Source organism: Zootermopsis nevadensis, unplaced genomic scaffold (genome assembly GCF_977971745.1).
Source record: "Zootermopsis nevadensis isolate Lab colony 2312 unplaced genomic scaffold, Znev_1.0 Znev_ptg000031l, whole genome shotgun sequence".
NCBI lineage: Eukaryota > Metazoa > Arthropoda > Insecta > Blattodea > Termopsidae > Zootermopsis > Zootermopsis nevadensis.
In genome coordinates, this window is record NW_028259163.1 from 1,614,425 (window position 1) to 1,737,731 (window position 123,307).

A 123,307-nucleotide genomic window follows, 5' to 3' on the forward strand; every position below is an offset into this window, starting at 1 on the left:
TTCTGGTTTCCGGATTTTCGTAGTTTAAGCAAATAATCAGAACTTAATTAAATATCACTTGCTGTGATTCGTCAGTGGAATTTTCCCCGTACTACGAAACACAGGAACGCAAAGAGAACTTTTCTGGAGTGAAATCAGAGGCACGAGCAATTCAATCTCTTTGAGTGCAATTCCACTCCATTCAGCCACTCGTGACGATTGGTTTAACAACGCTTGAACAACTGCTTACGTTTTATTCCTTCGAATGATACGTGGCTCTTGAAACGACGTGGTTTCGGTGGATAACATTATTACTGTGACTGTACCGGCCGGAAGATCTGGGTTCGATTCCAAATTAGCTCTTCGAAATCCCTCTACGCCTTCACATGGTAATTAGTCGCAGTTGTTAGAGTTCATTATCTTTTTATCTTTGATAATGAACATGTAAAGTTTACGAGAAATTGACGATTGACAGTCTGTGGGCTGAGTAGCCACGTGTACACAATTTGTCTCACGAAACCAGATATTTTGTAGCAAATCAATAACTCAGATTCATTTATATTACTTTCGCAGGCGAATTTAATAGCACGCTTGGGTTTTACGTAGGGTACTTGACAAAATTTGGTTAAATACGGTCGAACCTTTTCCTTCAATTCATTTTGGTTTAATTAATTTTAATTTTTAATTTGTTTCTGAATGTCCTGGGAAGAAAAAACTTTTGTGGAACTCTTTCTTAAAACACGTGTGGCGAGCAGACGCACACACAAAACCAGTGATATTGCGTCAAGGCGACCTACGAACGGCCTTCTGTTCGTGGCAGGGACACTTTTTGTCTCGTTATGGCGATTTCTTTTTGTTGATAGTCTACGAAATTGTGAACCTTACCTTGAATTTACAGGCTGTGTGAGACTGGGAACTATCTCACAGCGTCTAGACGAACGCGTAAGTTCAATTTTTGATTTTGGAGGAGAAATAATTGATATTTTTGTGAGGCTTAAAATTAAAGAATTTGTCTTAATGTTTTATGTAAGTGTACCTGTAACAAATGGGGTACGCACTGATAAATTACACCTTGCTAGTTGCTCTTCTGTTGAAAACTGCGTTCACAAATTCCCGCTTTTCCGAGAACTGTACGGGCTGAATTCTTAAATGTTATTTTATAAGCTTCAAAGGGTAAACCAGTTGATCTTTGTAATGGTGAAGTGTGGTGTTTTCTTCGCGGTACGGGCTGAATTCTTAAAATATTATTTTCGATCTTTGTAACGGTGAAGTGTGGTGTTTTCTTCGCGGTACGGGCTGAATCCTTAAATATTATTTTCGATCTTTGTAACGGTGAAGTGTGGTGTTTTCTTCGCGGTACGGGCTGAATCCTTAAATATTATTTTCGATCTTTGTAACGGTGAAGTGTGGTGTTCTCTTCGCGGTACGGTCTGGATTCTTAAGTATTATTTAAGCGATTTTCGTGCTTCAAGTGGTAAAGAGAAGCTCAGGTGGGAAAGGTGATATTTTCGCTAGGCTTTGTGCTGTTGATTTAGCAAGTGAATCTGTGAGCTCTGACTCAGTGATGCGTTTGTTTCCAGTCGTCGCAGTGCATTTTATTGTTCGTAGAAACTTTTGATGGTGTGTCGACCCCATCGAATCAATGTCTTGGCCCTCAAAGTGTGTCAACTTTTGGTCAAGGTAATTAATTTACGCTGTGTTCGAAAGTAACTCGTCGTCCCCCAAGAACTTGGCGATCGTTTGCTTTCGGAATTAGGACATTCGCGACTTCGACACAGCCTGTACTTTGCCACGTGTGAGTGACGTCTGGTTCCAAGGATTTCGTCCACAACACAATGGACGCGACCTTCGATTATGACGCTTTCTGTAATAGTCCTTAGTCATGGTTTTAAACACGAAAACACTTAAACGTCTGGATCTATATTCTTTGTAATTATACAAATGTTACAATTATATATCTGGCTGAGAATTTGGCCTCTCTCATTATTAAACTGTGTCTGTAAAAATTGTGTCTTTGTGGTGCGAGCTGTTGAAATTTTATTACAAGTTTTTTTTTTTTCAGCCGGTTACCATAGAAACAAGAAAGAGATATAAAAACTTTCGTGGCAAGGGTTAACAATGATTTGCTGTTAATTATAATTACTAGTTTGTACACTAGACTACTGATCTTTGGTCTCCTTGTATCTTTTGCGTGCTCATTGACTCATCGTCACTTATGTCCTTTTCAAACTGAGTGCATTAATTAGTTTCCTTGCATCGTATGTGATTTATGTGAACAATTGATGGTTTCTTTCAGATTTTATTCGTGGTTTATTTAGCGACGTCATCTGAGAATTTATATCGTCCAGTGGTGAAATTATTAATGACTGTTTTTGTTGCGTGATTCACATGGCGTCTGCCCGGAAGGACTGAGGAAAATTACGACATACATGTCAGAGTAGACGGTTTTTTGTTGGAAATATGTAATCTGGATTTCCTTAATAGCAAATAGAATTGACGTTTGGTATTGGCTGTTGATTCTAACGTGAAAGGGGGTAAAGCGTCTAGTAAGTTTATCAGTTCTGGCCTTTAATATTATCCCAGAGTAAGTTCCAAGTAGGCACGTCAAATGTGCGTGGTGAACGAGCCGTGGAAAATTTCCCAACTTCCGCCGATTTTGAGTCAGGTCTCAGAAAACTCTGAGCAGTGGTTAATGCACGTTTTTGGGGGGGGGGGGGGGAGATTGGTTAGAATTTAATTCAGTTCAGAATTTTTAAGTCAGATACTTGGCTGAAGTGAAACACAAATCTTTCGTCAGCGTAGGAAGTAATTGCGAGATCAAGGATCGGTTTGATATTACATCGCCGTATCCAAGAGTCGTGTAGCGTTCAAAGTCTGTACTGAATCAACTTCAAAACATCCAGCTGAGTTATGTTCGGCCTCACACAGTGAGAATTCAAACACAAATCAGGCGTAGAGTAAATACTTTTATTATCGTTGCTATGGAAACGTCTTAGAACATTCTTTGTCGTAAAGGCAGCCAGACAATTTCTGTGCCATCGTCGTTAAATAATCAATCAATACATGCACGCGTTTTTTGTTTTGGTACTGAATAGAGGGCGATAGGCAGGTTCACGCCCGAAACCTAACCTCGAAGAAATTACCCCCGTGTCCATCGGAAAGAAGGTTTTTAAAGCCAATCAGCTGATTTATGTGCAAATTATCTTTCATTCTGTTAATGACTTGCAATGACTGTGAATAGGAACCTGATAGTAGTTCGACCGGAGTTCGTATCCTGGTACCGAACGGCGCTGTAAAAGGTGTTACCACTGCTTTGTATGTGGGAGGTCCTGGGTTCAAATGTTTTCCTTGATAACTGAAATTCCTACCAACTCGTTATTATAACCTTATCGTATTGATATCAAATCTAAAAGTTCTTGACGATGGTGAAGAGTCAATTGAATAAAAAATTTCTTGGATATTATCCATCGTCTAGTAAATATAAAACGTAAAAAACGACGTTTCGGAGATGGGACTCTATCTCCGTCTTCAGGTTCTTACACAGTTGGGCCCACTAGATAGAGCTAATCCCTATCTCCGAAACGTCGTTTTACGTTTTATATTTACTAGACGATGGATAATATCCAAGAAAATTTTTATTCAATTATCGTATTGATGCTGTATAATCTGAGATAATGACAGCGTCTTTAAATGAACCAATAGCACGCAAATATAAGGTGAAACACTTGTTTTGTAGCCTAATATAAATCACTGGTAAGTATATATACCATGTGTGCTCACGTTTGTATTGTCGTTGAATTCTTTGTTTCTCTGACAAAAATACCAGCCTATATCCAAGATTATGTAAAGGTTTAGGAGAGGGTTAGCTCAGGCAGTTAGGGGCCAGAGGAAAACCTAGACCACCCCATCGGGGCCTCTCGCGCGCGCCTGCTAGTCTAACTACCCGCATAGGAATGCCTGTAGAATTATTTCTATTCTGGTATGCAGCAGCGCGCTACGCAGTTAGCGTCAAAGTACCGAAACTTTGGCCCCCCCCCCGTCGTGACTTCGTCGCTGAAAACATTTTCAGTGCATTAGGAGTTCTTTGGTGTCTGAAAGAAAACTGCCCACTCGATTGGACGCACAACTCGGACTTTCCCCGTATGTTAAGCTCCGTAAAGTGCAGTGGTAACTATATATACCACCTGCTGTAACATTCGGGAACCCTCTAAATTTTGTCCACTCAGTATATATATGGGTTTAGTATGATTCTCAGAATAAACAGCTGTTCCGTAAACAGCAGTAATCGAGTGTTGTCGTGGAAACACTGTGTTTTCTTTGAGGTACGAACTGAAAAAGAAAAGTGTTTTTTTAGGGTTTTAGAGGGTTGGTAATATTGCTGTGGATAAACGTTATTATGGTTTGACTTTAACGACGTTTCAGAGAAGCTGCCGTCATCGCCGGGGCGAAGTTTTCATTCTTAAATTAAGTCATGGCAGCCATATCGAGCACTTATACGAATTGTAAACTGTGAATAAACAAAATTGAAGTCTGTTTCAGTATGATTTGATTCATATCATATCAGCAGCTTCGTTAGTGTCATTGTTATGTTGTATATATCTCTCGGGACCCAATTATGACTCACCCTGTATACGATTGGCCGGCGGGATATTTCTGGTTGTGTTTATGGGGGGGGGGGGGGAGAGTAATTTTGCTTAATTCATGCCCCAAGCTATGAAGTCACGCTACTTCGGACACGTTCCTGGAACTGCCTCACTGTTCTCACGGGTACTAGAAGAGTATTTTTGGGCAAGTGAAAACAAAATTATTATTTTTGGAGTAGGAACGTCTTCGTGTGTTGTCTGCTGAAAGATTACTGGCTAATTATTTCTCAGAAAGGATTTTAATGTCTAAGTAAGCTTAGTTGTTTTTTGTATGTCATAATCGGTAGCTGAAGTTGGTAGTGGTCTTATCCCCCACAGGCGGGTTTTGTCTTACAAGTAATTTAATATATTTTGAGTGTTCAGCTGTCGGTCTGTTGAACGTAAGTGTTAATAACGTGCCAGCAGGGTTTCGAAGTATTCGACATATCTTATAATGGGGTACGAGGGATGTTATGGGCTGTGAAGCCGTCGATAGTCCGACGTTTCGGATAAACAACGTAGATTAGTGTTTGCAGTCGGTGTGCCGCAAAGTTTAATAAGGAATTCTAGGTTATGAAAAAGGCAATTACTTCTTTCCTAAGAAGAATTCGTGATGTCGAAACGTCGCTGTCGGCTGACACAGCGTTCGTGTTTCGTTTCAGCGGGCTCTCGAGTAAACTCGCAGCCTCGAAGAACGGCTGTTCCGAGCGTATTTTGTTGTTTTCCTCAGTCACTTCTTCAGATTAATGCCAGGGAAATATTAAAATTGGGTAAAGTCATTTCCCTTCCACATTATATGGATCCTTGATTCGTATTCTGTGTTCGTGCGTAAGTAGGGTACAGGAGTTGGTTGTTTCACGGTTGGTTCATCTGTCCTGATGGGAGTTACCCGTGTTCCAGGTACGCAGGAAGTTAATCTTTGTGACGAAGTTGACGTTAAAGTACCGAGAATTGACAAGAGCTTGCACACAATTGTCTCAGGTGAATTGGCGTTCATATTTTCCTTACGGATTCTTTCTCAGAATGCGCCGGAACATTTTCCACGTCGTTCACTGGAATCCTCTGTGCTAGGTAAAGTTGGATCTGATAACCGTTTCCTGCTGTGTTGACCTTGAAATTCTTCTGTCGGGACCTCACGATAAGACAGTGGTGGGTTATGGGTCGGCCGGCTGGGATTCTATTCCCGACAAGGAATAAAACTTGTTGCCATCACATTTTGAAGGACGCGGCGTGTCACCAGCGAAAATTTATTCATTGTCAGTGTCGAAAAGACAAAATGAAACATACCTACACCGCAAAAATAAAACAAATTTATGTATATTATTCCTGCAAATGGGGACATAGGAGTCACACTTAATTTTCCTGGAATTTTAGGCTAATATTTTTGAGGTTTTCGGAACTTTTTTTTTAATTTCTCGCGCTGTTATCACGTTGAATTGAAGTTCCAAAGTGTGTTCCAGGGGGGGGGGGCACTGAACATGTGCTCAATCTGTGCATTTGGACTCCTCCGAGGCCACACAGCTCGATATCTGAATGCACAGAGTTCAAGAGCTGCCTGCTATTGTAAAGTCTTGATTGCGTGGACCGTGGACCCTTGTCTCCACGACCGCCATACATCATGTTGGTGTATGTGGACACTAGCATTATATCAGACCCCACCTTCATGTCAAGCGATGAACGCTGCCGCTGATATAACCTCGTAAATTTGATGTTCAGAGGAATTCTTTGGGTTGTGTGATTTGATATCGATTGTTCTGTATCCCTCGGGATCTGAACACTTCTGGAGATGGAGGGGGAAGGGGCAGGTTGGAATGAGTAGATGGTTGTTGTTTTTTCTTGTACTGGGGATGGTTTGGTTAACCCCTCTAGGAAATACATTTCCTGTTTCCGCTCAACGTTGCCTTCCTGCCGTCTGGTTTTTCCTCGTCTGGATTGCACACATGTTAATGGAGGAGCTCTAGTATAAATGAATGACTTTTAAAAAAAAGAAAATCGAGTCCCTGACGTGGGCGTCTGACGTAAGACATCGATTGTGTTATCACCTGCGTATTGACGTGATTTACTCTTTCACAAAGAGTCCGTCGTTAATGAATTGGAAACGTTAACGCTGGTTTCGTAAGTAAAAAAGACTGATCTTTCGCTCGAAGACACGAAATTGATTTCAGAAATTGCCTGTTGCTATGGGAACAGATAGTTCACCTGCCAGCTACTGCTGGGTTGAAATCGTTCTAGAAATTCCTTGTTGCCATGCGGACCGAAAGTTAAACCTGTTTATGACTTATATTTTAACCAAGACATTACTTTAGAGCAGTGGTATTCAACCTTTTTTGTTCGCGTACCCCCAGATATAATTTCTCTTCAACTTTGTACCCCCAAAGTTGTTGGTGTATAATTCAAGTTATACATAGTATATAATCTACATCTAAAATAAATTAAACAAATTACATTACTGATTATTCAGTGTTTGTCATAAAATAATATATATTTTTTTTAAATTTCACGTACCCCCTAAGATGTATCCGCGTACCCCAGGTTCAATACCACTGCTTTAGAAGATTCCTGTTGCTGTGGAACCAAAACATGTATCTGAAGATGGCTGTCTTCTGGGTTGTAGTCTGTTAGAAGTTTACCGACGTTTCAGAGGTCCTTGCTGCCTCCTGGTGATGGTAAACTTCTTTCAGACTACAACCCAGAAGACAACCATCTTCAGATTCACCGCCGAGAAACCTTTAATCCTACAAAAAATATATATATCAATTTTCTTACCCGGGTGGCGAGCAGAAAATTATTCAAGAAATCTTTCCGAACACAATCACAAGTTAGTTCTTTGGTTTATATAATGAACCAAGCTGACAGACATTAAGTTATCTCGTCTTTGTAAACTTGAGGTTCGACTTAACTTCACCATCGCCTGTGATTTGTGATTCATCTGTGACAACGCGTACAGCTGAAGCTTGAATAAATAACTCATGAATCGGATTTCTTAAACCGTTGTCGTGTTTGGTTATGCAAATTAAAGAGTATAATAAGATGATAATGTGATGGTCGTACGTCTCATTTACAGAGCATCATTAATAATGCACAAGAGTGGCAAAGATAATTTCTAAGACTGTAATTGGCACGCGGTTTGGTTAATTCATTCTCGGCATAACTTAGATCAAGCGTAATTTGCGTTGACTTTTAATGCGACTGTAAACTTTCGAAAGAAGCAGCTAGCGACCAAAATGCATTATCCTGTATAACGCGGGTTTCGTGGGACAGCTTCAGTACCCGCGTTATATCGAGGTTCCGCTGTATATTGAGAAAGGTGTTGAAATTGTGACGCGGTAAAAACTACATGATATTTCACTTATGTGGAAACCGAGCGCACCAGCGGGTGAACTTACGGTAAACGAGTTATTCTCAACGCAGAACACAGCTGTCGCACGATAGTAGTTTTTTTTTAGTTACGTGGGACATTCTGTACTTTTAAACACCCTGTACTTTAAAAAACCAGAAGATTTTTCTAATGGAAATATTGCTCTTTTGCCGGGTTTATACTCATTTTTCGAGAACGGTGAAAGGAAGATGGGTCCTTTTTTCACTGGGGAGTGAAGCGACTGAACTGACCGAGTGCCAAGTCGGTCACGTGATCTTGGCGTAGTGTGCCGCGGGTTCATTATCCGAACGAGGTGGTGATGAGTGAGCTACCTGGCTGAGGACTCTGACCTGTGGCCGGCCGGGTCATTGCAGTAATCGATTGTCAATGACCCAGTTCACGATGGGCATGCCTGTTCAGGGGTGGCCCAAATATGATATTTTAACCTGAAAGGGAGATTAGAAACTTAATGGGTGATGATGGGCGGGAATGTAGCACGAATGTGATGGATGATAAAAGCCGTGGATAGTTTTGCTCGGGAAACCTGAAGGAAAGAGACCACATAGAAGAATTGGGTGTAAATGGAAGGATAATATTAAAATGTATATATTTAGAGAAATGAATTGTGAAGATGCTAGCTGGATTCATCTGGTACAGGTAATGGGATGTAATGCGAGGATTTTTGTTATGTTAAAAATGAAAAAAGTGCGAGTTAATGTCAGACCGATTTACAAGCGAACTGCAATTCGCCTTGATACTTCAAGGGCGAAGTTACACGGAAGTGTCGGTCAGGACGCAGGATGTACAATCGACTTTCGTCACCGCGGTTTTTCGCTGTGGCTTCCTTGAGACACTGTCTTGTTGGAAATATCTTATCACAAGCCGAACCTCAGAGGCAGATAGGCCCATGTTCTAGAAATGTTTGTACTTCCTGCAGTTGGAGACGGCGGATCATTGATCTTTGACCTTGTAGTTTCATCCCTTCGTTACATATAAGACGTTTCGGCAGCCTGTTATATGTTACCATTATTTACAAATTATAAATTGATTCTGAAACTTTTCAGGCTAAGATCTAAATTTGGTCCGTACCACAAAGAAAACACGTCCCTTCACCATTACAAAGATCAACTGGTTAACGCTGTTTATAACGAGACACGCGCTGCGTACATAATATTTAAACATCTAGTCCGTACCGCGAAGAAAACACATATCTTCACCATTACGAAGATCAAATCGTTAACGCTGTTTAAGGAAATAATCGCTGTTTATAATGAAACACGCGCTACGTACGTAATATTTAAACAGTGAGTCCGTACCGCGAAGAAAACACAACTCTTCACCATTACAAAGATCAACTGGCTAACGCTGTTTAAGGAAATAATCGCTGTTTATAATGAGACACGCATTGCGTACATAATATTTAAACATCTAGTCCGTACCGCGAAGAAAACACATATCTTCACCATTACAAAGATCAACTGGTTAACGCTGTTTAAGGAAATAATCGATGTTTGTACTGAGAAGCGTACGAAATCTACAGATACGCTGTGCAGGTAAAGTACCCAGTTACGTAGTGTTTAAGGAAGTGGTACGTATAGTTACCACTGAGCTTCAGATGAATAGTGGCTTCTTAAAACAAATGTAGTATGCGATGGAGGGACTAATGCACCAAATATCCAAACCGAACCTGCTTTAGGTGTGTTACCGGCAAGAATTCGGAGGTGCCAACTTTACTTATCACTCGACAAACCTTGGTTCTCGAAAGATTGGCCAGACGACTACAGTTTTCTGATTGGTCTACCCGGCGGGGGTCGCCTGCTAAAACGGTCCATCCCTCAGGAGCCAGCCGAAAACAGAGACTACAGAAACTTTTTTATGTACCCAGATTGTGACAAAATTGTCTCATTCTGTACTCATTACATTTTTTTTTTAATTTTGTGACGTGTAGTGGACAACTTTACCGTTTATGAGCATCAGAATCTTTTATTTTAATTTAAGGCGTAGGAATTTTTCAGTGTGGTCTTGTTTCCGTGTGTGGAACTCCTTAATACGCGCAATTAAAATTTTTGGGTTGGACGTTTTTTAAGTGGACAGTTACAAAGTGCGTCTCAAATGCAAGTTCCGATGGGTGATTGCTACAAACATTTTCCGGCCAGAATTTGGCAACCACGCTGCCTTTTTCTGCTTACATTTCCTCGTACAAATATAAACTCTCCGCTCAGTCGCAATTTCAAGGTCAAATAGAACAGCTGTTGTTTACTGACATTTTGATATGAATTTTTCTCGCTCGTTTTACTTCTGGCTTTGATATTCTCTAGGAGGGACCTGTCTGTCACAGATCAGGAAATGACACCGTAAATCACAGGTTGTTCAACTTCGCCCGAAAGAGGTTTCTTTTTTTGAAAATTAGTCAAGTACAGGGTGTTCCACTAAACACGGACGCCGGAACGATAACATGACGGAGCAGCGGGCGAACACCGGTACCGCGTCGCATACTGATAGGTGGGTTCCGAGTTATGTGGGACACTCTGTATAACACGAGGCTTAAAGCGGACAACGTTGTGCGTAGTTTTCATTAAAATAATTCTTAGTAATGAAACGAAGCTTCCCTTTTTTAAATACCTTCCAATGTTTTAGCCTAAAATTTGTCTGGAGTGATTATCACAGCACGGTTAAATGCGTTTGGTTTTCTCATACCCTAAACATTGCTACTGATTGGTTATGAGTAATCTCTCATCAAACAATCATATGTTGTTATGTGCTCTGAATTTGTCTCGTAGCAGTGAATTATAGTTCAAATATTTGGCAATTTGTAAGCGGATGTTTACAGTTTAAAGCAATTCTGGCGTGTGACTCAGTGTATTCAACGTCTTTCTTTCCTTTGGGCGTGTTCGATATCCAGCAGGAAGCTGTCTTAATGTTCACATAACTAAGTCCATGGAACAATGTCCTTGTTTAGAAGCTTATAGTCGCTCAGTCAAATTCCGCAACTGTTATCGAACTCGAAGGTTCATTACGATGTCCACAAGGACCCGGCTTCATTGAGTCTCGTATCACAGTGGGCGCTACCTTACGCTCGGCCCCTCGATTTGCGAACTGAAGAAATTGCTTTGCTCTGGACCGGTTTTTACCTTTCAGTGTTCATATGTGCCAAGCGTCTGTTAAAAGCTGGTATTCAAGAGATCGGTTCGAGACAGTGTTATTGCGCGTGATAGCTGCGATGTATTTCCAGATAGTTTCTTAGACTTACCTTGCGACCTGACATTACGCAGTGCTGTCCTTATGTGCAATTGAAATAGTTGCCAAATACGTAAATAGGTCAGAACTTTTCCCCGGGCCAGAGGTATTGACACTTGTCTACAGGGCTAGTCCATAATGCAGACCTAATGTGTCATCTACTTTCGGATTATTTTGTCCCTTGGTTAATTAAAGGTATTCCGTCTTCGTTCACATGTTAATTTACGTTTTCAAAATTTTTTTTAGTAATTTGTCCCCACATCTCTGAAAAATGTTACGTGCAGGATTGTGTCTTACTAAATAGTTGCTGACGAAAAGTCGAAGTAGGGGCTTCAGTATGTGAAATGTATGTATCATTCGTGAGCTTATCAGCGGACGAAGGAATGCGGATGAAAGATCAGTTACCTCAACATCAAGCTACTCGGGTTCGGCCAAAGGACACGTAACGATCCGAGTTATGTTTCCAGCGATAAAGTTCATTCGTTTTAAACGTGTCGATGTTCGTAGAAGTCGACCCTGAATATCGGAACAATAAATTTATCCTAAATGTTAATGTCTACCTCCCCAGATATAATTTCTCTTCAACTTTGTACCCCCAAAGTTGTTGGTGTATAATTCAAGTTATACGTAGTATATAATCTACATCTGAAATAAATTAAATAAATTACATTACTGATTATTCAGTGTTTATCATAAAATAATATTTTTTTTTTAAATTTCAAGTACCCCCTAAGATGTCTTCGCGTACCCCCGGTTGAATACCACTGGTCTAGAATACCAACACCAACATCTTTGGCGCCTTGAGAACTTTTGTGCAGTACAAATATTGTTTTTGTCCGATTATAGCGTGTGAATTAACTTATGACGTTTTCAGTGAAAATGTTTTTGTCGAAAGCGTGAAAGTACTTGGGGGTACCATTAATATACGTGCAGTGGAGGTATCTCACCCTCAAAACAAATTATTTCCACTGCTAAATGTTCTGGGCTGTATCCGCTTGTGGACTCGTAGGTACACACCGACGTTTCGGAGGAACATACTGTCTCCATCTTCAGGGCTTTGAAACTCAGAAGACGAACTTCGAAATTTTATAATTTAAAACACTAATTAGTGTTGTTTGACACGAGAAATCGTCTCTCGTGTATTCGAACATGTTTTCCCCTTACCGACATGGACCCTGTCACGTGTTGTTCGATATCCGTGGTAGCACATTTACCGTGCAGTGATCTCGCCTTTCCAGTTTGCGTGATTCATTTGTTCTTACGTCATGTTAATTTCTAGTTGGCCAGGCGCGTATAAGGAGATCTGATTCGAGACGAACCAGTAGTTTCAGATCGTTAGTGACGCAAGTAACCACGTGGGTTGTACCGATAGTGCAGCTACCTGCATTACCCAAAGTAAGTTCATCATCATTATTGGCCGGATGTTACTACACTTTTGACCGTGGAAATATGCACATGAAAAATGAAGGACCATCCGGTAAAAAAAAAATGGCTTCTCGTTTGATGTCATTTGTTTTGTTTTTTTGGGGGTGGGGGGTTATAGTAACTATGGAAACTGAAATTGTGTTACCTGCATATGATTTCATAACATGTTGAACGTAATTGACAGTGATAAAATTAGAACCATAATTGGTTCCATAAAAGACGGAGAATTTGATGACTGGCCGAGGGTTGGCTCTTAGCTTCTGAAGAAGTTGCGTTCTCATCCTCAGGAAGCCGTTTTAAGTGTCCTGGTTTTAGTTGAATTTGTATTACATCATTCCACTGCGTTGTTTGTTGAATAGCGATTTGAAAGTCAAGCCATTCAGGGTATAATCTATTATAACAAAGTTTAATAATCGTTCCGTCGTCGTTATAAAAACGATACCTTGGTTTCGACGCTCCGGCGTGATTGATGGAGCAAATGGTGATAAAGCATATCAGTTGAACAGGACTTACGTAAATGAATCGATACTCTTGTGCAACTCTTTTAACGAGGATGTTAAATGTTCTAAGTAACTGATGGTTATTTTGTGATGTCATATTTTCGTGATCGGATGTGATGGGTGATGCCCAGTGTTTGTAGAAATAACCACCTTAAAAGTAGGTGCTCGAATTCAAAATTTCATACTAGAACATTATTAAAATCGGCATTCAGAAGATGTTATTTCAAGTTTTTGAATACGAAAGAAGTAGTTCACACTTTGAGAGGTTTAGAGATGTAACTAGATTGAGCATAGGCTTCGATATCTCATTCCAAATTCTCTGTCATGAACCACATAGGCGAAGGAAATCTTCAGGGGAGACGCTACAAGACCATAATAGGTCAGAGGGTCTCAGATGTAGAGGGATTATGGTTTGAAGTTGGATGACGACGATCTCATGAGCTTTGACGCCGTGTAGACTCATCAATAGAGACGTTGTCATCTAGAGAGGAGTCTACACGGTGACAGAACCCACAAGATCATAGCCATCAGATTCACTCTTTTTACGAAACGAAAGAAGGCGTGTTCTTTGGTACAAAACTGAACACAAACTCATGTTCTGTAAGCGTTCAACATCTGATTCATATATTTCTGTTCGAGTAAGCGGCGAACAATTATTGTGTTCTGAATTTACGCATGGAATATGGGTAAAATTGCAGTTCAGATACCGTGTTACGGGGTCAAAGATGTCGGGGCGCGATGCTAACAAGTCCACCCGGTGACGAGGGTAAGAACGCACGGAGCTATGCGTCATTTTTCCATACGTCTGCGTGGCTGCTGTGGTAATTTTCGAAATAAAATATTATGCTCAAACCTTCGAGGTAAAAATCTCTTATCAATAATATTTAATAATTCAGTCCGTACATTTAAGAGAAACAACGCGTCTCCATGACAACGTTCTGTTGGTTAATGCCTTGAGGGGAAATAATCGGTATTTATTCTGAGAATCATACGAAAACTCACATGCACTGTGGTAAAATGCAGAGTTAGTGATTATTACGTTTGGTTTCTAAAGGGTTCGAGTTTAATCTTGTTATTAATGACTGATAAATGGATTAAATTAATATGCATAATATTTGAAAGGCCTATGCTTATATGTGATAATAATATTAAAATTAGTCTTATAAGAAAAATTTGTATGAGGTGGACTGGATAGGGTCACGTGTCAGGCTTTTGTGTAAATGCACACGAACCTTAGTCTTCGTTAAAAGTAGAGGAATTTCGTGAGCATCTGATTGAGCGTTTAGGTTCTAAATGACGAGTGCTTAATGCAATTATCCTCCACAGCTGCTGTATAATTATTTGTTCCAACTCATTTCTCAGAAGTAGAAAATCATCTCTCACCCTACCTTCGTCGACTGTTTTATTTCGATCTATCGATTGTTTCCAAGATCGACCGGTTGGTTCTGTGCTCGACACTTGACTTTAACCGTGGTGACTGGGTCTTTTATTCAAGGTCAGGCAGGAATTTTTTTCGTTTACCCAGATAATTGGTGATGTAGAAAAGACATTGTCCCCCGAAATATGTGCCCACTTTGGGATTATCTTGTTTACTAAACACTGCATCAGCTTCGCTTTGGACACAGCTCAAAGCGAGACCTGTTATGAGAGAAAAATGCAGTATTTCAGGGTGGTCCAACGTTTTTCTATCCTCGGACCAGGAATTCTTTTCTCCGTTGGACTCAGGGGACAATCGACGTCTTCTTTGATAGTATTTAAATCAGAAATGACTAATTACCATACGACGTGCTCAAATATAAATGTTCCCGAGATGTACTAAAATTACTATATTTACGTATTATTTTAAATTTACTCTTGTGACAGATTCTGTCTGAAGATTTCTGTCTTCAGGGTTGTTGCGCCGTGTAGTCTCGTAGAAGTTAATCTGACATTTCCGAGGTCCTTGCTGCCTCCATCTTCAGGGCGATGATGGATCTTTTGAAGTTGTAAGGCCACGTTTCTGACTTTCCTAGCCCAAAGTTTGTTATACGTCACTTTGTAGTACAAGTCAGCTGCTTAGAAGCTCTCTGCCAGCCAATGCAAATGTTCCAACATCGCAGAGACATTTGTCGTACTTAATGTATGTAGATTACATTCCGCATTCTCGTCATAGACGAGATAAGGCGGTATGAGAAGTATTAACGATCAGACTGATGTGTGAATCATGAGCTGTTGAATGTACATCACGTGGTTCTGAGTGTCTGATGACGTAACGGCTTTCGGTCAAACGGATATCTGGATAATGTGTTTCGAAAGTTTGTGCCACAGAAGGAGAAAACTTGCCTACTGAGCAGTTTTCTTCTCTAAATCTGTGTAGATGTGAGACATTGATCTGTTACGTTGATTTTCCGAAACAGCTGTCTGAAGTCGAATTGTGGCTAAGATTCTGGAATATTCTTGCTATCCGGGAGTAATTTCAGTCTGAAGAAAGGAACTTGCCTCACGGATGTCGCGTGGTGTTGCTCGGTGCCTTTCGAGACGTATTAAATGCGCTGCAGTGTTTGTCAAGGTTTGCACAAGTCCGGATGAACAACCTCTGTCAGGAACGTGGAGCCAAGTATGTGGGTTGGCTGGCACGCCGAGAACAGCGTTGTTTCCTCCACGTACAGGCTCCCGTGTCGTGGTACTTTGATCTGTGATTGCGAACAACGTTTGGATGCGACCCCTAGATAGTCGCAATTTGAGTATCTTTTCTTCGAGTATTCTGATAATCTTTTGATATTTCTGAAACAAAGAATTCTTATTGAAATTACACACCTTACAAGGTCCAACATACATCCTTACTGCCAAGGTGAAATATTTTCTTCTGAGCAACTGATATCTCAGAAGATGGGCTGCCTTCTGGGTTGTAGCGTGATGACTTCGCCCTGATGATGGAGGCAGCAAGGACATCTGAAACGTCTGTAAAATTCTATCAGACTAAACGACGCTACAACCCAAAAGACAGTCATCTTCAAACTCACTCGCCCAAGGGAATTTGAAAAATACGCTGAATGAGTTACAATTACGCTCCCATTTTAAGAAATTGTAACTTTGAGGGTTCCCCCCCCCCCCCCCCCCCCCGGTTCTAGCCCTCGAGTTGTAACCGTCCTGGGAACGCGATGTTCCTCGTGTCGCACCGTTTGTCAAACAAACGTTAGAAAGAAATTTTGCGGATAACCTGCTGTTTCGTCGACAGGAAGTCGTGTGTTCGCAGGGACTGACACCCCCCCCCCCCCCCCGAATAAGTGCTGATATTCGCACGCAGGAAATGACGGCGGTCATTTTGAACGGGCGGTTTGTCTGTGTGGGGCGGAGCGCATTCCCAAGCGACTAACACCCTCACCCCTTCGTAGCATGTCGGTTATACCTTCTTAAAATTAAGTTAAAACTCGTGCTGTTTTATTCGCATGGCGATTTCAACGGCTTCCCCGCATCCGGTCACTTGCAGAGGGTCTCTGAAAAATTTTCGCAGGAAGAACGTGGGCTGGCCGTCGAGGATTTGAACGCGGCGATGATGAGTCTTTCTCCTTTGCACGGTCTAGACTGGGCATATCACAGAGGCGAGTGGCAGAATTGAAGATTTCTGTCTTCTGGGTCGTTGGCGCCGTGTAGTATGGTAGAAGTTTACCGACGTTTCGGAGGTCACTGCTGCCTCCGCCATCAGAGCTATTACTTATTGACTCATCGCACTGATGTTGGAGGCGGTATGACCTCTGAAACGTTAGTTAACATCGACCAGACTACACAGCGCAACAACCCAGAAAACTGCCATCTTCGGACTCATCGCCCTGATGATGGAGGCAGTATGACCTCCGAAACGTTGGTTAACATCGACCAGACTACACGGCGCAACAACCCAGAAGACAGAAATCTTCAGACTCATCGCTGTGAGAACCTCAAATCCTACGAGGTACATGATTCGAGTCCGGGTGAGAGCCTACTCTTTTCGTCGAGGAAATTGCGACGTTCTGAACTTCATTTGCCAAAACATTGTGGGAAAATTCCGTGAGAGTCAAACGTGTTAGTGACGTAGGCGGTTTGGTAGGCAAATTATGTGCACATGCCCCCCCTATTCCTGAACCAAAAACATTGGTCTTTAGTACAAAGATACTTCTCACACTCGTTTCCTTTCGTATTATCTTATAGTTCTTGCGGAATAAAGTATTTTACACATGAAGTGCACGTCGAATTGGAACAAGCTCGATGTTTTTCGGTCTGCTAGTAAAGCAACATGTGACATCCGAGGCAGCGTACGTCACGGGAACTTAATTAACTCTCACGGACTGTGTAAGCAGACGTCTTAAGCTGCATCGGCCCTCATCTGTGAAGCCAAAATAATTCGTGTGGGAGATTCGTATTTGGAAATAACGTCTCTTTACAAATTCAGTGGTTTTTGTTAAATAAACGAAAACGTGTCTTGATACAATAATTTTTAACGCTTTTAAGGTCAGAGACTTGTCCGTCCAGAAGCCGGAACAAAATCTTTTTGCAGTTTTCATAGTAGGAGGGCGGATGGTCCGTATAAATAGAACCTAGTCAGGCGGTGCTGTCTAACTTTCAGGGGTTTTGCTTACTTCAGAATCACGTGGACGTTGTGTTGGCGGCGGAGGGGGGGGGGGGGGTGATGGTAGGAGTTAATGAAGACAAATCAAAATATTTACAAGGCCGCCATGTTAGTTTGCAGTTTCTCGAAACGATTATTAAAAACATTTGCCGTCAGTACAGTTTATGGCTCTGAAATAATGATTATATGATATAAATCAGCGGTGATTTGCTAACTGGAATTAACATTAAAGAAGGAAGTAGGTAGGATCTTGCTAGCAGTGTGTCGTCCACAGTTTTATTTGTGACGTCATCATTATTATTTAGTGTTCTGTCTGACGACAGGTCCATATGAACAGGATCCTTCGATCCTTTTCTCGGACTGGGACCTGTTCATATACGTTCTTGGCAGATGATCCAGAAGTGGTTTGCCATTGCCTTCTTCTGTGTGTGAATGGAGTAATTGTTGGGATGCCACGGAGGAAAACTCCGTGTTGCCTAGACCACGGCCTTGCCCAACACAAGTTATAAATTCGAACCCGAGACCCCAGGATTACAAGGCCAGCGTTCTAACCGCTAGACCACCTCATCTTATTATTTAGTGTTCTGTCTGACGACAGGTCCATATGAACAGGATCCTTCCATCCTCTTCTCGGACTGGGACCTGTTCATATACGTTCTTGGCAGATGATCCACAAGTGGTTTGCCATTGCCTTCTTCTCTGTGTGAATGGAGTAATTGTTGGGATGCCACGGAGGAAAACTCCGTGTTGCCTAGACCACGTCCTTGCCCAATACAAGTTATAAATTCGGGCACCGCCGGTAATCGAACCCGAGACCCCAGGATTACAAGGCCAGCGTTCTAATGTGATAAATACGCTTCTCTCAGCAGGTTTAAAAAACCTTTCACCATTTCGGAGACGTGGACTTAAGTTGCAGCAGTCACGAAACCTCTACCGAGTACCAGGGCAGCACGGTTAGAACCCTCCCAAACAGCTACTGGGACAGACACGTGTAGTAGATACGAATTTGTTAAATAACCTACGACTGGCGTTCTCCTTTCGAGGACGGACGGAAGGTGGAGGGGTGGTGTTAGAAACTTCGATGTCGCAGGGGACATAATGATACGTAGTAAATATTAGCTCGTACCTCACAGAGAACTGGACCATTTACGCTTAAGAGTTTCGGCGTATAATGAATAGAAATGTAGTGGAATTTTTTCTGTAAAGAAAACAAAATTTTACAGACTTTAAAGACTTAACTTCCTCGAACCGTGAGTTAACTGAGCGTTAAGTCATATGACACGTGTAGTTTTGGTCTGTTGAAAGGACTGGAGAATTTGTTTTTCAACGACAAGTATTTTACCCGGTAATTAATGCACTCGAGAATTGAATTAACATTTTAATTATAAATTAAACCAAGGTTCAACCTTGTTCGTCTCGTTTTCAGCTGGATAATTTTTTTTTTCCCTCGAAGCATCCACCAGACAGATCAAGGATAACCGAATGCATTATTAAGAAGCCTGATTTTGTTATGCTGTTTAATTCTGAATTGAAACCTCGTCACGAAGTCCGGAGAGAATGGAGAAAAAAAATCATCTTAACGCGTTTTGGGCCAGAAGTTCGTTCGTTGCTTTAGTAAACCACGTCCGTTTAACCCCTAATCGTGAACGGTAAATTTATAGACAGTATTAACCAATTGATCGTCCTAGGATGTGAGGTTTTTATACGTCGGTAATCGTTATGAGGACGTTGTGTTTTCTTTGCGGTACGGACTGAATTTTTCACGTTTGGCTGTTACGATGTCTTGAGAGTACCATAAACATTTATGATTAAGCCGACCGGAGCGTGAGTCACCTTACCTTCGCGTACCAGATTTCAAAATAATTCGCTAATTGATTTTTTTACGTATTCTCCCTTCGGTGACTGCAATACCTATTAGTACTCTTAGCATGTCAGTAAACCTGTTGCATTTCATGGTACCTGAATGTTCAGTACCGTGTTCACAAGAGCCCTCCACCGGTCCCTAACCGTTGCCAGATAAATCCAATCCACAGCTTTGCAACCTGTAATTTTTCTAATATACACTTTAATATTGTCTTTCCTTCTACGACAAGGTCTTGCCAGTGGTCTATTATGTTCAGGCTTTTCAAACAAAAATTACTTTCACATTTCTTATATCCGCCATGCGCGTTACATTCCCTCGTACGTCGTCATGATAATAATAATTGATGAACATTGCAAATAAGGAAGCCTTGGACATACATTCCCTTAATTTAATGTGAGGTTTATACTGTCCACAGAAAGCACCTAATCGCTTTTTGCTGACTTGTCTTGCAACAATTCTGCAGTTTGTCTTATGGGAGAGACGTAATACCTGCTCGAGGAATGTTGCTGGAGGACTTTTTCGGACGGTTTTATAAAACTCTTGGGCACTGTGATGCATAAATCGTGTTTTGGGGAAACTGTCAAGGCAATCCAGTGGGGGGGAGGGGGTTTGAGGCTACCGCTTTTCCTTGTTCAACGCCTTAGAGGACAACTCGTCTGAGTAATATATTTAAACAGTCTCCTTCCTAACAAAACCCGTCTCCATGACGGCGGTCAAATGGTTAACGCTGTTTATTATCGAAATACAGAAATTCGCAGAGTTACTGGTCTTTGTGAGCAGGCGGGACACAGTCACTGCCGTGGTTTAAAGGTTTTGTTCAACATCCCCGTTTTCCGTCTTTCAAGCTGTAGGGAATAATGCTGTGTGTACATTTCCTAACTTGTTTTTTTTTTATTGACGAAATAATTCTTGTCAGTACTGTATTAAGTCCGATCTACTCTCTCACTCACTCTTGACTTTTTACCCTGAAGATGGAGTTAGCAGGATACATCAAAATACTGGGAATCATACGAAGATTTTCACTGTATAAATCACTTTGAAGTCATCAGATTTTCATGATACTTTTGTATTTTAATGCTAGTATTTTAGAAGTTGGTGGCTAATTTGAATGCAGATCCGTGGCCTGTCGAATTTACATTATTACGTATTTTAACCATTAACATTTGAAACGCCTGCCAGCATTTTACGCTACTGACGAACATAAAAAATATCTTGTGTTAATTCGTATTTATTGTATCGGAGTGTAATGGTTTATTTATATTTTGCCATTTCATGAATTTAAATGAATGAGTGAATGTGGCGTTTGAAATTACGACCCACAGCTGTGTTGAAGTCCCATTGACACGTGCTATTGTATAAAAATGGCTATTTTTCAGTGAGTGTTCGGTTCTTGATGGTGGTATAATGGCGTGATAAGCTCTGTGCTTAACGTCATTAACTTAACGTATGCTTAATATGTTGATTTTTGTTACGTAATCGTACAGAAAGTCGACTTCTAAGATTGCGCGTTATATTTTTTTAAATTTATTTATAACATTTTTACCTTAGAAATAAACGCTGTCTGTGGTAACCATACAAGGATGTCGATTTTCACGACTTTATTGTAGAGGCAATTGAAATGTTTGCTTGTGAATCAGATTTTGTTGACCCAAGGGTGTACAAACCTTGTTCCTTTCAAAGAGCCGCGCGTTGTCTCTGTGTCGCATTAATCAAACCCCTTTTCTATTATTTTACATCGTCATATCAACAGCTAAAGTTATTCAATTTAAACTCAGATTGAATTCGTTTACAAATACAATGCTATTGCGAGTGAAATCACATTTTATTAACACCTCGTCTCGACGGATGGCACGATATTAAAATGGGGGTCTTGAAAGGGTGTGGATTGGATTTGGCTGGCTCGGTATAAGTTGCAAACTCGGGGGCTTTTGTGAGCACGGCAATGTTTTGTGCCGTGTGGTCTGGTAGCAATCGGCCGACGTTTCAGAGTAACTTTCTGCCTCATCTGTACGGCGTTGTTTGAAGCAAGCGCCTCTGAAACGTCTGTCCATTGCTACCAGACTACTCGGCGCTTTATACCAGAAGAGACATTTTATACTCGTCGCTGTGAAAATATTAAATGTCGCAGATGTGGTTCAATTTGAAACGGTTTGTGTAGCTTAATCGCGTTTTGCCGTACCAGGGTGAGGGGGGCTGGAATCCCAGGAATGCGGCGACGGACGCATTTAAACTTAACTTCTGAGCCTGGTGACAAGTTCATGTAACGGGGGGGGGAGGTGGGGGTTGGCATTCTTTACATTCTTACAGCTTAAGTTTCCTTCAACCTCGGTCACGTTACGTCATCACAGGTGTGAAAGGCATCTTGGTTCAGTTCTCGTGTGTTGAAAACGTCGGCCGATAATGCAGGTTGCTTACCTTCTTCAGCGTCGGGTTTCCTCTGTCGATTTGCAATGTTTGAAACGAGGAAGTTGTGTTTCCAAACCGATGCCCGTTACTGTTTTAACGATGAGGGGGACAAATTTTGATTTGCAGTTACGAAGGTCTCGAGGCAGTGCCCACTCGTATTTCTGGTAGAGATAGGTTTAGTAAAGGTGAGTCATTTGAGTCTAAATAACATTTAAAGTTTCAGTTCTTTCCTCAAAGAAAACGTAACAACATGACAATGAGTTAGTTATTCATAAATCATAGCTCATGGTATATATAGTTACCACTATGCTGTAAAAGTTGAACAGGATATAATGGCGGGTTAGTCTGTTGAATAAATACGAGTTGACAGGGACCAAGCAGAACTCTTCTGTGGAGAACGAACGGCTTGGAATCCATCCGTCTCATGTAACTAGTGTCAGTACATGCCAATGAACCTCAGACTACAGGAATGCTGCTTATACATGAACTGACGAAGGTCCAGTCTCAGCTGGATTCGATTTTCTGTGTACATGGTACGACACACAGGTTACCTTGACTTGTTTGTGAGATGTGAGGATTATCTGGGGGTTTTGGCGTCGTGTAGACTCGGTGGATGTTAGCAGCCAGGAAGACGTCAAACAAGCGTCCCAAATATGAATTTGCAAATCTTGACCGTCAATGATTTAAAAGAGAGGCATGAAGTCAGAGTAATTATACTCCCTAAATAAAAAGATACTGAGCAGGACATGTAAATTTAATGGTGTCTTTCATCTGGGGACTTTTTTTAAGTTTTCAGTGTGTTTAAAATAAAGTTTTGTATTTTATACCACACCATCCACCCTCTTCGTCAGTGGGTACCGGGGATAATTCAGCCGGAACGTAAAGCTGACTGTTAACATCAATCTATTTGAGACATTAAGAATTTGTGGAGTTCCTTAGACGTCTTCATGATGGCGTGACTGTTGATGAGCACGGAGAAGACTTTAAAGTGCGTACTGGAACATTGAAACCTGTAAGAACAAATTCATCTCCTATCTCCCAAAATGTCTTGGAGGGTGGAAGGTGTGTTATTGTTCTCGTAATCTACTGAGACGTTCTTCATTTCATAAACTGGATATAGGCCAAACACGGTGCACTTGATGGAGGTGTGTGGCAAGTCCTCAAAATGGCGACCAAAAGACTTCCGTGAGCTTCAAAGAATACCGAGCGGAGAAATATCCGGAAGCCGCCTCTCAGGCCACTCGAGCTGGATGCTTCGTGTTTGATTCCCGGGAGGTTCTGCACAATCCGATGGGACGGGAGCTGCTGGCTGTTGTGTTCCTGACCGCACGCACGTGCTGCATCAGGTGCTAGTGACTGTGAGTTTATTGTCAGTCAGGTACCTGAAGTAGCGCGCGGAGCGGCCCAGGCATTGCATCGCGTCGCCTCGCGTCCAAGACCTCAGTGGAACGAAAGCATAGAAGTGCCCCATGTTCATTGTACTTCATCAGGTGCTCTGGTAGGTTCCGTATCCCGGCACCTGTTGGAGTGCAATCGATAGGATGGCACCAGGACGCTCTCTGCATGTCAGCGACGTCGCGGACTTAATTTCCCTCTTATCATTAAGTTTCCTCGGCCGTAGTTAAATGTGCAATTTGAGTTTCCAGCGTTTGTTAAAATCGTCCCCGGAAAACGAAGTTGTTAGTTCATACGAGAAGACTAAGTGGACCGTCTGTTTGCAGACTATAACCTATAAGGTGAGTGTAGAAGGCATAATCTATCAGGTAAAAACTCTAAAATGGTGGAGGATCGACTTCGTATCTTCCAAAAAGGCAGATTTAAGCCCATCTGACTTTCTACATGAAGGGAGCGGTATATTGCAGAAAACCAGAAACACTTCAATGACTCAGCCGCCCTTCGTGTAGACACTATATTTGAAGTTGAACTTTTTCCTACATTTTTTTATTTTTCGAAGATATTGAGAAAATTTAGAAATTCCTTTCAAAATTCTCCCCACCCTAACCGGAGTCTGTATGACACGGTCTCTGCCGCACCCTTTCTGCGAGGGACCAGGTGTCTTCCGGACTCGGACAATGGACGAATCGTTCTCTCAGTGATGCGATCTCTGGCACGCCGTCTCTGCATAGAGCAAGTTCGATCGAGACCGTGTGATGCAAGGACGGTCTCTGACGTGCCGTATCCGCAAAGCGCGTGTGCGACAGACGCCACGTAAGGCAGAGACCTAGGACGGCAGAGACACGGTCAACAGAGACCTTCCTGTAGAGCCCGAATAAGGCAGACACCAAGCCAGAAAGCAACCGCGTCCGACAGTGCCATTCACCGAGTTCGGCAGTCATCGCTTTGGATGAGTTTTGAAAAAAATATTCAAATTTTTCAGAATTTTCTAAAAATAAAAAAATGCTGAAAATGGTCCAAAAACACACAAAACAAAGAATTTTTGAAGAATTCAACCTTCAAATTTTTTTTCAAAATTTTCAAAAATATTTGGTTTTTTGCGCTTTTCAGACAATTTCCAGCATTTTTTGATTCTTCGAAAATTTTGAAAAAATTTCAAAACTCTCCCCAAGAGATGCATGCGAGCCTCGGTGAATGCCGGAGTCGGCCTCTCTCTCACCCGGTTGCCGTCTGCCTCAGTGTCTGCAGCAACGGGCCTATGAAGGACTCGGTTTGTGAACAACCGTGTCTCTGCACGTCTGCAGCCATTTTCATTTTTTTAAAATTTCGTCAATTTTTGAAAATCTTCAAAGGGGTACCCCTTTGAGAAATTTCAATTTTTTCGAAAATTTTCGAAAAATAAAAAAACGTGGGAAATCGTCCAAAAAGCGCACAAAACTAAGAATTTTTGAAAATTTTCAACTTTTAATTTTCTTTCGAATTTTCCGAAAATTTTCGGTTTTGTGCGCATTTCAGAGCGTTTGCAGCGTTTTTTGATTTTTCGAAAAATTTGAAATTTTTTTCTTCTAAATTTGACCTTGCCTATCCCTATCAGGACTAGACTCCGCCGGGCTGTCTATTTCACACAGTCTCAGCCATACTCAGTCTGCTGTACACGGTGTGATTCACCAGGTCTGTGCTTGACTCCGTCTCTGATTAACAAGGTCTCTGCGTCACTCGTCCTGTGCCTCACTGGTCTCTGCTTCATGCGGTGTGTGCATCAGCCTGTACATGCTTGACTCGGTCTCTGCCTCACCCGATCTCTGCTTCCCATTTTCTGTGACACACCACGTCTTCGCCTCACTCTCTCTGTCTCCCATTTCTCTGCTTGCTTCGGGCTGTGCCTCACCCGGCCTCTGCTGAACCAGGTCTTTGCACAGACGGCCTGGCATATGTCGGGTGACACAGAGAACGTATCATGCAGAGAGCGAGTCCGTTAGACACCGCGTCCGACAGAGAAAGGGTACGGCAGTGACCGGGTTGTACAAAGACCGGTCCTGGCCTGGATATTGTGGAGAAACTTTTGAAAAAAATATAAAAAATTTCTAAATTTTTCGAAAAATCGAAAAACGTAGGACATCTTCCAAAAGGCGCACAAAACCGAAAATTTTTGAAAAATTCTGAATTCAAAATTTTTGTCGAAAATTTCGAAAATTTTCAGTTTTCTTCGCGTTTCACGCCATTTGCAGCCATTTTCAATTTTTTTAAAATTTCGTCAATTTTTGAAAATCTTCAAAGGGGTACCCCTTTGAGAAATTTCAATTTTATCGAAAATTTTTGAAAAATCAAAAAACGTGGGAAATCGTCCAAAAAGCGCACAAAACTAAGAATTTTTGAAAATTTTCAACTTTTAATTTTCTTTCGAATTTTCCGAAAATTTTCGGTTTTGTGCGCATTTCAGAGCGTTTGCAGCGTTTTTTGATTTTTCGAAAAATTTGAAATTTTTTTCTTCTAAATTTGACCTTGCCTATCCCTATCAGGACTAGACTCCGCCGGGCTGTCTATTTCACACAGTCTCAGCCATACTCAGTCTGCTGTACACGGTGTGATTCACCAGGTCTGTGCTTGACTCCGTCTCTGATTAACAAGGTCTCTGCGTCACTCGTCCTGTGCCTCACTGGTCTCTGCTTCATGCGGTGTGTGCATCAGCCTGTACATGCTTGACTCGGTCTCTGCCTCACCCGATCTCTGCTTCCCATTTTCTGTGACACACCACGTCTTCGCCTCACTCTCTCTGTCTCCCATTTCTCTGCTTGCTTCGGGCTGTGCCTCACCCGGCCTCTGCTGAACCAGGTCTTTGCACAGACGGCCTGGCATATGTCGGGTGACACAGAGAACGTATCATGCAGAGAGCGAGTCCGTTAGACACCGCGTCCGACAGAGAAAGGGTACGGCAGTGACCGGGTTGTACAAAGACCGGTCCTGGCCTGGATATTGTGGAGAAACTTTTGAAAAAAATATAAAAAATTTCTAAATTTTTCGAAAAATCGAAAAACGTAGGACATCTTCCAAAAGGCGCACAAAACCGAAAATTTTTGAAAAATTCTGAATTCAAAATTTTTGTCGAAAATTTCGAAAATTTTCAGTTTTCTTCGCGTTTCACGCCATTTGCAGCCATTTTCAATTTTTTTAAAATTTCGTCAATTTTTGAAAATCTTCAAAGGGGTACCCCTTTGAGAAATTTCAATTTTATCGAAAATTTTCGAAAAATCAAAAAACGTGGGAAATCGTCCAAAAAGCGCACAAAACTAAGAATTTTTGAAAATTTTCAACTTTTAATTTTCTTTCGAATTTTCCGAAAATTTTCGGTTTTGTGCGCATTTCAGAGCGTTTGCAGCGTTTTTTGATTTTTCGAAAAATTTGAAATTTTTTTCTTCTAAATTTGACCTTGCCTATCCCTATCAGGACTAGACTCCGCCGGGCTGTCTATTTCACACAGTCTCAGCCGTACTCAGTGTGAGGCAACCGGTATCTGCTGTACACGGTGTGTGATTCACCAGGTCTGTGCTTGACTCCGTCTCTGATTAACAAGGTCTCTGCGTCACTCGTCCTGTGCCTCACCGGTCTCTGCTTCATGCGGTGTGTGCATCAGCCTGTACATGCTTGACTCGGTCTCTGCCTCACCCGATCTCTGCTTCCCATTTTCTGTGACACACCACGTCTTCGCCTCACTCTCTCTGTCTCCCATTTCTCTGCTTGCTTCGGGCTGTGCCTCACCCGGTCTCTGCTGAACCAGGTCTTTGCACAGACGGCCTGGCATATGTCGGGTGACACAGAGAACGTATCATGCAGAGAGCGAGTCCGTTAGACACCGCGTCCGACAGAGAAAGGGTACGGCAGTGACCGGGTTGTACAAAGACCGGTCCTGGCCTGGATATTGTGGAGAAACTTTTGAAAAAAATATAAAAATTTTCTAAATTTTTCGAAAAATCGAAAAACGTAGGACATCTTCCAAAAGGCGCACAAAACCGAAAATTTTTGAAAAATTCTGAATTCAAAATTTTTGTCGAAAATTTCGAAAATTTTCAGTTTTCTTCGCGTTTCACGCCATTTGCAGCCATTTTCAATTTTTTTAAAATTTCGTCAATTTTTGAAAATCTTCAAAGGGGTACCCCTTTGAGAAATTTCAATTTTTTCGAAAATTTTCGAAAAATCAAAAAACGTGGGAAATCGTCCAAAAAGCGCACAAAACTAAGAATTTTTGAAAATTTTCAACTTTTAATTTTCTTTCGAATTTTCCGAAAATTTTCGGTTTTGTGCGCATTTCAGAGCGTTTGCAGCGTTTTTTGATTTTTCGAAAAATTTGAAATTTTTTTCTTCTAAATTTGACCTTGCCTATCCCTATCAGGACTAGACTCCGCCGGGCTGTCTATTTCACACAGTCTCAGCCATACTCAGTCTGCTGTACACGGTGTGTGATTCACCAGGTCTGTGCTTGACTCCGTCTCTGATTAACAAGGTCTCTGCGTCACTCGTCCTGTGCCTCACCGGTCTCTGCTTCATGCGGTGTGTGCATCAGCCTGTACATGCTTGACTCGGTCTCTGCCTCACCCGATCTCTGCTTCCCATTTTCTGTGACACACCACGTCTTCGCCTCACTCTCTCTGTCTCCCATTTCTCTGCTTGCTTCGGGCTGTGCCTCACCCGGTCTCTGCTGAACCAGGTCTTTGCACAGACGGCCTGGCATATGTCGGGTGACACAGAGAACGTATCATGCAGAGAGCGAGTCCGTTAGACACCGCGTCCGACAGAGAAAGGGTACGGCAGTGACCGGGTTGTACAAAGACCGGTCCTGGCCTGGATATTGTGGAGAAACTTTTGAAAAAAATATAAAAATTTTCTAAATTTTTTGAAAAATCGAAAAACGTAGGACATCTTCCAAAAGGCGCACAAAACCGAAAATTTTTGAAAAATTCTGAATTCAAAATTTTTGTCGAAAATTTCGAAAATTTTCAGTTTTCTTCGCGTTTCACGCCATTTGCAGCCATTTTCAATTTTTTTAAAATTTCGTCAATTTTTGAAAATCTTCAAAGGGGTACCCCTTTGAGAAATTTCAATTTTTTCGAAAATTTTCGAAAAATCAAAAAACGTGGGAAATCGTCCAAAAAGCGCACAAAACTAAGAATTTTTGAAAATTTTCAACTTTTAATTTTCTTTCGAATTTTCCGAAAATTTTCGGTTTTGTGCGCATTTCAGAGCGTTTGCAGCGTATTTGATTTTTCGAAAAATTTGAAATTTTTTTCTTCTAAATTTGACCTTGCCTATCCCTATCAGGACTAGACTCCGCCGGGCTGTCTATTTCACACAGTCTCAGCCATACTCAGTCTGTGAGGCAACCGGTATCTGCTGTACACGGTGTGTGATTCACCAGGTCTGTGCTTGACTCCGTCTCTGATTAACAAGGTCTCTGCGTCACTCGTCCTGTGCCTCACCGGTCTCTGCTTCATGCGGTGTGTGCATCAGCCTGTACATGCTTGACTCGGTCTCTGCCTCACCCGATCTCTGCTTCCCATTTTCTGTGACACACCACGTCTTCGCCTCACTCTCTCTGTCTCCCATTTCTCTGCTTGCTTCGGGCTGTGCCTCACCCGGTCTCTGCTGAACCAGGTCTTTGCACAGACGGCCTGGCATATGTCGGGTGACACAGAGAACGTATCATGCAGAGAGCGAGTCCGTTAGACACCGCGTCCGACAGAGAAAGGGTACGGCAGTGACCGGGTTGTACAAAGACCGGTCCTGGCCTGGATATTGTGGAGAAACTTTTGAAAAAAATATAAAAATTTTCTAAATTTTTCGAAAAATCGAAAAACGTAGGACATCTTCCAAAAGGCGCACAAAACCGAAAATTTTTGAAAAATTCTGAATTCAAAATTTTTGTCGAAAATTTCGAAAATTTTTAGTTTTCTTCGCGTTTCACGCCATTTGCAGCCATTTTCAATTTTTTTAAAATTTCGTCAATTTTTGAAAATCTTCAAAGGGGTACCCCTTTGAGAAATTTCAATTTTTTCGAAAATTTTCGAAAAATCAAAAAACGTGGGAAATCGTCCAAAAAGCGCACAAAACTAAGAATTTTTGAAAATTTTCAACTTTTAATTTTCTTTCGAATTTTCCGAAAATTTTCGGTTTTGTGCGCATTTCAGAGCGTTTGCAGCGTTTTTTGATTTTTCGAAAAATTTGAAATTTTTTTCTTCTAAATTTGACCTTGCCTATCCCTATCAGGACTAGACTCCGCCGGGCTGTCTATTTCACAGTCTCAGCCATACTCAGTCTGTGAGGCAACCGGTATCTGCTGTACACGGTGTGTGATTCACCAGGTCTGTGCTTGACTCCGTCTCTGATTAACAAGGTCTCTGCGTCACTCGTCCTGTGCCTCACCGGTCTCTGCTTCATGCGGTGTGTGCATCAGCCTGTACATGCTTGACTCGGTCTCTGCCTCACCCGATCTCTGCTTCCCATTTTCTGTGACTCACCACGTCTTCGCCTCACTCTCTCTGTCTCCCATTTCTCTGCTTGCTTCGGGCTGTGCCTCACCCGGTCTCTGCTGAACCAGGTCTTTGCACAGACGGCCTGGCATATGTCGGGTGACACAGAGAACGTATCATGCAGAGAGCGAGTCCGTTAGACACCGCGTCCGACAGAGAAAGGGTACGGCAGTGACCGGGTTGTACAAAGACCGGTCCTGGCCTGGATATTGTGGAGAAACTTTTGAAAAAAATATAAAAATTTTCTAAATTTTTCGAAAAATCGGAAAACGTAGGACATCTTCCAAAAGGCGCACAAAACCGAAAATTTTTGAAAAATTCTGAATTCAAAATTTTTGTCGAAAATTTCGAAAATTTTCAGTTTTCTTCGCGTTTCACGCCATTTGCAGCCATTTTCAATTTTTTTAAAATTTCGTCAATTTTTGAAAATCTTCAAAGGGGTACCCCTTTGAGAAATTTCAATTTTTTCGAAAATTTTCGAAAAATCAAAAAACGTGGGAAATCGTCCAAAAAGCGCACAAAACTAAGAATTTTTGAAAATTTTCAACTTTTAATTTTCTTTCGAATTTTCCGAAAATTCTCGGTTTTGTGCGCATTTCAGAGCGTTTGCAGCGTTTTTTGATTTTTCGAAAAATTTGAAATTTTTTTCTTCTAAATTTGACCTTGCCTATCCCTATCAGGACTAGACTCCGCCGGGCTGTCTATTTCACACAGTCTCAGCCATACTCAGTCTGCTGTACACGGTGTGATTCACCAGGTCTGTGCTTGACTCCGTCTCTGATTAACAAGGTCTCTGCGTCACTCGTCCTGTGCCTCACCGGTCTCTGCTTCATGCGGTGTGTGCATCAGCCTGTACATGCTTGACTCGGTCTCTGCCTCACCCGATCTCTGCTTCCCATTTTCTGTGACTCACCACGTCTTCGCCTCACTCTCTCTGTCTCCCATTTCTCTGCTTGCTTCGGGCTGTGCCTCACCCGGTCTCTGCTGAACCAGGTCTTTGCACAGACGGCCTGGCATATGTCGGGTGACACAGAGAACGTATCATGCAGAGAGCGAGTCCGTTAGACACCGCGTCCGACAGAGAAAGGGTACGGCAGTGACCGGGTTGTACAAAGACCGGTCCTGGCCTGGATATTGTGGAGAAACTTTTGAAAAAAATATAAAAATATTCTAAATTTTTCGAAAAATCGAAAAACGTAGGACATCTTCCAAAAGGCGCACAAAACCGAAAATTTTTGAAAAATTCTGAATTCAAAATTTTTGTCGAAAATTTCGAAAATTTTTAGTTTTCTTCGCGTTTCACGCCATTTGCAGCCATTTTCAATTTTTTTAAAATTTCGTCAATTTTTGAAAATCTTCAAAGGGGTACCCCTTTGAGAAATTTCAATTTTTTCGAAAATTTTCGAAAAATCAAAAAACGTGGGAAATCGTCCAAAAAGCGCACAAAACTAAGAATTTTTGAAAATTTTCAACTTTTAATTTTCTTTCGAATTTTCCGAAAATTCTCGGTTTTGTGCGCATTTCAGAGCGTTTGCAGCGTTTTTTGATTTTTCGAAAAATTTGAAATTTTTTTCTTCTAAATTTGACCTTGCCTATCCCTATCAGGACTAGACTCCGCCGGGCTGTCTATTTCACACAGTCTCAGCCATACTCAGTCTGCTGTACACGGTGTGATTCACCAGGTCTGTGCTTGACTCCGTCTCTGATTAACAAGGTCTCTGCGTCACTCGTCCTGTGCCTCACCGGTCTCTGCTTCATGCGGTGTGTGCATCAGCCTGTACATGCTTGACTCGGTCTCTGCCTCACCCGATCTCTGCTTCCCATTTTCTGTGACTCACCACGTCTTCGCCTCACTCTCTCTGTCTCCCATTTCTCTGCTTGCTTCGGGCTGTGCCTCACCCGGTCTCTGCTGAACCAGGTCTTTGCACAGACGGCCTGGCATATGTCGGGTGACACAGAGAACGTATCATGCAGAGAGCGAGTCCGTTAGACACCGCGTCCGACAGAGAAAGGGTACGGCAGTGACCGGGTTGTACAAAGACCGGTCCTGGCCTGGATATTGTGGAGAAACTTTTGAAAAAAATATAAAAATATTCTAAATTTTTCGAAAAATCGAAAAACGTAGGACATCTTCCAAAAGGCGCACAAAACCGAAAATTTTTGAAAAATTCTGAATTCAAAATTTTTGTCGAAAATTTCGAAAATTTTTAGTTTTCTTCGCGTTTCACGCCATTTGCAGCCATTTTCAATTTTTTTAAAATTTCGTCAATTTTTGAAAATCTTCAAAGGGGTACCCCTTTGAGAAATTTCAATTTTTTCGAAAATTTTCGAAAAATCAAAAAACGTGGGAAATCGTCCAAAAAGCGCACAAAACTAAGAATTTTTGAAAATTTTCAACTTTTAATTTTCTTTCGAATTTTCCGAAAATTTTCGGTTTTGTGCGCATTTCAGAGCGTTTGCAGCGTTTTTTGATTTTTCGAAAAATTTGAAATTTTTTTCTTCTAAATTTGACCTTGCCTATCCCTATCAGGACTAGACTCCGCCGGGCTGTCTATTTCACACAGTCTCAGCCATACTCAGTCTGTGAGGCAACCGGTATCTGCTGTACACGGTGTGTGATTCACCAGGTCTGTGCTTGACTCCGTCTCTGATTAACAAGGTCTCTGCGTCACTCGTCCTGTGCCTCACCGGTCTCTGCTTCATGCGGTGTGTGCATCAGCCTGTACATGCTTGACTCGGTCTCTGCCTCACCCGATCTCTGCTTCCCATTTTCTGTGACACACCACGTCTTCGCCTCACTCTCTCTGTCTCCCATTTCTCTGCTTGCTTCGGGCTGTGCCTCACCCGGTCTCTGCTGAACCAGGTCTTTGCACAGACGGCCTGGCATATGTCGGGTGACAGAGAACGTATCATGCAGAGAGCGAGTCCGTTAGACACCGCGTCCGACAGAGAAAGGGTACGGCAGTGACCGGGTTGTACAAAGACCGGTCCTGGCCTGGATATTGTGGAGAAACTTTTGAAAAAAATATAAAAATTTTCTAAATTTTTCGAAAAATCGAAAAACGTAGGACATCTTCCAAAAGGCGCACAAAACCGAAAATTTTTGAAAAATTCTGAATTCAAAATTTTTGTCGAAAATTTCGAAAATTTTTAGTTTTCTTCGCGTTTCACGCCATTTGCAGCCATTTTCAATTATTTTAAAATTTCGTCAATTTTTGAAAATCTTCAAAGGGGTACCCCTTTGAGAAATTTCAATTTTTTCGAAAATTTTCGAAAAATCAAAAAACGTGGGAAATCGTCCAAAAAGCGCACAAAACTAAGAATTTTTGAAAATTTTCAACTTTTAATTTTCTTTCGAATTTTCCGAAAATTTTCGGTTTTGTGCGCATTTCAGAGCGTTTGCAGCGTTTTTTGATTTTTCGAAAAATTTGAAATTTTTTTCTTCTAAATTTGACCTTGCCTATCCCTATCAGGACTAGACTCCGCCGGGCTGTCTATTTCACACAGTCTCAGCCATACTCAGTCTGTGAGGCAACCGGTATCTGCTGTACACGGTGTGTGATTCACCAGGTCTGTGCTTGACTCCGTCTCTGATTAACAAGGTCTCTGCGTCACTCGTCCTGTGCCTCACCGGTCTCTGCTTCATGCGGTGTGTGCATCAGCCTGTACATGCTTGACTCGGTCTCTGCCTCACCCGATCTCTGCTTCCCATTTTCTGTGACACACCACGTCTTCGCCTCACTCTCTCTGTCTCCCATTTCTCTGCTTGCTTCGGGCTGTGTTTCACCCGGTCTCTGCTGAACCAGGTCTTTGCACAGACGGCCTGGCATATGTCGGGTGACACAGAGAACGTATCATGCAGAGAGCGAGTCCGTTAGACACCGCGTCCGACAGAGAAAGGGTACGGCAGTGACCGGGTTGTACAAAGACCGGTCCTGGCCTGGATATTGTGGAGAAACTTTTGAAAAAAATATAAAAATTTTCTAAATTTTTCGAAAAATCGAAAAACGTAGGACATCTTCCAAAAGGCGCACAAAACCGAAAATTTTTGAAAAATTCTGAATTCAAAATTTTTGTCGAAAATTTTCAGTTTTCTTCGCGTTTCACGCCATTTGCAGCCATTTTCAATTTTTTTAAAATTTCGTCAATTTTTGAAAATCTTCAAAGGGGTACCCCTTTGAGAAATTTCAATTTTTTCGAAAATTTTCGAAAAATCAAAAAACGTGGGAAATCGTCCAAAAAGCGCACAAAACTAAGAATTTTTGAAAATTTTCAACTTTTAATTTTCTTTCGAATTTTCCGAAAATTTTCGGTTTTGTGCGCATTTCAGAGCGTTTGCAGCGTTTTTTGATTTTTCGAAAAATTTGAAATTTTTTTCTTCTAAATTTGACCTTGCCTATCCCTATCAGGACTAGACTCCGCCGGGCTGTCTATTTCACACAGTCTCAGCCATACTCAGTCTGTGAGGCAACCGGTATCTGCTGTACACGGTGTGTGATTCACCAGGTCTGTGCTTGACTCCGTCTCTGATTAACAAGGTCTCTGCGTCACTCGTCCTGTGCCTCACCGGTCTCTGCTTCATGCGGTGTGTGCATCAGCCTGTACATGCTTGACTCGGTCTCTGCCTCACCCGATCTCTGCTTCCCATTTTCTGTGACACACCACGTCTTCGCCTCACTCTCTCTGTCTCCCATTTCTCTGCTTGCTTCGGGCTGTGCCTCACCCGGTCTCTGCTGATCCAGGTCTTTGCACAGACGGCCTGGCATATGTCGGGTGACACAGAGAACGTATCATGCAGAGAGCGAGTCCGTTAGACACCGCGTCCGACAGAGAAAGGGTACGGCAGTGACCGGGTTGTACAAAGACCGGTCCTGGCCTGGATATTGTGGAGAAACTTTTGAAAAAAATATAAAAATTTTCTAAATTTTTCGAAAAATCGAAAAACGTAGGACATCTTCCAAAAGGCGCACAAAACCGAAAATTTTTGAAAAATTCTGAATTCAAAATTTTTGTCGAAAATTTCGAAAATTTTCAGTTTTCTTCGCGTTTCACGCCATTTGCAGCCATTTTCAATTTTTTTAAAATTTCGTCAATTTTTGAAAATCTTCAAAGGGGTACCCCTTTGAGAAATTTCAATTTTTTCGAAAATTTTCGAAAAATCAAAAAACGTGGGAAATCGTCCAAAAAGCGCACAAAACTAAGAATTTTTGAAAATTTTCAACTTTTAATTTTCTTTCGAATTTTCCGAAAATTTTCGGTTTTGTGCGCATTTCAGAGCGTTTGCAGCGTTTTTTGATTTTTCGAAAAATTTGAAATTTTTTTCTTCTAAATTTGACCTTGCCTATCCCTATCAGGACTAGACTCCGCCGGGCTGTCTATTTCACACAGTCTCAGCCATACTCAGTCTGCTGTACACGGTGTGTGATTCACCAGGTCTGTGCTTGACTCCGTCTCTGATTAACAAGGTCTCTGCGTCACTCGTCCTGTGCCTCACCGGTCTCTGCTTCATGCGGTGTGTGCATCAGCCTGTACATGCTTGACTCGGTCTCTGCCTCACCCGATCTCTGCTTCCCATTTTCTGTGACACACCACGTCTTCGCCTCACTCTCTCTGTCTCCCATTTCTCTGCTTGCTTCGGGCTGTGCCTCACCCGGTCTCTGCTGAACCAGGTCTTTGCACAGACGGCCTGGCATATGTCGGGTGACACAGAGAACGTATCATGCAGAGAGCGAGTCCGTTAGACACCGCGTCCGACAGAGAAAGGGTACGGCAGTGACCGGGTTGTACAAAGACCGGTCCTGGCCTGGATATTGTGGAGAAACGTTTGAAAAAAATATAAAAATTTTCTAAATTTTTCGAAAAATCGAAAAACGTAGGACATCTTCCAAAAGGCGCACAAAACCGAAAATTTTTGAAAAATTCTGAATTCAAAATTTTTGTCGAAAATTTCGAAAATTTTCAGTTTTCTTCGCGTTTCACGCCATTTGCAGCCATTTTCAATTTTTTTAAAATTTCGTCAATTTTTGAAAATCTTCAAAGGGGTACCCCTTTGAGAAATTTCAATTTTTTCGAAAATTTTCGAAAAATCAAAAAACGTGGGAAATCGTCCAAAAAGCGCACAAAACTAAGAATTTTTGAAAATTTTCAACTTTTAATTTTCTTTCGAATTTTCCGAAAATTTTCGGTTTTGTGCGCATTTCAGAGCGTTTGCAGCGTTTTTTGATTTTTCGAAAAATTTGAAATTTTTTTCTTCTAAATTTGACCTTGCCTAACCCTATCAGGACTAGACTCCGCCGGGCTGTCTATTTCACACAGTCTCAGCCATACTCAGTCTGCTGTACACGGTGTGTGATTCACCAGGTCTGTGCTTGACTCCGTCTCTGATTAACAAGGTCTCTGCGTCACTCGTCCTGTGCCTCACCGGTCTCTGCTTCATGCGGTGTGTGCATCAGCCTGTACATGCTTGACTCGGTCTCTGCCTCACCCGATCTCTGCTTCCCATTTTCTGTGACACACCACGTCTTCGCCTCACTCTCTCTGTCTCCCATTTCTCTGCTTGCTTCGGGCAGTGCCTCACCCGGTCTCTGCTGAACCAGGTCTTTGCACAGACGGCCTGGCATATGTCGGGTGACACAGAGAACGTATCATGCAGAGAGCGAGTCCGTTAGACACCGCGTCCGACAGAGAAAGGGTACGGCAGTGACCGGGTTGTACAAAGACCGGTCCTGGCCTGGATATTGTGGAGAAACTTTTGAAAAAAATATAAAAATTTTCTAAATTTTTCGAAAAATCGAAAAACGTAGGACATCTTCCAAAAGGCGCACAAAACCGAAAATTTTTGAAAAATTCTGAATTCAAAATTTTTGTCGAAAATTTCGAAAATTTTCAGTTTTCTTCGCGTTTCACGCCATTTGCAGCCATTTTCAATTTTTTTAAAATTTCGTCAATTTTTGAAAATCTTCAAAGGGGTACCCCTTTGAGAAATTTCAATTTTTTCGAAAATTTTCGAAAAATCAAAAAACGTGGGAAATCGTCCAAAAAGCGCACAAAACTAAGAATTTTTGAAAATTTTCAACTTTTAATTTTCTTTCGAATTTTCCGAAAATTTTCGGTTTTGTGCGCATTTCAGAGCGTTTGCAGCGTTTTTTGATTTTTCGAAAAATTTGAAATTTTTTTCTTCTAAATTTGACCTTGCCTATCCCTATCAGGACTAGACTCCGCCGGGCTGTCTATTTCACACAGTCTCAGCCATACTCAGTCTGTGAGGCAACCGGTATCTGCTGTACACGGTGTGTGATTCACCAGGTCTGTGCTTGACTCCGTCTCTGATTAACAAGGTCTCTGCGTCACTCGTCCTGTGCCTCACCGGTCTCTGCTTCATGCGGTGTGTGCATCAGCCTGTACATGCTTGACTCGGTCTCTGCCTCACCCGATCTCTGCTTCCCATTTTCTGTGACACACCACGTCTTCGCCTCACTCTCTCTGTCTCCCATTTCTCTGCTTGCTTCGGGCTGTGCCTCACCCGGTCTCTGCTGAACCAGGTCTTTGCACAGACGGCCTGGCATATGTCGGGTGACACAGAGAACGTATCATGCAGAGAGCGAGTCCGTTAGACACCGCGTCCGACAGAGAAAGGGTACGGCAGTGACCGGGTTGTACAAAGACCGGTCCTGGCCTGGATATTGTGGAGAAACTTTTGAAAAAAATATAAAAAATTTCTAAATTTTTCGAAAAATCGAAAAACATAGGACATCTTCCAAAAGGCGCACAAAACCGAAAATTTTTGAAAAATTCTGAATTCAAAATTTTTGTCGAAAATTTCGAAAATTTTCAGTTTTCTTCGCGTTTCACGCCATTTGCAGCCATTTTCAATTTTTTTAAAATTTCGTCAATTTTTGAAAATCTTCAAAGGGGTACCCCTTTGAGAAATTTCAATTTTTTCGAAAATTTTCGAAAAATCAAAAAACGTGGGAAATCGTCCAAAAAGCGCACAAAACTAAGAATTTTTGAAAATTTTCAACTTTTAATTTTCTTTCGAATTTTCCGAAAATTTTCGGTTTTGTGCGCATTTCAGAGCGTTTGCAGCGTTTTTTGATTTTTCGAAAAATTTGAAATTTTTTTCTTCTAAATTTGACCTTGCCTATCCCTATCAGGACTAGACTCCGCCGGGCTGTCTATTTCACACAGTCTCAGCCATACTCAGTCTGCTGTACACGGTGTGTGATTCACCAGGTCTGTGCTTGACTCCGTCTCTGATTAACAAGGTCTCTGCGTCACTCGTCCTGTGCCTCACCGGTCTCTGCTTCATGCGGTGTGTGCATCAGCCTGTACATGCTTGACTCGGTCTCTGCCTCACCCGATCTCTGCTTCCCATTTTCTGTGACACACCACGTCTTCGCCTCACTCTCTCTGTCTCCCATTTCTCTGCTTGCTTCGGGCTGTGCCTCACCCGGTCTCTGCTGATCCAGGTCTTTGCACAGACGGCCTGGCATATGTCGGGTGACACAGAGAACGTATCATGCAGAGAGCGAGTCCGTTAGACACCGCGTCCGACAGAGAAAGGGTACGGCAGTGACCGGGTTGTACAAAGACCGGTCCTGGCCTGGATATTGTGGAGAAACTTTTGAAAAAAATATAAAAAATTTCTAAATTTTTCGAAAAATCGAAAAACGTAGGACATCTTCCAAAAGGCGCACAAAACCGAAAATTTTTGAAAAATTCTGAATTCAAAATTTTTGTCGAAAATTTCGAAAATTTTCAGTTTTCTTCGCGTTTCACGCCATTTGCAGCCATTTTCAATTTTTTTAAAATTTCGTCAATTTTTGAAAATCTTCAAAGGGGTACCCCTTTGAGAAATTTCAATTTTTTCGAAAATTTTCGAAAAATCAAAAAACGTGGGAAATCGTCCAAAAAGCGCACAAAACTAAGAATTTTTGAAAATTTTCAACTTTTAATTTTCTTTCGAATTTTCCGAAAATTTTCGGTTTTGTGCGCATTTCAGAGCGTTTGCAGCGTTTTTTGATTTTTCGAAAAATTTGAAATTTTTTTCTTCTAAATTTGACCTTGCCTATCCCTATCAGGACTAGACTCCGCCGGGCTGTCTATTTCACACAGTCTCAGCCATACTCAGTCTGTGAGGCAACCGGTATCTGCTGTACACGGTGTGTGATTCACCAGGTCTGTGCTTGACTCCGTCTCTGATTAACAAGGTCTCTGCGTCACTCGTCCTGTGCCTCACCGGTCTCTGCTTCATGCGGTGTGTGCATCAGCCTGTACATGCTTGACTCGGTCTCTGCCTCACCCGATCTCTGCTTCCCATTTTCTGTGACACACCACGTCTTCGCCTCACTCTCTCTGTCTCCCATTTCTCTGCTTGCTTCGGGCTGTGCCTCACCCGGTCTCTGCTGAACCAGGTCTTTGCACAGACGGCCTGGCATATGTCGGGTGACACAGAGAACGTATCATGCAGAGAGCGAGTCCGTTAGACACCGCGTCCGACAGAGAAAGGGTACGGCAGTGACCGGGTTGTACAAAGACCGGTCCTGGCCTGGATATTGTGGAGAAACTTTTGAAAAAAATATAAAAATTTTCTAAATTTTTCGAAAAATCGAAAAACGTAGGACATCTTCCAAAAGGCGCACAAAACCGAAAATTTTTGAAAAATTCTGAATTCAAAATTTTTGTCGAAAATTTCGAAAATTTTCAGTTTTCTTCGCGTTTCACGCCATTTGCAGCCATTTTCAATTTTTTTAAAATTTCGTCAATTTTTGAAAATCTTCAAAGGGGTACCCCTTTGAGAAATTTCAATTTTTTCGAAAATTTTCGAAAAATCAAAAAACGTGGGAAATCGTCCAAAAAGCGCACAAAACTAAGAATTTTTGAAAATTTTCAACTTTTAATTTTCTTTCGAATTTTCCGAAAATTTTCGGTTTTGTGCGCATTTCAGAGCGTTTGCAGCGTTTTTTGATTTTTCGAAAAATTTGAAATTTTTTTCTTCTAAATTTGACCTTGCCTATCCCTATCAGGACTAGACTCCGCCGGGCTGTCTATTTCACACAGTCTCAGCCATACTCAGTCTGCTGTACACGGTGTGATTCACCAGGTCTGTGCTTGACTCCGTCTCTGATTAACAAGGTCTCTGCGTCACTCGTCCTGTGCCTCACCGGTCTCTGCTTCATGCGGTGTGTGCATCAGCCTGTACATGCTTGACTCGGTCTCTGCCTCACCCGATCTCTGCTTCCCATTTTCTGTGACTCACCACGTCTTCGCCTCACTCTCTCTGTCTCCCATTTCTCTGCTTGCTTCGGGCTGTGCCTCACCCGGTCTCTGCTGAACCAGGTCTTTGCACAGACGGCCTGGCATATGTCGGGTGACACAGAGAACGTATCATGCAGAGAGCGAGTCCGTTAGACACCGCGTCCGACAGAGAAAGGGTACGGCAGTGACCGGGTTGTACAAAGACCGGTCCTGGCCTGGATATTGTGGAGAAACTTTTGAAAAAAATATAAAAAATTTCTAAATTTTCAACTTTTAATTTTCTTTCGAATTTTTCAAAGTTTTCAAAAAAATTTTCCCACGAGAAGCATGTGAGCCTCGGTGAATGCCTCACACCGTCTCTGCCGGAGTGGACGTGGACGATATAAGGAAGTCAACTGGAAATTAATATACATTCTGTTTTTCTCAACAGCCTGAAGATACATTGCAGAGTTTGAAGTGACACTGATCCACTCTCCCCTTTTCAACAACAGTCGAAAGGGGGAGGTTTTCAGTTCTATAGGTCGTTGGTTCACTTGGCAAACGTCCCTGAAATAGGGTGTAACACCATCTTACAAAAAAAAACAGCAATGTACAATTAGAAACAAAAACATTTACTTCCTTAAGACAAATTGTATTACATATACGTTACACGGCGTCATTGATTATCGTACTATTCACATTTATTCGATCAAATCCTCTAAATCATGGCTGAACAACGGAGAGAGGATATGGAATTTAAAAAATCTCTAAAGCTTTGCATGAAATGTAGAGCCTAGTCACCTCAAGGTCAATTTCACTGCATAAATATGAAAAATTTCTCCGAGATTGGACCAGCCATTCTCCACTTACATGTTACTAATATTTCCATACAAAAACACAATTATATTTCACTTTGCATACAGATTTTGGAAATGGAATTTAAGAATTTTTGGGGGCGCGTGTAAAAACTTCGTACCATTCTACGCAATCGGTTACGCTGTATTAGACACAGATTACAAGACCGCGGAGAAGGTAATGTAAATTCTGAGTTCCCGGGACAACAGAGTAGCTGTGCCGGAAAAAAAAAAATTGTCTTGGCCATCACGTTCACCGGACTTCACACCATTTGGCTCACTGTTACGGGAATTTATCGAAGAATAAATTTTTACAGTAACCGTATTCAACAAATCTAATGAGCTACGTAAAATGTGCGATTGATTACACTGCCTACATTACAACTCATTAGAGAAGCAAAATATTTTCACACGCTTTTGAATTCGTAAAAATACAAATCTCTCTCTCTGTATTAACGAACTCGACATAGTTACTGCTCTACTTCAAGTTTCAAACACGAGGCAAAATTATACAGGGTGTCCCAAAAATATTTATAAACAGCAGTAACTTTAGTGGTTATTTAACATCTACAGCGTATTAGCTAATTCACTAAGTTTCAATGCTAACGTATTTAATGGTTTAATTTATTAAACTGTCTCTAATTAATTCACTAAATGCGTATACACGTCTTTCGGAGACCTGTATATATACAAGTTTAATCTGAACCTAACATCGGCACAACTTTCCAAACACATCAATACAAATATTATTTCTAAACACAATCAAATATAAAACTTGTTTACGAAGATGGCTTCTTCTGGATTGTTGCACCGTGTAGTCTGGTAGATACTGATGACGTTTCTACTTCATCAGGGCGATATCCTCTGAAACGTCGATCAGTATCCACGGTGCAACAACCCAGAAGACAGCCATCTTCATATTCGTCGCCAGTGAAAACCTGAAATCTCACAAAACTTATATACGTTTGCCTTTGTTATGGTGAGCAAATTGATACCTGAGTGAAATTCTCTCTTAATGTCTCGCCTTGTTACAATGTACAAACTGTAGCAACGTGCAGAGTGTCCCACTTAACGTGGAACCCACCACGACAGCAAGCCACGTCAGTAGCGACTGAAATACCGAGAAATGAGTGAGTCATAACGCAGAACACATTCGTCGCGTGCTGGTAGATGGGTTCCGAGTAACGTGGGACACTCTGTATATAATGTCATAACAAACGTTTTATCGAAACACCATTATATCTAAACACTTTTCCGTACGATACTCGGGTTACGGAGTGTATGAGTCTCTTCGTCGATGAGTGATTTGACAACAGCTGATCGACCACGAGGTACTTTATGGAATAAGTCCTCACACTTCATTCCTCGTGGAATCCTTTCACTGTTGAGCAGACTTCGCACGGCACATGAAAATGACCAACCCCTACATCGGCCGATTACAAGTATAATAAATCGTGCAAAGAACGATGTTGTTTTGGGTTAGGCCATGTGCACGTGCCGCTAGATACACTGAGGGTGGAGACAATATATTTATCTGAAACGTCGAACACTATCTACGAGCCTCCACGCCACAACCCAGAAGAAGGAAAAAAACATTCTCACCGCCATGAAAACTACAGATTTGACTGAAATTTGTTCTTAAATTAATTTCTGAAGATGAAAATGACGACTAATACAATTATTATTTTCAAAGTTAAAAATCAAAAAGTAAAAGGATATTTCACAAGAGAGAAAACTAAAAACCAGTTAATGTGTTATGCGAGGTCAGAGGCTGACCTATCCAGACCTCGGCTTGTACGTAACAACACATTTTCACACGTAGTCACACTGAACATCACGACACAAACACTCTTAAATTCTTCTCAGAGTTATATTAACATATTCTGTAACACTTCAAAACGAAATCTGACATAATCCTTCCTTATCTTTACAGTCTAAATTTAATTACATTATTATTATTATTATTAAACATATTGGCACTTACAACATTATGTATACATTTCCCCAGAAGATATTCGATTTTCTTTTATATATAAACGTATTTAATACAATTACATATACACAGACCCTGTAATTTCACAGTGACCTTGAAAATGGTCGACGATTTATAAGTTTTCGTATCGGGGAACGAAGTCACAGAGACTTCACGACCGCCTGACCTTTACCTTCTTCTCGGGACACATCTACAGCGTTCTCCGAGTATCAGGTGGGCCCCGTAGCAGCTGGTGCAACGAAGGGGGTCCACTTCAAGTAGGCGGGGTCAATCGCTTTATACAAGGACCCCCTCTTTTTCATGCGCTCTACATATTCATCGATAACATCCTGAAAGATAAAGCCAAAATGACTGACTGACTGTGACCAATGTTGCTTTATAGTCAATCATCTCAGACGAGTGTCCATGGACAAAGTGGGGTCATTGCATATGCAACCCGTGAGACGTAAAGCAAGGCCACGTTCCCCTATTCTAAATCTAAAGCTGTATACACACATAATCAAAAATATTACTCTGTAAGGCCCAAAATCACATAATAACCATTCTGCATTCTATTGAAAACTCAGAGACGTGCAACTCTTAAGACTATTTCTTCCTGCGTTTTTATTTTTGGTTATTGAAAAATTGTCAGTGGAACGACGGTTCCGGAGAATTTGACGTAAATACGTCTATACGGAAAGGAAGTTTATATATTGGCTTTATTGTAAATATTTCCTTTATACATGCTTTACATTTGAGATAAGTTTGATTAAGACTTTGCTTATTTAACTTGAATTAGTTACGCTTAAGATGGGTCTGTGGTAGCTGAATGTAATGTAATGTAATGTTTTATAGGTAACAACAATTCCGAGTAAACACGACGTTCCCTAGGTAACCAGGTTACACTTTCTTGCCGAATGACCCTTCCTTATAGACGTATTTACGTCCAAAAAAGCTAAAAAATTGTCTGTTGTGTTATAACTTTTTTAATTCCAATTTGGACTCCATTCTCTGACTGATGGCTAAACTTTACACGGCACACCAAACGTTACACTTATAATTTTGGCAGAAGGAACAGGTATTTTAACCATTACTCCTTCTTTCGTACTATTTCCCCATTGTTTCTACCCAATTTCCACTTTTTACTTCAGTGAATAGAGACAATTATCCTCCCGCTCCTCTGCACGCATCCATAAAATCTTTAACATCGCTGACCTACGATAAAATTCAGTGAAACGTAAAATAGCAATACAAAAATTACGATATTCACTGCCGTGTGCTAATGTGGCTCTGTGTCGGGTAATGGAAACGTTAGATTCATAAACTACTGTTATTATTTAGTTTCCCAAATACAGGGTGTTCATAAACGAATTGAAGAAAAAAAAAACCCGCCAACAGCTGCCCTTGTGTGATGGCATACTAAAATAAAATTCAACAGATCACAGAACACCAAACGACGTATTATCTTGCCTAAATGTTCATGTGTGTACGTCTAATTTTTTTTTATTAGAATCTAAAGTTTTGACGGTGGCGAAAAAACTTCCACCGTGATCACGTGCGCTGTGATTACACGTGATCCTGTAGGTGGTTGTTGAAGTTACAGATTAATTTCACCCTGAAGACTCCAGCGGTAAATCCCTCCGAAACTTCGATAACCACCTACAAGTCCACACGCTGACACAACTAAAAATATCAGGATAAACAAGTTAAAATTATTTTTCAACTTTTATATACCCTGATGAGACTGAGGAAAACCAAGAAAGAACCGAACCGGTTGCTTTTTTCGGCACTTCGCATCTCCAGTGATCTCAATGCCATTAAGAACACGTGCGAGGAACTTAAGAATGGACCGACAGAAAACTTAGAAACAAAGGAAGTAAGATACAAAAACTCACGAAGAAATCAATTTATTCGCATTGCAAAACCACGTGAAGGGAAGCAAGTTCCTTACCTGTTTCTTTAGTATGATGTGTTTCCCCTTCCAGTATTTCATCATGCCCAGTGCCTGCAGAGTGCTCACAATGTCGTAAGAGTTGATTGCCATCTCCTGACTGATATCTGCCAAGCACACACCAACAAAAAAAAAAACACTCCATATTACTCTCCGTTCAATATTTCCAGAAACTTTCGTCTGTTGACAACATTTAACAGCGCAGAAATCTGAGGAGGCGAAGAGACGAAGTCGATCACACGTTACGACGAGAGATAAAGCTAATTTAATGTCCCTTATGAAGAGTCAAGAACTCTAGGAAACAGTGAACAGAAAGAATTAACATTTCAAGGTCACACTCGTAGAGATGTAACTGGGGAAAAAAAACCAGAAAGTTTCGGGTTCAGATCTGGCGTGTGCACGAAAACACTGCCTAATTTAAATACAAGCAGTCACGTGAAGAATTTATTACGGGGCCAGCCACTGGACACGATCATGAACCAGTTACATCCTGTTCTAATCGACCAACTTCCAAAAAAAGTAATCTCAATCAAAAATTCTGTATTCATTTCTAATTTCCCACTCCGAGCTACATTCTTATCTATCGCAAGACTGTTAATTTAAGTGCCTTAAGAATATCAGGTGATGTATAAGAATCAAAAAGTCACCGCCACCGATCCGACGCTCCTACGTTGTCTTAAAGTTTATTTCATTTACAGTCAAAAATCACAACAAAAATGTTCTTCCTCTGTTTAAGAAAATATACCCGCAATTCGTTTACAATTCCCGGGCCAAACAAACTGAGAAATGAACAAAAACATCACGAAAACAAACGTGATCCATACATGACCGCAGATGACAGGAAAAATATTGAAATCGATGTTTGAGGGTCACGGTTTGGAAGGGCGGATTCGATTAAGCGGTCTTTGCGAACCCCGTGACATCGAACGTCGCGGTCGGAATGTTAACATTCCAGTGTCATCTATACGGAAAGCGCCAAGCTCAAATCACGATGTGGTAGACTCCGGGTCTTCAGCTCTCAAGATGGAGACAGTATGTTCTTCCGAAACGTTGGTATCTATCCATGAGTCTACACTGTGCTACAACCCAGAACATCAAATCTCATATTTTCGTTAATCATCCGCGTCTGTATGCAATGCACATCCATCGCTACAAAGATTATCTCTGCTCCTATCATCAGAGATAATTCGTCGGAACAATGACACGATGATTCCTGGGGTGTATAACGCATAGATTTTTATCTATGCCCCGTCTATACTCATTCACAAAAAAGGTGCAAAAGCTTAAAGTGACAATTTATAGACATCTAATCCATTTTTCATTAACCGACTTTTAATCGAAACACCCTGTAGAATGTAAATAAGCTAAGTTTCCTATCTTACCTTTGACAGAGAGCTCCTTGCCGCCAAAGTTGCAGAGGTACTCCAAGAGGACATCCTTCCAGTAACTTCGATACGATATGAGCCCCAGGTCAGAGAGGGGTTTCTCCGGTGATCCAACTTTACCTTCGACCCGCGTTAAGAGGTAACCTGCCGGCAAACGATTAACAGGCTAACAGAACAAGCTGTTAATTCTGCGGAGACAAGGAACAGATATGAAGCCACACTGACCAAGACTGAGTGCCTGGAGAGAATTTATGGAATTAGGGACTGAGGTTCGATGCCTGGCAGAGACGCGGATTCTTCTACTCGCCAAACTGGACAACAGATTCCATTACTGACCAAACTGACGAAGATGTTAAGAGACAAAAGAATTACGTGTTCCAGAGTAAACTGACGTAAGTCCAAACATTACAACCGAAATAATACATGGACGCCGTCGCCAAGTGAGTATCATTTCTGATTCGTAATCGGGAGGTTAGCCACGGTGATCTAGCGGTTAGAACGCTGGCCTTGTAATCCTGGGGTCTCGGGTTCGAATTTATAACTTGTGTTGGGCAAGGCCGTGGTCTAGGCAACACGGAGTTTTCCTCCGTGGCATCCCAACAATTACTCCATTCACACACAGAAGAAGGCAATGGCAAACCACTTCTGGATCATCTGCCAAGAACGTATATGAACAGGTCCCAGTCCGAGAAAAAGATGGAAGGATCCTGTTCATATGGACCTGTCGTCAGACAGAACACTAAATAATAATAAGATGAGGTGGTCTAGCGGTTAGAACGCTGGCCTTGTAATCCTGGGGTCTCGGGTTCGATTTCCGGCGGTGCCCGAATTTATAACTTGTGTTGGGCAAGGCCGTGGTCTAGGCAACACGGAGTTTTCCGCCGTGGCATCCCAACAATTACTCCATTCACACACAGAAGAAGGCAATGGCAAACCACTTCTGGATCATCTGCCAAGAACGTATATGAACAGGTCCCAGTCCGAGAAGAGAAAAGGATGGAAGGATCCTGTTCATATGGACCTGTCGTCAGACAGAACACTAAATAAATAAAATAATAAAATCGGGAGGTCCCGAGTTAAAAATCTCGGCCTGAAAACAGAATCGCCTATTTCGTGGTCTTCCTCAGTCCCCAGACCCCTACCACAGCCTTTTTGAATTCGTTGTTCACGAAACATCCGACGTGTTTACCTGAGCAGCTGACAGCGTCGTTGAATAAACAATCCAATGTTCACGGGGAGTTACTTTACCCGAGACCGAGGGACCGAGGGATCTGACGAAGTGTGAAGTTGATCTGTCAGGTAGCAGCTTCCCTTTTCTTCCTTCGAGGTAGACGCCATTGGGGAGGAGCTGTAAGTCGCGGGACGGAATAGAATACGGCGTGACGTAACAAGAGGATGACTGTCAACTGTCAGAGAAGCCAGCGCCAATGCGATATGACGTCAGTCAGGGAAAGCGGAAATGACGCAAAGATTAAGAACAACGGAGATCTAGGAGGAGAAATGCACTTGGGCACGGAAGAATCACACGAAATACAAATAAAATGTAATTTGCTTGTGGTTTATTTAAAGACAGTTACAGTACCCGAGGTAATGTTAAGATGGTTAATAATGAACGTGGAAGGAAGTGGGCGTGACCAACTTTAAGATGCTACCACGTCAGTTTTATATAGGGACTGAGGAAAACCACGAAATAGTACGGGAAGTTGGGGTCAGGGCCGAGACGTGAGCCCGGGAACTCCCGATTACGAGGCAGGTTTTTTTTTCTAACCGCTCAGTGACGACGTTCAGTGGAAAGCGCCCATTAATTTTGGGGAAAAAAAAATGAGTAGAAGAGAGAATGAAATAAAGAGAAAGGAATAAGGAAACAGGAAGGGGGCCTTGCCCCTGTATCGCCACCACCTGATCTACCTGCGTGTCTCGACGGGTAATCGACCTGCCTCGGTATTCTCATCTTCCGCTATTGGTTTCGCTTATGCACGGCTTTGTCCACGTGTCACGGACGGACGGACGGACGGACGGACATCTGCGTCCGGCTTTAAGATTTGTCACTGCCAGGTTTCCCCACTTTATCATGTCAAAGTAGGAATCCTGCATTTGTTTAAACTTCTTCGAGATCTGATAGTGGACAGATGAATTCTTGCATTTCACAGCAGCATTTAAAACGACCTCAGTCCTTAGGCGTGCAACACACAAGTGTGTACTACCATCCCTTAATAGTGAAGATTAATATATTTCTACCCTGAAGATGGAAGCATCATATTACTCCGAAACATCAGCAACCACCTACAAGACTACACGGGTTCACAGCCTAGAAGGCCGTAACGCGAACTCTTAGTGCATTAAAAACCTCAAGTTTCCCGCATATAAAATATACGCCAACAGGACTTAGGAACAGTTAATGAAACCTAACAGTGCACCGTCTCGAACACCAGACTCTGAGGTGAATGGTCACTTTGACGCTCTTTGATCTCTCTGTATAATTTTGAAGAGGGGTCTGGCTGGGCCCCAGTTTCGCCCTGGACGCAGTTGCGAGGACAAAAATTCCATCCCCTATACGAAATCGAATCCAGGTGAGGTCATTCAGCCCCCAACATCTCAAAATCTCATCACGGAAACGGAGTTCTTTTTGGATGTTCCACTGCGTAGCCAGGTAGAAATCAGAGGTATTTTCTGTCATCAACATCACGGCGATGAGTCCTGATGATGGAGGCAGCAGGGACCTCCGATACGATGTTCAGTCTCTACCATACTACACGACGCAAAACCCAGAAGGCATTCATCGTATAAGTCGTCGTCACAAATCTCCCGCGGTTGAAGACAATTCGTCAAAGATGCATCAGGGCAATCCGGCTGGTACTGCAGAAGACGAAAGTGATACGTAGTGAAAAGTCTTTGCGATCTGGCGACCTTGGTGATTAAGGTCGGTACCTGCAGCGACACTGGAGGCAACGACCAGCCTCAAAATGCTTGCACCACTAAAGCCAAGCCTGGCGCAATCACCTCATGACATGCTGACGACGTAGCTCTGTCCTGACGTCGTGTATACCCGGCGACATTACCCAGAAGAACATCATCTTCAACCGCATCATAAATGTGACGATGATTCCTCTAAAACGTCGGTCAATATCTACCAAACTAGGTAGTAACAGTGATATTCAACCATTAAAAGTCATAGTTCATAAATTATAATTTTAAAATTTAAAAAAAAATCATTATTTAAACTATTTTATGGACACTGGACTGCGGCAAATTCGCAAAACTTTTTTCGGAGAAGTGAGGTACTTCTTAGGAAATTCCACATCGTCTATGGACATCAGAACCCGTACACGAAAGCCCCACCATTTGGAGGTTGCCCTTCGTCGCGTAACATAGACCGTCACAAGTCATACCATCAGCCATCAAAAAACAATGATCAAAACCACGTCTTCACCTGAACACATCGCGAAAGTCGTCTATTGCCCTTTCCGGTGGTGGATTGCGCAATGTTACGCCACGCCATGACGCATGTGACGTCACGACCAACGATGCTTGAGTAAATTTATCAAGTTTCCTTTAAAGATATCGATTTTATTTTCAAAACAGTACACAAAACCTTTGCAAAGGATTTAATTCATCTGTTAGACGGGTAAAAAACATTTTGATCATTGCCAAGTTGGGATAATAAATAAAACAAGTTGTGAAATGCACGCATAGAGTTACAATTCGAATTCGCCTGAAAGTAAAGTTTGATTTTTAACCCAACCCAACCTAACCTAATCTAACCTAACCCAACCTATTCTAACCCAATCTAACCAAACCTAACCTAACCTAACCCAATCTAACCAAACCTAACATAACCTAACCCAATCTAACCCAACCTAACCTAACCCAATCTAACCCAACCTAACCTAATCTAACCTAACCCAACCTAACCTAATCTAACCTAACCTAATCTAACCCAACCTAATCTAACCCAACCTAACCTAACCTAACGCAATCTAACCAAACCTAACCTAACCTAACCCAATCTAACCCAACCTAACCTAACTTAATCTAACCTAACCCAACCTAACCTAATCTAACCTAACCCAACCTAACAAAGATACACAGATTACCATCGGACCGCTAAAAATTACGTCTGCCTTCATGTAAAATAATAGTTATTACTGTCTGATTTCAATCAAAATTTGTATATGCACACAAAACTTACTAAAAACTTCTGAATATCAGAGTTAATGAATATGTGTTCGTCCGTTCTAGAGTTATTTAGAAGTACTGAGACAAACAGGGCTATATTTTAATAGCGAAACAAATCAAAGAATGAAACCAAATACAATTTATAAATCCCTACCAAATGCAGTTAGACCTTGCTCAATTTCCTATGTGTGCGAAGCTGAAGGCCTTAGAGCGATTCACTTATATCAACTGACTGTGTTCATTAGAAAAACACGGACGCGTCTGGCAACAGCACGCACCTTGAACCGAGAGGCCACGCCAACTAACTTAAAGCTCTGAGCCACTCCAATTCACCTGGTGTGACATGCTGTAGAAGGCGTGTGTTGAACTCATTTGAATATCAAAGCCGCATGACAGCGAGCCAATATGAGCAACTTCACGGTTTCCTCGGACACCACGTCACCTCTACCGACTGCAGACCACTCGAATCGACAAAAAACATCAAGCTGACCAGTGACCCCACAGTTCCGAGGTCACGAATACGCTCCTGTAGCATGCATTCATGGTAGGTGTTCAAAACGCTATGAATCTCCTGTAAATGTTCCCAAAATACAACGTTCGACGCCTTCAGGTCATAAAATCACAGTTCAGTAATATACACACTACATTAACTTTATTTCGTGAAAAATTCAAAGGCTATATACAGGGTGTGTCTATTACAGCGCCCAAGAAGTGTACTTAACTGGGCCAGTGAAGTCGAGTGCGGCGAATATGCGGAAGAGGATCCGACACTGGAGAGGGGATGTGCAGAGTATTGATCCCCGCTCTCTCTCTCTCTCTCACTCCACACTGGGCCAAGCCGTCGGCGCGCATTTACGTCGCGACTGTTGTAAGAGAACTGGCAGTGAACAGCCCCGGAGACATGCTCACACTCGCCCTAAGCGATTTATGGTTAAAAATCACCGAATTTCTACATAATTAGGCGAGGTTTCAGGTTCTCATGGCTGTATAACGATCGTCTGTCTCATCGCCCACATATGGAGGAGGGACCCACAAGACTACTTCTCCATTAACACTTACTAATGCCGCGAGAATTCAGGCGATGGAAACAATACTTGGAGGCCACCACAAAAACATTAGCCGTGAAGATGGCAACAACGTTTGCCGAAACGTTGGAATAATTCAACATTTTACACAGCTTATCTAGGAAAGTCGAGTCCAAGAGACTTCCAAATTACTGACCTGTTTTTTGGTTCCAGGAAAGGAAGATCGGTCATGGCTGTGATGGCGGACCAGTGCCAAATTAAACGTACCATAAACGCATTCAACGAAACATCAGACATTCAAAACCTGTTCCTCTCACATACATTTCCAATATCACAGTCCCAGAGATTCCAAAGAATTTAAAATGTCGTTTTTCGTAGATTTTTTCCAATCAAACTGACGTACGGTGAAACTCCGCAATTACGTAATCAGAACCAAACGATTAGCCACACCATTCCTGGCCACAAAAATATAATATTTTAAAATTAACAACTCCACAATTCAGGCTATTTAGAAATGCCTCATTTGAAAGTGAAGGAGTAGGTGAAGGGAGAGTGCCCCACTTTTTCCCCGCAATGCGCAATTCAACGGCCACCATTAAAAAATCAGACTGTAGGTACACCAACGATCTCGGGGCTGGATGACAGAAATACAATATCCGACTACGAGTTCAATCTATTTACCACAGTGTCCATAACAAGTAATCCACAGCGGGTTTAATGGATATTAAGAAGACGTGGAACCTAACCTCCATTATCCCACTGCAAAGTGACTTAACGCAGCTGTCGACTGGATCTACAGCCAATGGTGCATCTCCCCTTCACACGTGTCTAAAACCCTCAACGCCGCTCTCTGGAATCTTATTTTAAAGGCCATTAGTGATGTTGTGCTTCGCAAATTCTACCATCACCTCCAAAGGCAACCCCCCCCCCCCAAAAGTTAACAGAAAGTAACACATCGTACTGAAGGGGTGGTGTTTTTCTTAAATCCGTCAGCAAAGATCACAACTCCAGATGCTGAATTTGTCATCACCAGAAGCTACGGAGGTATAATCGCCCATAGTTATTCAGCTGTTCGAGAAATTTCCTTTCAACGTAGTCTCATCCTCGAAAGAAACTTGGAGACGACTCAATTTCATACTATCCTAAGTACTGAAAAACGCCTTCCACATGCGTGCCACACTTACAACCAATCACTTTTCGTGATTCAATCACTTAAGAATAAATGCTGTGAATTTTCATCATGAATTTTTTTAAAAAAATGGTTGGTTTTCTGGCTTGTAACGCTGTGTGGACTAAGGAACATACCGCCTCTATCTTCCGAGCTGAAGTCCATACAATGTTACAACCTACACACCGCCGAAAGACCCTTAAATGAAACGAATATAATGTCACGTTAAATAATACACTCAATGTTAAAAACTGCTGGTACATATAGTTACCACTGTTTTAAAGAGTTAACTAAGCATCACGTCATACAGACGGGGTGGAGTGGAGGTGTAACTCAACGTTTTCTAAATCTCGGTAATACCTTGAAGAGAATGGCTAGTTTCACATCCGGTGGGCCCCAAAACAGGTCAGAACGTTGTGCCGGGGATCGAACTTCGATCGTCCAGTGTGTAGCCTGTACTGTACTGTTTGACACTGGAATTAATGTGAAACTTATGACTCAAATACCTAATTCTACAGCGAACATTACTCCTTCACCTTAATAGGACTTACATCACTGAAAATCAGTCCCCTAATCTCCGGGATCACTCTGCAGGTAGGGTAGAGCTCGTACCATGGAACCAGCACATAAAACGCTACCTAGCTGAAGTTATTAGCCTAATTAAAGCTCTTATTATTTATTATAAAGTAATTAAAATTTGTTTCCGCGTTTATAATTGAGTACCAACCAAGATACAAATTAGAAAAGAAAAGTTTTAAACGTGATGGTAATTATACAGCCATCAGAACGTGGAACACAAACACACGTGCACAAACAAATGTCATTATTCTTATCTGTATAATTATTAGCTTAACATATTCTAAGTATAATTGTATAAAAATATTTATAAAAAAATTCAGGGTGACCCCCCTGAAGAAAAAAAACTAAACGTAATAACATTTAAGAATTCAGTTCGTACCGCAAAGAAAACACAACTCTTTACTATTACGAAGATAAATGTTTAACGCTGTTTACAGTGAGAATTTAAGAAACTTTAAAATACTGCAGGCATAAATGAAGGGTTATTAAATGCCAGAAGATGATATGGTTGCGTCATATTGTGAAATTTAATTAATTATTCGGTTTAATCACAATTCATATTTAAAATTTACAATTAAGATAATTAAAATATCATTTTATGTTCCTCATCGAACAATCGATTTACAATTGGAACATCTTTTTTACAACATGTTTCGGTTTCTATATAAACCATCTTCAGGCGTAAAAGTTAAAATTATAAACTTATATATGATATTTTAATTATCTTAATTGTAAATTTTAAATATGAATTCTGATTAGACGGACAAACAACAGAATAATTAAATGCCAGAAGTAAGCGACCTCACATATTTACAACTCTTTTCCGAAGGGTTAAAAATTGGAGACAAAATTTCACAGTCATAAAATCACACTTTTTTTTTTTTTGTTTTTTGAATTTTAATCTTCGATTCTTAAGATGCGACACGAAATACATTTTTTAACCATAACTTCACGCTTTAAAATCCGCGACGTACGTGACCACGACTTGACCGATCCAGACTTAAAAGAATCCAATCAGCGGGGAGACCTAGACGACGGAGATCAAACTGGGACAATTTTTTGAGGTCAGGGCGTTGTCCCAGCTACACCTATGCATGTTCAACCGCGGAGTACAAGAGGAGAAGATGACGGGACGGAGGCTGGGGTAGGGGGTGGAAGGAAGACGCAGTTCGGGATCGATGCGGCGAGACCTTAGTGGCGCATTGAACCCCCGAGCACGAGAAACGCACGGACGACGGCTGCTTCAATGAGTATGACGTCACGCCACGCCCTATACTGCAGTGGATAGGGTGACTACGCAGTAACAAAGGGCGGGGGGGGGGGGGGGTCGGACAACGAAACTTAATTTCAAACTTCTACCCCCCTCCGCCAAAACATTTCCAAGTTTTCCATATTGTCAATGTTGACGGCGACATTATGTACGATGCTACACGCAGACAGGGTGAGTTCCAGAGGATTTTACGCAACCTTTGGTAACGATCAATACGCGGCAATGGAGGTTCTCATACCACCAAGCCACCAGAAAAACACTGCAGTCTTCTGACGACGATGGAGGCAGCACGCACCTCTCAAATACCGGTCAATATCTACCAGAGTACAAGGTGTTACATCCCAGAAGCCTGACATCTTCAGGTAACACGATAACCTAACTGGTTTCCCTCAGGTCTTCAACCAAAAATGTTTATACAGAATCGATATTTTTCGGTAACAGATGGACGTAGCTTTCACGTTTCGGCTGTTTTATTCTCCTGGAAAAGTGCACCCACCCTCTACGAAGCTTCGTCGTTCCCGTGGCCTATTACATTTGTGGTGAAGACGTCACGCAGACATCAACGTTTCAGAGGAATATACCGGATCCATATACTTCAATCCACTTCAACCTTGAAGACCAACATCTACAAGTTACTTCGTGATAATATTAAAATGAGATCCCAGGTTCTCGTGGCCGGGTCTTAGAGCCATGTCAGTCTGGTGGCAGCAATGACCTCTAATTACGCTTGGGTAATCTTTAGCAAACTCAAAGTGTTTTCGCGGTACCCGGAACAACGAATCAACCGAACAGAGCCGAGTTTACAAAATATTCCTTCCGCCCAGCGACAGACACAATCCTGTCAGCGTGTATGCATATAGTAGTCATGACAACGCACTTATCGATGTGACGTAGAACGCACGCAGATACTCATTTGTTCCGTCATGATTATTCGATCGCGCCACGTGTGTGTAACTTCCCGAGGCAAAGCTTTTTAACCTTCGAAGCCTCAAGCCCATCTAAATAATACTTAAGAATTCAGTCCGTACCGCCAAGAAAACACAACGCTTAACCATTACAAAAACACAAAAGTACTTAATGCTTAAGAAATAACCATAAACACCACGTGTGGACAACATTCACAGTTACTGAGTGTTGAAACAGGTGGTATATATAGTTACCACTGGTATTTGAAGTGAAAATAAAGGCATATTAAAAGTCGGACGTGATACTAATGTTGAAAGGTTAGCTTAGGGGTAAAACGTCTGATTCTCGACCAGACCGTGGAACTGGAGATCTGCTATGCCTGAGGAACTTGCAGTTTTCTTCAGTCACTCCCGACATTTATGGACTGATCGACTGCGTCTTCGTACTCCACCATAAACTCTTAATTTCTAATTACAGTCGGCTTGACTTCGATTCCCGCCGTGTAGCCTGGTAGAAGTTTACCGACGTTTCAGAGGTCATTGCTGCCTCCTGACGATGGTAAACTTCTACAAGACTATACGGCGATACAACCCAGAAGACATGAGATTTTCGGACTCAAAAATCCTACAACATTCAATTTAATGTTCTCCAAAAATAAATTCAAAGAATGTGTAAACTCAAAACGTACATAATTTTGTTTAGATAAAAGGTTATCGATAGTTAGATACAAGTTCGTTTCTTAATAAAACAGCCAATAACAGCGTTAAAGAGTAGCCGAAATGCAGGTACTACTGAGAAACGAAAAAAAAAATTAATCAAACAGATATAAAATTATATTTTCCTTCTCAGAACCAAACCTCTACGAATTCGGGTTTCCTCTACTCAACCTGACGGAACAAGGGAGCGAATCAAAAGCACGCGAGCCCAAACCTGCACGCATAAAAAATCATCTAGCATGCAACAGAATTACGTAAAAAACATAATTAACGAGTTGGTATACTACTCATGCAAAGGAAGACACATCCAGCATCACATTTCAGGTAAAAAATTCAAACTGACATCTGGTCCATGACGTTGAGTAGCCTTGTAAATCACTACTACTAACGTTTCGCCTTCAACTTCAATGCAAATGATATCTACTGATTCTACTCAGCGATTACCAAAGTTCGCGCATGTTTATGCAGAGAAATTCAACAAATGCTTATATCTCTTACCAATCTCCAATGCCCAAAAGTTTATCATAGGTCTGACTATTCGATAAGTATCGATAAGTATCGATAAAAATCCACAAAACACAACCTTAGCCAAGACACGAACCCAGGGCAGGTTTTCGTGTTTTGACGATGGAGATGGTTTTCTGGGTTATTGCGTCGTGTAGTCTGGTAGAAGTTTACCGACGTTTCAGAGGTACTTTCTGCCTCCATCAGATTACACGGCGCAACAACCGAGAAAACAGCAATCATCAGACTCACCGCCGTGAAAAAGTCAAATCAAATTTCGGAATATCTTCCTAGTCTCAAGGGGTAAGCGATTATACACAAACCCACAATTTTAATTGTATATATAAAATATATCCACGGAGGTCTAGCGGTTAGAACGCTGGCCTTGTAATCCTGGGGTTTCGGGTTCGATTCCCGGCGGTGCCCGAATTTATAACTTGTGTTGGGCAAGGCCGTGGTCTAGGCAACACGGAGTTTTCCTCCGTGGCATCCCAACAATTACTCCATTCACACACAGAAGAAGGCAATGGCAAACCACTTCTGCATCATCTGCCAAGAACGTATATGAACAGGTCCCAGTCCGAGAAAAGGATGGAAGGATCCTGTTCATATGGACCTGTCGTCAGACAGAACACTAAATAATAATAAGATGAGGTGGTCTAGCGGTTAGAACGCTGGCCTTGTAATCCTGGGGTCTCGGGTTCAATTCCCGGTGGTGCTCAGATTTATAACTTGTGTTGGGCAAGGCCGTGGTCCAGGCAACACGGAGTTTTCCTCCGTGGCATCCCAACACTTACTCCATTCACACACAGAAGAAGGCAATGGCAAACCACTTCTGCATCATCTGCCAAGAACGTATATGAACAGGTCCCAGTCCGAGAAGAGAAAAGGATGGAAGGATCCTGTTCATATGGACCTGTCGTCAGACAGAACACTAAATAATAATAAGATGAGGTGGTCTAGCGGTTAGAACGCTGGCCTTGTAATCCTGGGGTCTCGGGTTCAATTCCCGGTGGTGCTCAGATTTATAACTTGTGTTGGGCAAGGCCGTGGTCCAGGCAACACGGAGTTTTCCTCCGTGGCATCCCAACACTTACTCCATTCACACACAGAAGAAGGCAATGGCAAACCACTTCTGCATCATCTGCCAAGAACGTATATGAACAGGTCCCAGTCCGAGAAAAGGATGGAAGTATCCTGTTCATATGGACCTGTCGTCAGACAGAACACTAAATAATAATAATATAAAATATATGCACCAATGAGTTTTTTTAAAAATACGGTCCATAACACGAAAGATATTAAGAGAAGGAAAGCTTCGGTCTGTATAAAAATAACACATCCAAAAGACCTTTCACAAACTTCCAGAAGATCTGTAACAGAGAACTTCAAGAAATTATATATAAAAAATTGTTTGACCAAAAGAGATTTTAATAAAGATATAGTATTCTCTTCAAGATAATAATTTAGCGTATTCTGTCAAAAATAATGAGAATAAAACACGAAAACAGACTTAAGGGTCGGTTCTGGCATTGAACAGACAAACAAATGACATCATTTGATCGTAATAATCAGATAATACGAACCTCATTAACGACTTGATAAATGACACAGATATTTAATTACGTTGCATTAGTCTTGCAAGTGCGGATGCACCTGCCATTAAAATTTACTGAACTGTCACGTGACATGATAAAGTCAGCAGGAAGGAGACGGATAATGTTCGTGTAGGAAGAACAAAAGTACACCGGAGCTGAGACCGGAACAGACAAGTTACAAGTCTGTGACACGATTTCGATATATTTTATAACGATATAGCCATTCATTGGTGTTGTTATTGTCTGTTCAACGCGTATAATAACTACAAAATTTTCCATCGAAAACACAAGCCTTGTTCAAAATCTCACGGTCGCTCAGCTAGTCAACAAATACCTGGTCTTCACGACGGGGGAATTTTCAGACGCAGAGGAAACTTCCAACATTTAAAGATGAAACATCCCATAAAATACATTTTCTCTTTATGAACACGCTCTGCTGAGACCATAAAAATTACTCGTCACGCACAAAAACCCCGGACTCGGGGCAATAAAAATATGGATTACAAGTTTCAGATGTGTAATTAGTTCAGAGCAACGTTCCGGAACCGGTGTACAACCACAAGATTTCTGGCGCGCCGCGAATATTTGTAAAAAAAATAATCTACGTTCCTACGTTGCAGTGAGATAGAAAAGCGAAATATTTCCTTTCGCAATTAAAATCCTGGGGTCTCGGGTTCGATTCCCGGCGGTGCCCGAATTTATAACTTGTGTTGGGCAAGACCGTGGTCTAGGCAACACGGAGTTTTCCTCCGTGGCATCCCAACAATTACTCCATTCACACACAGAAGAAGGCAATGGCAAACCACTTCTGGATCATCTGCCTAGAACGTATATGAACAGGTCCCAGTCCGAGAAGAGAAAAGGATGGAAGGATCCTGTTCATATGGACCTGTCGTCAGACAGAACACTAAATAAATAATAAGATGAGGTGGTCTAGCGGTTAGAACGCTGGCCTTGTAATCCTGGGGTCTTGGGTTCGATTCCCGGCGGTGCCCGAATTTATAACTTGTGTTGGGCAAGGCCGTGGTCTAGGCAACACGGAGTTTTCCTCCGTGGCATCCCAACAATTACTCCATTCACACACAGAAGAAGGCAATGGCAAACCACTTCTGGATCATCTGCCAAGAACGTATATGAACAGGTCCCAGTCCGAGAAAAGGATGGAAGGATCCTGTTCATATGGACCTGTCCTCAGACAGAACACTAAATAATAATAATAATAATAATTAAAACTCGTAATACACTTTAGAGTGCAAAGACAAATTGGGGCTAGACTCATCTCACTCTGTCGACGCCGATATAATTTTGAGATTCGATTCCAATACAAGACGAAATTATGTTGCGAGGCCTTCGAACCAGCATTTACTGAACAGACTTTCGTTTGTAATCGCCTCTCTCTTCCTGTCTGCCTGGATCCGCGACCTTCCTCAACTGCAGTACTTAACGTACATAAATACATACGACGAGCAGTAAATTCCTTCTGTAGAACAGCAACTTAAAAATAGCGTCGCTACTCTCCACAGTAGACTGTGTTCAGTCAGAGTTATTAAAAGCAAGCTTCATCATCTCATTTGCTTTCAATGGCGTCTCTCCAAAGGATAAAGGAGAAAACAAGCTTTCAACATTCTGCTTTATATCACCGATTTTAATTCCACAGGCTGACGAAACGAGAGATGCCACCAACCAATCTCCTAAATTAACTCGGAACACACGTGTCTTCCAAACGCAATGTCATCCGTGCAAATAAAACCTTACCGGATGATCACTGGTCTTGAGAATTGCCTCCACCACTGATGATGGAGCCAAATACAGTCTCCGAAACACTAGAATCTCAGGCTGAGGGCCTAAGGAAACTTAATTGTCATTTGAATAAAAATTTTCTTGGATATTAACCATCGTCTAGTAAATAAAACGTAAAACGACGTTTCGGAGATGAGGCTCTATCTCCGTCTTCAGGTTCCAACGTCGTTTTACGTTTTATATTTTATTTACTAGACGATGGTTAATATCCAAGAAAATATTTATTCAAATGACTCATCACCGTCAAGAACTTTTAGATTTGATAAACTTAATTGTATTCAGTCGACGTAAAAGATTTAAAACGCATATCCTAATGGACTTGATGATTCATGAATATTATTGCAACTGATAAAATATTTTTCGAAAATACACTGAAATACACAGCAGGAGTAGTTAGATCTAACATTTCATGAGAAACACTCTGTCGTGTGACGCCCAGCTGAAACTGCTTCGGTGTACTTCAAACAGACAATGAGGGCTACTGGAGCAGATAAGACGAAAACGAGAGAGAACCTAAGAGCCTGACTGAATATCATATAATTTATACAGTGGGCATGTTCTTATGAAATATTTACGTCGAACATCCACACGCACGCACAATGACACATAATTAAAGGAATTGGAAGACTCACGCAACTTGCAGACCGAACAGATAACCCGGTTTCCACGAAAGAGAGAGAGAGAGAGAGAGAGAAATTCACTAACCAGATGCTGCTCGTTGCTTACCTGAAAATAAAAACGACGAAAATGCAGGGTGTACCAAAAAGATGTATATACAGTGCTAACGTATGCAATGGGTATACATTTTTTTGGACACCCTGTAAAGACGATTTCATTTCTTCAGGTTCTCACAGTGACGAGTATAAAAATGGGCGTCTTGAAGGATTTTGAGCCGTGTAGTCTGGTAGACGTTTACCGAGCTTTCAGAGGTGTTTACTGCTTCCATCATCAGGGCGTAATAACAAGTAACTTCCAAAATTGTGCTTTATGCGGTATAAATGGAATGAAAGTGGCATGGATCCATCGATAATCAGCTGTGAGTACGGACAGAGCTACTTGCCAGACTGAAGCACATACAAGTGGATCGAAGTGTTTAAAAGCGTAAGGACGCCCGTCCACATCCACAAACGAACAGAACATGGAGCGTGCTCAACTCTCGCGGAAATTGCCGAAACACTGGGCATTAATGTTGTTCTCCCTTCGTGCAAACCTCAAACGCTAAACTCAGCGCAACTGAACCACACTCGCAGCAAGCCACGGCCTGACCTTGAGATATAGACTGACTAGGCCTAGCAGTGTTGCCAATCGCACAACGAAAACTGTTCCAATATTCCCCCTTAGTTTTTACACTCCCTCGTATTATTCTGACGACACGTTTCGCTGATTAATTCTTGGAGTCTCAGCGGTAAATATATGTACCACCTGCTTTAAGAAATCAGAAACTGCATTTTTCCTCAGACAGTGTGTTTATGAGTGTCGTATGACTAAGAAAATCAGAATGTTTTCCCCTTAAACAGTGTTAACCAGTTGATCTTCGTAATGGTGAAGAGTTGTGTTTTCTTCGCGGTACGGACTCTCTGTTTAAATATTATGTACGTAGCGCGTGTCTCATTATAAACAGCGATTAGTTTCTTAAACAGCGTTAACGATTTGATCTTTGTAATAGTGAAGTTCTGTGTTTTATTTGAGGCAAGGAATTGTAACGGTGTTTCGATAATCGATATCGATCCGAAGGGTTTGGGAAAACCGCCTGCTGATGCGGTCGGTTTAAAGGAAGTAAGAAAACTCTCATGTCCTCGTCCATCGCCTTTTTAAATATTATATGGAGCCCCACCGTTCTGACAGAATCACTTTTGGTTTTAACTCTACATCGAACTAAGCAAGTAATTAGCAGAGTAACGAATCGATAACCTAAACAGCTAAATTTTTTAAACATTATTTAGACGAGCTTTGGCTTAAAAGGGTTCTTAGAACCGGAGTAAACTTTACAGGGGCAAAGTATGTAAGAAAAAGCCCACCAAAGTCTAGAACACGTGTTTACCTCCAATGTTACAAAAACCACGTGCGTCAGGAACAGAACTTATCGAACGTTATGAGAAGCAGATCATTGCGGGTAGTGTGCCTGCAGGCTGAGGTAGGCCCAGTACTGTTACTCGAGAAATGACTTACGAAAGACAGTTGTGGTATATCTGAAACCTTGTTCCAGCAATATTTCCTATCTGTTATTCAATAGTTTCTTTTCAACGAAGTAATTGTATATACACCCTGTATTTACAGCGTAATCACAAAACATGAATTATGCATAAGTTTCCCTTGTCCATAAATAATTTCTGAATTCTTGGAATTAAAAAAAAATGTAGACATTATATAAAGAAAAGGCACCATGTGTTGTTCGCGGCTACAAGAGGCGCCACCTGCCAACATATAACTGCTACAGGGTGATAAAAAACACTTAAACTCACTAATTAAAGAGTAGATGAGAAATGCGTACAAAACTTTAGTTACAAAACACGAAGGGAGATGGGAGGATAATATTAAAAAGGATATCAAGGAAAATAGATGTGGAGTGGCTGAGGAAAAGCAACAGTGCTGAACTCTTGTGAACAAGGAAATTACATTTTATGTTTCGCAGAATGTGGGAGATATGACCAGCTGAGCGACAGTCAGTTTCTAAGGACGGACTCTGCTCTGTGGAGTCAGTACAGACAAAAATTGAAGACGAAAATCAGTAGCAAGTACCTTAATCATTTAGTTTGTTCAGACAGACTGAAAATGACGCTCACATCGCAAGATATCGATAAGAGTCGAGACTTGTCTCCTGTTGATAAAGCCACGTGTACCGGAAGTTGCATATTTGAACAGCGGAAAAGCAGGGAGACCAACCTTTATACGGCCTGGGACCTTCATCGTCCAACTTTTGACATGTGAATACATGAGAAACGCCTCCATGTTGAAGGACGCTCCTTGAAAAACTCTGACAAGCTATCAGTCGCTTAGCTAGTCAAGAAATTCCTCGTCCTCTATGGGAACAAAAAGGTTCATCACCGCGTTCACAAAAGCCTGTCACGGTTCCCGATCTTAAACCAGATACATCCGGTCCATCCCAGTCCTCTGAGATTCATTTTAATATCATCCTCCAGTGATTGCCATAGTTTTTCACGTGGTTTCCTTTCATTACGTCATCCGACTAAAACTTTCCACGTGTATCTGTCTCAACGCCTCTATGACCGCTATAAGGCGTTTCACCTTAAACGTCTCAGTATGCAAATGTCTCTTATTTCTTGCAAACATTGTATTGTATGCATTCTACATGTCCGGCCGACCTTTAACTTCCTACATTTAACAATTCTAAAAATACCAGCAAACTGCCCGTCAAAAATGACGGGGAAATATTTTAAATAGTAAACGCAACATTCATAAATATCCCAAAAGTCTCGTAATCCGTTACCATCAAATGTCTACGCACCAACCGTGAGCGGTAGAAACACGTAGCAAAACAACTGTCCGAAAACCTCAACAGAAACAGTCCCCTTGGTAGACCTAGGCGTAGATGGAAGGATAATATTAAAATTAATCTAAGACGAGACGAGTGTGACGGGGGCAGGATGGAATGAACAGCTCAGGACGAGCTTTCGTGAACACGGCGATGAAACCTGTTTTTCACAAAAACGGGAACTCTTTTTTGGCCACCAGAGTAACTGTGAGTTTTTGAAAATAAAATTTTCCAATTTTGGGTCTGTAAAGGAGCGAGGCACATGGCAGGTAATCGCATGTCACTACACCATTGACAGCTGACTTTTTTTTTATACATCGGACTGAATTCTTCAAAATACGACGAAACCCGAAGAACTGGTCTTTTCTCTTCTAGAAATTACTGGGGGAGGGGGGGGGGGGCCTTGCTACTTGTAGCACATTCCAGAGAAGAAATGGCTGTTACTACTGTTCGTACAAATGCGTTGAATTAAAGAATTGAAGGTGATACAAAGATGGATTTTGGAAACAGATGATTATTATTATTATTATTATTATTACCGCCATCATATCCAGTATTGTCGCTGTTAATAATGTTCAAGAATGCTCAAAAATATAACCTTCTTCCGAAAAGAAATTACAAATAATCTGAAGATGGCTGTCTTCTGGGTGGTAGCTCCGTGTAGTCTGGTACAAGTTTACTGACATTCTAATCACGGAGGCAGCAAGGACCTCTGAAACGTCGGTAAACTTCTACCAGACTACACGGAGCTACCACCCAGAAGACAGCCATCTTCAGACTCACCTCCGTGAAAACCCCAAATCCTATAAATAAATTATATTCAAAATTAAGTCCATTCCAAGTCCTCTATAATCCTAACCTCTCGTCGTAAGAATCTCAATGATTACAAGATCTTCTTTTAATCACACTAACATTTGTTAAAGTATAAAAATTATGAATCTACTCACGAAACAATTGTCCCCAGCATCCTCTTTCATCCCTTATGGGTCCAAAAAACAACTGTTTCATGACGAAATACCACCTCCTTTAATAGTAAATAACTTTACGTTCTGCCCGCAGAGTGCATTTATGTTTCGTATGATTCAAAAAGCGATTATTTCCTTAATCAGAGTTAAAAAGTTGATCTTTGTAATGGTTAAGAGTTGTTTTCTTCGCGGTACGGACTCTCTGTTTAAATATTATGTACGTAGCGCGTGTCTCATTATAAACAGCGATTATTTCCTTAAATAGCGTTAACCAGTTGATCTTTGTAATGGTTAAGAGTTGTGTTTTCTTCGCGGTACGGACTCTCTGTTTAAATATTATGTACGCAATGCGTGTCTCATTATAAACAGCGATTATTTCCTTAAACAGCGTTAACCAGTTGATCTTTGTAATGGTTAAGAGTTGTTTTCTTCGCGGTACGGACTCTCTGTTTAAATATAATGCACGCAATGCGTGTCTCATTATAAACAACGATTATTTCCTTAAACAGGGTTAACCAATTGATCTTTGTAATGGTTAAGAGTTGTGTTTTCTTCGCGGTACGGACTCTCTGTTTAAATATTAGGTACGTAGCGCGTGTCTCATTATAAACAGCGATTATTTCCTTAAACAGCGTTAACCAGTTGATCTTTGTAATGGTTAAGAGTTGTGTTTTCTTCGCGGTACGGACTCTCTGTTTAAATATTAGGTACGTAGCGCGTGTCTCATTATAAACAGCGATTATTTCCTTAAACAGCGTTAACCAGTTGATCTTTGTAATGGTGAAGAGTGGTGTTTACTTCGCGGTACGGACTGAATTCTTAATTTATAAGAGCTTCGGGGCGGGATTCACTTCTGCCCGCGTAACGAGCAGAAAAGGAACGTGTTAATTGTACTGATGGAAATCGGGTTAGCAACCACTGGTTTCAGCGCCGAAGTGCCTGTCGTTCAATTGGTCATTGCGGTAGTTCTCGTTATTATTGTGGCTAACCGGCTGTTACGATGACGTGGTATGGGCGGAGCTAACACAAATTGCGAACAATGGCGGACTTATTATCCCAGTCCGTGACACTCCGCCATATTTCCATGTCTGCTAATTACACTACACAAATTGCAGGTGCGAAATTTCCCTTTCAAAACCACTTTTTTTTTCTTTTCAAGAATGGTATTGATGCAGATGAAGTTGGCATCTTGCAAAGTGTAGTCTGGTAGAAACTGACCGACGTTTCTCAGGTGTTTGCTGCCAACATCATCAGGGTCTACTAGACCAGTGGTATTCAACCTGGGGGTACGCGAAAATATCTTAGGGGGTACGTGAAATTTTAAAAAAATATATATTATTTTATGATAAACACTGAATAATCAGTAATGTAATTTATTTAATTTATTTTAGATGTAGATTACTTTGTATAACTTGAATTATACACCAACAACTTTGGGGGTACAAAGTTCAAGGGAAATTATATCTGGGGGTACGCGAACAAAAAAGGTTTAATACCACTGTACTAACGTTCTAATGAAATTTTTACTTCGACCAAAAAAAACATTAAAAATAGTTCGAAGCTTTAATGCATTTCATAGTAAATACGAAGCTTAAAGCGTGATCTCTTAATCTTTATATTCACTATACACAAATCTACTGCACGAAACGCTGAGATCCGAATTCGGACTTAGTTTTCGAGAGGTCCCGTGTTCTGATCTCAGTCCACATATGAACAGTCCTTCATAAGGTACTCGGTTCGTAGCGTAAATTCTAGGGCAGGTCCTCGAATACCTCAAGAGTTTCGCAACTGCTGAGTTGGGATTATCAGTTAAGGCAGGTCCGTTACGAACCCTTGGTAAGCAAGATGGCGAACTCATTCACCTTTATGCAAGACAGCACATATAACGCCTGACTGCGGCTGTAATGCCAACATAACGGCACCAACCTAACCATCTGGTGATATTTCTTGGAATTTCAAAGGGAAATACATGACACGCACGTACGAGTTTATCCGTGCGATATACGTTCCTCTTTGTACTAACACGATCAACAGTTTCTTGGACATTCGGCTTACAGACTGCATACGAATCAGCTGACACTTTAGCATTTTTACGTTGGTGCGGATGGGTGAAATATTTATTTTCATTCTACATGTTAGAAAGGTTTTTTTTTTCCAGGTTATCCACTGAAAAATTTGCAAGCATTTCTCATATCTGCCATCCGTGATACATGTTTTTCAACTCTCACATATTCCCTAATGCTCACACTTAACGTGTTTGGGGAACAGTACATATTGTGAAGCTCCAAATCTAGTTATTAAACATTTTTAAAAAAAATCTTTAAATTTTTATCACAGCGATAAAATTTTTCGACTAAACACAAGGGAATCTTCTGGATCCTCCAAATGTAATTTCCATGACGTTTCACCACATATCTATTTTTATTCTTTCAATCCAGTGCATATTAAACCAATACAAAACCAATAAATTCTTAGTTTCCTTATCAGATAAAACGTAACACACGTGTGATTACGTCAATAAAAGAATATCTAGACGTATTATGTTCGAATTTCCCGGAAGCAAAGTTATAACCCAACTTGGATCGTCATTTTCCCAGGAAAACGATCAACGGATGTGTAGGAAGCCACATTTTCTAAGTATATTGGACACACGAGAACTTAGTTTCAGCTGTCAAGGGTAGCAACAGGATGGCAAAGTACCCAGTGATGGACAGACAACGGGATGGATCTAATGGGTTCTTAGAAAATGTGCAACCAAGTCTGGATAATTGCCTTCATATTACAAGGTGTGACATTTAAATAACCGGACTGGATATTAATATATACGAGGTGTCCCATAAGCACTTTGCATTATGGGCTGTAAAAATGAACACTACGTTGTCACGGATAAATACGCATTTTAAGAATAACCAAGGCAAACCACAACACCAAACAATTCTCCAGAAATATTAACGGGTTTTAATTTTCGAAGAAGGAAAATTTAATAGTGACATTTTATTCCGTCGCGTGGAACCTAAAGTACCTCAGTATTAATTATTATATAAGAAGTGTTTCAAACATTTAGACATACATAATTTTAACTCTTAAATTAAAGAATTTGGGACAATCTGCCAGCAGTTCAGAGAGTTGCGGAGATAAATGAGGACCTTTACGTCTGAAACATCGTGATAAATCAAATATAAAGACACGAGGTCTTATAGCTATGTAAAGACGGCCAATAGTAACATACAAAGAAGGTTAATTCCCGTGAACTTTGACGGGTTTGTACTCACTGAAGTCAATCAGGAGTCGACCGTAACCCTGGCGCTGATACGGGGGTAGTGTGAGGATACAAGAGACGTTGTAGTTTAGAAAGGAGTTCTTTTCCTGGAACAAAAACAGAAGAAAGTCAATATATTTCTGTATGTGAAAAGGATGAGATAAACGTGTCAGCGCACATGGGGAGATGAGAAATATGCACAAAATTTTGGGTGGGAAACCTGAAATGAGAAGTCCACTAGAAGGACCTAGGCAGAGATGGGAGGATAATATTAAATGGATCTCAAACACGGCTGGAGGCTGTATACACAGTAGTGAACCTTATGATTTCCTTACCATACGAAACTGGCCTTAAGCATTTCAACTTTCACATCGAAGGAGACACCGCCAATGGCTAAGCTACCGCTGGACTATCATCAGACAGACACGCAGGGGAGACAAGGACCACATCCGAAAGACGTCAACCACGTGAAAGGTTAATATGGTATTATAACCGGTTCAGTACAGCTCATATGGACGAATATAGGGGTGTCCGGTGACTAACTCAGAACTTAGGTAATTGATGTCATACCATGTCAGATACGTCATACGAACACGAGTCAGATACGGCTTCAGGGCGATGAATATTTGAACATTACGTAGAGTATATGGGTCATTCACGAGTCTTGTAGAGTCGAAAATTCGATTATACAGTTCCTCATGAAATGTGACCATTGTCTCATCACTTATATCGCCCGGATGTGCATTCAGATCTCTCATTACAATCTGACATCCTATCAGTTACAAATTCTAGCCTCATGACTGATAGATTCTCTTGTGTACAAAAACGCCTATCCCAAAGGCATGTACTAAAAATTATGTATACACATTACAATATTATTTATATTATTTATTTAGTGTTCTGTCTGACGACAGGTCCATATGAACAGGATCCTTCCATCCTTTTCTCTTCTCGGACTGGGACCTGTTCATATACGTTCTTGGCAGATGATCCAGAAGTGGTTTGCCATTGCCTTCTTCTGTGTGTGAATGGAGTAATTGTTGGGATGCCACGGAGGAAAACTCCGTGTTGCCTAGACCACGGCCTTGCCCAACACAAGTTATAAATCCGGGCACCGCCGGGAATCGAACCCGAGACCCCAGGATTACAAGGCCAGCGTTCTAACCGCTAGACGCTTATGGGTAGAACCTAGTCTACACTTAACAGATGACACCGCAGTACCTTTCCCCATGATTCATATAAGCAAAATGGCGAAAGGTCGATTGTGCCATTCAAGGAAAGTATATAAATCTTTTTTTAGGACACCCTGTATACGTTCCATTTACAATGCAACCCTAACCACAAAATAACTTATAAGCTTTGATGACATTAATATAACAAGCTAAATAATTTTTTTTGGTTTATGTTTGTTAAAAGAACTTACACAACAGGTTCAGAGCAGATCTCGAAGACAAGCAATGCTGGACATTAAACAAACGACCCGGAGCGGCCTAGCAACGAGAGTGACGTTGACTAGAGTAGATGGTCTGGGAGAGTATATTTTAAAGGTGTGAACCTGCTTCTGATTTCAAAATTTGTGCTGTTGTACGTGATTTTTGGATTTCGTTTTAAATCGAACACACTGTATAATAGTCAGCTGGTTCAGTGCCAGGCTTGTCATATATGGCTCCCCGTTCTCCAACGAATTATAATTCACACTGTTTATAATCTTCTTAGTATTTTCAATAACTGTAAACTGTAGAGACACTGACATTTCCAAATGTCATGTCCATTTTCCAGGGCTTGGAACATCTCACACACGACCGAAGCCCCACGAAGCATTTAATATATTCTTACCCTTTAGATCAAGTAGCATTCGAACGAGTAAACAATCCACTGTTTGCTAAAATGTCCACCCTCGAGAGATTTTGTTCACATAAAGCGAATAGCGGAAATGCTCCATCAAACAATGGCAGGACCGTCTCAGTAACAGATGGCACATATTTCTGAATCCTTCAAATTCTCATACAAATTACAATTTCCCTGTTCTGAATGTTCACGAGCAGTAATAACATCCGCTTTACAATTTATTATAAACCGTGAGGGTAGATTACGTCACAAAGTGGAATTTCCTGTAGACATAACCTCGCACTTCGCGTGACTTCTCCTGTCCTGAGAGTCCAAGAGACCAGAAACCAAAGTTACGGATATCGAGCTGCGAAAATAACCTCCGTGGGCCCGAAAATTTTTTGAGAATTTTTTGATTACTTAGCTGACAAGACAATTCCCCACTTCAATGCAACCAGAACGTTCGATTTGATCTTGTAGGATTTGATGTGTTCACGATAGTGAACCTGAAGATGACAGTCTTCTGGGTTTTTTTTTTGCGTCGTGTAGTCTGGTAAAAGTTTACCGACGTTTCAGAGGTCCTTACTACCTCCTTCATCAGGGCGATCGCCATCTTCGGTTTGATCTTCACGAAATACCGCCAATGGATCATATCACGAGCCAGTTAAATCCAGTTCAAACGTCTATACTCTATTTCTGGATAATTTTCAATATTATCCTACCATCCACGAGTGGTTATTACCTTGGGGGGCTTTCAGAGCAAAATGTTGTTTTTTTCCAGATATGGCCAGCTAATAAAAATATGTTGAACGAGCTGTAAGACAGCTGAAAAGAGGTGGACATTCCTCACTGTCAGGACGTAGTTATGCAGGAACGAGAAAAAAACAAGAAATGTTCTGAGAAAACTAAACTCGAAAGTTTAAAAAAAAAAAAAAACCCTCTTAAATCGCAGTAATACTAATTTATTACGTTGGCCCATTCTGACATGAAATAAATTCGATTTAACAGGACAACTCTTTATCTGTAACGGTCATATTGCTTTACGAAAGCTACGAACGTCGGATGGTTCCGATCCACGCCCAATTATTATTCCACCTGCGTACGAAGTGTACAAAAAGAAGACGTAATGTGGAGGTCAAGTCTTTTCGAGCGCCAAACATAAAAATAATTCATCCTACGAACATGGGAATGAATTTATGTTTTTCATAAATAGTATGAAATTTCCTGACCAGCTGAGCGAGAAGCAGCTTCTGAAATACATTATGTGGGATATTTTCGTTTTCACTGTAGTAAAGTTTGGATTTTGACTCATACACTTAAGAGGTTCTGGAGACCGTCTCAGAGGACCACACAGCCTCCGTCCAATCTGGGCTCTTTCCTTGGAACAGAACGACCTTGGATTGAAACTGACCACTCACATTTATCTAGAACCGAGGTTATAAACGTGTGGAGCTATACCTCCACTCCTCCAGACGTCTTCACAGATGGCGCGTTCATACAGGGTGCCAAAGGAAATATATCGAACTGGATCAGGATATGGATAAATAGTTGTAACAAAATCTTCGTGTTACATATAAGTAGAAAATTTCTTCAACACCCGAGAATAACATCACAGGAACATTAATTTCACATTAGAACATTACGAGTAAGCTTATTGGACTGTGGACACGTCTCTGTGAGACACGTGGTCCTGACGGACAAGCTAACAGCTGTGTACACAATATGGAGGAAATATTTGGTAAGTGCATACCCACCTACAAAAGTTGTTGAACAAATTTAAGGATTTTTGGAATAGCACGATCACACTGCTACAGGGGAATACAAGCCCGTTTACGTACTAAATACACAGGCACAGGACACACAAGAATAATTACAAATAATACAGATAATACGAAAGATGCTTCATTAAATAAGGAATGTACTTATGGAATACGAGGAAATACAAAGGACAAATCAGATATTAGTGCAAGAAAAGGAAATAGTATTAAAATAAAAGAGAATTATTTCGTCTAGAATTTACAAAAGACTGGGTACAGTCGAAGCAGGACAAAAGAACGATGACTTTACGAAACAGCGGAATGTACAGGCTTATGGTATCACTAATCGGACAAAAAACAATCGAATAAAGGAACGCCACTGTTATATTTTTTAGACCGAACTAGTTTGAACACGATATCGATACGCAAATACGGAAGTACAAGGCATTCAAAAAATAAACAAAATATTATTAGTTACGAGATATGACTCACAGAAAGGTGAGGACAATTATAAAAGACGATAATATTCAAAAGCGCGTTTTTACAACAGTTTCCGTCATAATGCTGCTACAGATTTTGGGCTCTGTGGTATAATATTTATGAATATTTGTTTACTACTTTAGATTTGTAAGATTTGAGGTTTTCACAGCGATGAGTATGAAGATTTCTGTCTTCTGGGTTGTTGCGCCGTGTAGTCTGGTCGATGTTTACCAATCGCCCTGATGACGGACGCAGTATGACCTCCGAAACGTTGGCTAACATCGACCAGACTACACGGCGCAACAACCCAGAAGACGGAAATTTTCATACTCATCGCCCTGATGATGGAGGCAGTATGACCTCTGAAACGTTGGTTAACATCGACCAGACTACACAGCGCAACAACCCAGAAGACGGAAATCTTCATACTCACCGCCCTGATGACGGAGGCAGTATGACCTCTGAAACGTTGGTTAACATCGACCAGACTACACAGCGCAACAACCCAGAAGACAGAAATCTTCATACTTTAGATTTTCCCGTCATTCTGGACGGGCTATTCGGTAGTATATCGTTATGTATCATATGTGGGATATAAATTTATTTCTTAATGAACCCATGAAAACTGCGATTACAAACTGAAGACACGGGCCTTTTAGTTTTAATTCTCATTAGATTAAATTTTATAAAATGGTACGTCAAGATTCATCTATGTTGCAGATTCGCGCATGCGCCCTTGTTAACATTTATGATGACACAAAAGTTCATCATAAATGACAAGGTAAAGCCATCTAACGACACACATTAACTTATTTTTGCAAAAGTAATCCAGCTGGTTCAACTATTATTGGCAGAGAGCATGCACTGACACACACAATGGCCTAATGGCCTACGGCAAGCGTATTTCCTTTAAAGACTGCTGTAAGTACGCTAAAGAGTAAAGTAGGTAATTTATTCATAGCAACTTTAATGACACGGGAATTAATATTCTGTAGATAAAAAAATCGAAACTTTAAACTATTTCAGACTCAATACTTATAATTTCCAGACAACTCTTGTCTCTAAATGACGAAACTTTTAAGCGTACTTAAGAAATACGTTAAATTTAAACCGTATATATATATATAGTGTCGCATTTAACATTCCCCAAAACATATCTGTAAATCATTTAAACCACAGACGTCACATAACGAGTTATTTTGAAATATTAAGGTACCTGGAACACACCGCAGGGGAATTACCGATATACACATTTTCACAGACATGTGACTGTCACAATAACCATAACTTGTTCTACATATAGATATTATATAACTTCATCCAGTAATTATACAAATTTCCACAAATTAAGGGCGAAATTACTGAACTATCGGAAATCGAGCTGATACAGTAATTGCATATTCTCAAGCGAGAACAGAAAATTAAACTTAGAATAGCCTATTTAATCACGAACTAAAAGTGAAAAATATAATTAAGTTTACCAATACTACGCTATAATATTGTAAATTTGTACAGAACTCTTCTCTTCCTAAGTAGGATTTGTGTTTCTGCACTGGATTGTAACGCCGTGTATTTATTATTTTTATTTAGTGTTCTGTCTGAGGACAGGTCCATATGAACAGGATCCTTCCATCCTTTTCTCTTCTCGGACTGGGACCTGTTCATATACGTTCTTGGCAGATGATCCAGAAGTGGTTTGCCATTGCCTTCTTCTGTGTGTGAATGGAGTAATTGTTGGGATGCCACGGAGGAAAACTCCGTGTTGCCTAGACCACGGCCTTGCCCAACACAAGTTATAAATTCGGGCACCGCCGGGAATCGAACCCGAGACCCCCAGGATTACAAGGCCAGCGTTCTAACCGCTAGACCACACCGTGTAGTTTGTCATAAATTAACCGACGTTTTCAGAGGTCCTTGCTACCTTAATTATCAGGGTGATGAGTCCTCTGAAACGTCGGTAAGCGTCCACCAGACTAAACGTCGATACAACCCAGAAGACAGTCATCTTCGGAATGACAACCGTGAGAACCTCAAATCTTGCTCTAAATTTCTAGATGAGAACGGGATATTATGTTTTCATAACTCTACAGTTAAATAATAGCATTCCGTCAAACCATCGACATGTGCCCTTTTCACTCCCACGTTCTCATTTATATATATTTTGCATGTCTTGTATGTAAATTTGCATATCCAGCCAGGGTAGAACACGTGGCACTGGACGTCTGTTTCAAAATGGAGATGTGTCCTGACCAATACTATTCAGCATACGCCAAGCCGCTGATACTTAACTGAAGTCGACAATTCGACAAATTACACGATCATGACGCACAATACGGACCTCACACTCTATTAAAACACGAAGTTCTGTTCATGACAGAGACGTAACCGGTTACTGGTCACCTCCAGTGACAGGACGATGTACGTTTTCAGTCCCAGGTTACTTTCTTTAATTACGATTTGAGGTTTTCGCGTCGGCGAATTCGTATAAGGATTGTCTTCTGGGTTGTAACGCCTTGTAGTCTAGGAAAATTTTGCTCATCGTCAAGATGGAGGCAGCAGGGACCTGTGAAACGTTGGTAAACTTCTACTAGACTACACGGCACTACAATCCATAAGACAGTCATCTTATTATTTTTTTAATGTATTATAACAACAACCAGGTCGATCAACGAGGGGGGAAAATAGGACGATCGAAGCTTTCAACATTGAAGAGAGTTCAAAAACAGAAATACGCATCCTTATCCTAAGTCACTGAAGGAAAGTGACGTCACAGCGCGAGAAAGCTGGAGAGATGCATCAGACATCGGCGTGCATGGACCGGATTTGCCTCTGGTCATTTCTTAGAATATGCCTTCCGTAAAACATTTTCTCCAAAACAAAGATTCGCATTAAAAATACCGAACTAATTCACATGAACGCAACTAAACTTTAAACTTAAGTACATCTGGACGTATTTCGAATAAACATTGTATCCCCTGAGGGCACGTTCTCAACAAGGGAAAAGATCTAGATAGGTTGTCTTGATAGATGATCTAGCTTGGTCATCTGTTTTTTGTATTTCTCTAACGTTTTACAATTATATTAGTGTTCCCTAGTTGGTTTATTTGTTTTTATTTATATTTATTAATTTATTTTTTGTGTTTAATATTGTTATATTTAATACTGTACATGTATAAGTTTAAGTAATATCTTTTTGTAGTATTTTTCTTTATTAAATTATTATTTTATATACATACATATTATCAGTACAGAAGAAGGCAATGGCAAACCACTTCTGGATCATCTGCCAAGAACGTATATGAACAGGTCCCAGTCCGAGAAAAGGATGGAAGGATCCTGTTCATATGGACCTGTCGTCAGACAGAACACTAAATAATAATAAGATGAGGTGGTCCAGCGGTTAGAACGCTGGCCTTGTAATCCTGGGGGTCTCGGGTTCGATTCCCGGCGGTGCCCGAATTTATAACTTGTGTTGGGCAAGGCCGTGGTCTAGGCAACTGGGAGTTTTCCTCCGGGGGCTTCCCCGGTTTCTCCGTGGCATCCCAACAATTACTCCATTCACACACAGAAGAAGGCAATGGCAAACCACTTCTGGATCATCTGCCAAGAACGTATATGAACAGGTCCCAGTCCGAGAAAAGGATGGAAGGATCCTGTTCATATGGACCTGTCGTCAGACAGAACACTAAATAATAATAATAATATTATCAGTGTTTGCCTGTTATTGGCTTCTTACTGTTGACGAACACGTAAATAAATTAATTGAACTGAATTATATTTCAAAGGATTACAGATTTACATGGGCCCAGAGGTTAAGTTAATTAACGAGTATTTGAAAAGGGGTGTTTGAGAATGAAGTTCTGAAGACAACACTCTGCAATCTGCCACGGTGAAATTAACCTTACGTAGCCGTTCAGATACCTGAAATGTCCACTGACTTGGTGGCGCAGATATGAAGGACAATCACAGTGGCACCTTTACAAAGTCCTGTGATATTCTGGGACTTGGTTTGTGCACACAATACGTTTGAAGGATGTCTTCAGTTCTTGAGCTAGAAATAGACTGATTACGTGGAAAATGCTTTACTTATGTACCCTCCATGTTTGTTTCGTTTCCCTACCCCTCGCTCCTCAGTCAACAATCTCGCAGACAGCGACAGATTTGCGACGAGTAAGAAGAAAAATGTTTTGAGAGCAAAAAGGACACGAGGAACTTCGTCCTCGGTTAAATGTTTTTGGGATTGTAATTAGGAGAAAGCGGGCTCTAGCGAACAAAGCAATGAATCTTGGGGGGGGGGGTTTTTCCATAAAATACGCGGAATTTGTTGAATAGATACGCGATTACTGACTTCTCATTAAGGACTTGGTTTCTGATACTGGTTTCTGGCTTTATATATATATATATATTTGGCCATAGAACTTAAAAATTCTCATACCGGTTTCTCTGTGATCTGCGACAAGCTAAGACTCGAACTGAATTCCATGCGTGTCTCATAGTGACGTACTTTTTTTTCCCTCGAAGTGAATATAACCAGCTGCCTACTGGAAGTTACATGGGGGACAAGTTGGAAATTTTATCAATACTGTACAACGTTATACAGGGGGGGGGGGGGGGGGGGGAGGGGGGGGGGGGGAAAGTCGATATTCCATTCAGGGAGCAGTGTTTCAAGTTTTCACTCACAAAGTCCTTCGCTATCCTTAATAATTAATACATTTCCTGTTTTCCTTTTTTTTTGTGATGAAAGTATATTTGCCGGCAAAGCTGTAACTTATACGACGAAATAATACTCATTCCAGTTTCGGGGAATCGCAACTTATTCCACTTATTCACTTAACTCTTCCATATACTTTTATTATTCATTAAACCACTCGGTATCAACTGCTACCGTTTTTATCGTCTAAAAATAAATTACAGCAAACCTCGAATATTACGAGAAACCATCTTCAAAAAACAACGTAAATTGGTGGGCAAAGACCTTTTGGGAAATTTGGGGGAGGGGGTACCAAAGCCAAGGTAAATACAAAATTTTAGTATGAGGGGAAAATATCACTTCAGAGTCGAGCGTGGCTTCTCAGGTTGATAATAGTTATTCGTGTTTTATTTAACGAGACATTAAATTTGATGTACTATGTACCAAGGCTGGGATTCGAACCGGGGACGTCCCTGATACGATGAAAGAGAACTACCATCTATACAGCGACATTTAACTCACGAAAATTATTCCACAGAAAAGTAAGCGATTAGCGATATTAATACCAACGCTTGTATAGCTTTCGCATAAAAATATTTAAGCCTTCTGTAGGGAGTTCTTATTTACATAGTTTCTTGTTTTTATACGAGGCGCGTCCACAAAGTAAGTTTCCCACTCGTCCCACAGCTAGCAAACCTTATATTGCGCGAAGCGACTGTGCGTACGTGATAGAGCAATGACGTAGCATGGCGCATGCACTAACGGCACTTCCCGCGTTCTCACAGTAGCATCGTTGCAGCTGTTGAAGATTGAGGTTCTTACTCCAGCTCCCGCCGACTGTGAAGTGCGGTCAGTGATAACGCTAGGCCGCACACGGCTCGACGGACAGCAAGTCTCCTGCAGGAGTTCAGCTGGGAGGTGTTTAATCATTCACCCTACAGCCCGGACCTCGCTCCCAGTGATTTCCATCTTTTCCTACACCTCAAGAAATTCCTGTCCGGTCAGCGTCAGCGTTTTGAGAATGACAGAGAGGCGGAGATGGTTGTCACACAGTGGTTCCAATCCCAGGCGGCAGACTTCTACGACACAGGTATTCAAAAGTTGGTCCCACGGTATGACCAATGTCTCAATTCCGGTGGCGAATATGTTGAAAAATAGCTGGATACTTGCTGTATCTGTTGCAATAAATATTTCCATGAAATTGTGTTTTGTTTCTGTAAACGGCCCCAGGGAAACTTACTTTGTGGACGAGCCTCGTATATATATATATATCTTCCCCTAAACTCTTAGTGAAATATATTATTATCAACAAATTTTCCTGTGAAAAATACTGGAAAATATACATTAGTGAATACGCAGTCATAAATATTATCACATATAGACCAAAGTCCCACATCAGCGAATGGTCGCCAACCAACCAACATTTGTTTATCATAGACACACATATGAGGGCTCTCGTTTCAGACGTCTGATGTGAAACATCACTTAGGATCAGACATGCCTTTTGACAAACACGTGGCATTACGCAGCTGCCACACCAGGGCAGAAAATGATTGGTTAAATATCATGTCACGTGTTTAAAACAAAAGAATTCACCACTTGCAGAACCGTGAACCTCCGTTGCGACGCGTACATAATAAATTTCTCAAGGACGAACAATGAAAATTATAATATACGTAAGGCCCGCAGACCAACTTTGGCACTTCACTCTGGTTCTCAACGTCGCTGTCAGCTCACCTGGCGTCTGTACCCCAAAGCACTAATTTTAGCTCAGTTCAAAGTGCATAACGACGAGCTTAAAAATCTGTGCTCCTCCCCCGGTATTGTCAGGGTGATTAAGTCGAGAAGAATGAGATGGGCTGGGCATGTAGCGCGCATGGATGGGACAAGAGCTGTGCACCGGGTATTGGTTGGGAAGCCTGAGGGGAAGAGACCTCTGGGGAGACCTAGACGTAGATGGGAGGATAATCTCAGGCGGGATCTATGGGAGATAGGAGTTGAAGGAGACTGGATTTTGTTGGCCCAGGACAGAGCTTTGGTTAATTCGGTGATGAACCTTCGGGTTCCGTAAGCCATCTAGTTGGTTGGGTCCACTATTTGGGAAGCCTGAGGGGAAGAGACCACTGGGGAGACCTAGACGTAGATGGGAGGATAATCTCAGGCGGGATCTATGGGAGATAGGAGTTGAAGGAGACTGGATTTTGTTGGTCCAGGTGGAGGGCTTTGGTTAGTTCGGTGATGAACCTTCGAATTCCACAAGCCAGCTAGTTAGTTAAGGCTTGGTCAGTTATTCAAAACGGTGGTCAACACGATATCCGATCGAACCACGGGAAGGTTCAGGGGCACGCAGTTAAGAGTCAGTAACTTCTGTTTACAAATCCGGTTCTGGCTAGACAAATGACTACACAATGTTTATTGTTCATATGATTCTGGCTTCTGAACTTTCAGAAAAGAACTTCCTTTGAAATGATACGTCTGGTCTGCGCGTAAGTCTCTCCGCCACAATTGTATAAGACACTGTTTCTAACTGTTCCGGTATAAAAGCTTTTGTGTAGTACAGAAGCCTTCTCTAAAGAAAATATTCTAAACTATACGTCTCCTGTGGAGACATCTGGCTTAAATCGTGTTCCGTTATAGAGATGACAGCCAGAAAAACGGAGGCTGTAAACATTTTATTCAATTGCGTCCCTCGACTGCGGTCTCCTGGGTTACGGAGACTTGTACGATGGTTCGTAGCTTGACAACGTTTTAAAAGAACGCGTCGCCTATGAGAACAGGTAGGATTTGGACTCAGGCGGATGTAATCTTTTGCTGTGCATCGGCTGGGATTTGAATAAATCACAAATTATCGCTGCCAAAGGCTACAGAGACGGAGTCAGGTCCACGCGATGGAATAACACATTTAACTGATGACGAGGGCGAAACCAGCTTACGAAACGTTAAAACAAAAGATGGATCAAACCGGTGCTGCTCGGCTCGCAAGACAGTAACAGCCGGCGAAGCACCACCGTCCCTGGACGAGGCAGGGCAGTTTTTCGCAGAAACGGTGACGCAGAAGAGAGTTGGTTGCCGGCTGGCATTTCCGGAACCTACCCGACACGGCCAATGTCGGAAATGGCTCGCATTCTCCGGCAAGAAGTCAGTCAGTCGCCTGTCTGGCGTAAAAAAAACACTCAGCCGGCACTACCCGCTGAGTCACAATTCGCTTCCCTACCAGAAGCCGACCTCCATCTCCTTATAAGTACACGTCCTTAAAATGCGTCATAAAATATTATAATATTTAAGAATTCAGTCCGTACCGCGAAGAAAACACAACGCTTCACCATTAAATAGATCAACTGGTTAACGCTGTTTAAGGAAATAATCGCTGTTTATAATGAGACACGCGCTACGTACATAATATTTAAGAAATTAGTCCGTACCGCGAAGAAAACACTACACTTCACCATTACAAAGATCGACTGGTTAACGCTGTTTAAGGAAATAATCGCTGTTTATAATGAGACACGCATTGCGTACATAATATTTAAGAAATTAGTCCGTACCGCGAAGAAAACACCACACTTCACCATTACAAAGATCAACTGGTTAACGCTGTTTAAGGAAATAATCGCTGTTTACACCGATAATTATAGAAACATAATACATAATGCAGTCTTGTTCAGTGTCAAGCAATTGGTACACGTAGTTAAAGAGTTAACAAGTCGTACTGTTACGTATTTATAGGATGTGGAAAGACGACAAGAAATTGAATGAGACTTGAGATTCTCCCGGAAGGTGGAAAAACGTCCCCACCTTATTTACTATTTTAATATCACGACATATTGCGACAAACTCAAAAAATACATCTTTTATTACTGTTGAGGTGTTCTAAAATAAACTGGGTATAATATTAAAAAAGTAATCCAATATCAAACGCACCTCAAGTCACTCGAGTGGGGTCGTGTCTGAGGAATTAAGTTCTTATGCACATTGTAGGCGGTCTTCCGGGTCCCTTGGTACTGCAGCTGGCTGGCGGGGGAGAGAATGAAACTTCAGAGTACCAACACAAAAGCGTCAAATTTCTCACCTATTTTTTTTTCCAGTCTCCCGATACCGCAAATTTGTACCACCGGTCGTTGTGTCACTACCAGGTGGCTGTCAAATTCACCTGTACCAACATCTTTTTTTTTTTTGGGGGGGGGGGACACAACACGTACGGTACAGGACAGATCAGTAATCAGGGGACACCAACGAGAAAAGGTGTTAGAAAATGAACAGCTCACGCGACGTACGTACCCAAGTTTTACTAACGTTTTATTTAACGACGCTGACTGTAACTCTGATTACTTAGCGTCGAATTGGAAAGGACACGGAAACAAGCTGACATGGCTTTATTACTCTATACCCCAAAATCTGTCTTGAAAGAAAAATTAAAATACAAAAAGAAATCTGAATCAGAATAGCCGGTCTCCGGGCCAAAATACAAACCCGGGACCTCCTGAATACGAAACAGGAGAGTCAACCACTGAGATTACAGTCGCCTTTCCATAAAGATTGAAAAGAAGTACTCTGTCAAGTACACTAAGATTCAAAACGTGCCCTTCACCCAAAAATTTTTAGGTTACTTTTTCACTAACGTGACCCCAGCCGTTTAACAGCCACTTATTTTAATAACTATTAATTCATTTTGCCCAAATAGTAAATTTACGGGATACGTATCCTTCTCAGAATAAACAGCGATTATTTCCTTAAACAGCGTCAACCAGTTGATCTTTGTAATGGTGAAGTGTGGTGTTTTCTTCGCGGTACGGCCTGGATTCGTAAATATTATGTACGCAATGCGTGTTTCATTATAAACAGCGATTATTTCCTTAAACAGCGTTAACCATTTTATCTTCGTAATGGTGAAGAGTTGTGTTTTCTTCGCGGTACAGACTGAATTCTTAAATATAATTTAGACGAGATTCAGCTTCAAAGGGTTAAAGTAACCAGACCTCATAAATAGATCGGATATAAAAGATCATAACACACCACGTGCAGTCAATGAACGTTCCGTTTGCTTCCGAGGACATCATTACACTCAATAACGCTACAGGACTCAATAATCAGGGCGCAGAGGAAGAACGGATCAACTCTTCTGCAGTCGAGACGGTCCAAGAACTGCCTCCGAAACGTCGATAAACATCGTACTACACGGCGCAACAACCCAGAAGACAGAAATCTTCATAATCACCAGAAAAGAGGGCGTGCGTGTATGGTATAATAATATTAAAATCGATATTAAATGGGGGTTGGGGGTGGGGACTACGTTCATATCAATCGATACCCGCTGATCGGGGACAGGATATTGTGAGGACGGTGATAAAAGGTCGGGTTTCGTAACAGGAAATTCCTTAACTATGGGAGAAAGCTGAATGTTTTAGCTTCTCTATCACCTCTGTGAAGACGATGGAGAAAAAGTGTACGGAAATCCCTGATGCGGGTGTAGTGTCAAAACGTAGTTCAAACATGCTTAAGAGGCTTATCAGGCTGTAAGGAACCTCTGAGAGCAGTAGAGACAATAACAGTCTTCTCTGGCTTGTCTACATTGACGTATAAGCGATTACATTGACGTGGATAGAGGTCAAACGTTCTTCTTGGAAAGTCGTTATTCCAAAACCTTTAAAAATTCTCTATCACCCTCGAACAGCGTATGGGCATCTGAAACGTGTTCAGTCATTACAAGACGTCTCTGTAAACGAACAAGAATTTTTAGACGAAGTTTCGTTCTGACGAACAGGACAATTCCATTGCTAGTACAGTTTCCACATCATATACGTATTTGAGGGAGACAAATACCAGAGAAAAGTCTGTTTAAGGACAGAACACCAACACTAGCAACCCCCTCTCCCCTCCAACCACTCACTTCATTTATCAGTAAGTACAGTATACGACATTAAAGTCCAAATTCCAGAGTTCAAGGACCCGTCCGCATACCAAACTCCTTGATATTCCTACTTACACGTCCGAGGCGTCAGAAATACTGAATATCCTGCGTCTTTACTGAGCTAAGACAAAGCCGGAATACAATGACGCTTTTCGTTTCTATATTTGAACTATAAACCTCACGTAAATAATATTTAAGAAACTTGTTAAAAGATCAAGTAATCATATTACATAACTCGACATTATCCTTCCATATCGGACCATTCCCCCTTAAGATCTTCGTAATAAAATTGTAAATGAACACAACGTCCATCTAAGCGTGCTACATGTCCCGCCAATCCTCCTCGATTTGATCATATTAATAAGATTAATGGTTACAGATTATCACAATGCAACTTTCGCCAGTCCCTGTAACCCCCTACCTCTTGGGTCTAAAGACCAATAAACCTGAAAATACTCCGACAGATGGACCCCCCCCCCCCCCGGAACAGCCGGCCAGCAGAATCAGTCACCAAGTTTTATCTCTGCCCTGTGGTCCTGTTGATTTTGTCTACCCTTCTTGTCTAATTTACATATAAGATAAACTTTCATCTACCCCAAGTAAACAGTGCATTTTCCACTTCGGTGGTCTCCGATTCTCAATTCAGACTTGCAGTGCAGCTGGAACAGTGGCGAACGAGCAAGATTAAAAATCACACACACGAACGAATAAGTGTTTTTGACTGATTTTCCTTCTTTACACTTTTCTTCCTCATCTTTATCACTTCCTTTTCTGTTTCTTCACCCTCTGCATATATGCCCTTAATATAATTTTTAATGCTTTTTATATAATTCTAATGCTTCATATAATTTTCATGCCCTTAATATAATTTTTAATGCTTTTTATATAATTCTAATGCTTCATATAATTTTCATGCCTTTGTATAATCTTTAATGCTTTTATATAATTCTAATGCTTCATATAATTTTCATGCCCTTAATATAATTTTTAATGCTTTCTATATAATTCTAATGCTTCATATAATTTTCATGCCCTTATTATAATTTTTAATGCTTTTTATATAATTCTAATGCTTCATATAATTTTCATGCCCTTTGTATAATTTTTAATGCTTTTTATATAATTCTAATGCTTCATATAATTTTCATGCCCTTCGTATAATTTTTAATGCTTTTTATATAATTCTAATGCTTCATATAATTTTCATGCCCTTTGTATAATTTTAATGCTTTTATATAATTCTAATGCTTCATATAATTTTCATGCCCTTAATATAATTTTTAATGCTTTTTATATAATTCTAATGCTTCATATAATTTTCATGCCCTTTGTATAATTTTTAATGCTTTTATATAATTCTAATGCTTCTTCATATAATTTTCATATACTTTTCATGTTCTCATATAATTTGTACTTTTTCATATACTTTTCCACGTTTTATCATAATTTTAGTGCTTCTTCGCATAATTTTTATGCTATTCATCAACTTGTGCGATAAGTGCCCTCAACCGAAACTGGACAGACAGCCTACAGACCGACAGAGTGACAAGTACTTTGCGTCGAGAGTGCTAAGAATATAAATGCGTACAGCTTTGCACCCACTCACTCACTCCTTTTGACGCCACCGCCGAGTGGCGTCTCATAACAAGGATCACTTCAATTTTTAACAAGGCTGTCTTATGCCAGATAATGGTGGCAGCAAGCATTCCTGAAACGTCGGCCAATTTCTACCAGACTATACAGCGGAACACTACACAAATGTTGGCATAGTTTTGGACACTGACTTCATCCTGCGATGTTATCCGTTCCCCACAGCAAGAATACAAAAGGCGTCGTTCAATAACCATGCTTGTCTGTGTCCCCGACAATTTCAGATTGATCCATAGTCAAAACGCGGTCAGACTGTCACCACGGGAACTCTTGAGTCATGTAATTAGCATTTACCTCGTACTTACGACACAGTGAGTACAGTCACACAGTCGTCTACTATCTTAGTGCAAAAATATCTGGTTTAACAAACGAGACTTTGACTACCGAGCCATGGTGGCGTGACAATTACATATAATGTTAACTACAACCAGTAAGTGGAAATGTCACCACCTAATTCCTGAAGACAGCTGTCACAGCGGTAAATCATATCAACTGTTGTCGATGAAATGTTACTGGCTGTCGGAAACGAAGCTCGTCTAAATAACATTTAAGAATTCAGTCCGTACCGCGAAGAAAACACTTCACTTCACCATTACAAAGATCAAATGTTTAACGCTGTTTAAGAAAATAATCGCTGTTTATAATGAGACACGCGCTGCGTACATAATATTTAAACAGAGAGTCCGTACCGCGAAGAAAACACAACACTTCACCATTACAAAGATTAACTGGTTAACGATGTTTAAGGAAATAATCTCTGTTTATAATGAGACACGTATTGCGTGCATAATATTTTAAGAATTCAGTCCGTACCGCGAAGAAAACACAACACTTCACCATTACAAAGATTAACTGGTTAACGCTGTTTAAGGAAATAATCGCTGTTTATAATGAGACACGCACTGCGTGCATAATATTTTAAGAATTCAGTCCGTACCGCGAAGAAAACACCACACTTCACCATTACAAAGATATCTGAAAGAGTCCTACTGATAATTTCAAATTAACAACTGTCCCATCATAACAAACACATTAGTGCAATCTGTACCGCGGGCTGCATTTAGAGCCGCTATCATTTCAGAACAAGTACGACGAACTTTCGCTTATCTAAAGGCCTTACACACAGTTCAGGTCTCTTAGGAGTCACGCTCTTAAAAAAAACGAATATCTGTAAACAGGAAACACGTTATAATTGGGCGTGGCAGAGCCTATGCGAGGGGCCGCGCCCCACACATTGTATACCACTCAATTCAGTACAAAAAGCTTAAGGAAACTTAGGACCATAACTTGAATGTTCACTTACTTACATCCACCAGTCCTTTGCTGATACAAACCCTGACATCTACCAATTCCTTTGTCCGCACTACGCAGGAATACACCAGTGGTTGCCACACGCATCTTAGTCACTGTCTCTTAGTGTTTAAGTTTAGAACACGGAAACCTGTAATATTACCCGTGGTTTTCTACAGGATGCTCGGTGACGTTACGTCAATATCTCCTGAGGTCATTCTCAGTCATAAATATCATATTAACACAGGTCAGATTATTAAAAATTCAATGAAGCAGTTCATTTATTATGTAATTCACTTTTATACACTATTTTTAACGCAATCCAATACACAGACATTAAGAGGGATGAAGTTCGGTGACCTCAACGGCCAATCCATGGACCAAGGAACTGTACATACATGTACCCCGTCACGTATCGAATAAACTTTGGGTTAGACCGCGTCTGTAATCGTGTTTCTTTAATGTATATCCATGGAAAATAAACAGTTGATAATAAAACTCGAGCATAGGTACAAAATTTGGACTGATGGGTTTTTGAAAAAAGTTCTGAGAAAAGAAGAAATTTGAGAGACGTAGTAATGAAAATCGAGAAAAAAAGCACGAGCTTCAAAATTCGTATTAACACAGTCTACGATTATAAAGACTAAAGTAAGAATCATTAATTGGTCGAGAGTTGAAGATCGTTTATTCACGTAAATAATAAGCAAAACATTACAAAATCATTACAGCCAAATCACAAGCGACGAGACCATTAGCGAGGAATTTGGAAATGCTTAGAGGAACTGAGGGAAATCACGAAACACACAACTACAAATATTAGACAGCTCGGACGGTAGAAAATATACGTAAGTAGGAAGCATGACATCTTTGACAACTTGCTCGGTTGACAAAAAAACAGTTTAAGATTTATTACACGCTGGAATGGTAACGGAATGGCATAATGTCAGGAAAAGTGGGTCACGTAGAACACTGACGTCCATAACTTAACGAGAAACAAAGAATGAGACACAGGAGTATTGGGGAATGGAGGTATGATTCATTCCATCGAGACCCGTATCCAGTGAGCTCCAAGAATGCTAGAAAAACACAAAGTTTCTTTGGAACCATCTAAATTCGTTGATATTTTACATGAACAAATCGACAATACGTGGCCAGCGAAATATACGAAGTCTGTACATCCCTGGGAGGCCATTGAACTCAGACGATGACTCAACTGTTCGGACTTTCCCTGTTTCGTCATTTTGAAGACGACGACAATCATGTACTCGAGGGCCATTATTCAACTCCCAATCGCAATGAAAGGTTCATAACCGTGTTCGCAAATGACACCTGTTTTACATAAGCCAGTTCAACCCAACCACCATGAGAACCGAATTCGGTGTACGCCTGAAACGTCGTCTAAATTGAAATCTTTTCTCTGCCAACATATCACTTCCATTTTCCTAGGTTCAAATAATCATTTTAACCTTTCAAAGATCGAAACTCGTGTAAATAAGACTTAGGAACATCATCTGGGTGCCACTGGCTTTGAAATTGTTTTACCAATGAGTGAAAATTTTTCTGGGTCTCAATAATCACAACGAAAACCGAAATTCGACGCCGCGGAAACCACTAAACTAGATCGAGTACAGAATCCTGTCTGCGAGGGGCAGAGCAAAGGCCCGCCTCTCCCGGGCAAAGGCCTCCAGACATTAAATCCCCAATTCTGAGGCAGACACCACGACCCTAGGACCAGAAGCGAAGCGCTGGAACTTCATTAGTGCCACTATCTTCATTAAAATAATCGATAATTAAGTTTAACTACCTTTCGTGCAATGATCGAGGCAAAAGAGAGAGATCAGGATCACCGGAGCACAGAGGAACACGTCACAAAGGCAGCGTGTGTGAACAGAGAAATGGGAGCAAACCCGACCTTGGTTGCTTGGCAGGGGTGGACAAACTGGGCTTGTACAGGTAGCTGACATAAAACAAGAGTCGTCCCTCTGTAGACCTCCAGCGTCTTCGTTTTCTTGCTGAGATCTGAGGTTCTAACGGCTAAGAGTACGAAGATTACTCTCCTCTGGGTTGTTGCGTAGAAGTTTGCAGATATTTCATGTATTTGCTGCCTCCATCATCAGGGCCTTCAACTCACTTAACTTTAAATGTCTTCTTGTCGACGTGGTCCTTCCCGACAAGTTCTTACCCCTAACATTTCAATTTCGTGTCATGCCCATGCATTACGTATTTCACGTCACGCAAAATGTCGCCAAAGTTTTCTAATCTTAACCACTTACACCCGAATCTCACTTAAATATTTAAGAATCCAGTCCGTACCGCGAAGAAAACACAACTCTTCACCGTTACAAAAGATCGATTGGTTAACGCTGTTTAAGGAAATAATCGCTGTTTATAATGAGACACGCACTGCGTGCAAAATATTTAAGAATCCAGTCCGTACCGCGAAGAAAACACAACTCTTCACCGTTACAAAAAGATCGATTGGTTAACGCTGTTTAAAGAAATAATCGCTGTTTATAATGAGACACGCATTGCGTACGTAATATTTACACATTCAGTCCGTACCGCGAAGAAAACACAACGCCTCACCATTACAAAAGATCGATTGGTTAACGCTGTTTAAGGAAATAATCGCTGTTTATAACGAGACACGCGCTACGTACATAATATTTACACATTCAGTCCGTACCGCGAAGAAAACACAACTCTTCACCATAAAAAAGATCAACTGGTCAACGCTGTTTAAGAAAATAATCGCTGTTTATTTTAGAGTCATACGAAACACATAAAAACACCGTGTGGGGAGATTACGAGTCAGCTGAATGTTAAAGGTGGTATATAACACCATAATTACCACCGAATTTTAAAGGACATTTAACAGTCTCGACTGTCAAGTGATTGACACAGTTGCTTTTCATATTCAGAAGGTTCGCGGCTCAAATCTCGGACAGGTGACGTTTTTTGGTTTAAAAAAATCCAACTAGTAAGAGCCCGGTGCCAATTTTGGTGTCACAATTTGTAAACCCCTGGATTCAGAAGCAGCTTGACTGCGCAGAATGAAGGAAAATCTCAGTCAGAATAACCGACAAAAATTGCACAACGAGGGCAGACACCTCCGTAATCAGGAATGTAAACCAAGGACTCTAGGGCATTAGCACCGCGAGGGGAGAGACGGGCGTATCGGTAATGCAGGACTCTGCTGTACCGAGCTTTAGGAATACGAAACAGACGATGGTTGAGCGCGCACTACTGCCAACTTAAAAAGAAATTCACTTGTGGAGAGCCCAGGACAGGGACAGGAGGATGGCTTTCGTTAGTTCGGTGATGAACCTTCGGGTTCCGTAAGCCACCTATTTAGTTAGTTATTTATCTGATGGTCTCGGGTTCGATTCCCGGCGGTGCCCGAATTTATAACTTGTGTTGGGCAAGGCCGTGGTCTAGGCAACACGGAGTTTTCCTCCGTGGCATCCCAACAATTACTCCATTCACACACAGAAGAAGGCAATGGCAAACCACTTCTGGATCATCTGCCAAGAACGTATATGAACAGGTCCCAGTCCGAGAAGAGAAAAGGATGGAAGGATCCTGTTCATATGGACCTGTCGTCAGACAGAACACTAAATAATAATAAGATGAGGTGGTCTAGCGGTTAGAACGCTGGCCTTGTAATCCTGGGGTCTCGGGTTCGATTCCCGGCGGTGCCCGAATTTATAACTTGTGTTGGGCAAGGCCGCGGTCTAGGCAACACGGAGTTTTCCTCCGTGGCATCCCAACAATTACTCCATTCACACACAGAAGAAGGCAATGGCAAACCACTTCTGGATCATCTGCCAAGAACGTATATGAACAGGTCCCAGTCGGAGAAAAGGATGGAAGGATCCTGTTCATATGGACCTGTCGTCAGACAGAACACTAAATAATAATAATAAACATTACAGACATGGTTTCTGGTTTGTGACACCTGATGATCTATCGCCTCAGTTTCTACTCTGAAAACGGAGGTAACAGGTTATGCTGGAAAGTATGTATCCGCCTATAAGACTACAAGCTCCTACGAACAAGAAACCTGACATGATATGACACATATTTCGTTAAATATTCAAGGTGCCAAAAATATTTAAGATAAAATCTGTACGTCTGATTGATAATATTTAAATGAATAAACACTTTGCTCGTAAATCACTGACACCACCATCACCACTCGTGGCAGAATAAAAAGGCATCTGAATTATCGTAGAAAATTAACTTTCGATCGGTCAGTGCTGTCTGGTGGGCTTATAATTTCCCTCACGTTTAACAAAAATTAATTCTGACGGCTGAAATATCGAGCGTGTTCGATACTGGATAGACAGAGAAATCAAAATGCTATTTTAGCCTCTGACAAGCAATTTCTTTTTTAAAAAAAAGCAACACTGAAATAAAAATATTGGAAAATACAAATCACAGAGATGGAAGTTTTCTCAGAAAATTTAGTCATATTAATACGCTTAGAGCGGTTTTAAGTCAACGAATTCAAAAGCGTTTATACAATTCAACAGTATCTTTACTTTACGAGTAATGAGAAATTTCTGCCAAACTACAGAGCGTAACAACTCATAAGACAGAAATCTTCATATTCATCAGGCTTACAGAATTTGTAGGTTCGATGAAGATCCATTTGTATTCACTATTGTAATCTGGGATATAACGAAAGAGTACACATTAAAAGGCTTTCATCTGACACTACAGAATTCAAATTAGATAAAATCCTGCCTCAGATCCATTGCAGATATCATTACGGCTTTCGACATCATACAACTTCCTTTACGTAATCAAAATCCATGACTCTGTTCCGGAAAATGTCACACGGATATTTTTTTTTTTTTGGGGGGGGGGGGGGAGGACAGACGATACATAATATAGATTCATGAAAAGCTGTCATCACGCATACTTTGAGAATGTTGGTGGGGGGGGGGGGCAAAAGCCAACTGCAAAGTTCCTTCCCCCAATAGACTGCCAGACCCCAGTGTCTGAGTTGAAACAAAAACAGACTATGGTATAATATTGATCCTGTTCCTTAAAAAATGTACAAGAATTTTGAAAATCTCCCAGTCTCCGCTTTGGCTTAGAACACACGTGTTAAGACTTTACGCGATCTGGGTAAGCGAATTTCCGCCATGTTTAATTTAATTTTGTTACAAAACTTAGTTAATTCTTATTTCAGGACTGAGTTAAATTCGATTAAATAGCCTAAGCATGGTGTTTAACACAATAATTTTTATCTTTATCTGATAAGTAACATAACGCAGAAAAACAATTCTAACTTGTCCAACGGGCGACCGTTACGAGCGGCTCGTAACTCCGCGAAATTCTTCGACACGTCTCTCTGAAAAACATTTTTTAAGGGGTATAAAAGTTCCATACAGAATTTCAAGTACCACGGTCAAATGCAGAATCGATATAAATGTTATAGGATTGTGACGTCACGCGCACGCCACGTGTTTGTCGATAATTGTGGCCAAGTGAAGCCAGTCGAGGTATTTAGCTAAGAGACAACCTCTCTCTCTCTCTCTCTCTTTTATTTATTTAGTGTTCTGTGTGACGACAGGTCCATATGAACAGGATCCTTCCATCCTTTTCTCGGACTGGGACCTGTTCATATACGTTCTTGGGAGATGATCCAGAAGTGGTTTGCCATTGCCTTCTTCTGTGTGTGAATGGAGTAATTGTTGGGATGCCACGGAGGAAAACTCCGTGTTGCCTAGACCACGGCCTTGCCCAACACAAGTTATAAATTCGGGCACCGCCGGGAATCGAACCCGAGACCCCAGGATTACAAGGCCAGCGTTCTAACCGCTAGGACACCTCATCTTATTATTATTTAGTGTTCTGTCTGACGACAGGTCCATATGAACAGGATCCTTCCATCCTTTTCTCGGACTGGGACCTGTTCATATACGTTCTTGGCAGATGATCCAGAAGTGGTTTGCCATTGCCTTCTTCTGTGTGTGAAATAGCACGAGGGAAAAATCTTAAGACACGCTTTGTTGAAAAGATTAATCTTAGGTTTCAGTTCTTGACAGCAGCTCTAGTCGATCGGTCGAGTCCACAGCGTGAGTTCTGCTTACGTTTTAAGATTTCTTTTCAGTGACAGTCCATAACATTTTTATCAAAGTGATTCACTAAGGTCAAATGCGTTTTGAATGACTCGTAGAATGGCTACGAATTTCGTAGAATTGTGACGTCATCCACATACCAAGATGATAGCACATATCTCAAATTTATGAGCTGAATACTTCACGGGAAGACAAAACTAAGTAACAAGACAAACGAATTAAGAAAAGAAATTACAGGCTTAAGCACGTGTGACAAGCATCCGAAGTACAGTCAGCAAGATTTCCTGCTCTCTGATTGGTGTGAATGCACAGTCTCTCTCGTAAGTGGAAACAAACTTGTTTGTATGAAAGTGAGTCACCACGTCTTGGTGTCTCGATTAAGAAGTGACGACTCCCGGTGACACGCGCTCTACCGTCGCGTCACGACAACCGAACTACGTGACGATGGGACTCATTTCGACATCCACATCCTCCATTTCAGGGTCCCGAAGCACAACGCCACAAAGACGTAAATAAAGAGCCAAATAGTTTATTATGTACCTGCCGAAACGTCTGATAAGAGAAGGCGAAGAAGGGCTTTTTGGTTGTCGCTGTCAACCGCGAATCAAAAACTCATTAAGATTCACGCAAAGTTGGACACGCGCACAAGAACACGCTCATGTGATCATAACCTTCCACGACTTCCTCGTCACTTTCCTAACCGGAGGACGACACGTGTCAGTCCTTTGCTTATACAAGGTCGCTCATTCAACTACACAACTTACTGAAACATGTGTAGAAACACTGAAGGAAAAGACGGAAGGAAAAAGAAATACGGAAGGAAATACATAAAAATAAACAATTAGACGTAAGAAGGACGAATATAGAACAAAACAGAGGTCGAATCAAAGGAAAGACGAATACACCGACCTGGAAATGGATAAACACACGGACAAACGGAACAGACAACGCTAAATTGATACGAAGAGAGAGATCTCGAGGTGTAAAGTCAGACAGACAGACAGACACAAGGCTGGCGCATGCTCCAAGGCAAGGCTCTGACCGCTGACGTGTACACCAGTTTCCGGTATCTCGAGTTCAAACACACAGCAAAACTATTTACACAAACAGACTGTAACTCCAGGATCCGAATTTCATCTTATTTCCATGCTACTAACGAGATTTATCGTTCATGTTACCAGAACACTTCAAGTTATGAATACATTTGGCGCACAAAACTGGGATTTCTTTTTAAGAATCCAGTCCGTACCGCAAAGAAAACAACTCTTCATCATTACAAAGATCAAATGGTTTACCCATTGAAGACGAAGCTCGTGTAAATAATTTCAGTCCGTACCGCGAAGAAAACACAACACTTCACTATTGAAAAGATCAAATGGTTAACGCTGTTTAAGGAAATAATCGCTGTTTATAATGAGACACGCGCTGCGTACGTAATATTAAAACATTCAGTCCGTACCGCGAAGAAAACACAACACTTCACCATTAAAAAGATCAAATGGTTAACGCTGTTTAAGGAAATAATCGCTGTTTATAATGAGACACGCGCTGCGTACGTAATATTAAAACATTCAGTCCGTACCGCGAAGAAAACACAACACTTCACCATTAAAAAGATCAAATGGTTAACGCTGTTTAAGGAAATAATCGCTGTTTACAGAGAAAATAATAACGAAACACAAGCAGACTTGATAACTGTTAAAGCAGGTGGTACACATACTTACCACTAGGCTTTAGGAGTCGTGCTAACACATTTGTATAATTTAAATGGATGTCTTCTGAGTTGTTCTGTCGTGTACTCTGGGTAGGTTCTGGTAAACTTCTACCAGGCTACAGGGGCTGCAACACCGCAGAAGACGACCATCTTCATGCTCGCAGCCGTGAGAACCTCAAATCTCACCTCGTTACTTTTACCACGTACTTTTCTCAGTGGTCTCATGGTCTAAAGAGAAGGGGCATTGACCGCCCGAGCACGGGGATACTGGTTTCGAATCCCACTCAAAACACAGAACTGTGTCAGATTTCTTCTTTGTTGTGTTGTCTGGTGTAGGCAGAGGAATTCTACGAAACGCCTAACAGGACTTGAGAGAGAAGCGCGTATTTCTCCGGCAGACCGGAGTTCCTAAGACCTCGCCAAAGAATACGTAGAATAAATTTGTCATTTGGAGAAATGGTGGAATCCGACTACGGTACTCGAGAAGATTTCATTGTTTTAAGAACTCAATGGATCACGAAATTCACCTAAATAATATTCGCTCATTCAGTCCGTACCTCGAAGAAAACACCACACTTCACCATTACGAAGATCAAATGGTTTACCCTTTGAAGCCGAAGCTCGCGTAAATAATATTTAGGAATTTAGTCCGTACCGCGAAGAAAACACATCTCTTCACCATTACAAAAGATCGATTGGTTAACGCTGTTTAAGGAAATAATCACTGTTTATAATGAGACACGCGCTACGTACATAATATTTAAACATCTAGTCCGTACCGCGAAGAAAACAATACACTTCACCATTACAAAGATCGACTGGTTAACACTGTTTAAGGAAATAATCGCTGTTTATAATGAGACACGCACTGCGTACATAATATTTAAACAGAGAGTCCGTACCGCGAAGAAAACACAACGCTTCACCATTACAAAGATCAAATGGTTAACGCTGTTTAAGGAAGTAATCGCTGTTTATAACGAGACACGCATTGCGTGCATAATATTTAAGAATTCAGTCCGTACCGCGAAGAAAATACAACTCTTCACCGTTACAAAGATCGATTGGTTAACGCTGTTTAAGGAAATAATCGCTGTTTAGCGTGAGAATTATACGAAGCCAAAATGCAGAAATAGTGAATCTTACAGCAGGTGTCGTCGTACACGAAGTGAACAAGGTCTCTCTCACTGACCTGCATTCACTGGCAAAAGGAGTAGGCAAAGAACATGACAGAACTGATGAAATGTGAGGTAAGGTGCACACAGACGATGTGGGCGCACCCCCAAGGCAAATGCATGCACCAGGCTGCTATATGACACAGCATCGCGCGGTCTGCCGACGGAGACAATCCTCAGCAGAGCAGACGACCGACAATTTTTTTATTCATGAGGGCTGTGGGTTATACCTTTAACTACATTATGAAGGCCCTTATTACCTTACGTCAACCATATGTAATTTCATTTTGTAAGCTCGTTCCGAAATTAAAGCCCCCCCCCCCCCAAGAAAAATCATGCCTATTAACCTGGAATTAACTGTCCTCTTCTCAGAATAAATAAATAAATAAAAAATAAAAAAAAAAAGAAGAAAGAAAGAAAGAAAGAAAAGAAAAGAAATTTCATATTTTCAGGTCTAAATAAAATTTGTTGATTTTCGAATTCTGGTCAAAACGACGGGCTTCACATATGTTCCTGCGAGCGGACGCGACTGGGTGGGGGGAATCCTCCGGCGATAGTGGCGCTCGAGACCTCTCGTTCACACGAACGCCACTGACAGCCCACAGAGAACCCTCGACCCCGCCACTGAAGCCAACTGCAACAGCGGTTGAGATCAGGCGGCTTTCTGATCCCTACCTGTATAAATACTGAATGAGACGCTAGTACCACTGGCGTGCAGATAGAACGTCGACGCCCGACATCATCCGGTCAGGCGCAACTCACAACGCGGAAACAAATGAAGTACTCCGTACGTAAATTGATAACAACGCGTACTTTCAGACAGAAAACAGCATTTTATCGTTTACCGGCGTAAAAAAAGCTGCTGTTATTCAACGGGGAACGATTTCATTCGTGTCTCTGTTACGTCCCATCCTCCATTTCTTTGTCAATTCGTCAACATATCAATTTCCGTGGTCGCCATTTCGTGGCTCATCGCCTCCATTTTGATTTCCACATCCAATCGCAATGCGACATCGGCCGATTACCTAAATACGTCACATTTTCTTATAAATATCTTCAAAAACTCGTAATAAACAGAAAATATATCCATATCACGAGCCTGACGTCAACTAACAAACTAATTTAATCCATAGATCATCTTAAGAATCTGATAATACACTAAACTAGTGGAAAAAAAATCCCTGCCTTTTACGGTACACGAAGGTTCGTTACCGTGTCCACAAAATCCCGTAATCGTCCCCTATCCTGAACAACACGAATCCAATCCACACCACACATCATCCATTTTAATATCATCCTTCCATCTACATCTAGGTCTACGTCTGTCCCCTCTAGGCTTTGAACTAAAATTTTATAAGCATCTTATACTTCTGCATTCGTGATACGTGTATCAGACATCACACCGTCCTCAATTTCATCAGAGGATAAATTATGAAGTTCCTCGTTACGAAATTTTCATCTCTCTTCGGTCCAGATATCCTCAGCGCTGTTCTCAAACACACAGCAAAATGTTTCTTTACAAAATAAGAAAATGCATGCTAGGAATTACTATTCTAAAATTTCGAAGTAACATTCTAACGAGACAGTTGGTAATCCGTCGTCTCGACGGACAGAATAATTATAATAATAAAAAAGCAATTAGACGTCTGTAAAGTGAACAGCTGTACAGAAAAGCAAACATTGCAGAACCAGATGGACGTTTTGGAGTGGAAACTGTTTGGTGAATTACTTGCGAATCTGATATATATCTTATTTACAATTCCCTGTCTGCAACTCATCTCTTTGTTCCAAATTAATCGTTGGGGCAGTCGATTCTAAGGGAAATCCCCTAACATGCTTGACGTTTCCATGACAACAAACCATCTACAAACGCTTAAAAACAAACAAATATGACTGTGAGATGGCGGGGGACATTCTTTAACTCGTATCTCGTTCATGTCTGTTCCCCTAAAATACGATCCACACCTTAAAACACCATTTCACAAAGACCCATTTTAATAATATCCTTCCAACCAAAATTTTGTATGTACTTCTGTCTATAGGAACTGAAAAACAAATCCTCACAAACGTCGGCTAACACGTCATCACGATATTAGGTACTGATTTTACGACGATACATTAAAGTTACGAAATATTTTGAAAAGTTTGTTACGAAAAGAGCTGTCCTTTATAAAACGAAGGGGGGGATAACATTTCATACTGCAGGGTAGTGGCGGCTACCAGAGGGCGAGCCTGTCTCACTGGTGGTTGGTTATTCGAAACAAAGCGATTAACTACGTTAAGCAAACACCAGTGAGCTTTAATGACGTCACTTACACAATCTGAGTTACCTTCACAGTATTTCCTTGTCCTAAGTTTGGATACTGAGGACAAAACCGAGTTCTGAAACCACTGCATGGTTAACTCCGGGTCACGAGACGTCTGGGTCATCGCTCTAGACGCCGCCATAGACACACGGGGGTAAAAATCTGGGTACAGATGGGGGGGGGGGGACACGAAGTTGGAGAACACATTCTGTTTTCCGTATCCCACCGAAAAATGTTTCGATTAATACTAACACAGGTTAACACGTTATTTTGTATGGGTATGGAACATGGTCTCTGACATTACGAAGTGTCTGAGATAAAGATTCCAAAAAGGAATATTTCGGATGCCAGATAGATGAAGTTACGTGAGAATGTAGAAAAAAAAAATGAGGATATTTGGAACATCGACAAATGAAATGACTGGAGACGGGACAAATTCGGAAGTTTTCCTATGACAAAAAACTTTTTTTAAAGAAACCTCGCATATTTAAACCCTAACTTTGACATGAAAACCGCGCAGTTCGTGAAATTTGTTTTGTTTCTAAGACGGTTGGTACGGCTGCTTCGTGAAATGATGGCAGCGGTGGGTTTGCGGAATCGATACGTAAGAGGCCAACCGAGCCGACGTGCACACGGGAGTTCCAGCGGGCCTTTGCTATCTGGTACCGAAACTCTCGTACCAGGAATCAGAATTTTGGACTCAAAAGACTTTGAAAGTAACATGCATGTGTATAAAAATTGCACAGCGACTAAATTCAGGTTAAAATATTACTAGGACGGTGATGTTCAGGACGTGATATGCCTGGGAACATGAGAAATGCTTACAACATTCCTGTTACAATCCTTAAGTCACGACACCACTCTTAAGACGTATGAATGGATGGGAGGATAATATTAAAGACGTTAAAAGGAAAGTTCTTTAACATGGAAGGTTAACTACTAGATTATTATTATTATTAGTGTTCTGTCTGACGACAGGTCCATATGAACAGGATCCTTCCATCCTTTTCTCGGACTGGGACCTGTTCAAATACGTTCTTGGCAGATGATCCAGAAGTGGTTTGCCATTGCCTTCTTCTGTGTGTGAATGGAGTAATTGTTGGGATGCCACGGAGGAAAACTCCGTGTTGCCTAGACCACGGCCTTGCCCAACACAAGTTATAAATTCGGGCACCGCCGGGAATCGAACCCGAGACCCCCAGGATTACAAGGCCAGCGTTCTAACCGCTAGACCACCGTGGATTTTAACTAGATTAAGCCCCTTTAATAGGAAAATGATCTTTAGAGTTAAGACTGGGATTATTTTGCTCATAACGAGACAGGAAACAACATCTAGAATTTGCAAATTCCAAATTAGCTCTCTCCTACGTGAGATCTGAGGTCTTCACGGTAAGAATACGAATGTCTTCTGGGATCCGTCATCGACGTTCGAGTCCTGATTTGAGTCAATGCCGAGACGATACGTGGTTCAAACGCTCGAAGATTCTGGACAATTATTCTTCTGACAGGGGCGTGTTCTTTAAATTCCATTACCTCACGTTCAAGTGGAGATATTTTCATTCCGGAATAGATCTGCAGCGATGTGTAAACCTCTCTGTACGTCGTAAAAAGAACACACGGTGTTCACTCAGTGTGCAAGCCGATATAACTTTTCTATACAATTCTGTGGCTATAAAACTGAAGTCGACTAATAGTGTCATGACGATAAACAGAACAGAGCACTTCCAGCATTCACCCCCCTCGACAACCCAGACGTATTCATCGATCGGCAGAGCCCGAAGCCTACCCCAAGCCAACCCCCACCAACACGCTCCAGGTCCCGCAGTGTACACCCCCCCTCCCTCACCGGGCGCCAAAATCCATACCGGGCACTGAACCCTCGTCCAGACGAGGGGCAGATCGACGCTCAACGGCGCGGCGGAAAGAGGGCATTGACCCCGAGAAGCTCCTCCCTACGAGCAGACCCATGCAGACGATACTTAACGCTAAAACGACGAAGGATTTTTAAGCAATTTGATTTAATTCAAATTTTATGGGCGGGGGGGGGGGGACCGATAAAATCTCCTGTCTCGTTGGTAGATGAGATGTTACGGTTATAATAATCTAACCTAAACGCAGTTCAGTAAAAATTAGAGTCTGGAAATTTCAACAAAATTCGAAAGCAGTCAAGTAAGAACCCTTCGATTTATAAACATTAAAGTTCGATTCTGTCCACAGGCCGTACGATATCAGAGTTAACAGAGATAATTACCCTAAACAGCATCTAGTATCTGTAATGTGAGACGCGTTGTTCTATCTCCGAGGCAACAAAACTGATGGTTCATTACGTTTTTAATAGAATTTAAAAGAGAATCTTCCACAGTTATCTCCTAAAGACGAAGGGAGATATGTCTACGTAGTTTGGTTCTTTTATTATCTTTATACATGTAGACAGAATCCAATGAATTCTGGATTGTTACTCGGGGAAAAAAGATTTTCACGTTGACAGTGTAGACCACACGAAATTTTCGATGCGGGAAATCTGTGGCTAGAAACCCATGTCTTCCAGTTGAGAAAACATTACGCACAGACAAAGCGTTATACTTCTGACAAGTACCATATGTTACCACCCACAAAGTGCGTCCGTATTATCAAGGTCAACGATCGATCGTGGATCGAGAAGTAATGTTACTTTTCGTCGCAAACTCAAGGGGAATTACTGTACTAATCGATTAATCGTGACGGTCTCGAGATCCTCCTTTCACTTGAAGGTAAAAAAAAAACGTGGCGTGAGGATTCAATTACAAAAATTGATTTATATCTGATATTAATCGTTCTCAATCACGAACTGAAATACATAAATACGACATAGTAACATGTTTTATAAGCTGCACGTGTTAAGGGCAGCTTGAATAAACCTAGAGTCGCGGTCCGTGGTTAGCACTCCTCCTAAGCACACACGGGAGGTCTCTGGTTCAAATCTCGACACGGAGACACGCTATCCTCACACCCTCCAATCAAACGCAGTGAGTCGTTAAATTAGACTACAAACTGTTTCCTTCACATTCTTGAATTATTATTTATTAATTAACAATCCCCAAAAGTGTTCTCAAATAACCCACAAAACACGTTAAAGTATCAACAACATCGCTGAATATCACAAGAGCTTCTAAATACGAAATTTGGCTGTAACCTAACCTAACCACGTGTCGCACCGAAAACATCTCAAGTTAGAAACCCTCACGTGAGTTGCCTTAATCATCATTAGAAACCCAGCTTAAGGATAAGTTCGTCTTTAATCCTTATTCTTTGGGTAAAATTCGTCCCCATCTGAAATTAAAGTTTTGAGAGGTGTATCGTGTGCAGGGGTCTTCAGACTGGCACAAAACCACTCACATCCTCCTCTCGAAGAACCAAACCCCCACGCCCCACCCCCAGACGTTACACAACAACCGATAATCCATTCATGCACTTTTACACTGTCAGTACAGAAGTTGCATGCGTTATTAGCGCAGGGGTTAAACCACAATGACCTACCCCTCCCTACTTTTAACCCCCCCCCCCGTGAAACGCACAAAGAAATAACCTCACACAATACCATTCATATAAATTTTACGTAAAAAAGTTCGCTAACTCAAGATAACTCATTGCGTGAAAGTTATCTGACTTGACGTAAAATATTACCCCCCCACCCCCCCTTTCTAAGCCCCGTTCCATTCCGTACCACTCGCCCTGGTACCTCAGTACGTACAGTCGCCAACCATTCATTGCCCAGGACGGCATTCACGATTACACCCGAGTTGTACAATTCGTCAGCTGGCCAGACACCGAACACGCGCGGGGCATCGATCCCCTGAACGACGCCTTCGTTCGGGAAGCTAGTTCATAAATCTTTTGTAAACGTGTCAGGCGTTTGTATCGATAATCGCGTCAGAGCGATCGATCAATCTCGATTCAAATCTCAGGCCAAATACGCGACGAATATGAAACGATTTGCCTGTAGTGACTGAGGAAATCCAAAAAAAAAACATCAGTCCTGAAAGCGTTGTTAAATAAACATGATTAAGATACTTGAGGGCGAGAATGGTATTGAAGAGAAAATTAATCTCGTGATCTCGCGTGTTATCAAAAGACGTAAAGTTCGAAATATAAAAAAAAAATATTTTACCTGTTGTTTTGTATAGACGCGAAAATTTTTCTTTAACATTTTCGGATGAATACAGACTCGAGGCTGTTTAAAGAGGGTAATATTTTGACGTAAGACGGATGAAGCGACAGGTGACTTGAGAAAAAATACGTAACGAGGAGCTTCATAATTTGTATCATGATTATAATATTAAGACGATAAAAGATGGACGGGACATGTAGTATGCATGGGGAGACGACGAGAAATGCAAAAGAATTTGGTTCGAAATCCTGAAGGAAAGAGACCACTCGAAAGACACAGGCATAGATGGAAGGATAATATTAAATCGGATCTTTAGGGAAAACAAAAAATTCGACGATGTGGACTGGAGTCACCTGGCTCAGGATTTGTGAACATTAAATTTCTCAGAGCAAATTATTAAGGCCCTAAAGGACTGTACTCCATGGAGTCAGTCTAATGTCGGCTTCGTTGTAGATTTAAAACTTCCTTTCGCGATGAAAGCGTAAAGAAAGGAATTCAGATGTTACTAATTTCGTTTTGAGGTCGCCAGGTTTTGAATTACCACGATTCGATACGTTCTTGAGTCGATTGGAAACCAGAAGATGCACTTAATAATTAACAGATTAGTTTACGAATAAAATAAAAATAAAAATAAAACAAATGAAATACGCAAAAGACACAGAAAATTTCTGAAATACCGACAGAGAAGACGAAGTCTTTCGAGCAGTAAAATGCAAGCAGATATAATAATTGACCTAGTTTCTGAGATAACAACGCAAAACTTTTTAAACTTTTTTATGATACAACGCAGTTTCACGTTTCTATGGAAACACACGCCGTATAACTCATAGTAGTTTGCAGGTCAACCTGAAATAATATCCCATAACAAATTTGTAGCCACGGCGATTTCAAAATTGCAGATTTCGTACGAGGGGTTATCATTAATCAGTTATTTATCCGCTTATCATCCAATTATCAGAACGAAATGATTAAAAACAGACGAAAATCTTATTCGCCGTCCTGTATTTAAAAATCAATGGAATGAAAAAAAAAATGCATTCATGACGTCAGAGACGAAACACGTAAGACGTAGTTTTTATTTCAAAATCAGCGAGGCAAATATTTCTGAAAGTTCGTAGTTCGTCCCCCCCAAATCGCCTGAAAAGGAGAATACACACAAATAGAGAAGGACGAGCCTCGGGCTCGAGACGGTCGAGGCGTGCGAGTGGCATAACTTCAGGGCGTTAAACCTCGCATACACAGAGTTCAGTTGTGTGTGAGCCAACGTCTAATCGCTTCTACACGCGATACGATAATGATTTTCATTCACATGCAATGTACCTAATTTATCACGAAGCAGACGGCGGAATGGGTAACCCTGGAGGGAGGGAGGGGGTGGCAGTTATCGCGGCTGGCGTAGAGGCAGTCAGACCCAGACGGGGGGGGGGGGGGGGACTTAATTATGCAAAGTCGCGTTTACCCCAGCGAGCTTAGTTCGCGGCAAACCTTCCTGCTTACATAACAAGAGCTTTTATTACAAATGTCACTGTTCCAGACACATCCTATCGTTCATATTTAATGATATTCAACGATCGCGTAATTCACTTTGAAAAAAAAAATATATGGGACCTGTCGTCTGTCGGGTTGTTACAACGTGAATTCTAGCAAGAACCTCTGAAACGTCGGTAAACTTCTGCCAGACTACACGGCGCTACAACCCAGAAGACAGAAATCTTCGGACTCACCGCAACGAAAACCTCAAAATTTCACTATCAATACTGTAACTAACAAACAAACAAACAAACAAACTAACAGACATGGCGTTACATATGACAATTTAACACTGAAGTATATTAAGTGATACAAGAGGAAGGCGTAATTCAATGAGAATACAAGGCGCGACTGACTGAAGGCATTTTTTCCTCAGTCACTCCAAGCAAATGCCAGGATATACCTTAAATTAGGCCACGACCACTTCCTTCACACATCCTTTCTGATTCATATAACAAAGACTTACGAGAATGAAAACTTTAATGACATATTTAAAGAGCGCACATCAATTTATGATTTGGTGCGCTGGGAGGTTGAAGAACGCTGACGCAGGCCAAGACTCGAGAATTCCTACCACTGGACATCGGGACCTGTCGACGTCGCTCCGGCTTCGAACTGTCACGTGAACTTGGGTCTGTGTGGACCTGCGTCGCTGAAGAATTCCGACCGGTACAGAAGAAGACAATGAATCCTTGGCAACTGCAGCTTGTGAATCACCGGGTCGGACCAAACCGGCTTTGAACCAAGCAACTAAAGGATTTCAGAACTGAATTCTCAGCTGGTCCAGAGGAACGATAGCAGCACGAGAAGTTTCTAAACTGTTCTTAAGACGGCGCGAGAAAATACAGTTCATTAAAATACAAAAAACAATAATTATGGAACACGCCGACTGACATGCTCCGCGGTTCAAATCTAAGCCAAGATCACGAGAAAACTTTTCTAACTGCATTTTTTTATGGCTGACCTCAGTTTCTTTTGAAGCAAATGTCAAGACGATGTCACGACCGGTCATTCCGAATCTTTTACCCAGCGACCGTTGATGATCAACTTTACGTGCAGAGACGGCCGTCTTCTGGGTCCAAAACTTCTACGACAACTACGCGGCGCAACCAACTTCATATTCGCTGCCATGAAAACCAGAAATCTCAGCCTGCGGGAGGAATGAGGCCGTTAAATATCTGCGTGTCGGCAGAAACCTAAGGAGATTTGCCACCAACAGCTGAAACCAGGGCGAGACAGAAGGCTGATCCATAATTAATTAAAACTCTGAGAGAAAAAGACAAATGCTCCCGGGCGCTCAACTCCAAAGCTCGCTAAGCCGATTCAAGTTTACATCCTCAAATGCACTTTCGTACCCTCCATGCTTACGTCAATCCTAAAAATGGTCACTTTGAAAAAAGGTTTCCTCACAAAAATTTTGTATACATTTCTAACCCCCACATCAGATCTAAATATTGTCAAGGTCTTCTTCTCATGCCCAAAAAAATCCCAGGTGGGCTCTGCGAAGCATGTGAGGCACCACGCCATACACCGCATTCGACACGCACTTCGCCTCTCTGAGACGTCAGTTCAAACGCTACGAGAGCTGTGGTAGGAATCGCGCGGCGAAACAAAATACCTGTAATGTGCGAGGCCGGCGACTGACGAGTAATCAGCTGTCGGCAAATCACACTTACAAGTAACGTAATCCTCACGACTGACGATCGCTGTGCTAGCGACGTCCGTCGTTAAAAATTTCTCGTCTAAAAAAATACCGACGAAACCCAAAACCCAAAATCAGAATGGAAATGGCAGACAGAAAGAAAGAAAGAAAAAGAAGGATGTTAAAGCCGCGTCCCAATTCTCATTCAACCGATATAATTCAATGGAAAATCCGACGTCACGAACAAAACTCCGCTCTTACGCCAGCGTAACTAGAAAAGTAGCAGAATGAAGCAAAATTACAATCCAGAATTTATTAATAGAATCAGAAGTTTGAGATATACGGCGACTGGAGGATCGCGTCGGCATTAAAATTTAACGGACAGAGACCGAACGCAAAATGAGGCGGTCCGACCAGGTACTAGAAGACGCCGAGACGAGACGGAAGCCGAAGAGGAGAGACGACGAAGTTCTGCGAGACTGGGGGTCTTTCTGTCCGCTGACCCACGCAAATGAAAATAAAGCCAGAGGAGGAGGAAGAAGAAAAAAGATCATCCCCTCACAGCTCCATTTTCAGAGATCATTTCTAAGAAACGAAGAGGAGAGAATTTTGTTTCGACTGTCTGTCGTCTCGCCTACCTTGCTGAAGTAGCCGACGGTGTGGCACCCCTCGGAGTCCCCGATCGTCATGACGTAGAAGAGGAATGGCTCCACGTCGTAGTAGAGCGTTTTGTGGTCCAGGAAGAACTTCGCTAAGAGGCACAGGTTCTGACAATACTGCTTGTATCGCTTGCCGTCAACTTCCCAGACGGACAACTTTTCTTTCCTGCAGACCAAAAAATAATTATCTCGTCAAAACGGAATCAAAGTCTTTTAATATAAAGGCGTAAAAAAAGGGGGTACAGAATTTCGATACTGGTCTTACGGATTTGGATTCTGTGTGAAATCCTCGATCAATCGGAGTTACAAAACTTAAACCTTCCGTTACACGTCGTTCAGTTACAGGATCACGTCAGTCATCCAGAGTTCATTTCAGATGCTCGAGACGTGCAAATCTGCGGAAATTATTAATCCGTCCAGATCCTTTACCTCGCAAGATTTCAGTAAATTAAATTACTCGGCCGTAACGTCGCTCCGACGTCGGAAATCCACGTGGTTGCTACGTCGCTATTACCGAAATCAGTAAATCAAAAATGTACAAAGGCTGAATAACCTCAAACAGCACGACGTCAACGACCATTCTTTTCAAAGTCCATTAATCAACCTTCTTCTTTTAACATCGTCTCAAATAGGTTGGCGGTACTGTGACCCTTTACATTCTTCTTGTTGCGTTTCTCGACCGTTAATCCGGTCTTCCTGTGCCTAATATTTTCTTCCATCCTTCTGGAGGTAGTTTCCACTCTTGTAATTCCGTCGTTCCACCCTGGTCTCGATCTTCCTCTCTTCCTTCTCTCTTTTGGTCTCCATTTCATAGTCTTCTTTCGTAACCTTTCCTCCTCCATCCTTTGCACGTGTTGTCTTTCCTCCATCTCCTCAATTACATCTCGATCCATCCTCATGAGAAATCCTCGATATTCCAGCCGCTCTTCTTACAAAATCCATTTCCATTATTCTCAACTTATTTTTTCCCCTTTACATTCTTAGAAGGGAAAATAAACTAGAAAAAATGATTGGGATTGGGTCGAGAGCGAAACGTCAAACCTATGGTTTCCGTCCGTTAGCAAATGGTAACAAACCTGTACACTTCTTCTCCCGGTGGATGCCTCCACACGCACTTAACCGTGTGCCTCTTCAGGATGGTGCGACTCTTCATGTACCGCAGGCAGTACTCGCAGAGGTACAGTTTCGGCACTCGGGCGTAGTCGTCTGGATACGGGCTCTGGTACCAAACTTCGACTTCAAACTTCCCTATTTCGATGTATTTCGTTCCCTTAACGTGAGGCAGGCTTTTGAAGTCTTCTTCCTAAACAGCGACGGAGAGAAAACAAAACAGAACATGATCGACATTGCCGACGAAACATAAATAATACATTTGTGTGGCTAGGTTACTTAACCACGTAACAGAGTTTGAAAATCCGCTGATTGAATCCTTCAGACTTTCCCCCCACCACCCATCAAACGACATGCGCACACGCATGAAATTGTGTCACGTGTTCAATTTGAAGTTTTCACGGTGGTCTGGGTTGTCTCTGCTGCTCCATCATCATCGCCCTGACGATGGAGGCAGCAAGGACCTCTGAAACGTCTACCAGACTACATGGCGCAACAACCGAGCAGACAGCCATCTTTGTGACTCCTGTTATTTCATATACGTGTGTGCAACCGGTGTTTAGCCCTGCGTTGAGACCGCCTCTTATCCGAAGGGTACCGGGGTCTTTTAACCGGGGGTAAAGTGTGCCGAGGTCAAGAAAAGTAGGAGCTGTATGTCCTATATCTACAAGCCGCTACATGGAATGTACGGCGACAGTTTTTATTTTTTTACAAGACATCATTAGGATGAAACGAAATGGGAAGGGAATGTCGCATGCATGTGAGATGAGAAATGCGTACAGAATTTTAGTCAGGAAACCATAAAAAAAATTTGGGGGGGAAAATCAACACTTACATGGGTGGAAAAAAAATTACTGTCATAAAATATTTCTTGGGAAAGACTAATTTGACTTTGAATAAGGTAGGTTCTGAGGAAGACAAGGGATTTTCAGGTTAAATACTATTTTCAAAATGACTCTGTTCCACAGACTTTGCCGCTGGTTCCGCTTAACGCCTTCAGTGACGTCAGTAAGCCACACATTCCTTCCTGAACATATATGACTGGACTAAAATGGCTCAAGACCAGGTCCAGTGACAGGCTTTTGTGAACAAACTCATGAACCTCAAAGGTCCATACAAAGAAGACCCCGAACATCGATCTCGGTAAATGCAAACTTACAATCTTTTCGCTGGCGGCAGCCTGGGCTTCTTGGAACAGCTTAAGGTCATACTCAGACGTGATGTTCGTAAGGTGCGGTTCACGTTCACGATCCTTCTCTTCGGGCGCACTGCTATCCGTTTCGGGATCGCTATTATTGTTGTTACTGCGTCGCTCGGACTTTGCCCGCAACTCCTTTATCTTCATCTGGTAGTGACGCTGTTCAATTGTCAAGTGGTGCGACTTTGGTGACTTCTTGCTTAACACCGCCACGGCCTTGCGACGATCTTCCTCTCGTTTACGACGTTCCAAATAAGTGTCCTGAAAAATCAGTGAATTAATTTATCTATCTATATAATAAAAATGAAATCTTGCCGTGTGAGTTTGTGGTAATATAACGCACCCACCAGGTTGCTCTGCCAACCATATAATAAAAAAAAAAAAACACAATGTTTTGCGTGCGAGATTAATGCAGGAGCGAATGCACGTTAATTATAAATACGGCAACACTTGAAGAAAAGTGTGAACACTAACAGAGACACCAAAGAAGTGTAATGTTCCATAAGAAAATTCATCAATAGATACAAAAAAACCCAGTACGAACATTTCTGAAATTATTTCGAATGAAGTGAGGGATTTCCCCACTTGATGGTACCTGCACCTTGTCGTAGTGGTGGGGCCGAGTACCTCAGTGACCCCAAGAGCTACTGGTAGGGCCTCCCTAGCCAGATTGGTCGAGGGGGAGAGGTACCCTGGTCCTCCAGGTTGGGGGTTGGTCGCAAGGCTAACAACCTTGCACCGTAAAAAAAGGAAGATGTTTCGGAACCTCGATCAAAGCCTCAGGACAGACGGACCTAACAGAGGACCAAATGGAAGAGGAGAATTGAGGAGGCCATGGACCGAATACGGCCCGGAGAGCCATAGAAGAAGAAGTGAGGGATTTAGGTAATTAAATGTTATACACAGCTTTATAACACGGTTAGCAGTCACACGATACGGAACAACGAACGGATTACGAGAGTAATGAAGATGTTAGACTAGAACTGAAAATGAAAACCTCACCCCAATTGCTTTATTAAACATAAACCCCAGGGCAGAAGATGTTAGTGGGACCAAAAACAAGAGAGAAGCAACAATCTTTGTGCCCATAGCAAACCGATATCCGAATACATGAAACTGGAGATAATGACGACATCCAATTACCTTACACTCTTGTGACATTTTATTGTGGTACTTAGGACAAGCGTCAATTGTGAAATGTTTATCAGCTCGCCCTCCGAGGTGTCCCATCGAGTCGCACCCGTCAAGAGGACAGCGGCGTTCCTCCAGAGCTGGAGTCTGTGAGGCGTCGCTGTTAGCAGCCCCGCTACGACCCTTAGTTTTCCTCGGACATGGACCTTTCGGTCCGGCAGCTTTCTTTACAGGAGACTTGCTTGCAGCACTTGCGCTCGTCTTGCTCTCTGTAGAAACAAATGATCCTGTCACATGATTCTATTAGCCACAGGAACCTGCATTTACTTTGTTCTTGATTTATTACGTAGTCTTAACAAAAACTGGGATATACTTTTAGAAAAAATTTCTCCAAATTCAAAATTCATGGAATATCATCGTGACTTTCTCGAGATGTTACGACCTGTAAGAAAAAAACAATATTCAGTTTTTTATAGTAACGCGAGAAACATACCACTTTCAGATTCCGTGTCGCTCGTCTTTCCCACGAGATGCTTGCTCCTGCGCGCGCTCAATGATCGGGTGAGCTTCCGTGTGATCACAGCGCTCTTTGAGCCCTCACCATCGCTTTCAGACATAGGACCTGATTCGACCGCTGACGACGGTGCTTTTGACTGCGGCGGTGTCTCAACCCGCGATCTAACACCGGGAGGAGCGGCTGATTTCTTGATAGCCGCAGTCTTCTTGAGAGTTTGTTTCGTAGTGGCAGACGAATCTGCCGACGAATCTGAATCCGAACTGCTATCTGCAAGACAAATTTCCAATCGATCAGTATAGCCAACACACCTATTTATCTTTGGTTACGCTTATGCAAACACGATGCTTAGTTCCAAGTACCAGAATATTAATTTCAAAGACAAGATCTGAAAGCAGAAATTTACAAGAGAAATTGGTAAAATTAAGGAAATGTCTGCTTAGGAACTGACAAGATTAGTTTGAGACCACAAAATATGGAGATGACATATAATTTTACCACTGCTGAAACCGGAGACTGGGTAGAGGGAAAAAATTAGGATATACAAAGAGAATTTATTGGAGGAAAGAGAAGAGAGGTGATTTTTGTTGGTCCGCATGGCACCGGAACCCAAAGATCATCATCGACATCATCGCTACTGTGAATAATCAACGTTCGCTCAATCAGTTTCTAATAAGTTACTGCAACTGTTACATGTACGAGGCTCGTCCACAAAGTAAGTTTCCCTGGGGCCGTTTACAGAAACAAAGCACAATTTCATGGAAATATTTATTGCAACAGATACAGCAAGTGTCCAGCTATTTTTCAACATATTCGCCACCGGAATTGAGACATTTGTCATACCGTGGGACCAACTTTTGAATACCTGTGTCGTAGAAGTCTGCCGCCTGGGATTGGAACCACTGTGTGACAACCATCTCCGCCTCTCTGTCATTCTCAAAACGCTGACGCTGACCGGACAGGAATTTCTTGAGGTGTAGGAAAAGATGGAAATCACTGGGAGCGAGGTCCGGGCTGTAGGGTGGATGATTAAACACCTCCCAGCTGAACTCCTGCAGGAGACTTGCTGTCCGTCGAGCCGTGTGCGGCCTAGCGTTATCACTGACCGCACTTCACAGTCGGCGGGAGCTGGAATAAGAACCTCCATCTTCAACAGCTGCAACGATGCTACTGTGAGAATGCGGGAAGTGCCGTTAGTGCATGCGCCATGCTACGTCATTGCTCTATCACGTACGCACAGTCGCTTCGCGCAATATAAGGTTTGCTAGCTGTGGGACGAGTGGGAAATTTACTTTGTGGACGCGCCTCGTACTTAGTCAGAGCAAAGTTGATTTTGCTATTTATTTTAAATTCTTACTCCATAAACTTACGGTAAAACGACTTCTGTATTATGACAAGTGTTCTGCCGGAAGCCTTACCTGACGATCCCGACGAAGCAGAGGTAGAAGAGACGGAGCTGGCACCTGATTTGCTGGGTGGGGTTGGCACAGTTTCAGATTTCACAGTTGCTTTTGCCTTTGGCTTCACAGCACCTGCACTTTTTGTGGCGGTATTTTTCATCGGGTTCAACTTAGGAGGGGGCGTTGTCTGGTCATCACTTTCACTGCTATTTTCGGGGCTAAAAATACTTTTCGTCTTCAGCTTCTTCTGCGCACTAGTGTCAGACGGCTGCTTGCTGGATGCTGAAGGCTTAGATGCTGCATCTTTGTCTGATGTAGATGATTTCTTGTTCCCTCCGCTATTAGAATTACCGGTACCTTTAACTGCAGTTTGTTTTGAACCGGTAGCACTAGTAGTTTTGGGGGTCTGCTTTGTCTGTTTTGTGACTAACGTTACTGTAGCAGTCGCTTTAGGTTTTGCCGGAGGCTTTCGTTTCGGGTTTGGTTTCACTTGAGATTCTTCGGACTCCGATGAATAAATTGGGTTTGATTTTGATGTTCGTGATTTGTTAGGTAACTGTACTTTTTCTTTACTTTTTGCTGTGTCTGTTTCATTTGAGGTGTTAGTAGTGTTGCTCTGTGATTTGGAAGAGACTGATTTCTTCTTAGATAGTTTGTTGCATGAATCAGAATCTGTGGATCCATGACCACTCTTTGCTGCACTTGCTTGGGATGTGGAAGAATTCTCTGAATCTGATGAACTGGAATCAGTTCCGGATGATGAAGAGGAACTTGAAGATGATGATGAACTATTGCTTGATGATGCTGACTCTGAACTCGTCACATTAGGCTGCTAGAACGAAACACATAGCGTTCTAAATAATGATTCTGTCCATAAAGAATAACTAACAAGTGAAGTCTTATATAGATTCAGGGTCTGCTGGGTAATTATGCTGTATATTTTTCAGTATAAACTTACTTGAGGATAGGCTTGTATATTTATAGATACTATAAATTACTTCTTTTTTAGACAAATTTAACAATAATGTCTCAAACTACTCTTCTGACAATTGGGAACTCAACAATTTATATATATAAATCATATGGTATTACAGGGAATATAAGGTATTAAAAATACATTACACAACAGCAACGTAAACCTCAGAAAAACACTGCAGATGTGTACAAACAATTACGATAACGCGGTTTAAACATCATAGGCGTATTAATAATGAGAAACACAAAACATAGAACTTTACCTTTTTCTTCGGCGTCATTCTTCCTTACATTTACACACAATTTAAGTTAAGAAATATCAAACACCTTACAAAATCAACCAAATTTTCTTTAAGCGGTAGCCATCTTGAAAAGCAGCGATACCACGTGGTATGCGACACGAATAATACCAACATAAGGGTATAACAGTATTACGCAGAGAGGATTTGGTATAAATGCATAGTTTCACCACTAGAGTGCTCTGTTCATGCATAGTTCCATATTGACTCAGAAGATAGCGCATGCTTGTCAGAATATAATCCAACCATCTTGGCGGACTAATTTTTTATGAAGGAAAAATGACTGTCCACGGTCTGTATAACCAAGGTTTGATTCCCGTTTTCAGTAGGGGTATCTTTCATCGACATCAGGTTCAGATCTGCTAGGGGGCCGCTCCAAAATGTATCAGACAGTTTCTCGAATGTCACAAGTAAATATTACGTAATAACAAAGAGCAAAGTCAATACAAACACTCATATTGATGGCGTCTCTACGAACCCAGAAGATGATATTATGTGTGGGCTTCAGGGCAATGTCACGGAACTTTTTTTTAACGGCGGTGCTCTCCATTTTATGAAAGAAACATGACACCACACCACAAAATTAAGATATGCCTGGTTACACATCCTTATCAACAACGCATTTCATAAATAGAGACTGACAGACGGAATTTAATGAAATTTGGCAATGACCTCATGCCATTGGCTACTTGTGGAGAGTCACACTACTTAACTCTCTGCATTCGGTGATACAAATGAGATGATTACTTGAAGGAAACCAGAGTTACTCCAAGACACTTTTAGACGTTTGCTATTATATAAATGCGAAGACTTAAGAAATATCTTTTTATAAGGTAGTATATTTGCGTCATATTGTGAATTAAGTTAATATTTTAATATTTTCCGTCAAATCACAATTTTTAATAATAATATAATAAAATATAAAATATTTAAAATATCATTTCACGTTCCGCATCGAATGATCGATTTACGACGTTCCAATTTGTAAATCGATCATTCGATGCGGAACGTGAAATGATATTTTAAATATTTTATATTTTATCATCTTATTATTAAAAATTGTGATTTGACGGAAAATATTAAAATATCTTTTCATAACTTTGTAGAACGACCAGTGGGATAAGAAGCATCTCTATACAGGAGCCAGAAACTCGCGTGCAGATGGGAAATACATAATAGCTCCTCCCCTGTTTATATATATAGTAACAGTGATTAAAATTCTAAAACAAAAATGAAATAAACTAGTTCTGAGCCATCGTGAGGAGTTGAAGATGCTGTGTTAAGATAGAAGTGGTCCAAATTAAAACCGAATCTCTCTCCCCCCTCCCATCCTTCCTTAAAATACCTTACCCTCTCCTCATCACAGCTAGCTATATGGAATCTTCAACCACCGGAAGGTATAATTTGGTACATAAGTAAGGGCCATATTAACCCATCATCCAGATCCAATGTAAAATGTACGATAAGCTGGCATCTTTAATAGAAGTAATAATTGCAGTACCTTTAGAAAGCCTTAAAGAAGGGCAGACTTCAGGTACGTAAAATCTCTTCACGTAACATTAGATACCACCCGCTGCACATGGTACGTGCCTGCATGCATCGATGCTTGAATTCGATTCGATATAACTTCAGGCGGACTTCGATATTATCGTTATTATTCGAGTGTTAACCAGTTAATGATTTCGTGATTCAGTAATAAATTTTGAATAATTTTTTGATGCGCTGTATTTAACATGATGAAATTTAGATACATAAAAAAAAATTAGTGTTTTTCTAAGTGAGCGAAGAATCACGATGGGATGACATGACGACACAAGTTATCGATTCCCGGCGGTGCCCGAATTTATAACTTGTGTTGGGCAAGGCCGTGGTCTAGGCAACACGGAGTTTTCCTCCGTGGCATCCCAACAATTACTCCATTCACACACAGAAGAAGGCAATGGCAAACCACTTCTGGATCATCTGCCAAGAACGTATATGAACAGGTCCCAGTCCGAGAAAAGGATGGAAGGATCCTGTTCATATGGACCTGTCGTCAGACAGAACACTACAAAAAAAAAATAAAAAAAATTTGTAATGTGATTTCTCAATACCGAAAATTATATTAACACACCTCGCCTTTCGGACACACATTCCTCTGACAAGAAACGTCACTACACTGAGATTTTTGCGTGCCGAATAATAAAAATTAGGCGATAATTAATTTAAGATTTAAACTATTGTTTAAAACCTGCTTGTACCCCATATGTGATATTTCGAATTTATGAATGATAAACCAGTCTTCAAATTGACTGTATTCTGGGATGTTACACAGCGTAGTGTGGTAGACGTTTAACAATGCTTCAGAGGTTCTTACTGTAGATAAAGGCAGCAGTTATCTTTGAAAAGTCGGTAAACTTCCACCAGAAATCACACCGTAACATTCAAGAAGACAAGTTATATTCACACTCACCGACGTCAAAATCTGAAACGTCACCTATTTCTTGATTTTTAACGACAAGAATTCTTTTGGTTAACGTCAGAGGAGGTTTCATCACACGAAACTCAGGTTGGAAAGGGTTTTTGGTTTCGAATTGCATTCCCGGAACATTTTGATAGCACCCGGTTTGTCCGTAACTTTTTATGGCATTCTTTAATTCTACCGGATTCATATTCAAGACCGGATCGTTCAAGGGGAATCAGAAAAAAGTACAGCAGTACTTTTATTCGGGGTCTTAGTTCAAAATCTTAATTGATCTCGATTGCAACCTGTTTTTTGTTTTTTTTTTCAAGTCTTTCGATTTACTATCCAAAGGCACAAAACGTGCTACCTGCTAGTAATCTCGAGAGATATTTTCTCCCTCCCAACACACGCTCCCATCATGCCTTCACTCTCACTACACCTGTTATGTTTTGCTGGAGCATGGACAGAGAGTCTCCTGTGGAAAAAAAATTTCGTGCAAGGATGTATGTCCGTATTTAACCGGTTGAACCAGAATTGTGAGAGACAGACATGAATTTTTTTAAAAAAAAAAAAAATTGGGGGGGGGGGACACGTGATAGTCATTAAATGATTCTGTAAAATTGAAATCTATTTTACGTTCTTCTGTAAATGTTTTTGGAGATGGTATTGCATTGCTACATATTTTGTTCTGAATTTTGTTATTTTTTTAAAAAAATTTTAACAAAAAATTTAAAACCTTATAAAATTTGATGTTTTCAAGGAAAATTTGGGGTGGGAAAATTTACTCTGATGGATTCGATACTCTGAATAGGAGGATTTCTATCTACGCTGTTAAAAATACAGAGACATTCTGAGCTTCGCGTACTCAAGAGATGTGCAGATTACGACAGAGGATCTCAGTAGATGCGTATCTCGTCCGGAACGTCTTTGTGTATGCGGGATGAGGGAGACAGTGTGACATCTTAAGATTTCGACCACACACAGACAGAGGACAAAACCCAGGACTGTGCAATTAGTTGCTGATTTCTCTTATGTCCGCGGCAGCCAGGCTAAAAGACATTTATTTACATGTAAAACCAGTTCTGTCCTTATGAACAGACCTTATAGTAAGATTTCCCATAAACACAAATCATTAGAGATTTTCTCTATAACTCTATAATAATTGGATATTTGTCAAATACGCTTCGCAAAGAAAATTATATCTCTCAGAATCACAAGCTGATTCGAAAGATGAACTCTCCACATGAGATTTGATGATATTTTTCCTTTTTTACTGCAGTTAAAATACAGACTGCAGTCTCGTTGTGACGACATATAGCTTGCAGGTGGATACCAAGGTTTCGTAGGAAAACATCACACCCTGAAGATGGAAGCGTTATGTTCTTCCGAAACGCTAACAATCACACACAAGAATACATAGAATTATATGGGTGGGCATGTAGCACGAATGGGAGCTATGAGAAATGCTTTATAAGGGACAATACCACTTGTAATACCGAAGGATGATATTAAAATAGATCTTAAAAGTCAGGTTGAGAGGAAGGGACTTCGAGTCATCTGACTCAGGATACGGACAGGTGGAGAGCTCTTGTGAACATGGTAATGAACGTTTTTGAGTTTCGTAAAAGGCGTGAGGTTCTTGCGACTATTAGCTTCTGAATGAGAAGTTTGCTCCAAGGATTTGGTGATATACACGAAAAAAAAACTTATAATATAAAATTTATTAGAAATCAGGTCTTGTGTCGACATCAGCCCTGAAGACGGAGACAGCAAGATCTCTGAAACGTCGGTAAACTTGTCCCTGACTGCACGGCACAACCCAGAAGACAGCCATCTTGAAATTATTATACACTTTTACGTAGCCACTCGATGCAAATCCTGGGTTGGTATATGAAAAGAGGATAATGTAATTTCCTTTCAAATCCTTACCTTTTCACTTTCTAAACATTTCCCCTCCTGTTAGACTCTACATAATTTCTGCAGTTTAAAAGGCATCGTAAAACATTAATTTTGAAGATGTACTCTAAAATCCTCCAATGAACCTGGGCAATACAGCGAAGTTACTTCTTGAATGTGGAGTATTTGCATTGAATGTGACAGGTGAGGGGGGGATCTTGGTGGGAGGGGGGGGGGGGTGCTTGATATGCGAGACGCTACGTACATAATCACAGGGGTCTTTTAAAAATTCGGAGGACAGGTACGTTGTGTGTGTGGGTAAAGGGACCCGACTGAATCCATCTTTGTGAGTCGCCGATAAAAATTAAATCAGTTACCAAAAGCAGTCGTGTCTTTGTTTCTGTATCAGGAGCGGGTGAGAACAACAGTGACACATGTCACAAACGAAGATTATGTCCTATTTGAAAGCACAGACAACAGCTAAAGTACTTCTTACAGGTAATAAGCTCGTAGAAGCTTAAAAGAGGGGCCACTGACATACCAGAGGAAGACCAAGATGATTCAGTTCGTTACTGGCTGATCCGTTAGTTTGTTACTAGCAAAGCAGGCATGTCCCTAAGGTCATTCTTGCAAAAAAGGTCCCAGCGGTGACGTATAGAAAAGGAGTCCATCGTAAAGTCAAGTTACGTCGATATCTCGATACTAAAAAGAAAAAAAATATGAACTCGTTTCCACGAATTGTCTCCTAACGGAATCAGAAGCCGTCGAACTTGGACAAGACTGGAGCCATCTAGTGACTGGCGGTCGAACTAAACAGCGGTAAATTATGACATCTGGAGGGATGATCCAGAATTAACCTGACGAATACAACTTGAAAAACCAATTTTTAAGAATATATGCATGTATCACCTGCTTTAGCAATAATTAACACTGACTTTTTGCACATGTGTTTGTGTGTTTCGGACGATTCTTAGAACAAACAACAGTCATCTTCTTAAAAAGCTTTAACCAGATGAGATTTGTAACGGAGAAGATTTTATTGATACGATATTTTGAATGTTTTAGTAATCAGTAAGAAGGTTCATCTACTTTTAAACAAAATTTATGACAAAACGAACAGCATTTATTAATGGTTTTAACTAAATAATATTTAATAATTCGGCACGTACCTAAAAGAAAACATGACAACGATCACCTTATGAATGTTCTTTGAGGAAATATTCTGTGAGAATCATACGAAATCCATAAGTACATTCTGTGGGCAAAAACAAACAAACAGAGTTATTGATTGTTGAATCAGGTGGTGAACATAGTTACCACTGGGTTTTTAAACTGTTATGGGCATTGTTTTAGTGGGACCTAATGGTTAATGGAGCATGCTAGCGAGTTGTAAGCTCATTGTGACAGTGGGATATATTTATACTGTCAATAAAAAGAGCATTTGATGAATGGCAAGGCAACTTGAGAGACTCAGAATGTCGTGGAACTGGTTCCTACATGTCATTGTTTGCCTTTCAGAATCTCCTAGACGCCCACAGTAGCTCCATCCGTGTCACGATATGACACTTGTAATTGCTGAGACAAATGTGTAAGAACCGTTCAGAATAGAACAGTGACCTGGGAGAGTCCCAACAAAAACATCGTATATTTCGAGAAGGCTGTGGGGGGGATAATCTTTGTTAGGTCTGTACAGTATTGTGAAAGGTAAGATTTTTGAGGTTTTCACGACGGTGACTCCGAAGATGTCTGTCTTCTGGGTCTGGCAGAAGTTTTCGGACGTTTCAGAGGTTCTTGCTGCCTCCATCATCAGGGCGATGAGTATGAAGATTTCTGTCTTCTTGGTTGTTGCGCTGTGTAGTCTGGTCGATGTTAACCAACGTTTCAGAGGTCATACTGCCTCCGTCGTCAGAGTATGAAGATTTCTGTCTTCTAGGTTGTTGCGCTGTGTAGTCTGGTCGATGTTAACCAACGTTTCAGAGGTCATACTGCCACCATCATCAGGTTCTCTCTCACGACATTACGATGTATGAGATCTTTTGTGCACAGAATTAAAACGTGACACATAACGTATTAAAGTATACTTTTAACGTGAAAAAAAAATTCTGAGTATTTTAAATACGAAACCAGCCATTAGGTGGCTCAGGGGCCACGATTTGAGAACCGACTCGTGGAAAAGCAGTAATGACATGAATTCCACATTTATGTACGCACTCTTGTGCGGCTCGGTCCAACAAAAGCACTGGTCTCATGTTGATAAAATGAGGCAGGTGCTGGCCGCACCTGTCTCTCGGATCGGCACGCGACTGGGCATCTGTCTCCCCCCCCCCCTTCCCCAAGACAAAGATCGGCTGTCACATCGCATCGGAAGACTCCAGGTTCATGCCTCGAAGCCATCCAGGACAAGGTTTGGTGTTCAAGAAGGCGGAGGGTGAGAAATTTTGATCTAGAAACAAGGCTGAAATGGAGGATTTAATGGGTTTTATACACTTTATTCACTTTACTCTGTTTAAGAATTGTCATTCATAATATATTATTATTACATTTTACTTTGTGCATTTGCCCAAAAAATGTTTTAACAGATATTTCAAAATTAAATGGAAACATATTCCTAATTTGGATCTCACCAAATATTATTAAGGTGATCAGTGTAATGAGGTTGGGTTAGGACGATGATACGTCGTGCATCGGACTCGTAGACTAAGTTACTTCCAGCGTTGTTATGAACTACTAGCTTCCTAGCTGCCCCTCCTCAGAGTAACCTTTTAGGGGACAGAAATCACACACCCGCTATTTCAAACCTTGAACAATAAGTTTTTTCTAACGTTAGTTAGAAGTTCACAAAATTCTAATAAAATCTCGTTCCATTTCAGTTCAGTCAAGTAACCCTGTCTTTCAAAGTTTCTTCCTAATGGTCTCAAACAAAAGAAATTATAAAAGGGGAGTCCTTTGACGGCGGCTTAAAGAAAAGAAGAAGAGGATTGGATAGGAGAACGTCATTTTATGAATGTAAGATGTAAATGGTTAGATGATCGGCGTAAAACAAAAGCAGATCTATCCAGGTCCACGTGGGACTTGAGGTACGTAAGCTATGCCAGCGGTCTTCTGAGTTTGTCCCGCCGTGCAGTCTGTTTCGCTGAACACCTCCAGTCTTGAAGATGGGGGTCGCATATACCTTCACCTCCGAAACGTCGGTATAAAATTACAAGTCTATAGTCCATCTCTAAAAATAGGAGTAATAAGTTACTCAGAAGATATTCAACTCTGACGAAGCAGATGCTGTTCCGAAACGTCGGTAATATGACCAAAAGCGTACACAGCTCATCAACCTAGACGACATCTATCTAGCTTTATTTATGGCTTATTTAAGAACGTTGGCTGGAGGTTTAAGTCTAAAAATGTCGTCGAGGTCTAGGATGATTCATAAATGACGAATTAAGAACGATGTGGAAGGAAGCGGTCGTGGCCTAATTTAAGGTAATGTTCCAGAATTTGTATATCAAATCTAAAACTTCTTGACGATGGTGAAGAGTCAATTGAATAAAAATTTACTTGGATATTATCCATCGTCTAGTAAATATAAAATGTAAAACGACGTTTCGGAGATGGGACTGTGTAGAAACCTGAAGACGGAGATAGAGTCCCATCTCCGAAACGTCGTTTTTTACGTTTTATATTTACCAGACGATGGATAATAGATAGGGATTAGCTCTATCTAGTGGGCCCAACTGTGTAGGAACCTGAAGACGGAGATAGAGTCCCATCTCCGAAACGTCGTTTTTTACGTTTTATATTTAGTAGACGATGGATAATATCCAAGATAATTTTTATTCAATTCCAGAATTTGGCTGGGGGGACTGAGGAAACCACGGAAAACCTCATCGACTTTTGTTATTTACGTAGGTTTTCGTGGCTGTAAGTCTGAAGATGGCTGTCTTCTGGGTTGTAGAGCCATGAAGTCTGGTAAACGTCTACCAGACTGCACGGTACAGCAACCCAGAAGACAGAAATCTTTCGATAGTTACTTTAATACAGGTTAAAATTTAAATAATCAAAAGTAAACGTTTCATAAAAAGACGTAGGTCTCTGTATGATTGATGTTTCGGTTAATTAGTCAAAATATATTAACCTTAATTCAGTTTCTTTGGAGGTCACTGGTTCCATCAGAAAATGTCACCGTAGCGTAGTATTGAAACATACGTATTATCTTTTAGTAATGAAATTGACAGCCAAGAAACAGGTCCCTCTTAATCAGCTACTGTCAACACCAAAATGTCAGTCTATTAATCTTGTAAAACAGAAGAAGGTAGATGAGGGCTAACACGGTTTTATTCTCGTCACCACAAATGAATGTTTGCGTCTTCTGAACACACCCCTATTAGTCGAATAAAAACTCCGATTTTCAACACTAACACGAACCAGGATCTGTGTCAACTATGAACGACAAATCTTCACACAACGAGCTTCTCGGTTGGCAACAACGGAGGAACATTATCTGATTAGTGGGAACATGAAATCAGATATAAGGCCCACAGAGATTTTTGTCTAGAAGGCTGTGTGATAAAAGCTGTAGACAGTGATGCCAACTTTTTTCAATTTAGGTTGGTTGATTCTGTGCTGTGTAATGTGACGATGGAACAACGCGTCTAAAAAATCAAATTCAAGCTGTGTTGTATCCCTTCTTTAATTGTTGTGAAATCTGTTTTAACATTTGGTAATTGCATTTTTGCCAGAGTGTACTTTTAGGTTTCATATGTTTCTCTGTATCACCAGCAATTGTTTCCTTGATTTTATCTTTGTCATTGTGACGTGCTGTTTTCTTTGAGGTAAAAATTTAATTTTAAACATTATTTAGACCAGTGGTGTTCAACCTGGGGTAATGTACCCCCGGGGGTACGCGAAGACATCTTATGGGATACGTGAAATTTAAAAAATATATATTATTTTATGATAAACACTGAATAATTAGTAATGTAATTTATTTAATTTATTTTAGATGTAGATTATATACTATGTATAACTTGAATTATACACCACCAACAACTTTGGGGCTACAAAGTTGAAGAGAAATTATATCTGGGGGTACGCGAACAAAAAAGGTTGAATACCACTGCGTTAGACGAACTTTGTGTTTAAAAAGGTTTAAACTACCACAGGATTATTTCATGATAGGAAGATAAAAATGAACATTCATTTTTTTTAAAGTGTAACAAACGAAATGTGTTCAAATATTTGTGATACTGAAGATTTAATGACATATAACACGAAATTTAAGACGTTACAGAACATTTAAATTACAATGCACTTGGGGGTGTCATAGCATTTAAGTCTCCATGTAAAATACATATTAATCTGCCCGATTTAATACAAAATTTGAATGTGTCAACAACGTCTAGAAGGGGGGGGGAAACATATCATATTTAATGAAAATCTGTTTTACTGTTCTTGAATTATTACACTCAGACAGACGGACGGACATGGACGTAAGGCTGAGATCGTAAGCGTAATTTTTTTACAGCTAAACGCGGCACATTTAGGCCTAAATAATACCTAACCTAAAGTGCATCATCTGTCTATTCATAAACCTCTGAGCACTTTACTGAACAGGCACTGAGATCAAGTTGGCAGTGGATATATACGTAAAAGGAGAAGAATAAGACGAGTTGAAGCTCATTGCATGAAGAGTAAAGCGCCCCCATATCGTCAAAACAGAAAACAAAACTTCTGGAAGTGAATCTGATAACGTGTTTAATGCGGTAGACCCGCCTCCCCGTTTGACAGGTTGAAATGGAGTGGGCTATTGTCATGTTAATTACATCCCTGACATAACAAAAAACTACCGGTCTGCTCCCAGACCTTATTAGCATGTGAGGGCGCGCGTTACCAAACTACCAGAGGCCCTCATCTTCCTCTCTCTTCTCACACTGCCACATGTTCGTCTATCCCTTTCCCCCCTTTCACTACGTCTTGATCCTTCTTCTTCATAATTCATTCCCTGTTTCTTCTTTGTCTCTTTTCCTTTTGTCTCTTAACTTTATTATCCTCCATCTTTCCCTTAAGAATTTCCAACAATTTTATTAAAAAATCTTACTCCGACTCGTCCTTCTATTTCTAGATCTACCCATTATCTTCATCCCGTCGCATTTCCCTTAGGTCGATATATTTACTGAAACGATATTACCTCGCAGTATATCGCAAAGCCGCTACCTTACAAGATCACTTTTCATAAGATGATATAGTTGCGTCATATCGTGAAACTAATATTTAATTAATTATTCGGTTTTTTGTCCGTCTAATCACAATTCATATATAAAATTTACAATTAAGATAATTGAAATATCATTTGATGTTCCTCATCGAACAATCGATTTACATTTGGAATATCTTTTTACAACATGTTTCGGTTCCTATACGAACCATCTTCAGGTGTAAAAGTTAAAATTATAAACTTAAAATCTAATTACAATTTCTGATATGCAACTTTTTTTGGTGATGTTCGCTTCCAGATTCATTTTAACATATTGTTTGTTTGTTTTTTAAAAAAAAAATTAGTTTTACTTTAAAATAAATCATTAAGATTCATAATGAATGAGCAGTAATCATTCCCGTGTCTGCATAATTCTGGCACAGATGAATGATTTCTAAAGACAAGTGGGATGCAGACAAAGAGGACCGGATAAACATAAAAGAAACAAAGAAGACACGAATCCTTACTTCGCATCGTCTCTAAATAAAAACAAAACAAAATAGAGAGAAAAGAATTGTCTTTCAGGTTCTCTGTAGCTACTTGAGAAGCAGACGTACGAGAGAAATATCAATGTGATGGTAAATTACCATTCGGATTTCTTTTGTTGTGTTTCCATGATGACTGTTGCTGATTAACATCTCAACTCTGAAATGAAAAGATTACACTAAGTGCTGCATCGTGTAGGAAACCCTGTCCCATTCCGTTGCTAAGCAACTCAAAAGCTAAATGTAATGATACCAACTTAAGTGATGTCATGAAAACAATAAGGTGGAGACCGTGTGGATATCTTAATAATGAGTTGTTGCATATTCATATAACTGAACTGTACATAACACTAATTTAGGTTACACTAGAATGGGAAATTAGAATGTTAATTACACTACAGAACTGTTAATTATGTATTGTTTGAATTAGATTTACAAACTTGTAATCCTGGGGTCTCGGATTCGATTCCCGGCGGTGCCCGAATTTATAACTTGTGTTGGGCAAGGCCGTGGTCTAGGCAACACGGAGTTTTCCTCCGTGGCATCCCAACAATTACTGCATTCACACACAGAAGAAGGCAATGGCAAACCACTTCTGGATCATCTGCCAAGAACGTATATGAACAGGTCCCAGTCCGAGAAAAGGATGGAAGGATCCTGTTCATATGGACCTGTCCTCAGACAGAACACTAAATAATAATAATAATAAAGCAGATAACAAATGGATGTAGCTAAAATTATTTACAGGATATGTAATTCTATTTATTTTTGGTTCGATCTCAAATTTACACTCGGCTTAAATAGAACTTAATGTAGATTTTTTTTAATATTATGCTCATAACATAGACTGGTCTTCAACAAGTGGTATATTATATTATTTTTCAAAATGCCAAATGTTTATATAAATAAAAAAAATTCCGTCTATGTACACTGTGGTATCTCGAGTGTTACTGGCTAGCATTGGGTTTATATCTGCAATAAATAATTAGAATATCA

At 41.1% G+C, this 123,307-nt stretch overlaps 1 protein-coding gene across 4 annotated transcripts; it reads right to left on the reverse strand.

Annotated features, from left to right (window-relative positions):
- Window positions 1–40,739: 40,739 nt before the first annotated feature.
- Window positions 40,740–111,347, reverse strand: chm (lysine acetyltransferase chameau). Of its 4 annotated transcripts, none has more exons than XM_022084252.2 (11): window positions 111,208–111,347; window positions 109,988–110,801; window positions 108,549–108,839; window positions 108,068–108,324; window positions 106,886–107,185; window positions 105,693–105,919; window positions 104,596–104,782; window positions 67,763–67,856; window positions 46,288–46,434; window positions 44,906–45,012; window positions 40,740–43,304 (listed from the first exon to the last, which is right to left on the reverse strand). In XM_022084252.2, the coding sequence occupies exons 1-11, from the start codon at window positions 111,223–111,225 to the stop codon at window positions 43,185–43,187; spliced, it is 2,562 nt and encodes an 853-aa protein (XP_021939944.1). In that variant the 5' UTR covers window positions 111,226–111,347; the 3' UTR covers window positions 40,740–43,184. The 4 variants fall into 4 exon arrangements, with proteins under 4 accessions (XP_021939944.1, XP_021939947.1, XP_021939972.1 ...); XM_022084255.2 differs by having other exon boundaries at window positions 109,988–110,798; window positions 111,208–111,337; XM_022084272.2 differs by lacking the exons at window positions 40,740–43,304; window positions 44,906–45,012; window positions 46,288–46,434 and adding an exon at window positions 50,324–51,329.
- Window positions 111,348–123,307: the final 11,960 nt, after the last annotated feature.

Coding starts and splice junctions, on each gene's coding strand:
- chm (XM_022084252.2), bottom strand. Junction 108,325..108,548: donor CGACACGGAATCTGAAAGTG/GTATGTTTCTCG, acceptor TTGTTTCTACAG/AGAGCAAGACGAGCGCAAGT. Junction 46,435..67,762: donor TCGACTCCTGATTGACTTCA/GTGAGTACAAAC, acceptor GTTTGCCGGCAG/GTTACCTCTTAACGCGGGTC.